Below are 141,754 nucleotides of genomic sequence, written 5' to 3' on the forward strand. Positions count from 1 at the left end.
TTCCTTAGATATACGATCTTACTAAGAGAGATATAGATATAATAAGATAAGATTAACTTAGTTAAAAAATAGCTAACGCTAAAGAACGTTAAGGATATATAAAGTTTCTTAGGATTTATAAATTACTACTAACGATTTATTAAAGATTTTAGAAAGATTATAGTACTATTATATAACTTAACGAAGAAGGAAAAAGAATTTATATAGCACAATAAAGCTAACGAAGCTTTCGAATATATTAAGACTACGATTATATAAAAACTAGTCTTAACTACCTTTAATTTAAAACGATAAATCGAACTTAAAACTAATATATTAGACTTTACTCTAAGAGTATAAATCGGATAAAAAGATAATAAAGGAAGACTATAACTAATTATATTTTACTCGAAAAAGCTATATAGCGTAGAACTTAATTACCCTATCTACGATAAAGAATTCCTTATAATTATTTAAGCTTTTAAGGAATTTCGATACTACCTTCTTAGAAGTAAATATAAAGTTAAGGTCTATATAAATTATAAGAATATCTTATATTTTATAACAACGTAATAGTTAAACGGACGATAGATTTAATAGGCCGAATACTTATTAGAATTCGACTATAAAATAATCTATAGAAAAGGAATAGAAAACGGTCGAGCTAATACCCTTAGTCGACGAATTAACTATAATATAGGAGCACTTATAGCGAAAGGATAGCTCCTAGAAATTAACGAAAACGGGAACTACTAGTAACAATAGCTAAATATAATATTTAAAGTATAACCTAATAACTTAATATACTAGAAGATCCTAAAATAGATAAAAATATTTAAAGTACTAAAGGGATACGATATAGAATATTTAAAAGTTCTAATATATAAGAATAAAATCTAGATACTATTAGAATTACGAGATAAAGTTATATAAGATATATATAAATATCTAATATATAGATACTAAGGAATCTAAAGAATAATAAGACGGATTAAATAATAATATAACTTCCTATAGCTTAAGGAAGTAGTACGATAAGTTATTAAAGAATATAAACTTTATATATAAAGTAAAGCTAAACGATATAAACTATATAGAGAATTATAACCGCTACTAGTACTAGAGAAACCATAGGATTTAATAGCTTTCGACTATATTATAAAGCTACTACTATTAAAAGAACCTATAACTAATATTAAGTATAATAGTATATTTATTATTACTAATAGATTAACGAAGTATAAATACTTCTTACTATATAAAGAAATAAGTAATATAAAAGAGCTAGTATATATATTCCTATAAACTATTATTAGTAATTATAGACTACTAAATAAGATTATCTTTAATAGAGGAAGCACGTTTATAGCTAAGTTTTAGTAAGCTCTTATAGTATAATTAGGGACGAAATATAAGCTTAGTATAGCTTATTACCTATAAATAAATAAATAAATAGAACGACTTAACTAAACGCTTAAATAATATTTACGATACTATATTAGCTATAAATAAAACGATTAAGTTAAATAGCTACTAATAGCGTAACTAGCTTATAATAGCTTAGTTATAAAAATAACTAAGCTCTTACTAGTATATACTAATTATAGATATAACCTAGAAGTATTTAAGGTTACTTAATAAAGACTATAAGCGGAATAAGTAATACTATAAGTAGATTAGCTATAAAAATTATATAAAGAAATATAATAAGAACTTTAATTCGTTAGAGAACGAATATCTACTTACTATAATCGGAAAAGATTATAGGGACTAATCTTTTAAGAGGGAGATATAGTCTACCTTATATAACGAAATATTAAAATAAAACGACTAAGTAATAAATTAGATTTTAAGAAACTTAGACCGTTTAAGGTTAAGGAAACTATTTTAAAAGTTAACTACGAACTTTCGCTACTAATAATAATATAGATATACCTAATATTTTATATCTTATTATTAGAACTAGCGCTATAAAACGCTAAACTATAGGAAAAAATTAAAGTCGATAACGATTAAGAATATAAAGTAAAATAAATACTAAATATAAGAAAATAAGGTTAATAATAAAAATACCTTATTAAGTAGAAGGGATATAGACTAGAGGAAAATATATAGGAACTACTTAAGCACTTAACCTACTATAGCTCTTTACTTCGATAAATTTACTAGAAGGTCTAAGAGGGATTAAAAGACTAAGATCTATAAACTCCTTATTAATACTAAATAAGGACTAATTCGCTTTATTAAGAACGCCTAACGATTATAAGTTATTTACTACTTAATGCTTATATATATCGAGCGTAGGTAAAACGCTATCCTCGGTATCTACTTCTTAGATACTACAACGAAATAACTTAGAACTCTTTTCCTTTATATAATTCTAAATCTTTTAGATACGAGCTAAATAATTAACGGCGATAGATATTTACGACTAAAGATTTATAAGCTATGCCTAAAGCTTTAATAAGGCTTCCCTAGCTTCCTCCTCTTTAGAATATAGCCTATACTGCTCCGCTAATAATTTAGTTACTAAAAGAAATACGTTAGCTACTATATATAAATAGAATTAAAAGACACCTATAAGAAGAGGCTACTAAAATATTATTATAATAGGGATAACTACTAGTAATATAATTATTATAGCACGAAGAATTTTTAGCTATTTAATAATTTATCTTCTTTACCTTAAAGCATTAAGTATACGGTATATTAGTAGGATCTCTACTTAAGTTAATATATTTAGTAAGAGTAGCGCGCTTAGAGGCTTTTTAGGAACGATTTTTTAGTATACGACTAGATATACTATTAATAGTATATCCTAAAAGGATAAAGAGATAAGGAACGATATACTTACGTATAATATAATAAGGGTATATTTATATATAGCGGCTAAGGCAGCTATAGTAAGTCTTATAGATAAGACTAAAAGGAGGGGAGATATTATATTACGACCACGGCTACTAGGCCGCTAACGGTTAACCGCGTTAAGCACGTAATATAGTCTACCGGATAAATAGTCGGTATAACTATCTAATAGATATAAGATTAAGGGGATCGTAGAGATCTAAGTAATCTAGGATTAACGAGATTACTACGCTCTATATAATCTAACGTTAGGGATTATAGCTAGGCCTATAATCTAAGGATAGTCTCTATAGGTATATATAGCTACCTACTTTTACCCCTTTAGATAAATAGCTCTCTAGCTTTTAATATAGATCTTTATTACGATTCTATCTCTAATTCTAATTACCTAGTTATAGTCTACGGTCTATAACCTCCGACTTATTACTAATATAATATACTTATTATTACTTAGACTACGCCCTATTATATCTACTAATATAAACCCCTCGATAGGTTTATCCCTTAGGAATAACACCGGTCGTTATATATCCTTAGGGAGGTAGGAAAATTCCTAAGTTTTATATTTAATTAGCTAGATAATTTCCTTAATTATAGTATCTTTCTAAAATGCTATTTTAGGGCTATTTATTGCCTATTTATAGGTCTTTAGAATTTTTAGATCCTGATTTTCTATACTAGCTAAAATTAACTCTATAAAATCGTAGTTTAGAAATAAATTAATATTAAGGTATTTAATATAGTTAGAATCGAACCCTTCTAGCTTCTTAGGTAATTCTACTACTATTTTACTAGTAGTAGGAATAGGATCGTTATTTAGAGACTCTTCTTTTATAGAGGGCGAGGGACTTTTATCTCTAGGTTCTCTAGTAGCTTCCTCTATAGGGATATAGCTTTCTAGCTTATCTTTATTTAAAATAAAATTAAAATCAAAGGTATTATTACTACTAGAGATTTCTAGATTTTTTATAAATTTATTTTCTAGTATAGTAATATCTCTAGAGATAGTAATCTTTCTCTTAGAAAAATCCTAGATTTTATATATATTTTCTAAATAGCCTACTATTATTCCCTTAAAAGCTCTATTATCTAGCTTATTTTTAAGGTCTTTATTCTTATAATATATAAGGCTTCCGAAGGTCTTAATTTTATTTAAGGTCTTAAAGGGTAGTATTATATTATCCCTCTTTTCTATAGGACTTTTAAATCCTATCGTAGAATATAGTGATCTATTATATAAATAGGTAGCTATTAAAACAGCTTCTCCCTATAGATATTTAGGAAGCTTAGTAGTAAATAAAAGAGCTCGTACTTTTTCTAATATAGTACGATTTATTCTTTCTATTCTACCGTTAGATTCTAGCGTCCTAGGAGGACTAGAATTAAAGGTAATTCCTTCTTTTTCGTAATAGAGCTTTATTTTATATATAAATTCTTTAGTATTATTAGAAAATGCCTCTCTAATCCTAGTATTTTTAGGGTTATTTTCTACCCTATTTTTAAATTCTAGGAACCTATCTAGAGCTTCTCCCTTTTTTCGAAGAAGGTATATTTCTAGATATCGGGTTCCTACGTCTAGGAAAGAGATATAATAGTAATATTTATTATAAGTAGGCACTTTAATTAGCCCCTAAATATCTAATACTATTTTTTCTAAATAAAAATAAGACTTATACGAAGGTTATTTATTAACCTTATTCGTTACTTTAGCTCTAATATATATTTCGTATTACCTTATTTTATTTTCCTCTTCTAGAGGCATTTTTATATCCTTATTATATCTTTTTAATATTTCTAAAATAGCCCTACTATTTATATACCCTAAGCGTAAGTGCTAAGTATAAAAATCTATATCCTTTGCTTTTAAAGACGTAATAAGGATCGATTAGCTTTTTAATAAAGGTTCTATAGGAATATAATATAATTTATTTCTAAGAAATCCTTTAGTAAGGACCTTAGCCTTATTATCTAATAAAAGGACTTTATTTCCTCCTATTAAGGCATAGGTATTATTAAAATAAGATTAGGATAGTATATTTACCCTTAATTCGGGTATATAAAAGCAGTCTCGAAGGATATACCTTTTTCTACTATATAGGAACTTAAATACTAAGTCCCCCTTTCCTTTTACTAATATAAAGGAAGCTTTTCCCTAGTAAACTTTAGACTTAATTTCTTTATAGTTAATAAGGAAATTCTTATTAGATACTATATACCTAGTAGCTCCGGTATTATAGATAAAATTAAAGATCCTTTTATTCTTATAACTAGGAAATCCTCCTTCTCTTACCTTTAAGACTAATTCCTTTATTCTAGGAATCGAGGCTTCTAGAGGTCCTAAAAGAGAGTTTTTATTAGCTTCTACTATAGGGGTATTTATAGAGGTTAAAATTACCTCTAAATCCTTAGACGTTTATATAGGGGTCGGAGCCCTAGAAAGGTCTATAAGGTCGATATCTAGGTCTATATTTTCTTACGAAGCTATATTTAAGACCTTATTACTATCTTCCGAATCGGACTCTAGCTCTATAATTTAAGCCTTCCTTCTTTTATTAGTAGTAGAAATGCTACTAGAAGGGGATTTCTTCCTAGAAGAAGAAGAAGAAGAAGATTTTCTCTTCTTAGAAATTCGAGTCCTATCGTCCCTTTTTCCTTTATTTAATACCTAATAAGCGGGAGCCTTATTCGGGTATAATTTATAGCAATTTACTATAAAATGCCCTGGTTTTTTGCATTCCTTATAATAAGGAGTATCTATAGAATTTCTATGGGATTTCTAAGGCTTCCTTTATATTAGGAAGGCTTTCTCCGAAGATTTATCTATATCCTCTATTCTTCTAGCTTCGTCTAAAAGACTAGCTATTAGGGATTCGAGGGTAAACGCCGTAGAATTATACCTAAGGCTCTATATAATATTTATAATATAGCTTTTAAATTCCTTATTAAGGCAATTAAGAATCTATGCTATAAGGATAACTTCTAGAATTTCTATGTTATAGGATTTTAAATCCTTATAGATTTCTTTTACCTTATAAAGGTATTTCTTTAAATTAGAGCCCGAGGGACTAAGATTAAAGAGCTGCTTTATAAGTAAATAATTCGACGAGAAATTCAACGGATTATATAGCTTTATAAGCTTATCCTAAGTAGCTTTAGCATTTATTAAATGCTTAATTTGCATTAAAGGGCTATCTTCGACTTAAAGAAAAATCTAGGATAAAGCTTCTATAGTCTTTATATAATTTTCTTGCTCTAAGGTAGCGATAAGCTTTTCCTTAGTAAGGATAGCTCTTATCCTTATATGTGACGACCGGTGATATTCCCAAGGGATAAACCTGTCGAGGGGTTTATGTTGGCAGATACAACAGGGCGTGGTCTGAGCAATGATAAGTATGTCACGTTGGTGATGAGTCGGAGGTCGTAGACCGTAGACTGTAACCAGGTAATCAAGTGATCGGAATCAGAGATGAGATCGTGATAGGGATCGTAATGATTGTGTTGAAAGCTAAAGAGCTATCTAGTCTAAAGGAGTGAAATGGGGCAGCTATATATACCCAACTGCCCGTCTCTGATCGCGAGGTGCTGGAGGTGATCACAGAGGTGATCACCTTGATCGATGAACGATCCGTCGAGCACCGCTCGCTTGATCGTAAGGCGATCCACCGATCACCTTTCGCATGGTCACGTGATCCTTCAGCGGTTAGTCATCCCTGGCCCGTGTCATGGCCATCCGTTGGTCGGGTCGTAACATCCGTTGGTCGGGTCGTAACATCAGGTCTCCCTCCTTGGTCTTGCCCTCAAGACCTGCTTTAGCCGCCGTGTCGCATATCCTGGTCATTTCCTGCGTGAGTGTGTGCCGTTCCCTTTCTTCTTCCTTCATCATGGTCCGTCATGCCGTCTGACCGTGTTTCCAAGAAAGGGCCAAGGCCTCGTCGTCCATCCGTTGTGGTGTCCTGCTTTCCACGATCCTTTCGAATCCCGACATTCTTACGATGCCTTCTTGCTCGGCTTGCGAGCGTCGCGGACTCCGGGAATGCCAGGTGTCGTCTTCGGATTCTGATCGCTGTGTCGAATGCGTGCGCCTTCACCTTCCCGCTGCGACGTCCAAGGGTATCGCCGGCACAGCTTCGAAATATTGCAAATCAACACATCAAGCTCGAACGCGAGCTTGAGGAGGCCGAGGAAAAGGTTCTGCGCCTTCGAAAACAAAAGAAATTATGGTTTGAAAAGATGATGCGGGCGGTCTCCGTGGGATCGATAACGTTGAGGAGCTGGAACGTGTCGAGAAAGAAGAGGCGGAGAAGGAGCGGCAACGAGTGGAGGAGGCGCGGCCGCCTTCCCCTCACGACGATCGGTTACCCTCGGACTTCGTCGAGGATTGGGATTCCTTGTACTCCCAGGTGTCGTTGTCTCCTTCTGTCTTAGCCCAATTTGGGTTGCTCGGGGATTCGTCGGCGCCGGAAAATCCCATTTCGTCAGGAGGTTGATCTTTGTTGATTGAATTGTCGGAGAAGCGAACCACAATGGGTCAGGTGCTTGGTGGGTTCCCATGTGTTTTCCTCAGGTCCGTATCCTTTCCATTTTACAAGGTATTCCTGTTGCTGACCTTGTTTTCTTGTGTCCAGTATTTGTTCTGCTTCGTATTCTTGATCGTCGTCGACTTCGATTTTTTCCTGTGGTTTGGCGTTTCGTGGTGCTGGTTCCAATAATGAGATATAAAATATTAGGTATATCCGCATTGTTGTTGGTAGCGAAAGTTCGTAGTTGACTTTTGAAATGGTTTTCTTGACTTTGAACGGTCCAAGTTTCTTGAAATCCAATTTGTTGCTTGGTCGTTTTGTTTTGATGTTTCGTCGTACGAGGTAGACCATGTCTCCCTCTTGAAAGATTGGTCCCTGCAATCTTTTCCGATTGTAGTGAGTGGACATTCGTTCTCTGACGAATTGAAGTTCTTGTTGCATTTCTTTATGCAATTTTCGTAGCTGATCTGCTTGCAGTATCGCTCGTTCCGCTTGTGGTCCTTGTCGAGTGACCTTGAATGCTTCTGGGTTGTATCCGTAATTGGCGTATGCTGGTGAGAGCTTGGTTGTCTCTGTGACTGAGCTGTTGTAAGCTAGTTGTGCCGTCGGTAGCCATTTAACCCAATCGTTTTGTTCGTAGCTGATGTAGCATCGTAAATATTGTTCAAGCGTTTGGTTGAGTCGTTCTGTTTGTCCATCTGTTTGTGGGTGATAAGCTGTGCTGAGCTTATGTTTCGTTCCTAATTGTGCCATGAGAGCTTGCCAAAACTTGGCCACAAATGTGCTTCCTCTGTCAGAGACAATCTCGTTCGGTAGTCCGTGATTGCTGACAATAGTTCGTAGGAACACATATGCTAGCTCTTCTGCGTTGCTTGCTTCTTTGTACGGTAAGAAGTATCCGTACTTCGTCAATCTGTCGGTAATGACGAATATGCTGTCGTACTTGACGTTGGTCATGGGTTCTTTTGACGGTGGTAGCTTTGTGATATGGTCGAAAGCTATCGAGTCCCATGGTTTCTTTGGTACTGGTAACGGTTGCAATTCTCCGTATGGCTTGTGTCGTTCAGCTTTGCTTCGTGCGCAAAGTTCGCATTTTCTGATAGTTTCGCTGATTCGTTTCTTCATCCGTGGAAAGTCGTAGATTCGTCGAATTCTTTCCATCGTCCTCCGGATTCCTTGGTGTCCGTGTGTCGGGTGTTCGTGAATTTCGCGTATAACTTCGTCCTGAAGTTCTTCTGGTACAAAGATCTTTCCTTGATGCTTTGCCAGGCCATCTTCCCAAACAACTGGAAGTGGTTCCCAATCAACCTTATCGTAGGCTTGTTGGATCTTCTTCGTAAGGCCTTCGTCTGGATTGACCTTGAAGATTGCGTTAAGCTGTCGTTGTTGCATATTCCCTTCATTGTTGAGCTCAAGGAGTTGTCCTTTCACAATAGGTGCTCCTGTGTCGTAGTCGGATCGTCGGCTGAGGCATCAGCTCGACCGTTTTCTGTTCCTTTTCTGTGGATTATTTCGTAGTCGAATTCTGATAGACATTCGGCCCATCGGATCTGTCGTCCGTTCAATTGTTGCGTCGTCGCGAAATGTGAGATGTTTTTGTGATCTGTGTAGACCTTGATTTTGTGTTTGCTTCCGAGAAGGTAGTGTCGAAATTCCTTAAAAGCTTGAATGATTGCGAGGAATTCTTTGTCGTAGATGGGGTAATTGAGTTCTGCGCCATGTAGCTTTTTCGAGTAGAATGCAATTGGTCGTAGTCTTCCTTCATCGTCCTTCTGTCCGATTTGTGCTCCTAGAGCAAAGTCTGATGCATCGGTTTCGAGTTCGATTTGTCGTTCTGGATCGAAGGTGGTTAAGACCGGTTCTTGCGTAATCGTCGTTTTGATGCATTCGAAAGCTTCGTTGGCTTTGTCGTCCCATGTAAACTCTTTTCCTTCTTCGTTAAGTCGTGTAGTGGTGTTGCAATCTTTCCGAAATCTTTGATGAATCGTCGGTAGTAATTCGCAAATCCTAGGAAACTTTGTACGTCCTTGACGTTCTTTGGCGTTGGCCATTCTTTGACTGAGTTGATCTTGTCTTGTTGCATTCGTATCTCTCCTGGTGAGATCGTGTGTCCGAGGAAATCTACTTCCTGTGTGTGGAACTTGCTTTTTTCTGGTTCAACCAGTAACTTCGCATTCTGAAGTGCGCGGAGTACCTTGTGGACGTGTTCCTTGTGTTCTTCTAGGGTGTCCGAGAAGATTAGGATATCATCCAGGTATACTACCACAAAGATGTCCAAGTGTTCGCATAGGACATTGTTGATCATCCGTTGGAAGGTAGCTGGTGCATTTGTGAGTCCAAATGGCATTACCAGATATTCGAATAGTCCGAATTTCGTTCTGAAAGCTGTCATCCATTCGTGTCCCTTCTTCATGCGTATTAAGTTGTAGGCGCCTTTGAGATCGAGGGCTGTAAACCATTTTTTGCCGTGCAGTCGATCTCGTAGTTCCGATATAAGCGGTAATGGTGTTCGGTCCTTCATTGTAATATCGTTTAGGCGTCTGTAGTCGACAACTAGTCGTAGCTTGCCGTTTTCTTTGGAACAAACATGACTGGGTAGCCTGCTTCGGATGTTGATGTTCGTATGTATCCCTTTCGTAGATTCTCGTCGAGGTAGTCGCGTAGCGTTTGCAGTTGCTTTTCGTTTAGGTTGTAAATCTTATGGAACGTCGGCGTTCTTCCATCTTTGAGACAAATTTCGTGGTCCCATTGACTGTGTTCGGGTAACCCTGTCTCGAGTTCTTCCTTGAAGAGTTTGTCGTATTTCCGGTATTCCTGTGGGATGTTCTTCATTCTGTCTTGTGGGCTTTGTTCTTTCTTTTGAGAGCTGGTTTCCCTTGACTCGAGCTCTTTGTTGATTTGTTCGAGGTCTTTCCTTAGAGTGGCAATAACTCTTCGGATCTTCTTGTTGTGTCCTTTGTTCTGTTTATGTCGGATGCCAGGTTGTACAGCCGTGTTGGTCAGTACGTGGGTCTTGTCAGTCGATTTTGTTGTGTCCGCCGGTTCGGTTGCTGTTTTCGTTTGTATCGCTGAAGCCCGTAATGATTTGCTTGAACGGTCATCCCTTTCGTCCTGTTCAGTGGCTAAATCATCGCAAAATTTTGCTTTCTCCCAAATCTGCTGGTCTTGGAAACTTGCGTCGTCGTTCCAACGCAGCTGGCCAGTTTTCCAGTTGATCAGTGGGTTGCTCTCCTGTAACCATGGAAGCCCTAACACAAGGTCGTGTTCTCCAATGTCCATGATGTCGAAGTCGACTCGTTCGTCGTGGCCCTGGATATTGATGTCGAGGTGATCAATCTCCATATCAATGATTCCGTTGTTATAGTTGAAGGCCTCTCCTTCGATATTCGTGAGTTCATATGGATCTTTCTTGTGTCTCCATGGGAGTCGGTAACGATTGATGACTCTAGGTGAAACGTAATTGCCCATCGCGCCGCAATCCAATAGTGCGTGTACGTGATGTCCCGCGATTTGGATGTCCAATACCATTTGGTTGCCATGGCTTGCCGTTGCCATGCATAGGGTCCTTGGATCTTGTCGTGTCGTGCCAGTCTGTAGCCCTTTACAGATGGCGTACCTCGTTTTGCCTGGTCCTTATTCGTTTCATTTGGGTATTCTTCTTCGATTTGTTGTTGATATCGTTTCTTTATGTTTTCGTCGCGTGGTGTCGTGTCGGGGCTCAAGAGACTGATTTCTTGTAGCCAATCGAAGATTTCTTGTTTCTCAACGCTGTGTTGTTTGCATTGTGCTGCTTCGCAGTTGATTGCGTACCGTGCTTCGCAATTCTGTTCGTTTTCGTACCAGGAATCGAGTTTTCGTTCTGCGTCTTTCTGTTTTGCGCGTAGTTCTTCTGCGTTAATTTTTCCTTGGTCGAATGTAGCTTGTAGCCTTCGTAGGTGTCGCCAGTAGTCCTTTGGTGCACCGTTGTGTCGTTTGTGCCATGCTCGTGCCTTTTCGTGTTCGTGAACTTTGCAGTTCGGGTGTGCACATTCGTTGTAATCTTCTTCGTCGCATCTGATTCGTTGCGCGAGTCTTGTGAAGATAGATGGTTCGGATGCCTTAGAGCGAGTGGCGTTGTGCCATTCCCCAATTTTGGCGTGTTTGTGGATTTTGCATGTTTCCGAAAGACATCTCGTTAAAGAACCGTAATCATCGCGGCATTCAAGTGGCGTGCCGTAATCGGGTTCCAATAACATGACTTGGTCGTTCGGGTAACGTTGATCGATTTTCCAGTAGTCCAGTTCCGTGCTTAGGTAGGGTTTCGAAAGTATTTGTCCGTCGAATCTGACTGGGAAAGCGTTGTGTCGTGCCTTCTTCTGAAGTGTATCATGCAGTCCAAATAGACGCATGAGATCCATGAAATATGTTTGTGCTCTTCGTGACTGAGCACTGTTCTTGGGTCATCTGAAAATTCTCCTCGTGGTTGCCATTCTCGTTGTAGAGCTGTAAAGGTGTCGACCGCGGCGATAGCCACAGCGTAGTCTCCTCCGCGTGGTGCCGGTTGGTATCGAATCATCGCAGCTTGTTGGTTTTCCGTGAGAATTTGAGGTATTTGCTGGGTTCCAATTTTGAGCATCTCTTCGAATTCTTCGAAGTATGGGGCGTGTTCTCCAATCGTGGCGTTTTCCTTAGTAGTGAGGGTGGTGGTGCGAGTTCGTTTTCGTCTTCTGTTTCTTCGGGTGTCTCTTGTTCTTCAGAGCTTGTGTCGTCGACACTCCGTTGATCTTCTTCGGGTTGTTGTCCGAGTTTTGTGAGCATAAGGGCTGCGTCCGTGTCCTCTTTGTTATGTTGTTTGTAGACTGCCCGTCTTTGCTGTCGGTCTTTAATTCGCATGTCTTCCTGGAATCGTTTGCCGTTCTTCCTGATCCAGTCTTGTGAGACTCCTTCAGGATAGGGATATTCTGTCTCTGCGAATTTGACTTGTTTCGGTGTCGTGGAATCCCTTCGTTGCATCATTGCAAGGGTTCTCTTTGGTGGTTTTGGAAACCATCCGGTACCTTGTTTGTCGCTTAGGTGTACCGTACATTTGTCGTCGTAGCATGCAGTCCAGTTAAGGAGTTCATGCTTTGGTTCCTGTTTGTTAGTAGCGTTTAGGTGTTTCTTACCTTCTGGGGCTGGGGCCCAGTGGGTTTTCTTCTCCTTGCGAGGTTGTCTGCATTCTTTGGAGTAATGTCCAAGTTTCCCGCAGTTGAAACACTTTCCTTTGCTTTTTTGGGTTGCGTCCAGGTCCATCCTGCCTGGGTTAGTTGTGTGGGCGTAGGCAATGGGAGTTTCGCGCTTCTTCTTGTAGTTGGCGCGTCGGTTGAAGTTGTTCCCATAGGAAGGGTTCCAGTTTCCTCTTCCTTGCTTCTTTTCTTGGCGTCGCGCATACTGTCTGTCGTCGATTCGTACTGCCATAGCAATGTAGTCCGAGAGGTTGTCAGGTCGATTTTCCTTGTAGAGCTCGTCCTTGACTTCTTCTTTAAGTCCGTCGTAGAATCGTGACATAAGGGGTCGTCGTCCCAATCAAGCTTTGAGGTGACTTGACGGAACTTCGCAGCATAATCCGATGCTGAGATCCTTTGTCGGAGTTCTCGAAGTTTCTGTTCGGCCTCTCGTTCCTCGTCGGTTGTTCCGAATACCTTCGTAATGGCTTCTTCGAATCCTTGGAAACTGGCAAAGACTTCGTCTGTCTCGTTGTCTCGTCGCGCTGGTTGGTTGTCGAGAAAGTCCCTCATGATGGGTCCAAACCAGGCGAGTGCCGTTCCAGATAAACAATTTCCTGCGTGGAGTACCTTTTCGACTGGGTCCGAGAGCTTGGTCGGATAGAATCGGTGGTAGTCTTTGAGTTGGGTGAGAAAGTCTCGAAGCGTGCCATGAGTACCGTCGAATGGTCCTGGCTGTTTTGGTTTGACTGCTTCTCCGATGTCCCTGACTTGTCCGTTGCCTCCTCCGTTCCTGAGCACTTGGACCTCCTGTCGAAGGCTGATGATTTCGCGCATCATGTCCTGCGGCGACACGGTGTGTCCCGAGTTGGTTGATCCAGTTTGCTGTGCAGGCATGTTGACAGTTATGCGATATTGCTCAGAGAGACGCGGTATCGTTCTGAACAAGAGCTTTCAACGTGTGACGACCGGTGATATTCCCAAGGGATAAACCTGTCGAGGGGTTTATGTTGGCAGATACAACAGGGCGTGGTCTGAGCAATGATAAGTATGTCACGTTGGTGATGAGTCGGAGGTCGTAGACCGTAGACTGTAACCAGGTAATCAAGTGATCGGAATCAGAGATGAGATCGTGATAGGGATCGTAATGATTGTGTTGAAAGCTAAAGAGCTATCTAGTCTAAAGGAGTGAAATGGGGCAGCTATATATACCCAACTGCCCGTCTCTGATCGCGAGGTGCTGGAGGTGATCACAGAGGTGATCACCTTGATCGATGAACGATCCGTCGAGCACCGCTCGCTTGATCGTAAGGCGATCCACCGATCACCTTTCGCATGGTCACGTGATCCTTCAGCGGTTAGTCATCCCTGGCCCGTGTCATGGCCATCCGTTGGTCGGGTCGTAACATCCGTTGGTCGGGTCGTAACATTATAGTCTAAAGAGTATAATTTAAATTTCCCTTAAGTCTAGAGAATTTATATTCTTTTTATCTACCTATTTTATATAAATTCGGTATTATTTCGTTCGTAGGGATCGAGAAGTCTAGGCGGGAGTTTAAGAGCGTAGGAAGGTAGAAAAAGTTATTAGGAGGATTTTCGAAAGGAATTTTAATCGGGTATTTCGATAGGAATTTTAAAGGTATAAGTTAATTTCCCGGCTTAAAAGGAGTAAGCCGGGCTTATAACCTCTAAAGGTATATAAGCAAAAGCGGAATTTTAGGAAATCAAGGAATCACGTAAGACTACGTAATAAAGGGGAAGAAGGAGTATAAGGTAGGATTTTTAACGGAATTTATTAGTAGTGTATTAGTATATAGAAGAGGTGTTTAAAGGAGGTTGGTCGTGCCGGTGTTCTTAAGAGGTCTTAGCTAGCATTCTAAGCTAGCTCTGTTCCTTCGATTCCCGATTATACGATAACCGGCAACCCGTTTAATGCATAATAACATGCAAAATAACGAGCGATTCCTACTCTATAGGATAAGATTTTGTCTATAATTAATATACTACTTATTAGCTTATATAATCGGGAGAGTATATTATAGCTGCTTTATTTATAGTAGGAACACCGTTCCTTATAAGAACCTATAGTCTTACGTTAACTATTACGTTATAATTAGACTACCTACTAAGTTAGGAAGATATACTATAGATAGAGCTTTTTAAGTACTATAAAATATACTAGAAAGCTAACTAATTAGTCTATTAATAGGCGAGTAATAGTCTATAAAAAACAAAGGATTTCCCTAGGAGTAGTAGATAGAATAAGTAAGTTTATAAGTATCCTTTATAACGCTATTCTTTTAATATATTATTTAGCCCCTTATATACTTATTATAAATTCCGGACGAAATCCTACCTTATACTCCTTCGACTAATCTTTCCGCTTACGTTATTAATTACCCGATTCTACGCTTATTACTTATACCTTTTTATAGTATCTCTTATATAAAAAAAGGAATAAAGGTAAAAGCTAATACTTTTATAGAAAAATATAAGGCCTTTTTAATAACCCTTTTCTAACCTTAGACTCTAGCCTTAGCCCCTTTCTTAGCCCCCCTTAAAGCCTAGAAAAAAAAGAGCCTTTAAGCTATATAGGTAGTAAGGGTATAGCTAAGTAAGACTAGCTAGAGCTTAAGGACCCTAAGATTAAGAGGGCTATTTTTAGCTCTTTTAATAAGAAAGCCCTTAGCTTAAACTTTCTTAGCTTCCTCTTTATTTAATATACTTATAAAGCTATCCTTATAGTCTTTAATAAGGCCTATAAAGCTTTATTTAACTAAAGATACTACCTTAAAGTATAAAAGAAAGCTATAAGAATTATACTTCTTAAGTAAAATAAGCTAAACTATATTATTTATAAGGCTTATAAGATTATAAGTTTACTTACCTACTTAATAAAGGTCCTTAAAAAGCTATATATTACTTAGTTAAGCTATTTAGCTAATATAGCTAAGCTTTTAAACCTTATATAGCTAAGGGAATAAAACTAGTAGTTAGCTATAAATATAGCCTTCCTCCTTTTATATTATATTTTAAAAATAAAATTAAGAAATAAATAAGAAGGCTATTATTAATACCTTTTTATTAAATATAAAAAGCGCCTTTAACTTTATATTAAAGGAATAGCTTATAAGGGTCTTAAAGGACTTAAACTTCCTTAAGGCCTTAATAAGCTAAGTAAACTAGCTCCTTACTAAATAAAAGATCTAACTAGCCTTTAAGGGGTAAGTTTAGCCCTTTATAGACTAAGTAATAAAGGTACCTTAAGGGTTCTTTATTAGCCTTATTTTATTCGTCTTATATATAAGGGGGATATTAGAAGTAAGGGGTATTAAATATCTTATATAAATAAATTTAGTATCTCTATAACGTTAACCTTAGCTAAGAAGAATATTTAGTAGCTAGATACTATAGCTATTAACTTATTTAAATAAGCTAAGAAGTAAGGGGTTTATTTCGACCCTTTTAAGATAGAACTTATTTAGTTTAATACGTAAAGACAGCCTATTTTAGAGGGTATAATAGTAAGGGGCCTATTTTTTAAAGTAAAGCCCTTAATATAGTAGCTAGGAGTCTTCTTTAACTTTAGGCTACTTCTTAAGGTATATAAGTAAAAGCGGAATTTTAGGAAATTAAGGAATTATATAAGATTACGTAATAGAGGGGAAGAAGGAGTATAGGGTAGGATTTTTAATAGAATTTATTAGTAATATATTAGTATATAGAAGAGGTATTAAAGTTAATAATTCTCTATCTATCTACTAGCGGACATACTATCTTATATAGATAATTATAACTAAACGGAAGAACCTTTCGGGACTAGATTTAGGCTGCCGTATAGCCCTAAGACTAGGGAATTCCGTAATACCTCGAGTAAATCTAGAAGTGTCTTAGTTCTACTAATATTCGTGTTTAAAGGAGGTTAGTCGTGCTAGTATTCTTAAGAGGTCTTAGCTAGTATTCTAAGCTAGCTCTATTCCTTCGATTCCTAATTATACGATAACCGGCAACCCGTTTAATATATAATAATATATAAAATAACGAGCGATTCTTACTCTATAAGATAAGATTCTATCTATAATTAATATACTACTTATTAGCTTATATAATCGGGAGAGTATATTATAGCTGCTTTATTTATAGTAGGAACACCGTTCCTTATACTACTATTTAAATAATATATTAAGAAGAAGGTAGCTTTTATATAAGCTACTTATAAAGGACTATTTTACTTAGTCTTTATATAAAAAGGCCTATCTTTTAAAGCTTTTAAGTAGATTTATTAAGCTTATATAACCTCGATAGTAAACTATAAGGCCTAGCTTTAGTATAAAAGGCTTAAGACCCTTAGGAGCCCTATAAAGCTATTTTAAAGGCTTTAAAATTAAGCTCTTTTAATAGTCTTAAGGCCTTTAAAGGATCCCTTATTAAGGCCTTAGAAGCTAAAGTAGTACTATAGCTACTAAAAGTATAATTTAAAAGGGTATACCTTTCTTATACCTTTTAAACCTTATACTTACTACTTAGTTACCTTATAAAGTAAGCGTATAACCTAGCTATATAAGATAACTTTACTAACTTAAGCTTTATCTTAAGAGCCTTAAGTTATATTAAGCCTTATATATAGCTCTTTTACCTTTTTAAAGACTTAGTAGCTATTATTAGACCTAATTATAACTTATAAAGAAGGAAAGCTAGCTAAGAACCCTTATAGGCCTTAAAGCCTAAGGCCCTTAAGCCCTTAGCTAAGAAGTAATACTAACGCTTCTTAGCTAGCTTAGCTAGCCTAAAAGACTTTAGATTATAGCCTATAGCCTTTTATATTAATAGCTTTAAGGGGTGCCTTAAAAGGTCCTTTATAAAGACTAATACTTACTTTTTTTATAAAATAAGCTTAGAAAATAAGCTTATTAAAATATACTATAAAGACCTAGGACCCTTTATTAAAGTAGCTAATATAAAGCTATTTATAATACTAAGGGTCTTAGAAGACTTAGCTAAAAGGCCTTAACTCTTAAAGCCTAGCCCCTTTAACCCTCTTATAAAAGCGTATATCTTTATAGATAGCTAAGCTACTATAAAAAAGGTTATAAGCTTCTTAAACCTAGCTATATATATTAAAAAGCTCTTAACTAGCTTAGAAGCCTTTTATAATATATAGCTATATTAATACCTTAGCTACCTAGGGATCTTTAGTAATAAGCTAGCTAACTAGCTAGCTAAGAAAGGCTTAGAGGCCCTTACTTAAGGGACCCTTTTTATCTTTATTAGCTACTTATAAAGAAAGGTTTAGTAAGCTACTAAAGACTATTAAAAGGGCCTTTAGGCTACTAAGGTAGCTAAAGGCTTTAAGGCTAAGAGCTTAAGTAAGTACTATATATTTATTTAAAAGACCCCCCGCTTAGCCCTTAGCTTAAAAAAGACCTTATAAGGAAGCCTAGGCCGACCCTCTTAGCCTTTTACTAGCTCCTTTTTAAGGCTAGCTTCTTATTCTCCTTCTTAGAAAAAGCTTATAAGGTAGACTAAGATAATTACCGCTATAGCTAAAGAAGGTATATAGCTAGGCACCTTATCTTAAGGTACCTAAACTATAAGGGGGAAAGAGGGGTCTTTTACTAGACCTTTAAGAAATAAAAAGGGGCCCTTAGCTAACCTCTTTTTTATAGCTTTAAAGAAGGAAGGGATGCCCTTTTAACCTTTTTAGCTAAGATAGAAATAAGGATAGCTAAGTAGCTTAAAAAGGAGTAACCTAAGGGCCCTAAAGCCCTTAAAAGGGGAAAATACTATATAAGAGGAACTAAATTAACCTTTCTTTTATCTTTACTTTTATAGCTACCTTTTCCTTAATTAATTATAAGCCCTTAAGCTTTATAGCTAGCTAAGACTATTAATAAAGGCCTAGGCTCCTTTTAGCCTTACTATAGCCTTAGAGGCTTTATATAAGTAATAATATAAGATAAAAGGTTTTAAAGAGAATTATAAGTAGTACCTTAAGTTATAATATACTTATATTAATATAAGGAGTTAATAACGCTTATAAAAATAAAGGTAAAAAGGCCTATAAAAAAAGGTAGTAAGGACTTATACTTATTATTATTATTATTATTATTATTATAGTAGCTAGTAATAAAGAGTATTATAAAGGTAGCGAGTATAAATAAAGTAGTAAGGGTAGTAATAGTATAAGTAAAAAGGTTAATAGCTAAGAAGCTAAGTAGTAAGTAGCGTAGAGTAGTAATAAGTATAATTAAGGTAGTAAGGGTAGTAAGTAAGGTAGTAAGTAAGGTAAGGGTATAGTTAATAAAGTTATTAATCTTAGTAAAATAATAAAATAAAGTAAAGAAAGATATATTAAATTATTTAAATAGCTAATAAGAGTATAAGTTAGCTTATATATAAGTAGTAGTATATAGCTAGGTATTAAGAGGCTTATAGTTTTAGTTATAGCTATTATTATTAATATTAGTAATAGTAGTATAGTTAAAAGAAAAAAGTAATAAAAGCGCGCTATTAAGTTATTAACTTCTTAGCTATATATAAATATATAATATTAATATTATAAAGGACCGCTTATAAAAAGTAAAGTAAAGACCTTATATAAAAGTATTTACTTTTATTATAAGTTTAAGTATTAACTTAGACCTTATCTAAAAGTATTATAAAGTAAGGTAGGCTATTAATATAAATATATATTTAATAGTAGTAAGTATAGTTATAAGGGCTTTTACCCTATATAGGCCTAGACTAGGGTTAAGGCTAAGTCTATATATAAGCGGCCTCCGCGCTTATATAGGCTAAGCCTATACTTCTCTTCCTTTTCCTCTTTATAGATTATTAACCTTCTTTTAATAGACCGTACCTAAGCCTATACCTCTACCTACTTTATAATAGTATAATCTACCCTTTATTTTACCCTCTCTATATCCCTATATATAGAATAGCTATTTTTAGCTGCTTTTAAAGCCGACGATTAATTACCTAGTTTAGTTAAACCGCCTACGCTAGTATATATATACGCAAAATATCTATACTCTTATAGTTATAAGATTAAGGCGAACGTAATTTCGCCTAGGTAATTAAGAGCCTCTTATAATAGTAGGGCTCCGCACGACTAAGAGCGGTACTACTATACCTTAGTAAGTTCGACGGCTCCTCTATAGAGCTCGAGCTATAGCTACTTTATATAGAAGCGAAGCTCTATACCGATAGCGCTATAATAGGGGATATCCGCGCTTAATTTAACTATCTTTATACGAGCCTATCCCTACGCCTATAAAGGTATCTCTTGCCGTTTACGCGTACTAGTATAAACGGACTAGCCGACCTCCTCGCGAAGCTCTATACTAATTACGGCGAACCTAATATAGCTAAGTCGGTAGGCTAAGAGCTTATAACGCTCTATTAAAAGCGGAGTAAAGCTATTCCGGCCTACCTTATACGGTTTAAAGAGGTGCTTTATCGAGTAGACGTATATAGCTAGCCTAATATAGTAAAGTATAATTACCTTATTACGAGCTTAAATTCGGATTAGCGTATCTATCTAAGCGAAAGGTCTATACTATTAAATACGTATACCGATCTTATCTACCTTCTTCGCGAGCTTAGTAGTAATAAGTTTCTTTTTTTATCTTCTTCTATAGTATAAAAAGAGGATAACGCTAGTAATACTATAGATATCTTTATCTCTACCTTAAGGACTAAGGATAGAAAGAGGTAGCGATAAGAGGGTCGCTATATAGGCTACGGTAGTAAATCCTACTAGTTTTTAAAGTGCCCGCGCTAGGAGGCGCGGGTAAACGCACTCTAAGTAGTAGAGTGGCGCACGCGCTAGGACGGAAAGGAGGTTAGGTTTAACGATAGCGACTCTAGCGACGAGTAATCTTAGTAACGCCTCTATAGGCTTTATCGGCGTCCCCTCGCATACGGTAGTAGCTACTATATAGACGGGACGTATACCTATAGCTACTAAAAGGGCGGCTAAGATATAGGAAGGCCGCTAATATAATATAACTATAGCGAAAGGGAGTACCTATATAGCCCTATATAGGAGGGAGCGGAGCTTTATATACCGGAGTACCGTCCCCTACGTTATAGTACTAAGAGCTACTACTATACGCCGATATAAGGGGGGCGGGATACTATAAGCTTACCGAAGCTAGCTATACGCCGTTCTATATACCTCTACTCCTTAGCTAAAAGTACTAAAGCCTAACTCTTAAGGCGCGGCCCTTACTAATAATATAGTCTATCTAAGAAGCTCGCTTAGGAGGGTATTATACGTTATTTACTAACGTTTTTTCCGCGACTAAGCGTGCGTAGTCTACGCGAGGGTTCTATCCTTTTAAGCGCAGTATTAGGTATTATTTAGAGGCGCGCCTCTTTAAAAGCTAGGTAAGGGTATAATATAAGGGCTTTTGCCTTATATAGGCCTAGACTAGGGTCTAAGCTAAGTCTATATATAAGCGGCCTTTACGCCTATATAGGCTAGGCCTATACTTCTCTTCTTTTTCCCCTTTATAGATTATTAACCTTCTTTTAATAGATCGTACCTAAGCTTATACCTTTACTTACTCTATAATAATAGTATATAGTTAGATCTTATATAGCTTATTATTATAATATTATAAAAAGTACTTATAATATATCTTTTTACTTATATAATAATATAAAGTAGTTTTAGCTTACTTTATATACTATTAAGATTATATTAGTAACTTATTTAAAGGTATCTATAACTTTAATATTAAATAGGAGGGAAAAACTAAAGTACTTAAAGGAAAACCCTTTACTTTTTTATAGCTAGTCCTCCCTTATATAAGGTCGCGGTTATAATATATAAGAAACTTATACTAGCTATCTTAAGTTCTTATAAAGAGAAATATAAAAAGTATATATAAAATATATAAAGGTAAAATTAAAAGTAAGGGGTCGGATAAGTAAGGCAGAGATATTTAAATCTTATAAGGGTAGTAATTATAGTAGGGGATTAATTATTATATTACCTTAATTATCCTTCTTTCCTTTATCTAACGCCCTTCTTTATACTTATTTAGTATCTTAATTAATAAAGAAGATCTTACTTAAAGAAGCTATTAATATCCTTTTAACTACTAAGCTTTTTACTAGTTTTTCCCTTCTTTTCTAGCCGTTACTAGTATATCCGTCTTATCTTTCGCTACCTTTATAAGAAGCTATTACTACTTTTACTTCCCCTCTTACCCTTACCCTCTTCTTTATACCTCCTTTTAGCTCCTTCCTTAAAACCTATTTTTTAGCTTCCTAGGTCCCTTATATTAAGGGATATCTCTAAGAACTATAAAATTAAGCTATGCTTCGCGATATACCCCTTTAGTAATAGCCTGCCCTTATAAAAAGGGTAAAGCTAAATACTTAGGCCGGTAAGCGTATAAAGGAGGTCTTAGTTTATACTTATCCCTTACTTAAGAAATCCGAGTTTTAGCCCTAGGCTCTTTTAGACCTACTTTAAGAAAAAGGAGCCTTAAGGAGGATATTAAGTCCTATAAGAAAGGGGGGCTTCTCTAAGGATAAGTCCTTAAAAGGGGGCCTTTTAAGAAAAATAAGTTCTAATTAAGCTAGGGGCCCTCCTCTAAGATAAGTCCTAATTCCTCTCTTTAGCTATAGACGTCTCCTTCCTCCTATATACTATTAGCTCCTCTTATAGACTCTTAAAGCGGGCTTCTAAGGATAGCTTCTCTTAAACGTTTTTTAGCTTAATTTACTATAAAAGGATAGCTAGCTTCTACTTTAGTAAGGGCTTTATAAGACCGTTAGCTTTTATTAATATTATTAAAACCTAACGGATAGAAATAAGTCCCTTTTAGACCTCTTAGCGTAACTAATACTAATAGATATTAATATACTATAGCTAGGTTAATAGCTTACTATTTTCTATAAGAATTCGTATAGTCTATATATTATTATATTTTATAGTTAATAGGGTCGGAATTTATAGTTATAAAGATATTAATAGCTAGCTAAGGAAAATTGCTTCTTTTAACGCTTTTAAAAGAGCTAGTAGCTCTGCCTCTATACTAAAAGTTATAACGGTAGCTTACTTTAAAGCTCTCTAAGTAATAGTTCTTTTAAAAAGGGATATAATATACCTTTATAAGCTCTTTCTATTTAATAAATTATTTATAAAGGACGAATTACTTAAATAAAGGAAGATTTTAGTAGCTAGTTTCCTTTTCTACCCTCCTAGGTATAGACTATATAATCTCGTTAAATAGAGATAAAGGATTACTTAGTCTACTACTTCTTAGTACCTAGGGCTAGGATTCTAGTTATACCTAGCTAGCTAGGAGACTATAAAAGAGATATCTAGTTTAGTAGAAATAGCTAGAATAAGTAGGGAGCTTACCTTCTATTAATATTAGTATTTCTCTTACTCCCTAGCTTAAAAGGACGGATTAAGTAAAAGCTCTTCGTTTAATATTAATATAGAAGGAAGCTTCTTATTAAGGGAATTAAAGAGGAATTTATAAGTGACCTTATTAATATAAGCGTCTTAGGTAAGCTAGATAGTTTATTAGGACTTATTTTAAAGGATTTATATCCCTAGGAACTACTTTAGCTCCCTTAGCTTAGTTATCTTATACCTTTATTATAGGCTTTATATAGCCTCCTTAATAGTTACTTCTTTCTCTTTTAGGTAGGCCTAGATAATATCGTCGACGTAAAAGAAAACTATGATTTTTCCCTTTTATATTATATAAGGTTCCTAAGGGACTTTCTTAAAGCCTAGGGCTTTAAGGGAAACTATTAAATACTATTACTAAAGAAAGGGTAATCTTTATAATTCGTATAAAGCTTTCCTAAGCTATAGAACCTTTCTTAGCTATTAAAAGCTTAATAGAAGGTATATATAGATAACTTCTTCTTCCTTAAGTAAGTAGTTAATAAAGGCGTTAATTATATTTATCTAATTAAGCTCGAGGTCGAATTCTACTACTATAGCTATAAGGGTCTAAAAAGATATCCCTACTAAGGTAGTTGCCTTAGTAAGTAGATCCCCCTTTTCCTATTAATTCCTATAGATAACTAGCCGGGCCTTATACTTTTAAAGGAAGCTATATTTATTAGTTTTATAGATAAAGACTTACTTATAGCTAAGGACCTATTTTCCTTTTACCTTTTCTTTAAGGACCTCTTTAAAAGACCCTATCTCTTTATATAAGGCTAGGTAGTCTTTCTAGGCCTAGGAAAACTAGTCTTTAAAGGGGTGTTTTTCTAGCTACTTTTAGTTTACTAGTAGGTCTAAGAGGTCTCTTTTATATACCTTCCTTACTAATAGCTATAGCTTAAAAAGCTAGCTTACTATAAACGCTTTATAGGAACCGTCTTCTATATACGTTAGATAAAAGTCGGAAAAACAATCGAAATAAAAAAGAAATTAGCTTTCTTTTATATTAGGCCCTATACCTTCCTTTGCTTTTTAAAGTAAGGATAAAAAGGTAGCTAGGTAATCTTTTAAGAGTAGTACCTTTCCTACCCCTTTAAGGGTTAAGATAGGAAGACTAACTAAAAAAGCTAAATTACTCCCTTATTATAATTACTACCCTTATAAGAATTAAATGTTTTTGCCCTACCTATTTAACCCTTTACTTTTAATTTTACCTTTATATACTTTATATATACTTCTTATATCTCTTTATATAATAATTATATTAAGTAGATATATATAGCTAGGTTAATAAAGTAAAGTATATTTAATTTATTATATACTTAAATATAAATTAGTATATTTATTTAAATAAAAGATCTATATTATTAAATATATATATCGATCTTATCTACTTTTTTTTATAAGCTTAATAGTAATAATATAATAAATATCTTAATCTTTACTTTAAGAACTAAGGATAAAAAGAAGTAGTAATAAAAAGGCTACTATATAAGCTATAGTAATAAATCTTATTAGTTTTTAAAGTACTTATACTTAGAGGTATAAGTAAATATACTTTAAGTAATAAAAAGGTATATATACTAAGATAAAAAGAAGGTTTAGTTTAATAATAATAACTTTAGTAATAAGTAATCTTAGTAATACCTTTATAAGATATATAAGTATTAATTAATTAATTAAGATTATATTAATAATATATCTAAAGGTATTTAAAACTTTAGCATTAAATAAAATAAAATAACTAAAGTACTTAAAGGAAACCCTTCTTTCTTTTATAGCTAATCTGCCCTTATACTTAGTTGTAGTTATAATATATAAGAATCTTACGCTAGCTATTATAAGTATTATTTTAGTTAGTTAGAATTATATTAGCCCTACTATAAAGTAACCTTAAAAAGTAACCTCTTTATATATATAGGGTATATAGCGTTAATTAGTAGTATAAGCGTTTTTAGTTAATAGTTAATTATATAATTATCCTTAACCTTATCTTATAACGATATCTTCTTAGGCTCTACCTTATTTTTCCGCTATAAGGCTTAGCGGGCTATTTTTTATTAATACTAGCCTTTAGCTAAGCTAGTAGTTAGGTTTTTATATATCTTATAAAGAGAAATATAAGAAGTATATATAAAATATATAAAGGTAAAATTAAAAGTAAGGGGTTAGATAGGTAGTATAAAGTTATTTAATTTTTATAAGGGTAGTAATAAAGGTAAAGGAGTAATTATTATATTGCCTTAATTATCCTTCTTTCTTTTATTTAACGCCCCTCTTTATACCTATCTAGTATCTTAATTAATAAAGAAGATCCTACTTAAAAAAGTTATTAATATCTTTTTAACTACTAAGCTTTTTACTAGTTTTTCCCTTCCTTTCTAGCCGTTACCTATATATCTATCTTATTTCTTACTACCTCTATAAGAAGCTATCGCTACTTTTACTTCCTTTTATACCTTTACCCTCCTTTATATACCTCCTTTTAGCTCCTTCTTCCTTCTTTTATACTAAGTATTTTTAGCTTCCTTAGTCCTTCTTATTAAAGGATATCTCTAAGAACTATAAAATTAAGCTATACTTCGCGATATACCCCCTTAGTTATAGCCTACCTTTATAGTAAGGGTATAGCTAATATAGCTTTAAGCTAGTAAGTATATAGAGGAGGTTCTTAGCTCTATACTTATCCCTTTACTTAAGGAAAGTAAGGGCCCTTTTAAGTCCCTAGGCTCTTTTAGACCTACTTAAGGAATAAGGGCCTTAAGAGGGGAAAGTCCTATAAAAAAGGGGGCCTTCTTAAAAGGGAGAAACCTAATTAAAATAAGGGGCCCTTTAAAGGGAAAACCTCTTTCTCTTCTTTAGCTATAAACGTTACCTTCTTATATAGGCTATTAGCTCTTCTTATAGACTCTTAAAGCCGGCCTTTAAGGATAGCTCCTTATAGACGTCTTTTAGCTTAATTTACTATAAAAAGATAGCTAGCTTTTACTTTAGTAAGGGCTTTATAAGACCGTCCCCTTTATTAATACTATTAAAACTAATAAATAAAAATAAGTCCCTTTTAGACCTCTTAGCGTAACTAATACTAGTAGATATCGATATACTATAGCTAGGTTAATAGCTTACTATTTTCCTCTATAAGAATTTATATAGTTTATATATTATTATATTCTATAGCTAATAGGGACGGAATTTATAGTTATAAAGATATTAGTAGCTAGCTTAGGAAAATCGCTTCTTTTAATACTTTTAAAAGAGCTAGTAGCTCTACCTCTATACTAAAAGTCGTAATAGTAGCTTACTTTAAAGCTCTCTAAGTAATAGTTCCTTTAAAAAGGGATATAATATACCTTTATAAGCTCTTTTTATTTAATAAATTATCTATAAAAGACGAATCGCTTAAATAAAAGAAGATTTTAATAGCTAATTTCTTCCTTTCTTACCCTCTTAAGCGTAGGCTATATAATCTTATTAAATAAAGATAAAGGATTACTTAGTTTACTACTTCTTAGTACTTAGAGCTAGGATTTTAGTTATACCTAGCTAGCTAGGAGACTATAAAAGAGATATTTAGTCTAGTAGAAATAGCTAAAAAAAAAAAAAGTAAGGAGCCTACCTTCTATTAATATTAGCATTTTTCTTACTTCCTAGCTTAAAAGGATAGATTAAGTAAAAGCTCTTCGTTTAATATAAGTATAGAAGGAAGCTTCTTATTAAAGGAATTAAGGAGGAATTTATAAGCGACCTTATCGATATAGGCGTCTTAGGTAAGCTAGATAGTTTATTAGGACCTATTTTAAAAGATTTATATTCCTAGGAACTACTTTAGCTCCCCTAGCTTAGTTATCTTATACCTTTATTATAGGCCTTATATAGCCTCCCTAGCTATTACTTCTTCCTCTTTTAAGTAGGCCTAGATAATATTATCGATATAAAAGAAGACTATAATTTTACCCTTCTATATTATATATAGTTCCTAAGAGGCTTTCTTAAAGCCTAGGGCTTTAAGGGAACCTATTAAATACTATTACTAAAGAAGGGGTAATCTTTATAGTTTATATAGAGCTTTCCTAGGCTATAGAATCTTTCTTAGCTATTAAAAGCTTAGTAAAAGGTATATATAGATAACTTTTTCTTCTTCCTTAAGTAAGTAGTTAATAAAGGCGTTAACTATATCTATCTAATTAAGTTCGAGGTTAAATTCTACTACTATAGCTATAAGGGTCTAAAAAGATATCCTTACTAAGGTAGTTACCTTAGTAAGTAGATCCCCCTTTTCCTATTAATTCCTATAGATAACTAGCCGGGCCTTATACTTTTAAAGGAAGCTATATTTATTAGTTTTATAGATAAAGACTTACTTATAGCTAAGGACCTATTTTCCTTTTACCTTTTCTTTAAGGACCTCTTTAAAAGACCCTATCTCTTTATATAAGGCTAGGTAGTCTTTCTAGGCCTAGGAAAACTAGTCTTTAAAGGGGTATTTTTCTAGCTACTTTTAGTTTACTAGTAGGTCTAAGAGGTCTCTTTTATATACCTTCCTTACTAATAGCTATAGCTTAAAAAGCCGGCTTACTATAAACGCTTTATAGGAACCGTCTTCTATATATATTAGATAGAAGTCGGAAAAACAATCGAAATAAAAAAGAAATTAGCTTTCTTTTATATTAGGCCCTATACCTTCCTTTGCTTTTTAAAATAAGGATAAAAAGGTAGCTAAGTAATCTTTTAAGAGTAGTACCTTTCCTACCCCTTTAAGGGTTAAGATAGGAAGACTAACTAAAAAAGCTGCTTTTAAATCTTCTTCTTATATAGGAGGAGGCGTAGGGAAGTAAGCGTATTCTAGCTCTACTACTTTCTTATAGTCTCCTTCTTTATTTAGATTATCTAATCTAGTAGCTTCCTTTTCTTCGAAGTAGGCGTTATCCTCGATTACTTTAACGTTAGTTTCTTCTTTTATTTCCTTATCTAAGACCTCTTCTTAAAACTATTAAGAAGGGGGGATTTAAATCTTTTAAATTAGCTAACGTTATAAGAGTAAGAAGGGCTATTAATCCCTCTTTTTATCGAAAAAGCTAGATTTATCGAAATTTATATCCCTAGTTAAAATAACCTTCTATAAAAAAGGAATCTAGATCTAGAAGATATTTATAGAATTATAACTAATAAGGTAACTAATAAAGGCTCTAGGATTAAGCTTTCTTTTCTTTTTCCTTTTTAGCTATATATCGGTAGTTATAGTATATACCTTATAGCTATAGGTATAAAGGTAAGCTAGCGAGGCCCTCTTCTTCGTAAAGAGCTTAAGGGGAGATTTCTAGTCTATTCCTTAGGTCTTAAAAAGGGCCCCTAGGTCCCTATAGTCCCTTAGGCCCCTAGGGTCCCTTAGGGTCCGGTTCTAAAGGTAATAGGCGGTCTTAATAACTTCCCTTTAAAGGTTATAGGGAAGCTTTATAGCTAGTCTTATTATACGGGCCCTTTCTATTATAGCACCCCTTAATCTTTCTACCCCTTTATTCTAGGCCTAGGTATTCGGTGCTAATAAGAGGGGTAAAATACCCCTTTTTTAAAGCTAATTTAAGATATCCTTTATAAATAGCTCTCTATTAAACTATATCTTCTTTACCTTATAACTAAAGTAGGATTTTATCTAGTTAATAAAGTCTTAGAGGGCCGACTAGTTATACTTACTTAGGTAGGTCTATAAGAAATAAGGGAAACCTATCCCTAAAAAGGCGTCTATAAAAAATATTACCTTAATAAAGCTTTCTTAATTCTTAGAGATATCGGTTTAGTCGACCTAAATTTCCTTATATAGCTAGTCTAGCTATAAAGGGGTTCGTCTATAAATTTATCTCTTAGTCTTTCCTTAGCTATAGTATTTATATTTAACGGTCTTTAGTCCCCTTATTTATACGCCTTATTATTAGCCTAGCTTATATAAAGCTAGGGGGCCTAGGTAACTAAGTTATACGTACTAAAGAAGACCGTCTCCTTAGGCTACTAAAAGAGGGTCCTTTATAGTAGACCTATTCCTATTAGTAGGGAAAGCTAACTTCTTAAGTAGTTCCTTCTTATAAATAGGTCGGAATTTAAGAATAAATTAACCGAATTTTTCCTCGATAAGCCTAATTGCCTAATTCTTCTAGACTAGCCTTATAGGCTTAGTAGTCGTATCCTAGAAGATTCCTTCCTCTTAAAGAAAGTAAAAGGAAATTAAGCTTATTAAAAATTAAGGGTAAAAAGCTACCCTTTTTTATTAAAGAATTTATATAGACCTATTAGATAATTTTATCGTAAAATTCACCCTTCTATATCCTTCTATCTATATAGTTAATTCCTTAGTAATAAGGTATTCCCTCTATACCTTCTTAAAAGACCGGAATTATAAGAGTATATTATAGATATTAAGGGAAGTGCTAGAGTTAAGGATAGCTAATTTTTATAGGGGATAGTCAGAGGGTCCTAATAGGTAGTCTTACTAATCTATAGGGAAGATAAATACTAGATTTACTATACTAACGATTTTTCCTTAAATTTATAGCTTAAATAAGGGTAGCGGTATTAGTTACTATTTCTTAGTAACCTAAATCTCGTCTATCTTTTTCTATAATAAGGGGTCCTCCTTAAAAGACTATTATATTATTTCTTATAGCCTCTTTAAAGGGTTAAACTCTTTAGGTCGGTTTTCCTCGAAGACTTACTAGTAGTCTTCTAGCCGATAGGGCTTTTTATATACTTAGTAAGTAGGTCGATTCCTCCTTATACGTTATTTCTTTAAGGAGTCCTTATCTCTTTTTAGAAGGTCTACTTAAAAACCCCCCCTTTTTACCCCTTATTACTAATTTTAATAAAGAGGTTCGATTTCGACTAGTTCCTTAATTTTTCGACTAATAGACTAAAAGGTCTATTAAGGGACTAGTTAGGCCGGTCTAACTAACGGGACCGGGCCTAGAGTAGAAGGCAGAGCTAGGGCTAGGACTAGGGCAGCCGTTAAAGACGGGGTTAAGGCTCTCGAGGGAGGAGGAGCTAAAGGGGCAGTAGTAGTAGCAGCGGGGTCTATAATAATAAGGGTAGTAGGTCGAGCTGTCTAGGTCGAGTGCTAGCTATAAAGGAATAAGACTACTTACTATTATACTTTAGTAGCCTCTTCGTTTAGTTCCTAGCTAGCTTCTTAAAAGATAGTTAAGTAACTATTACTAATAGGCTTAATTAGTAGAGATATATCCTATAGCTACTAGCTAGAAAGAGCTTTTATTAGGAAGTATTAGTTAGCTTCCTTAAGGATCTCTTCTTACTTAGCTAGCTACGAAGAAGCTAGTAGATTCCTAGTAGAAAAGGCTCCTAGGTAGGCTATATAGGTCTTCCTAATACGGTTAGTTATATATCCCTTTAAGGGAGCTATTAAGGTCTCGAGCTTTAAAAGCTACTACTTAGGAGTCTCTTCCTCTTAAAAAGAGATTAGCTTTATAGTACTAATAGATTCTATTATTACTATATAAGTAATAGTTAGTAGCTTTATTTTATAGAGGTATTCTTTTTAATAACTCTCGTAGTTACCTAAGGTAGTAGAAAAAGCTCTTTATTATATAGAGGTTAGCTTAGAGAAGAGGGAAGCTCCCTCTATAAATTCCGTTGCCTTAGGATAAAGAGAGGGCTTAAGAGGGTCCTACTTATTAAAGAAGACTAAATTATAAATAGTTCTATTTATACGAGCCTATAGCTCCTTTACCTACTTATTTTAATCTTAGGGCTCTATAAGAATCGTCTTATAAACTATAGGGGCGGTAGAGTTATTTTTTATTATTATTATAAGGGAAGGGTAGAAAAGTTAGTTAAAAATCGGCTTTTTTAGTAAGAGGGGTAAAAGGATATAAGAAAGGTACCTTTTATAGTAGCCGGAAAGTATAGGAATTCTATTCCTCTTAGGCTTATAACTCTTATAAAGAGAGATATAAGAAGTATATATAAAATATATAAAGGTAAAATTAAAAGTAAGGGGTCGGATAGGTAGTATAGAGATATTTAATTCTTATAGGGGCAGTAATAAAAGTAGGGGAGTAATTATTATATTACCTTAATTATCCTTCTTTCTTTTATCTAACGCCTCTCTTTATACCTACCTAGCATCTTAATTAATAAAGAAGATCCTACTTAAAGAAGCTATTAATATCCTTTTAACTACTAAGCTTTTTACTAGTTTTTCCCCTCCTTTCTAGCCGTTACCGGTATATCTATCTTATCTCTCGCTACCTCTATAAGAAGCTATCGCTACTTATACTTCCCCTTATACCCCTACCCTCCTTTCTATACCTCTTTTTAGCTCTTTCTTCCTTCTTCTATACTAGGTGTTTTTAGCTTCCTTAGTCCCTCTTATTAAGGGATATCTCCGAGAACTACGAAATTAAGCTACGCTTCGCGATAATACTAGCTTCGCGCCGTACTTATTAAGTTACTAGTATCGGCCCTAGGTTTTTATTTTCCTAGTTAGGGGGCCTAGACTAGGGTTAGGGGGAGGTCCTAATAAATTCGTCGCTAGGTCTAGGTAAGCGAGGTCCGGGCCGGCCTACTTATAGTAGGGCTAGACTGCTAGTATATTTATAAGGGCTTTTAGAAGCGCTAATTAACTAATTAATAAGTAGGTTAGTATAGTTTACTAGTCCGACTAAAAATTAATCGTGCCCCTAGCTAGATTTAAACTAACTCTAGCATTATAGCTAGTAGACTTCCTAGGTATATAACTACTATACTATAAGGGTTATATAAGTATTTTTTTATATATAAGAGTAGTTTAATAGGGACGAGGGCATATACCTAAAGCACGTATAGTACGTAGCTAAGGATTAGTAAAGTAATTAACTACGTAATTATCTAATTATCGGTCCTATATATAACTCTAAGGGCCTTAGGTTATAGATATAAGTCTTAGAGATTTCTTTACTCTATGCTTCTTTATCTCTACTAAAGTCGCGTAACTAGCGGCCTTTACTTTAAAGGGGAAAAATAAAAATTTAAATTAACTCTAATTAAGGAAGATACTTAATTAAATAATTAAGGTCTTTATAAAGCCTTTAAGTATACTTCGAAGTAGGTAAGAAGGGGGGGGGGCGCTAGGGGTCTTATCCCTTTAACGGGCTAATGTTTATAGGGGTGCGATCTTACCTATTAAACTCCTCCTTAGTAACTTTCCGACCTAAGATACTAACGGAAAGGGCGCGATAATAACGGGTAAGGCTCTCTTCCTAAGCACGTAAGTAAGTAAATAAACTATCGATAGAACTTTTCTCCTTTACTATAATCCCTTCCCTTCGCGTTATTTATTCCTCCCTTTACCTACGAGCTACTTATTTAGCTCTTTCCTATCTTTACTTATATACTTCCTTTTTTAGATAATTATCTACTACCCCTTATATACGCTCCTAAGTATTCGCGCTTATTATTCCTAAGGGCGTTAGGGAAACGAAGTAGTTAGTATCTTTACTAGTCTATAGCTTTAGGTATAGCTAGATTAAATAAGCTATAGAGTCTTATAGACTAGTCGTTATTACGTTACTAGTAGTCCTATATAAATATATAGAATTATAGTCGTTAATATCTTAGCGGTAGTTCTAATATATTCCTAGGTTTTTAACTCCTTTAACCTAGGAGGGTTTAAAGCCCGGTATAAACCTTATAAGGACTATAGCTAGAGAGGCTATTACTATACTTCGTTTTTAGGGAGTAATAGGGCGCGCCGTAGGCGTTACTAGAGTCTTTAGCCTTAGGGTAATTAATTAAGCGCCTAGTAATTTCGGAGTCCTAGGGCGAGTTAGTAGCCGTGCTATCTACCTTTCTTCCCTACTAGCTTCTTATCGGGCTATCGGCGGGGGTACGGTTATAAGTCTTTCGCTCCTCTATACGTTTAAAGGGATCGTTAATAGCGGGCGAGGAGTAGGCCTAATTAGCTATATATCTAAGGGGGAAAATAAAGGCGTCGTTTCTATATAGATAAGGGGACTAGTAAGGGCGCTTAGCTCTCTCCTTTATAGATTCTAGGGTAGGGATCCTATCTTAAGGTTACTTAGGGAAAAGCTACTTAGTTTAGATAAGGAGCTTAATTTAGTTAACGCTTAAGGTAACGAAGGTCTAGGCCTATTCTCGATCCCCGTCGGCGCGATTAAATAGTTAGGGGTCTTTTTAGGGAGGAGTCTTATAAAGAAACCGCGTATAGCTTAAGCGATCGGGTTAGGTTACTCTATAAAGGTAGCTAGCGTAGTTAGCTTTTTTCTCGCTCTCCTTACTATATAAGCTAGTTCTATATCTCTTTAAAGCGGTAGTTTCTATCCGCTAGGCCTATCTTAAAGGTTAACTACCTCCGGGACCTCTTAAAGGTCTTATTCTTCTTAATCTCCTAGAATAATATAGTTATATCGGTAAATCCGTTTATACCTAAGAATCCTCGTAGAAAAGACTCTACTAAAAGTTATTAAACCTTAATTAAATAGTATCCTTTATAGTCGTCTAACCCCGCTATTAAACTACTAGGAAACTCCGCTACCCTATAATATCGCTTATATATAATTAAGTTCGTTCGCCGTAATAGCTTAGATTCTATATATTAGCCTATCGATATAGCCTTTTATACTTATCTTCTTATTTAGCTTAAAGAAATACTAGTCTTAGTATAAGATTTTATCTATTTACGGGGCTTCTTATATTACCCTATACCTTTACTTTAGAATTACTTTAACCTTTAGGCATCGCTACTTAATTATCTTAAGGCATAGCCGGACTATACCTCTAACTTAGTATTAGATTATTATTAAGGCTAAGTAGCTATATTCCTACCCTTCCTACTAAGCGGTATAAGGGACTAGCGTATAGGTAAAGTTATAAGGGACTTAGAGGATATAAAGAAACTACCGCTATACTTATAGGAACGTATAGAGTCTAGCGTGCCGTCCCTCTTTTAAAGTATCGAAAACGACTAAGTTTCCTTCCTTATAGTCTTAGAGGAACGCTCCTTAGTAGAGTCCCCCTTTATTTAGTCCTACTAAAAAGTTAATAACTTTAGTTATATACCTTTATTTATACGCGAAGCGACTAAGGTTAAAGGTAGGAGCGGTAAACTTAATTAGATACTCCCTATCGTTTAGGCATTTATAGTACTTTATATATCTATCTTCCGTATCTTCGATAGGTTCCCTTTAGTAGTCGGTATAAACCGATAGTAGGTAAGGTAAGGGGTATACTACGTTCTCGATACCTCTTATTAAGATCTTAATTATCGCGCTAAGGCCGAAGCTCGTAGCCTATCGTTTATCGATAGCTTTATAGAGAAAGTTATATACGTCGACGATATACTCTTCCTAGCGGGCCCTATTCCTAGTAAATCCGTTTATCTTTTTAACGCCCTTATATATTATCCGAGCGTCTTTAAAGGTAATATCCCGCCGTCTAATAAGGCCCGTTAGTATTAGGTGCTAATAATCTCTATAGACGTACTAAGGAGGTTACTTTTACCTATAAACGTTTTATCGGTCTTAGTCTATAAACTTTTCCTTATCTTCGGCGTAGAAGCGCCCTTCGCCGCCTTCTACTTTAACTTCGCTATAGTAAGTAAGCAAAATAGAGCTCCTACTCCTAAATAGTAGTACGCTAAAGAAGATAGCGGTATTCTTAGGGAGGTCTATAGCTAGGCCTAGGATATTATTTAGGTTCGCCGCTATATCTTAGGAAAGGGTAAAGTAAGTAAAAGAGAGGGAGAAGATAAGATTAAATAGTTAGGGTAAGTAGTTCTAAGTTATAACGCTAAGAGGCTAAGAGGGTATTATATATATATATAAGAGTTATATTAATAAAAGGGATCGTTATAAGTAGGGAAGTGTACGGAGTATATATATATATATATATATATATAAAAAGAAAAAGAAGGAAGGAAGAAGGAGGGTATAGCGAGAGGAATAAATAGTTATTAAAGCGCGTAGTTATTAGTTACTTTAGCCGGCCTCTATAGTAGTAAGGTCTTAGGCGTGTTTAAGGGTTACGCTTAAATAGCTTCTTCTACTAGTTATCGATTAGTAAGCTATCTAATCTCTGCCCTTTTCTTCTCCTCTTTACTCTTTCTATTCCTCTTCTTCCTTTTCTCTCCTCTATCTTCTTTATTTCTCTAGACCGCTACCTCTTATCTTCTCCTTTTACGACTACCTCTTCTTCCTTATTATATCTCGTAAGACCGCTAAGCTCGAAACTAAAGAGCTACTAGATATCGTTAACCTCTCTTTAACTACTCTTCTACGACCTTCTCTCGTTACTACTACTCTTCTTACTTAAAATTATCGCACCGAGGTCTTTCCTCTTTATATAGAGTACTTTCGAGTAACGACTATCTAACTTATCTAATCTCGCTTAGCTCGTTCTAACCGTCTTCTTCTATAGATCTATAGTTACTTCGAGACCTAGGTCCGTAGTAGAAATAATATCGGTTACTAAGGGTTTTTAATTTATATAGAAATTGCCTTTCGGTTATAGGTTCTGTTAGAAGCTCCCGATATTATTAGGATTAAAGCGCGCGGTTGCTCTCCTCTCTCTTACTTTCTCGAGAGCACGCTAGGTTAGTATAATTAAATCGTCTTCTATGCCCTTTATTATAAACATCGGCTAGTAACCTATATCCCTATAGAAATCGCTTATTTACGCGGATACTTCTTTTCTTAGCTTAGTTTAAGGTAGTAAGAATACTCTTAAGTAGTCTTAATTACTTTATATAGAACTTATAATCCTCGCCTTTATTAAGGGTATATTCGAACTTATTAAATAACTATAACTTCCGCTTACGAGCACGTTATATTTCCTTTTTATAAGTATATCTCTCTTTTAGGCACTGCCGGTAGTTCTTACGCTAACTATGTCTAGGATTCGACTAAGGCGCCCGTTTATAAATAGCGGTACTTCCTTAGATATTATAGGGCTACTTACGACCTTAATAGATTCGCTAACCGTATATATAGTTATAATTTCCGTACTAACCTTAAGACTAATAAATTTTACAACGAGTATATTAGTAATAAGACCGCCCCTTATCTTTTTTATAATATCCTTAATCCCTTTAGTCCTACTAAGGATTTAAAGGAAGGAGAGGAAATTAACCTTACGCCTATTTTACTTAGAAAGAGATTATATAGGTTCAACGAGCTCTCTCTTAAGTAATAATTAGATAGTCTTTAAGTTCGCTTTATAGTAGTCTATAGTAGGTTTACTAGGAGTAGGTAGCCTTATTTAGTCGCTATCTTTAGTAGTAAAAGTTTTTCTCTTAAGGTTATACGCGTTTAATTTAGTAAGTCGAAAATACATTAAAATTTATCTTATAAGCGCGTTTATTTTCGCTGCGGTAGGCCTCCCCCTTTATAATAAAAAATAGACGTCCCTATCTATAAAGTAAAAAATCCTATTCTTAAGGGAGGTAGGTAGTAAGAATATTCGTTTTCTTACTTTATTATTTAATTATATCTCTATTCGTCTTCTTTAAGGTAGTAAAGGGTAAGTTATTATTAAGGAAGGGTAGGAAATATTATCTTTATCTACTTAAAGAGCTTTAAGTAGAAAATTTAAAATAGTAAGGTAGTAAGTAGGGCGCTTATAAATATCTCGGCTACTATAGTCGTCCTTCGATTAGATAGTTAGACGGTGCCTAGGTTACTAGTTAGGTTCTAGTATACTTCTTACGATAGTCGTAGATTTTTATCTTTACTGCCTTTTCCTTCCTAGCTCCTTTTTACCTCCTCTTTTTCTCGTTAGATTAGCGTCCTTAGGGCTCCTATATAGAGATCCTTTTTTACTTTACTAAGTTATAGTAGCTAAACCTTAATCGTATACCTTAGGCCTTTCTTAGATATCCGTAGTCGCTCTTCTTTCTCTTCTTAGCTTTAATCCTTCTAAGGTTTATTAAGGAGTTATTATAACTATAATACTATCTAATCTAAGGCTTCTCTACTTAGTAGGAGTAGTAAATTATTTACTTCGTTTATTATTTCTTCCTTCCTCCTCTTATTAAGAGTAATCTTATTCTAGAGCAACTAGTCGTCCTTAGTAGAGCACTACTAACCTTCCTTATCCTTTTTAAACTTCTTTAGATACTCTCCTAGGATTATCTTATTAAGTACGATTCTATCTAAAGTCTTAATCCTATACGCCCTAGACTACTCTAAGCGCGATACTACTTAAAAGGGGCCGTTCTACCTTATCTAATACTTAGCTTACCTCCCTAGATTATTTAATCGTCTTACGTCGAATAGTAAGATAAGGTCTCTAGGTTATAGGCTTTCTTTCCTTATCGTATACTTATTAGCTTTATCTATCCTCTTTACTAATTAATTCCGATATCTTATTACTCTTTTCTTAGCTTCTTTTATATCTTTTTCTTTCCTTTTTAAAACTCGTACTTATACTTTAAATAATTCTTCTCTTATCTTTACTTTATCTTAGTTAATTAGTCGCTAAGTTAGGTATTCTACCTTAAGAGGTAGTACCGGTTCCTATCTATATAGTAAGTAGAAAGCTAATATTTCATAAGACTCTTTAACTACTATTTAGTCTATAAGGATTACTTAGTTAAGGTATCTAATCTACTTACCCTTTTTCTCTACTATTTTTATAAATACTATTATTAACCTTTAGTACCCTTATTCTACTACTATGTTCGCCTTTAGATTATATACTAAAGTTTAAATAACTTTAACGCCTATATCCTCTAGGATATACTTAAAGTCTTTTTTTATTTCGGGCCCTCTATCGATTATAGCGTATAGTATTACGCTATACCTATAAATAATAGAGAGTATAAATTTAGTTATAGCTCCTATAGTAATTTCCTTAACTAGGGTTACTTTTACTTATTTAGTAAGGTCGTCTTATACTTCTATAAAGTATAAATACCTATAATTAGATAGTATATACTAGCTATTAAAGTAAATCTTACTTATAAGGTAGCTAGGCGTAGTCGCGGTTATAACTTCCTAGGGTCTCTTAGTCGTAAAGTATTAGCATTCTTTATAGGAAGAGATTACGCTATAAATATCGTTTTAAAGGCTAGCCTACTAATACCTATTCTTTATAAACGTATATATAACTTATCGTCCTTTATATTCTATTTACGCGTAGTACTTTACGATAATCCTTTTCTATTCTTTTAGGTCGTCTATAACTAGTATAGGTCCCCTTTCTTCCTTCCTAGGGAGTCGCTAAAGCTTTTAATCTTTAACGTAGAAATTTAGACTCTTTAAACGTAGCTTCCTATAGTCTTATTTAGAAAGGCCCTCCGGCTATTTTAACGTTTAAAGGAAGTCCGTAATTATCCTCGATTCCTTTAAGTAGTCCCCTTATAGCTTAGTCCCTTATACTACGTTTAAGTAGAAGTCTATAAATTCTTTAATATCGCTTTCTATTTCCCTATTTAATATATTAGAAGGTCCTTTAGGCTTTCTTAAGAGTCCGTCGGCTACGCTATTCTTCTTACCTTCGACGTATCGTATAGTAAAGTTAAAGAGGAAAATATAGCTTATCTAGCGAGTTACTATAGCTCTAGGGACGTCTTTAAGGGCACCTTTTAGTTAATCGACTAAGACCTATATATTAGTTTCTAAGATAAAATATACGCTATATAGGTGCATTCTTAGTCTCCTAAGCGCACTTAATATAGCCCTATACTCCCTCTTTATCGCATTATATTTAGCTTTTACTAGTAACTACGTTCTACTTTTAAACCTTATAAGGCGCCTCTTTCTATCGACGATTTATATTAGGACTGCCCCCTAGCCGAGCAAACTAGCATTATATATTAAAATAATATCTCCTCTTCCTAGGCCGACGTCGAGGGATACTAGAAAGACTAAATTAGTAATAGCTTCCTTAAGGGTAGCTATCGCTTTTGCTTATTCGTCTCCCTATTCCTAATAGACTTCTTTCTTTAGTAGGTCTATAAGGGGTTTTACTAAGATAGCGAACTATCTAATCTAGATTCGATAGTATCCTACGATACTAAGGAAAGCTCTAATATACGTTATATTAAGGCATCTTATTTATTCCTTAATTTTAATAACTTTAGCTTCTACGAGGCACCTTTTATTTATTCTATAGATATAACTAATAACTTCGGTTGCTTACTAGTAGAATTTCGATTTAGCCCTTATAATCGTATAACTAAAGAGTTCGACGTTAACTAGGACTTTATCGAGGTTAATAAGGTATTTAAAGATAAATCTCCTTACTCCTAGCGCTACCTCTTTATTATTATACGTTATATCGGGCCCCTTAATACCTATATTATCGAGGAAATTCCTATAGATATTCGGTATAAGGTCTTATAGGATTCTTTATATTATCCTTATAAATTAGCCGACTAAGCTTATAGCCCCTTAAGGGAGTATATATATATATAAGAGGCTAATAGGTATTGCGAATATCGTTAAGTTACGGCTTCTAATATTAAGAGGGATCTAATTATAGCCTAAAAAAAGGTCTAAGAGGGAAAGGATCTTATATATTAAGAAGTAGTCGCTATACTTATCTATATTTAGCGGTAGGTTTATATCTCTTATTATAATAGCATTTATATATATAGCGGAATTAATTAGGCATAGTCCTCTATCTTTCTTTACTACTAAAAAAAAAGGGTTCCTATAAGGCCCGTGCCTTTCTTTAAGGACTCCTATTTCTAGTTTAATTTTAAGGATATCGATAACTTTCTACTTTATCGCTTTTAGGATTAGGATTAAAGCTACTTACTATGCCTTATATTTTATTATCTTAATAACCTATAGGGGGGCTATAGCTAGGTCGACTTTGCCTCTTTCTATAAAGTCCTAGGATAACGCTGCTTCCCTATTAAATAGAATACTATCGAAGATCCGGATTTCTACTTCTATAAGAAAGCCCTTAAATTATTTATAAATTACTTTAAGTCTTTCTTATATTAGCCGCTTTCCTTTCCGTATACTTAAGAATTTTCCTATTAAGTATTCTAGGTAGGGTCTAGGCTATATCTTATCTTTAATAGTATTCTATTTAGTCTTCTTTTAGTTAGGGTCCCTTTCTAGCGTCGAGCTATCTAATAGAGTATCGTTAATAGGGTTAATCTTATTTACTTTTCTTTTAAAGAGAGTATTAACTCTTAGATTATATAATTTAATAGGTCGTTTCCTCCGTATCTTAACTTTAACCTTCTAGATCTTTCTAAACTTCTTTCTAGCTCTAATAATATTTTTCTTAAATTCTCCTATAGCCTCTATAACTATAACTTTAATAATCTCTTTTACTATCTTAGATCCGATAGCTAGAATCGCCTTATCTCCTTCGTCTATAATTAATTGCTATTATACTAGTGCTATTAAGGGCTCGTTTACGCTAGCGTAGGCTAGGTTAAGGACTTAGTTAGCGCCCCCTTTATAACTAAGGATCTTGCCTCCCGGTAAGAGAATCTCGGCTATTAAGGTGTCTATAAGGGGTTCTCTCTATAATTATTAGGTAGCTCCTAGGTTATCTTCTTTAACTTCTATTACTAAAGCCTAAAAAAAATTTCTTAGGAGCTAGGTAGCTATTTCCTATATAGTCTCCTCGAGCTTTAGTCTTTCGTATATATCTTTATTAACTATTAAGGTCGTAGTCTAAAAGGATTTTACTATATCGACCTCGTCCGGAAGCTCCTATTTAATAGCTCCTACCGCTAGCGTAACTACCTAGATAGTACCGATCTAATATTTAACCTATATATCGCCGTTCCTTAGGGAATAATTAAATAATATATACGCGGCTTTAATAAATAGTATACCTAGGATAAAGGGGACTAAGACTCCGTTTAGCGTAATATAAAGATAGATTAGTATCTAAGCCGTGCCTAGATAGAGATTAGTCTCTACCTCCCTAACTATATCTATAGGGGACCCGGTATACGCTATTATTAATACTCTTATTAGTAGGATTTTAAGCCTATATACGTTTATATATCTTTTAGTAATAAGGTTTCCTTTAGACCTAGTATTAATTAAGGCGCTTAGAACTTTAGCTTTCTAGCTACTAAGCTATACTTAAATATAGGGTAGGTCTTATATATACTTAAGCGAGCGGAAAGGTATAAGGACCGTATTTATACGTATTATAGGAATCGCTATAAGGTCCTTTAGAGTTATCTCTTAGTATCTTATCGAGAGTACTACTTCCTATATAATAAATTCGTCTTTTTTTAGTCATATTACCTCTAGAGTTTATTAATTAAATAGTCCTTAAGCTAGTTACGTTATACTAATCGTATTAGTTATAAACCTAACTTCCTTTAGTGCTTATTAGACTTTAAGGCACTTATAATCTGATTCTTTATAAGTAGGGTAAGTAAGCTTAATCGGTTCGACCTAGTATTCTTCGTTTTATTCTTTAACTTATACTAAAGCTACCGCGAGTTTTCCTTATAGATATTTAAGGAGGAGTAAACTACTCTCTATATTATCTTTAGCTGCTTTTATAACCGTTATCGTAGCTCTATAGGGTCTTATATTACTCTCTACTTTCTCTAGGGTCTAGAATTTAGTGTTTTCTATACCTTAGGCTATATCTATGTATCTTATACTAAGTCTCTCGCCTAGTTAAGGAATAAAGTCGATTAAGTAATTTAAAGGGATCGGGATTCTTTTATATATAATTTCTCCGACGATTTTATCCGTAAGTCTATCGAACTTTTTATCTAGATCTACTCTATATTTATAGTATATAGGGATAATCTTTAAGCTAGTTTTTACTATTCTCGTTATCTCGATTTCCTCTATATCCTCTTTAACTCTTTATCTTTTCCCCTTATAAGTATTAATCCCTATCGTAGTTATATAGATTATTTAATTATATATATCGCTTTATTATATATTATCCGTAATTATAATAACTAATATCCTTCCTACTTCTTTTCTTATATCGCTTACTTCTAGATTCCTTAGCTTCTACTTATATAGGCTTCTATATCTTTAGAACTAGTCTAGGAAACTAGATTCTCTTTTACTAGTAGCCTAATTTAGGTAAGATAATATAACTATAGCTTTAACCTATTTTATAAGTAGTAATATAAAGGAGTCTAGCTATATATCTACCTAGTATATAATAAGCCTTTAAATATATATACTTATTTAAGAAAACTTATTAGTAAGTACTAAGGGAATTACGCTTTTATTATCTTTTCTTCTAAGGTAAAGAGTCCTATTTACTACTTCGTATATTATAAATCCGATCTTATAGTCCTAAGAGTATACCTTATACTTATTAGGGTAGTATCTTTCTTTACCGTAATAGAAGTATCTCCTAGGCCGGTTAAAAGTATTAACCTAAAACTATATATATTAATTAGATAGGTAGTAAAATCCGATAGTATTTATGCTACCTCCTTATCTATAACTTAAAGAGTAGCCTCTACTACTAACGCGTTTCTATTCCCTATTAAGCTAGTTAAATATCTACTCTTACTAGCGAGTAAGGTTAATCTTTATATCTTTAAAGGCTTTTATTAAGTCTAAGATCTCCTTTACGGGCTATCTAGGTTTCTTATCTATTTTCTTTAACTCTTTAGGAAGTTTTTCTTCGCCCTCGTCGGATTTAGCTTCCTTTATTACTTTATTAATTTCCCTAAAGAGCTAGTCTTTCTTTAGGTTCTTAAGCTTTTAATTATAGACTTTAGATACTATATCTCGTCGCTTAACGTCCTAGCGAGGTGCTAAGTAGTTATTAATTATATAGACAAGGCTTTTATATAGGAGTTTTAAGATAACTTTAAATATCTTCCTATTTCTCTTTATAACGTTAATAATAAGCTCCTTCGGTATTATATAGTAGATAAAGTATAACTAGACTATAGATTCTTCCTAGCTATTAGGTTATGCCTTACGCTATAGGTATAAGTAGAGACTAAGCTATTTTATAACTTCTATAATAGTCTTAGGCTTTTTAGTATTATAATAGTCTAAGCGGTCGTTAGTAGTTTCTAGTTATTTAATATTATATATATAGTAGTATTAAAGGAGTCTCTTCTTTACTTCTTCCTAGGTAAGTCCGTCTATAAGAATTTTAATAGTAGGGGCTTATATAGAGGAGATATAGACTTTAAGCTAGTTTATTTTATCCTTATCGTAGATACGGTTAACGCGTATCTCTTATTCGAACTTCTTAAGGAATTTAGTTACGTTTTTACCGTTAAATTTACTAATAGGTAGGAGTTATAGTTAGTGGAGTCTTCCTATAAGGTTATCTTAGCTTTTAGTAAGTATATCTTTAAGTCTATTAGTAATCTTATTAATATCTACCTTAATTTTCTTTATATCGCTAGTAGTAAGATTAGATAATCCCTCTTAACGGCTAGCGTTTCTAGACATAGTATGCCTATAGATTACGAGGTTATAAAATTTAGAGTTAGAGTTTTTAGAGTTAAAGGATATCTTATTATAACTATCTTATTACTTACTTTCTTATCTATTAGCGGGAGGTAAGCGTTCTCTATAAGCTACCGCGTAAAGGAGAGCTAAGGTTAAAGTTATTAGGGTGTCCCTCGTTAGTACCTATATTAGCATTATTAGTGCGTATATAAATAAGAGGTCTTAGTAGGGTTCTAGAATAGTCTAGATTACGCTATCGTCGTTATTTATATCTTTTAAAGCATTATATAAGTATCGTAGTTTCTTAACCGAGTCGCTAGTATTAGGGGTCGTAGGGCCGATAATAGGAGCTCGGGGCTTTTTAGTATTAGCTTATTGCTTTTCTTTTACTACTAGCGAAGGTATTATCTAATTATTTATTTCCCGGTAAGTCTATCGCCTTATTAGGTCCCTAACTCTAGCTATTAAGGTAGTTACTACTTTAATTATTAAATCCCTAGATTTTATTTTTTCTAAATAGTACTATCGTCCTCTAGGTATTCTTAGCTTTATAAAGCTACTTATCGCTATATAAATAGAACGGAATAACGAGTTTACGCCCTAGAGACTAGTTTTAACGGGGACGAGGGCATATACCTAAAGCACGCGTAGCACGTAGCTAAGGATTAGCAGAGCAATTAACTACGTAATTATCTAATTATCGGTCCTATATATAGCTCTAAGGGCCTTAGGTTATAGATATAAGTCTTAGAGATTTCTTTACTCTATGCCTCTTTGTCTCTACTAGAGTCGCGCAACTAGCGGCCTCTACTTTAAAGGGGAAAAACAAAAATTTAAATTAACTCTAATTAAGGAAGATGCCCGATTAGATAATTAAGGTCTTTATAAAGCCTTTAAGTATACTTCGAAGTAGGTAAGAAGGGGGGGGGGTGCTAGGGGTCTTATCCCTTTAACGGGCTAATATCTATAGGGGTACGATCTTACCCGTTAAAGTAGCTATTATATAAGTAAAGTATATACTTATAGTAAGTAAAAGAGTAGCTAAGATATAATAAAGCTATTAATATAATATAACTATAGTAAATAAGAGTATTTATATAGCCTTATATAAAAAAAGGTAAAGCTATATATATTTATATTCTATCCTTTATATTATAGTATTAAGAGCTATTACTATATATTACTATAAAGGGGGCGGGATACTCTAGGCTTATTAAAGCTAGCTATATACTATTTTATATACCTTTACTCTTTAACTATAAGTTCTTAGGTCTAGCTCTTAAAGTATAACCCTTACTAATAATATAGTTTATTTAAGAAGCTTACTTAGGAGGGTATTATATATTATTTACTAATATCTTTTTCCGCGACTAAGTATATATAGTCCGCGTAAGGGTTCTATCCCTTTAAGTATAGTATTAAGTATTATTTAAAGTTACGCCTCTTTAAAGCTAGGTAGGGGTATAATATAAAGGCTTTAACTTATATAAGCCTAGACTAAAGTCTAGTCTAAGCCTATATATAAGCGGCCTCTATACTTATATAGGCTAAGCTTATACTTCTCTTTATTTTTCCCTATATAGATTATTAACCTTCTTCCTATAGACCGCGCCTAAGCCTACGCCTCTACCTACTCTATAATACTCTTTACCTTTATCTTGCCCTACTTAGTGCTTTCTCTTTTCCTTTATCTTCCCTAGACCCCCTCGTCCTTTAGTGTCTAGCTACTACTACTACTACTATTATATCTTTAGGTATATACTATAGCTATTATTAAAGTGCCTATAAGTATCTTTATATACTAATTTAGCTAGGAAGGTAATTAATTAGATATAACGATTCTCTCGCTATTACGATAAAAACGCTTTATAAAAAAATATCGTTATAGCCCTGGTTGTCTATAGAACCTTTATAGAACCTTTCGTCACTACGTTCCTCAAGGCATTGTGCGATATTGGCGCTGCGCCTTGACTAGCCACACTTCCCCACTTGGTTTGTTTGCTGGTTAGCCAAACTTGCTTGCTGGTTAGTTAACACTGGCCTATAACTGCATACCTGCCTTGGGCCCTCGTCCAAGCTCAGGACCTGGGTGCAACTGGCGTCTGCTCTCACTTGCACTCCGCACCTGGTCGAGTCTCCCAATCCACCCGCGGTTATTAGGCGCAGCATGGTGCATCGCGCACGCTTGTCGAGATGGCGGGCCTCGAACCTACCGCCATCACATTCGTCCCCGGCATCGAGCCCTTTGCGCTGACCCCGGTCATCGAGGACATGGTGAGGACGCGCTTCTGCGTCCCGGGCTCCGTCTTTCTGGTCGAGGGCATCGATGCCGTCCCTGTGACAAAAACAGGTCGATGGCAGGCCATTCGCATCCTGCTCGGCGACGGCGAGCTCTGCGTCCAGGCGCTGTTGGACGGCGCGCTGCACCGCTTCGTGCAGACGGGAGAAGTGGCCGTCGGCTGCTACGTGCGCGTCCAGCAGTTTGAGCTCCGATGGCGCAATGCGGCGGGCGAGCTCGTGTCTGACGCGGGGCGAGACGGACGCAACATGGCCTATCTCGTGCTCCGAGACCTGGTAACGACTGGGTGGAACAAGACGGTTGCCGCCTTGTATCGGAGCGAGGCCCCCTCAAAGGCCGTCTCGCCAGACGGCAGTGAGCCCACGGGAGATGCGGAGCGCGAGGATACGGGAACACCTGGAGAGACAAAGCTGGTAAAGTTGATGAAGCCTCGCCAGGGCGACGTAGAAGCCGACGAGACCGAGGATGCCGACCTGGCAGACGCCTTCGATACCTTCGAGGCCCTCACATTTCCCGTCAAGAAAGTGCCACCGCAGCCTGCAAAATCTCGTCCTGTCCAAACCCACAGGCCTGCTGCGCAGAAGCCCACGCTGCCCATCGCCCTCCCCCGGGACTGGCACGACCCGCAGACACCGCTCAAGCTCACGACGCTCCGCTCCATCCCACACCTCCCCTACGCGCAGAACTGGTCGTGCAACGTGCTCGTCGTCGTGGCCACGCTGTCTCCCGTCGAGCCGTCGCATCTGCCGCCGTACAAACAGCGGTCGGCGCGCATCGTGGATCCGTCGACGACCAAGCAGGTCCACCTGACCGTCTTCCTCGACCCGGACGAGTTTGCACCCGCCGTGGGCAGCGCCGTGCTGCTGACGGGCGTTAAGAACCACCGCTTCGACGGCGGGAGCCTCAAAAAATACGCGAGCGACGGGCGTGGAGGCGTGCGCTGGTGGTTCGAGGATCCCTGGGAGCTGACTTGGTGCGATGTCGCCGGCATCAAGCAATGGTGGGCCGACATGGAGGCTGCGCTGGCTCTTAGGGGCGGCGAGGCAGCGCAGGACATGGAGTGATTGAATCAAGGATTTCGCTCGCAGCTTGAGGGCCACGGCGTCCGTTTTGGCGGTTAAAGTCTTCGATGCCGCAGCAGCCGTGGCAAGGTCTCATGACCGCTCACCACATGGCAACGAGTGTTGAAACCGAACCTGCAAAACTCTTGAGAAGTCTTCGCTCTCCCCATTTTTCTCTTCTCCTCTCCACCTCTGTCTTTCTTTGTCCCTCTGCTTGTGTGCATCATATCGTCACTTTCAACTCCAAAACTCATCGCCAAGCGCAGCCCTTAGCGATTCAGCGTTCTTGCCGACTTTGATCGCGACCACGACTTCACCCATCATCCACAAGGCTTATAACAGGAATCACGTCGATTCACCACCTCGTCGGTCAGGAATGGAGCCTCGCACCGGTTCTGTCGCAACCAGAGAGGCAATCATCGACAGCTTGCTTGCCTCCTTGTCTTCATAGGAGGCATTGTATCTACGAAGCTAGCTTCGACCGGCCTCGCTTGCTTGCCTGACTTCCCCCCGAGGTGGTCTGCCTCATCGGTGAGACCCTGCGCATTGACGAAGTGTTCAGCTGCCGCCTTGGCTAACGGCGCTGGAACCAAGCCTGGGACGCCGCGTGCGTCTCCTCGAGCCTCTGCCGCCAGTTTTTTCTCGGCCTGGTGGAGGCTCCCGCGTCTGAACCCCAGACTGCGGCTCGAGAGCTATTCTTGCAAGCAGCTCGACGCTTTCTGCGGAGACACTGGGCATCGCCCACTCGAAAGGCTTTTTATCGCTTGGGATGCCACAAAAAGGTCGACCTTGGCATGGAGGAGGAGCGTTCCGAGGAAGAATACTCTGCCACACCAGGTGCCACTTAGCGATAGTTTTGTGGCTATCTACGACTGCACGCCGCTTCATGCCATCTATGGAGACGGCAAATTAGTATGGCGGGCGCCTTCATCTTGCCTCATCGTTGACTATTTGTGCACTTGCACGCGGCAAATTTGCCCTCTGGACCTGCCTCCAATCACGTTGGGACAACGGACAGGGCTTGAAGTAGTTACAAGGGATTTGTTGATATTCCGCTCGACTGAACCCGGGCTTGCGAATCGGGGAATTCAAGTTTGTGTAAGCCACTAATTATTACCCTCCCTATCGAACACGGGGCCCAAACCGCCGAGGCCAAACACAGGCTGCGTGCCGAACGCTCATGAGGCTGACCTATGCGAAAACCTGGTCTGGCACCTGGGACTCAAAATGGAAAAGTGTGTCCCTTTCCTGGGGAGGTCTCGTCCTGTTTCGTCCAGGACGAGATGGCCGCCTTTGTTGCTCACCAGGGCCATGTGATTTCCTGGAGCTGAGTAGGGAAAGCAATCGAAATTGACGTCAAGAGTAACTCCAGTATGCCAGAAGTATGGCCATCAGCCATGAGCGTCGCTCCGCTGGGTGTTATATGGTTTCCTTTCCGACAAGACGATTTGTTTGTCGTGCGGACTTACAAACCCCCGTATGTGAACCTTTGCTTCATTTTTCAGCTCATCCTCGTGCGCTCTGGGCATCAAGCCACTTTTTCTCGTCAGATAGGAACGCCAGTTACATGATTGACAAATTTCTAGGAGAGATAACGGGCTCCATGGTTCTGACAGTAGTGGCTCTGCATTTTACGACGTGGCGGTTCACGGAATCGAGATTCTCAGAGACAGAGGCGAAAGGCTTGTCGTTCGATGCACGAAACGCCTGTCCGACCTGATTCCGTCGACTTGGAATTGTCAATGGGAATGCATCGTATCCTTTTGCCAGAGGATCAACACTCACGATCTCCATTGGGTCGGCGCTGTCAATGTCAACAAGAATCAAGGCGACCAAGAGTACTGGGGCGAACAGCTGGTTAACCGGGCTTGGATTCGATGTTTTGACCGAAACCTTTGTTCAGCGTCTTCACGTCCATTCGGAGGAACCAGAGCCTGGCCGGGTCGAACCATGAGTCGTTACCGCAGTGGCATGGCATGGCATGATCATCTCATCTCATCTTTGCGGCGGATTGGTGAGAACATACGTTTGAATGGTTCGAGGTCGAATGAGACCGGGCAGGATACCCCAAAGACGCGCCGTACGCTGACCTGATCCAGCATCGGATCGAGGACAAGAATTCTGTCGACCTCGGAGCAGAGCAGGGTTTTTGGCGTTTGGCAACCAAGACTGTCTGGTGTTGGCCACAGAGAAGGGCGTCCTAGTGAAGAAATGCTGCCAGATGCCCGCAGTGTTAGGCCAGCTTGAAGCTGAAGAGACGCAGACAGGGACGGCTGGGAGTTCAGGAGAGGCATTTAGTCTTGGGTGCCACAAGCGGATCCAGCTCGAGGATGGCGAGGACAGAGATATTAGTCGCTGGTCCCAGTGAAGGGTTGGGGAATGGTCTCGGACTTTGTATTCCAGCTGAGATTTCAACGTCTAGTTTACTGCAAAATCTTCAATTCGGATTGAGACGTTTGTGGCTGTCTTGATCGGCTTTTCCGGCTCCCCTTCCTGTCTCTTTAGCGATCAGCGGCCAGATATCGGCCGTCTGATCTCGTAAATTGTGCCCTTCACGACACAAAACGCGCCAAATGGGGCAGATTCGACACATGGAACACGGCAGTCCGTTTTAAGACGAGGCCCAGTACGGTTATCCTTGCCCACGGACGAGATGCGTGACGGGGGCTGTTGCAGAAGTTGAGGACAAGAAGCAAGAAGGTGGATTCCCACAACAAGGTTTGTCGCGGTCAATACGTGCATAATATCTTACGTGTACGGCATTCTAATCAGGCCTTTTATACGTATTTTATACGATAAGTTGGTGGTGTGTTTTCAACAGGCAAATACGTAATTATGATGCAACTGCGACTCTGTCCACCTTGACATTGAGCCGTCCTGGACTTGCGAGGTCCGGGTCAAGCGGAGCCGAGTAGAACAAACTCGAGTACTTAAAGGCAGCGAGGGTCCAGCTCCAGCGCAGGATATTCGCGTCCTCCATCCTTACCCGCTTCATCACGTCGCACGCAAGAACAGCTCAGCCATGTCTCTCGTCACTCTCCATGTTTGTCGACCTGGTCGCTCATGACGGAGTCGACACGACAACTGACAGGTGACACAGGCGAACCAGCACCCGCAGCTCCCCCAGAGCTCTCAGGTGCTCTTCGGGGCAAAGCAGTTGCGCGGCCTCAGCTTCGAGCAGATTGCGCAGCACATTGGACGGAGCGAGGTGGCCACCGCCGCCCTCTTCTACGGGCAGGCCAAGGCCTCGGACGCCGACGTGCAGAAGCTGGCCAGCCTACTGCGGGTGCCCGAGGCCGAGCTCGCGGCGTCGCTGGGCGGCTTCCCGGACCGGGGCCGCTCCGTCGACATGCCGCCCAAAGACCCGCTCATCTACCGGCTGTACGAGATTGTGCAAAACTACGGCTACGCCTATAAAGCGGTGCTCAACGAGAAGTTTGGCGACGGCATCATGAGCGGCGTGTCGTTTTCGACAAAGGTGGACAAGGAGACGGATGCCCAGGGTAACGAGTGGGCCGTCATCACGCTGCGGGGGAAATGGTGAGTGCACACGACCCAAGGCCGGCCCGTCGGTGCTAATCTGGCTCTGCAGGCTCCCGTTCTTGCGGTTTTAGGCAACGAGATGGGAGGGGATCCTGTGTCTGCCAGCTTGATGAGACGAGCGGTTGCTACTGTTACGTTCTGCTTCTACCATGATGAATCCTTGCTTCTGTGTACAATGCCTTACTCCATCATCTACTGCTGTCACCTGTGACGCCCTCACCTCGGCAATTAGTCTTTATAACGAGATGCCCATAAGAGTAGCATTTGGATCATACCTCGAGACTCCACGGCCGGTGCGGGGGGGGGGGGCCGAGTGCGTTCTCGACCTTAATCATCCTCGGCTATCGTACCGATGACGCTTCTCGCCATTCATCATCCTCGGCTACCTTGCAGATACCTTTCCACACATTCAGTCATCACCTTCACTCCAAGCATCGAATAGACACCCATCTCCAGCAGCTGTCGAACCCATGGCGAGCATCACCGGGGCCAGGCTCCCGAATCGGCCCGCCGACTCGCTGTGGGATATAAGCTTCTCGGCGTCGTCTCCGCCCCGGATCATGTCCATTGCTCCCCATGTAGCATCATCGCTGGATTCCGCGCAATGTACTGCCGTCTTCCCTGCTCTCGCTCACCCGCACGTCCATCTGGACAAGGCCTTCATCCACCTGTCGCCCGATTACGCAGATCTCCTCCCGTGCGCCGGCACCTTTGCGGAGGCGCTGTCCAACACAGCGCAGGCCAAGTCGAGGTTCTCGCTGCCGGACCTGCTGAAGCGCGGACGGATGCTGCTTGACGAGTCTGTCAATTATGGCGTGACGGCCATCCGCGCATTCGTCGAAGTAGACGCCACGGTCCACCACCTTTGCCTCGAGGCCGCCGTTCAGCTCAAGGAGGAGTGGAGGGAGAGGTGCCACGTCCAGATTGTTTGCTTTGCGCAAGATCCAATCTTCTCGGGACCGCAGGGTGACGAGAATAGGAGCTTAATGGAGGGAGCAATACAGCGCGCAGAGGTTGACGTGGTGGGAACAACGCCTTACGTGGAGAGTCATCACGATGCGTCGAGGCAAAACATTGAGTGGGCTGTCCAGACGGCATTGCAGAGTGGCAAGCACGTCGACTTCCATCTCGACTATGACCTGGATGCCGGAAAGGAGCCCTTGATATGGCATGTCGTCGAAACACTCAAGCAGAGCTCGTGGCCCTCAAGGACAAGCAAGAGAGTCATGATTGGCCACGCCACTCACCTCAGCCTCTTTTCACACGCCGAATGGCAACGGCTGGCGAGGCAGGTGACGGACGCCCAGCTCCCCGTCACGTTTGTCGGTCTGCCCACGAGCGACATATACATGGCTTCAGCCCCCGACAGGGATAAGGCGGACCAGCCGCGAGGAACACTGCCGATATGCCGCATGATCCGGGACCACGGGCTGGACGCAGTGGTGGGCATCAACAACGTGGGCAACGCCTTCACACCCTGGGGCAGCTGTGATCCGCTGGCGCTCGCCTCGCTCTGCGTGGGTCTGTATCAAGCCGGAAGCCAAGACGACGCCGAGCTGCTCTTCGAGTGTGTGTCGTCGCGGGCTCGGGCCGCCATGGGTCTGGGGGCAGCGTCGGCTACCGTGGGCGAGGGACAGGCGGCGGAGCTACTTGTGGTTGGCGACATGCGAAGCGGCCGGGCTGCCGTCGCCGACTTGGTGTGGAATCCATCCATGGCGAGGGAGAGGAGTGTCGTGTTTCGCGGTCGCCTTTCGGGGTGATTGGAGGTTCCAGTAAGCCGGGCATCGTCGTGATAGGGCGCCCCCGCACATGGTCACACGTGCAAAGGCGTGCTTTTGCGTTGCTGCCCAACGGCGAGGCAGAACCGACGGAGGATGCGAGCACGTGGCCGTTGTCTCGGCACTGCGCTTTGATTCGCGTCCTCTGGTGACCCGGGCCGAGAGGATTCTCAAGGTGGGGTGGTCGAGTGGAAAGATGCTGTTGCAGGTCGAGAGGATCGAACTGGCGAATCGTGGTAATGTAGAGAATACTTTTGTAGTCTCACATGCAGACCAAAGTCAGGAGAAAGACTCGTGATGGCGAGACGATGGTCGGTGCTTGACCGGACAGCGAGAAGAGCACCGTGCGGGCAGCACTGTACTAGCCGTGAGCAGACCGGGACGGTTAGCGCCCCTGCACATCCATTCCTGCAGCGAACGGCAGTTTACGCCAGTAACTGGCCCATACAGTGTGCCGCCCACTGTCCCTACCAACCCAAGGATGCTTGCGTGCTTGTGCCGTGTTTCAACTCCCATCCCTCCTCCATTGTTCGGTTCCGCCATCTGCCTCGTCTGGTCCCGCCACCAGCTCCCTGCCTTTGCGCAGCTTCATATGAACATGTCGACGCCTTGACGACCGCTTCTCCTCCTCCCCAGCCAGTCCATCGCAGCCACGATGCCTCAGACTCCCGCCGCCGACCATCGGCCCTTGGGCCCAGCGTCGCCCGCCATGAGCCTGTCTGATCTCGATGACGACTCCGACCTCGAGCACCAGTCCCGCGGCAAAGGCGCCACCAGAACCATCTCCCTCGTTTCCGCCACCATCGCCGCCCTCTGCGCCGGCTCCATCGTCGTCTTCTCGCTCTACGCCCCCCAGTTCCAGTCCCGCCTCCACTACACCCAGTTCCAGGTCAACGGCGTCGCCATCGGCGGCTCTCTGGCCCTCTACCTGCCCATCTCCGCCATGGGCTACGTCTGCGACCGCAGCGGCGTCGCCCCGCTCACCCTCCTCTCCTCCATCCTCTTCGCCATCGGCTACGGCCTCGCCGCCGCCATCTACCGCAAGCTCGACTTCGAGTACAATGTCCGTGGCAAGCCTCATGGTAAGGCCGACGACTGGTCCTACCCGCTCATGGTCTTCGCCTTTGTCTGCGTCGGCTCCGCCACCTGCGCCATGTACATTGCATCGGTCTCGACGTGCGCAAAGAACTTTGGCAAGGGCAAGTACCGCGGCCTTGCCCTCGCCATGCCCGTCACCGGCTTCGGCCTCAGCGGCATGTGGCTCAGCCAGGTCGGCAGCCGCTTCCTCCACGAGACCCGGCCCGACGGCTCCAAAGGCGACGTCGATGTCTTCCGCTTCTTCGTCTTCCTCGCCATCCTGCTCTTCGTCGTCGGCCTCGTCGCCACCTTTACCCTGCGTGTCGTCGACGAGCAGGACCTCATCGAAGAAGCCATCGACGAGCTCGAACAGAGCGGCTTGCTCGACGGGAGCGCCCTTCTCGGTCGCGCAGACAGGGGCTATGGCTCGGCTGGTTCGACCGCCGATCTTGAGAGCGACGCGCTGCTTCACCCGTCCAAGGACGACGACGCCAGGTGGAAAAAGAACTGGGTTCTCAACGCCGAGACGCGCCGGTTCCTCACCGACCACACCATGTGGCCCTTTGCCCTGGCTTTTTTGCTCATGATTGGGCCGGGCGAGGCATTTGTCAATAATCTCGGCACTGTCATCGGCACGCTGACGCCTCCGCCCACGGGTTTCTCGACACAGCCCACCTCGGTGGCCACCCACGTCTCCATCTTCGGCGTCACCAGCACCATTGCTCGCCTGCTCATCGGCACTCTCACCGATCTCGTCGCCCCGGCACCCGAGACCCAGCACGTCCAGGTTGGCCCCCATCGCGGCCACTACCAGCCTTCGTCGCTGGGGCGCATCACCGTCTCGCGGGTTGTCTTCATGCTCTTCTTTGCTGCCACCATGTCCATGGGCCTCGTCTTTCTCGCCTCGGGCGCCGTCCAGAACCATGCCGAGCGCTTCTGGGTCGTCTCGGGGCTTGTCGGAGCAGGCTATGGCGCCGTCTTTAGCCTGACGCCGCTCATCGTCGCCATCATCTGGGGCGTCGAGAACTTTGCCACAAATTTTGGCATAATTGCCATGCTGCCTGCCCTGGGATCCACGTTCTGGGGCTTGGTCTACTCAGGAGTTTACCAGGCCGGGGCCAAGGCGCCATCCGCACCAGAGACAGGGGGGGGTTCCGACGATCAGAACCTTTGTTACGGCGTGCAATGTTACTCGGCCGCCTTTTGGGCAGAGGGCATCTCCGTCTGGGTGGCGTGCGTGCTCCTCTTTTGGGCGTGGAAGGGTAAGAGCGGCTGGCAGCGACGCGGAATCGTGATATAGATATGTCGCCCTTGTTCAATTTCTTTGTGGCGTTTCTTGGGACCACGGTGATGGATCATAATCGGAGCTGCATTTAGATGGACTTGCAAGCGATGTTAGCTACGGGTCTGATTGTTCACTCAGGACCATAGCCGTGGCTGGTACACACGGGATGGAGGGGTACGACAGGTGCTCCGAAGAGTATCGTTATACTTTGCCAAGGTCATGTTTCATTGACACCTTGTAAGGCTTTAATAGACTAATCATGAGGCCTTTCCTCGAGGTCCAGTATAAGTGGTTACAGTGCTAGCCTTGACGCTTTATCTGTATGGTTCTCCTGGTCAGTATCATCAAACAATAGTACATTTTGTCAGTAATCTCTCGATTTACGGTCATAGCAGCTTCGCTCGTAAAAGTCGTGCTTGCACTCGCCGAAGAGCTGCTGGTTTGAGACCAAAGTGCATCACGTGACTTCGCACCATTTCGCGTCCACGGCCTGCGCGTCCCTTTTAACCCTCGCGCCTTCGGCTTCATTCGACCACGACCCGCTTGCGTCTTCCTCGGGCCCTTTGCTGGCTTCCAGCCCTCTTGAAATGACCGAATTCACAGGTGAGACTGCCCGATGCCCTGCAGCTCTTCACACCATAGACTGACTCGACTTGCAGAGGCGGACACGATCCGCATCCTCGTCGCGACAGACAACCACGTCGGCTTCGAGGAGCGAGACGCCATTCGCAAGGATGACAGCTGGCGCACGTTTGACGAGATTATGAATGCTGCTCGGCTGCAAGATGTACATGGCCCCAGACCCCCGAGCGCTGCGTGCCCTGCCGGCTAACGCCATCGCGCCAGGTCGACATGGTTCTCCTCGCCGGCGACCTCTTCCACGACAACAAGCCGTCTCGCAAGTCGCTGTACCAAGTCATGCGGACCCTGCGCCAAAACTGCCTCGGCATGAAGCCCTGTCCTCTCGAGTTCCTCTCCGACGCGGCCGAGGTCTTTGAGGGCGCCTTTACCCACGTCAACTACGAGGACCCGGACATCAACGTCTCCATCCCTGTCTTTTCCATCCACGGCAATCACGACGATCCCTCGGGCGACGGTAACTTTTGCTCGCTCGACCTGTTGCAGGCGAGCGGGCTGCTCAACTACTTTGGCCGCGTGGCTGAGGCGGACAACATCGAGGCCAAGCCCATCTTGCTGCAAAAGGGTCTCACAAAGCTGGCTCTGTTCGGGCTGAGCAATGTCCGCGACGAGCGCATGTTTCGCACCTTTCGAGACCACAAGGTCAAATGGTTCCGTCCCAACGTCCAGACTGGCGACTGGTTCAATCTGCTGGCCGTCCACCAAAATCACCACGCACACACCGCCACGTCGTACTTGCCCGAGAACGTACTGCCCGACTGGCTCGACCTCGTCGTCTGGGGTCATGAGCACGAATGCGTCATCGACCCCACGCAGAACCCTGAGACGGGCTTTCACGTCATGCAACCCGGCTCATCCGTCGCCACATCCTTGGTTCCCGGAGAGGCTGTCCAGAAGAACGTGGCCATTTTGAGCGTCACGGGCAAAGACTTCTCCGTCGACAAGATACCTCTCAAGACTGTCCGCCCGTTTGTCACCCGAGAGCTTGTGCTGGCCCAAGACGGGCGTTTCGAAGGGTTGGACAAGAAAAAGGACAATAGGCAAGAGGTGACGCGGCGCCTGATGGAGGTTGTCGAGGAAATGATTCAGGAAGCCAACGCCGAGTGGGAGGCGATCCAAACAGACCAAGAGGCCCTCGAGGAGCGACCCTTGCCACTTGTCCGTCTCAAGGTCGAGTACAGCGCCTCCGAGGGCGGTCAATTCGAGTGCGAGAATCCGCAGCGCTTCTCCAACCGCTTCGTCGGAAAGGTGGCCAACACCAACGACGTCGTCTACTTTTATCGCAAGAAGTCCTCGCTGCGTACGCATCCTCGATCTCCTCTCCTTTCCCATCCCATGCTGACAACCCCTCAGGGAAGGCGACTGCTGCCACGCCAGCGGATGCTCTCGAGGCTATGACCGATGGCGGCGACATGGTCAAGGTTGAGTCGCTCGTCCAAGAGTTTCTTTCCGCCCAGTCCCTCAAGGTTCTCCCCCAAGGCCCCTTTGGCGACGCCGTCAACCAATTTGTTTCCAAGGACGACAAGCACGCCATGGAGCTGTTTGTCTCTGAGCACCTCACCGGGCAGGTGAAGCAGCTTCTGGGTCTCGAGTCGGACGACGAGGACCTGAACAGCGCCATGGACATTTATCGCTCAAGAATCGAACAGCAGGTGGCGAGCGCGCCGCCGAGGCAGCGGGGCCAAAGGAAACGCATGCTCAAGCCCAAACCCGATACCTGGGATAGCGATTTTGATGGCAACTGGGAAGACGAAGCCGATGCGTGGGTGTATGAGGAGCCCACACAGGACGCAACCCTCGATGCGACGTCGGTGGGCCTGGGGAAATCATCGCGGGGACAGGGACGGGGGCGGAAACGGCAACCGAATGACAATGAGATGCCTGACGTAGACGATGACGAGGCTCCTGCTTCTCAAGGTGCAACGAAACCCCGCGCAGGCAGGTCGAAGGCGACGACGAAAACCACAGCCAAAAAGCCGACGGCAAAGAAACCGCCTGCCCGATCCACCCGGGGTCGCGGGCGCAAAGCCGCCGACGAGAGCGACGAGGCGGAAGAGGAAGAGGAAGACGTCGTCATGGAGTCGGACGAGGAGGCACCGGCGCCCAAGCCTGCGCCCAAGTCTCGACGAGGCCAAGCTGCCAAGCCCGCGCCCGCGGCGAGGAGACAGACCCCGGCGGCGGCGACGAGGGGCTCAGCCCGGACGCGGCAGACGATGCTCGACTTTTCGCAGGGGACGGCGACGCAGGCGCAGGCGCTGGAGATTAGCGACGACGAGATCTCGGATGACGAGAATGCCTTTGAGCCGGCGCCCGTAGCCACCCGGACCAGGAGACGATGAGGGGCGTGCGATCCGATGTTATACCCAGGCGGGAAGGTCCCCAATGACAGGAAGTTTGGAAACCTTGTAGGCATTGAAACCTATGAGGAGTAACGAGAAAGTCACATCTCGGCTGGAGCTTAATTACTTGCCTGCTTAGTCGCTCCGACTCAAGTCACTCTCGTCTGCTCAACGTGCCTCGCTTCAGCACTCTTTCCATATTGAATTGACTGATTGGTGAGAATAAGCTCCGTCAGTTGGCTCGCATTTAATAACACCGAGCTTGCTTACAGCCTATTCATCATACCAACACTGCCGACTACTTCACGAACGAACCAAGTCTAAGAGTGGTGCGATTCTATTCATCTGTTCGTTTCATATCGTTGCATCCCAACAGCTCATCTATAGCATCCATCATTGCAAACCAACCAACTCCCTAGACTTGTTCCACAGCTTGGTTGCCTTTTCCACGTCATACGCGTACGTCGCGTACCCCGGGCCAAACTCACCGACCGAAGGGTCCCAGGGCCCGGTGATCCGGCAGTCCTCTAGGTACTTCCCGCCTTGACCTTCCAGAGCCGCAGCAGTGGCGGCCCAGACGCTTGTCGCAGCTCCTTGCTCCGAATTCTTGAACATCTTGGCCAGCAAGGGGTCCTCATGGAACCCGGTCTTCTCGGCGTCGGACATGTGCCGCATCAGATCGGTCAGCACGGCCCCGGGATGCACGCTCCACGCGTGGACGCCCTGGCTGCCGTACCGCCGTTCGATCTCGTTGGCCGTCCACACGTTGGCAGTTTTGCTCTGCGCGTAGGCGGTCCAGGGGTCGTAGTTGCCGTCAAAGTTGAAGTTATCGAAGTTGACCTCGCCGAAGCGGTGGGCGAGCGACGAGAGGACGATGACGCGCGAGGCCCGGTTTGAGGTAGCGGCGCCGGCGAGGAGCGCGGGCTGCAAGAGGTTGAAGAGGAGAAAGTGCGAGAGGTGGTTGGTTCCGAACTGTGTCTCGAAGCCGTCCTTCGTACGGCCCTCTGGGGGCGTCATGACTCCCGCGTTGCAGATCAGCAAGTTGAGAGTCGCGCTCTTGGAAAGGAACTCGGCCGCACAAGCCCGCACGTTGTCGAAAGACTCGAGGTCAAGCTGCAGCAGGTGCACACGCTCGCCATCACCGACGAGGGCATCCCCCAGCGCAGCGCGGGCCTTGGCAAGATCCCGCGCGGTAAGGAATAGCGTGGCGCCGGCGGCGTACAGGGCCTTTGCGGTGTCGACGCCGATGCCGGCGGAGCAGCCGGTGATGAGGGCGGTCTGGCCGCCGAGCTGGCCGCCGTCGAGGGCCTCGTCCTTGATGATCTGGGCGGCTGTTGGGCGCGCGTCTCCCGGCCCGTTGGGCGTTTTGTGGGCGGAGATGTAGCGGTCTGCCATGTTGCTGGAATGTTTGTATGTGTGCTTTGGTGTTTATTGATGCTCTGAGTGACGGGATCTTGGTTCAAGTCTGATGGCGATGGACCAAGTCGGATGATGGGAGCTGGCGACTGGGTTCTTATAGGTGCTCGCTCATACAACCACCACCGCCCGGCTCCGTGTCATTTTCAGCAGCCCTAGGCCTCGAGCGCCGACTTTCGCCCCTCAGGGAACTCCACCGCTCGTGCTTCAGTCCGGCTCGGGGCGTGCCTCAAGCCCGAATTCGCACTTTACGGCATTTTCGGAATTAGCGGGCTGCCCGGAGGTGCGCGAAGGTTTGCGTAACCCAACACTCAAGCCATCAAAGAAAAGAAGACACGGGACGAAGAACCCTGTAACGCTCCATAGGGGTCTAGAGTTTGTTTCAAGACGAACGAGGCGCGAATCAGGGGCGGTATATATGCGTGGCATATATGGAGTAGTGGAACCGTCGCGGGTTGCATTTGTAAGTCGCCATGGATACGGACCAACACCCGATATCTCCGGTATGGACGCGCCCAAAGTTGTCTTGATCCGTATATAGTTGTGCATTTTAATGAGTCGAGATCAATGTCGAGATCAATGTAGTCGGATATTTAAATCTACCGAGCTGTGCAGTCGAGTGGTGCTATGCCTGCGTCTCTAATTATTACTGTCAAACATAGCAAATACCACTTGACTACCAGCAAAATAGGGGCACCCCCTGTGGAGGTATTATTAGTATGGTTTATAAATCGTTGTCCTGCTGACAATTAACATTGCTTGCCGGATGAATCCAGTTTTCGCCATGCACTGCAAGCAAGCCGACTTTGTATACTCAAATCTCTCAAAAGTTTGTGTTTATTTTTGAATCAACATGACATGGAGAATGTTATATACGGCAGCTTCCAAATCCAAGTCCTTTGCCCAGAGAAAGCGATCTACATGAACACGCCGAAGTAACAAAGTACGAAGTACGGCAGAAGGGCAGATGGGATTCTGAATGCATAAGAAAGGGGTCACGCATGTTCGGGGCCTTGACTTCAGCCACCAGAGGGCGGTCGGCTTTGCAATGGACGATGAGACATGTATTCCCGTCATGGGCAGTCCATCTTTTCTAACACTTATATACGATAGGACTCGTCGTCCTGAAACACCTGTCCTCTAAGCTCGAAGGAAAGACGGAGAAAGAAGAGAAAAGGTAAAAAGCGACTCGCCACCATCGCCCCTCTCAGGCCCGACCCGCTCAACAATGCCTGACCGACGCTCAGTGACCACAACAGCAACACCAACGCCTCAGCCCAGGGAATAGCCATTCACCTCTTTCCGCACGGGTCCTCCAGACACCAAAGGAATGCCTGCCTTTCCCCATCCACCCCTTCAATCGTGCGGGGGTGGAAGGTCCGGCCTCTTGTCCATCACTAATTAGGATTCGTATTGAGCCCGTAAAAGTGTGTGTGGTACCGGCTTTATTTGATTTCGTCGGAGTCGTCTGCGGCCTATGAAGCAAGGGTGCGTTGGCAGCCTAGGTCATCTCCTGACAGCTCTTCTAGCTGGCCATGCCCAAATTCTTCATCCCGGAAGAGATAATTTTGTTGGTGTTGAGGTCGGGTGCTCCGGCTCCTTCGCCCAAGTCTCCCTGACCCTCCTGGATACCCTCTGAAACCGTTTGGGGGATGCCTGAAAAGCCACCGTCGCCCTCGAAGTTTCTTGGACGATCAAACGCCGGGTCGGCAGGCTCGGCCGGCTTTTGTCCTCGACTTGGACCGTCTTCGCTGGGACTACCGTCGCCGCCAAAGATTTTCGGGCCACCAAACGGTGGCTGGACAGGCTCGGCCGGCTTTTGTCCTCGTCTTGGACCGTCGCCGCCAAAGATTTCCGGGCCGCCAAACAGTGGCTGGATAGGCTCGGCCGGCTTTTGTCCTCGTCTTGGACCGTCTTCGCCGGGACTACCGTCGCCGCTAAAGATTTCCGGGCCGCCAAACGGTGGCTGGACAGGCTCGGCCGGCTTTTGTCCTCGTCTTGGACCGTCTTCGCCGGGACTACCGTCGCCTCTAAAGATTTCCGGGCCGCTAAACGGTGGCTGGAGAGGATCGGCTGGCCACTCTCCTCGGCTTGGACCGTTTTGACGGGGACCACCCTGGTCGCCGATCGGTCCTGGGGGGGTATTGACTCCTCCGCGAGTACGGTCTTGAGTGGGACTACCCTGAGGAGCCCCTGGGGAGCCAGACTGGTTAGGTGATCCTTTTGCGCCGATTCCGCCTCCATCGTTGTATTCAGTGCCATCAGTCGAGTTTCCCTTTTGAATACGCGCCAGCGCCATTTGCCGCGCTTGTCTCTTCTGCCGATCATTGAACTCGTAGTTAACGCCTGGGCGGGACCTGATGCGCACATGTTAGAAGAAGATCGGTAACGTCGCCGTCAAGCTCAAGGACTCTTACCACGGCTCCATGACGTTGCCCCGTTGAGCTGCCCGCCTACGCCCCGCACGGAAGCCTTGCCCCCCCGGCTGCGGTTCGTGCTCAAGACCGAGCCAGTGACCAGCCTCGTGAACGGTGGTGATGCTCGGACGTTGACGTTGCTCCTGTTGGCGACGGAAAAAGCGGCCGAAGCCTCCGCCTGAGCCACCGTTCTGTGTTGGCCTTTTGCCGGCGCCAGCGTTTTCCATGCCTGGGAGGGTATCCATGGCGATGACGCAGCCATCTACAAAACTTTGCTCGTTCTTCTTGAGAGGAGGTTCCCCCTGCGGAACAATGCACTGTCCCTTCGTGCCCGCGCCTTTGTTAGATGGCATGGAGAGAATGGTGAGCTGTTCCGAGCCAGGTGCACGGACGGCGCTCTTTAGACTTTCCAGATCTGGTTGTTGGCCGCTCAAAATCTCCAATTTACAGCGGCTATCATTGCTGATCTTCACGGAGGTGGCGAGATTCCAGTTGATTCCGAGGGTGTTCCAGTACTCGTTCATCACTTCAGTCTCCTTCTGTCCCATCTCTTGAGCGTCCTATCACACCACATGTTAGAACTCGGTCGAGCACGACGGATGTAGATGTGTGTTCTGGTTGCGTTCAACTCACAAATGGGCAGTCTGATTCTTGTGTGCAGCAGAATGCGAAGGACAAAGGCAACGGGATCTCACTGCCGTCATCATTCTGCGGCCGGTTAGCCCCGAGCTGGCGCGAATAGACGCTGTGCTCCTCGGCGGTAAGGTCCGCATTGCCACAGCCAAAGTGTGCGACATTGTCTTCAACTTCTATTGGGCCAGCCATAGAAGCCGTAGCCATCAGGCTGGCCACGAAGAGAAGAAGCACTACCATGGTGAATGAAAAGACTTGATAAGTGTCGCAGGAAGGAGTAATAAAAGTGAAAGAAATCCCGTTTAAACCGGACGAGAGCGGAAAAGAAGCCGGGATTAGCCTGTGGTGAGTTAAAGGCTAAAGCGAGTTGCTTCTTCAGACGACTTCAACGGGAAGACGGGCTGATCCTTTATACAAGATGCACCATCTACTCTTCATCGAAGGGACACGGCGTCGGCCGTTGCCAGGTCCGGGGATGCTGGTGTTTGCCGTGCCCCCGCCGGGCATCAGTGCTCGTTATAACCAGCTCATGATTCAATGACGTGGTTCAACCTGCTTCTCGAGTGACCGTAAAGTGGGTGGATGCGTCTGCCAAGGGTTGGAGATTCGAGGGGTCGAGCGAAGGACTCTGGGTTCAAGGGGCAGGCAGACCCAGACTCGAGGGTGCACTAAATCAAGAGATAATCGCCCGAGCGAGCGACAGCCACTCGGCTGATCGCCTGCCTAGCAGCACCGACCGGGAAAACAGGGTCTAGCCCAATATACCGGTACAATGCATTTGTGTTATTCCTGATTTTTTGGACCTGGAGCGGGATAGTTGTTTGACTGCTGCGGAGCCGGAGTGTTCGACTGTGTGATGGGATGGAATGTTTGATCTCGGCGGGTCGGACCATGTTAAGGGGGGGAGAGGACTGGGAACCGAGGACCGAGAACCGAGAACCAGGACATTGGAGCCAGCCAAGGAAACTCGACTAGAATATTGGATGCCTAGAGCCCGGCCATGCCTATGAGCTTCAATGTAATCAACGGCTACACGTACATGTAGTCCTGTGCGAGCTTCAACCAACGATGCTGGTACGAGTGACGGGTCGAATCTTACCCCTTACTATGAGAGTCTTGCCGACTAGTTTGTGGGTGTGGTTCGCAAGCAGCTCCACGGTTCGACGGTGGGCCGGCGTGTACCGTGGGAGCCGATGGCCTTGGCGGCCATCACTTGAAGTCATCTGGCAACGGTTATACGAAGGCCTATCGGTTACCTGGCTGAGACGGCAACCCATCGCCGTATCAGGCTAGTCTCGGGACTCCTGTCTCGTCAATGCCAACGACATCGGGCGAGTCAATGCCCTTCGCTCTGGGGATCCACCGGGACGACATTGTGAGACAGCCAAGAGCGGATCGCTCTCGCCCACGGGCCAGAAGCAGGAGCCGACACCCAGTTCATTCTGTCTTTGGCCACGCATCTCGCACCGGGAATTCCGAAAGGGGGCTTGTGTCACTGACGCAAGTCACCACGCGGCGACTGCACAACAGGTCACGCCTATGCGTAAACCGGGCCCACAGCTTGCATACATACGTCGACCCAACATCGTTCCCATGCTTGCGTATGCGAAGGCACGAACTCCCCTTTAGCCTGGATGAACTCCGCGACTGCGGGATGGCGTCGTTTCATCGACGACTGTAGGCAAACACCAGCCTCGTTGTCAAGTTGCTTGGCTAGTCAAGTTGCCGGTGCCTCCTCGTGCTAACTCGACCTCGGAGGCATCGGCCGCAAGTGTTGAGCGATCAAAACCTGGTTTCGCTATGCCGTCTACACTAAAAATACCGCCCTTACCCTTGCCCTCCCTTCTACTCCCCCTACCCCTCCGTCCTCGAATGTTGTAATTTGTATGCATCCGAAGATTCGGACGGAGTCGAGTGGTGCTAACCCCTACTCCCACCAACATTGTGCGACGTCTTGGGGCCCCGCGGGGGGTGCGCGGGAGCCGAGCCGTCGTCAGGTGTAGCGGCTTACAGGCACATGACGACGGTGAGCGGGCTTTGCATTGCCATCTTGTAAGGAGCACAGTTCACTCCCCGTGGAGAAGGAGGTGGTATGAATCAATGCAGGCGAAAAGGCGTAGAAGATAACATGCTCACGTTCTTCAGGCCCAACACCAACCAACAGTCTGAGGGGCTACATGATGCAGGCTGCTTATTTGTCGAGAGTGCTTGATATAGAGCCCCCCTCTGTCCCCCTTCATAATGCGCTGGAACGTCTCTCAAAGTCCAAGTTCTGTAATTCAGGCCCCCGCTCTTAATGTCATGGTCGATAATTTCAGCCATGTCATCCGACTCTACCGCAGGCCTCCCTGGTAGCCGCCTGAAGGCAGCGGTGGTCATGCGGGCTGGAGCGTGATATGGACTGAGTGACGACACCAATGACGGTCAGGGATGAGGACGTCGCTGCTAACGAGGAACTCGTGGGTCTTGCGTTCGCTCCCTCCAGACTTTGTCAACTCTTCGAGACAGGAGCAAGTTATTTGTGGAGAGAAAACGCCGCCTGGTGACGCAACAGAAGGATTTGCAGGCCGACCAGCAGATCAGGGCTCGTCTCGCCCCTTCTACGGCACTCATCACCACTTGCTCAGTTGCTTCTTGCTTGCAGCGTGCTCAAGGGGGGGCATGCGCCGTGCGCTCGACACCGACAAACTGCCAAGTGCCCGTCCTCCACCCCAGAAAGGGGTTCCACCCCAACTCTTGTATTCCGCATCTTCCCGTCCACAGTGGGTTCCTGCTTTCACTTCATTACCCGAGTGTGGTATGGTGGGTCGGACGGCCATCACTCGTACTGTAATGATCCGCCGAGGTCCCGGCTATCCAATCTCTACTGCATGTCAAGCTGGTTTTCTGGCAAAGCCATTTCTCATGCTCCCTTCACCGTCCCACGTCGACTCCTCAGGGGAGGACTATCCGAGTTGGTTTTCTCCACTCCTATTTGGCTTGATGCGTAGCATGCCTGATGATGCAGGTTCATTACCCAACCACAATCCAGTTCTGGCTCCTGAGCTGGACTGCCCCTTTCCAGACAAGGCATCACAAATTCAAACGAGCTTCACCCCATCCTCGCCTAACACTGTATATTGCCCGATGACGAGGGCCAAGATGTGGCGTGGGCGTCAACCTTGCGAAGCAGCTTCGACCTTGGATCGTCAGTTGGTGTTCAGTGTTCACGTCTGCGCTTATGTTCGGGTGGCCGTGAAGTTGAACTCGTCGGGGGAGGTCGTCTGAACTATATTCCATGTGGCCAATCAACGTCGATAGGTCGAGATGAATTCCACAGACGAGATGTCCGACATCTGAGCCCATATCTTGGGGTTCGGAGAACACCTGTAGTCGAGTCCCGAAGCTCAAATATTTCAGTCTTGGGGGCAATTCAGGGTTTCGTGCGAGTGTTGCCTACTCTTCCAGCCGCCGCCACAGCTAGTGGACAGTGACTTGTATGTCAATATCCGACAGGTCGACGCAACAGAATTAAATTCATCATGGGGAGCCCATTACCTCGCAATTGGTGTAAGCGGTGGAGGCGTTGTTGCACCCAGACTACGCATCTGTCAGTGACCAGGAAAAGAACAGAAGATGGAGGGAACAAAGGGGAGCGTTAGCAAAAAAGCAAAGGCCCAAAAATTCTCTCCCGCCGGGAATTGAACCCGGGTCTCAAGCGTGACAAGCTTGCATACTGACCACTATACTACGGAAGAATTGCAGGCGTGCTAGCGCCTGCCGTAGATGGATCAGATCGATGCAGACTAGGGCGCTTATTCATTATCAGGTACCCTTGATCAATTATGCTGCTTGTGCCGGCCTATATTGCAGACGTGGGTTGATTCCTGCGTGGCTTTGCTTTCTGCCCCATGGCTTCTCACTGCTGGAATGAAAGCGCTGCATGCATTGGTCAACCCGACTCCCTTCTACAGACCAGGGCGCCTGAATAGCTGGGCTTTGCGGCATGGCGCCAGGCCGATGCGACCATGTATCAAGTAAGTATGGGTTCAGCGCGTTCGCCCGTTGATACATGCGTTCAATATTCGCATATGCCCGCCAGTGGGCGGCATGCCGGACTTGCAGGTCACGCCGGGCACGGCAGCAGCTCCGAGAAGGGGAATTCAGGGCGGCCTGAGGTTGTGCACGAGCAGTCCGAAATAGATCGCCAAGGTGGAACATGTTGCGTGTTCGACCAATGCTTACATCCAATGCCGCCTCACGAGCCGTGTAGAAGTCTGGGGTCATCATCCCACCCATGCGGCAAGGCATAACACACTGTAAGACTACGGTGGCGACTGCGGGCACATTGGCTCCGCCATAAATAGACATGACCCTCCTCCCCCTCGGTCCCGTCCCAAGCACCAGCGCCGCGAACGCACCTCCAACTTGCCAGCAGAGTAATACATAATAAAATGTCGACGACGGCAGCGGCATCCATCCGCATCGGAACGGCCTCGCCGGCCACGGGCCCCACCACGTCGGCCACGCTCGCTCAGCTCGGCGCGCTGGCCCGGCGCGCGGCCGGCCACGGCATCGACCTGCTGGTGCTGCCCGAGGCCTACCTGGGCGGCTACCCGCGCGGCGCCTCGTTTGGCTGCGTCGTCGGCGAGCGCACCGCCCAGGGCCGCGACGAGTTTGCGCGCTACTTCGACGCCGCCGTCGACCTCGGCGACACGGTCGGCGACGGCGCCGGCGCGGGGGCCCGTTGGCTCCGCCGCGAGCTCGGCGACCACGACACGGTGCGCGGCGACGGCACCAGGGAGGCGCTCGAGGCCATTGCCGGCGACACGGGCGTCTTCCTCGTCGCCGGCTGCATCGAAAAGGCCGGCGGCAGCCTCTACTGCGCCGCCGTCTACGTCTGCCCGCGCGAGGGCGTCGTCGGGAAGCGCCGCAAGGTCATGCCGGTACGCTGCGCCCTCGGCCCTCGGCCCTCCGCTCTTCCCCGTTGATGTGCTCCTCGCAGACGGGCACCGAGCGCCTCGTCTGGGCCCAGGGCTGCCCCAGCACCCTGCGCGCCGTCTCCACCACCATCCGCGGCACGCGTGTCAACCTCGCCGCCGCCCTCTGCTGGGAGAGCTACATGCCGCTGCTGCGCCAGAGCCTGTACGCGCAGAACATCAACCTCTACCTTGCGCCCACCGCCGACGGCCGCGATGCCTGGCTCGGCCTCATGCGCACCATTGGCGTCGAAGGCCGCTGCTTCGTCGTCAGCAGCAACATGTGCGTCCGCCGTGACGCCCGCCCTGCGGCCCTGCCGTCGACGACTTCGCCGCGTCCCAAGCACCGCCGCAAGTCGGTCGTCTTCGATGACGACGGCAACGAGATTGTCCTGTGCCGCCAAGAAGACGACGACGACAGCGCCGTCGATGCCCGGCCGTCGCCACACGACTTTGTCTCGCGCGGGGGCTCGTGCATCGTGTCGCCGTTTGGAGACGTCTTGGCCGGGCCGCAGTGGGAAGACGACGACGGCCTCATCTACGCCGACGTCGACATGCGGGACTGCATCCGCGGGCGGCTAGATATCGACACGGCGGGGAGCTACTCCAGAAACGATGCCTTCAAGCTCACGGTGCAGGGGCTCGACATGGATCCGCTGCCTTACTAACAATCCGTTGCCTCCTCGCTCCTCTTTTCCCCAGAAAGCCAATATATCGTAACAGTACATGTCAAGAGCTTGGCTCACATGAGCCTCATAAGATTGTATCTTACACTCCACTTCACAAATTCATTCCCAGCTTGATATCGCCATGCAGCATTAACCAATCCAATCGTGTAAATGCACCCAAGCAAAGGCTCAACTCCAGGAGAAACACGCTCGTACAAGAATCATCGTCGCGCTGCCTGCTTCGTCAAGAGATCAAATGCAGCTGCCGCAGTAGACGGAGGTGGGCAGGACCACGAGGAGAGAGTACCATTACTCTGTCCCGTCGCTCTGTTGTGAGCGCTGGCACGGCCGCCAGCCCTTCTCTGCGGCGTCGCAAGCCTTGCGTTCGGCCCCGGCCTCCTTCCTCTGTCGCTCCAGGGCCGCCTGCGCCAGAACCTCCCTGCGGCTCATGCCGGGGCTCTGGTCCTTGCCGCCGCCGAGGACAAACTCTCCGCCGGTCCAGCCGCCGTCGTCCTCGTGTGTCTCGTCGTCCTGGCCCGAGATGGTGTAGCGCGACGTCTCGCCAATGGTGCGGCCCGACGTCTTCCAGTCTGCGCCATCGACCTCGCGCTCAATCTGGTGGCAGAGGTCCCAGAAGTGGCGGTCGTGCGGGCCGTGAACGTTGTGCGCAAGCTCGTGGCACAGCGTCTTGCGGATCGTCTTGTAGTCACGATAGCCGTCGTGCGCGTCGGTCCGCAGGCGCAGCTCGACGACTTCGCCCTGGTTGCGATTCAGCCCGAGGATGCGCGAGGTGCCTTCGTGCGTCGATTGCGTATGAGACAGAGGCTCCATCTCTGTTAGGAGGGCGACGGTGAACTTATGCTTCCTCATGGCGGCTCTAATGCCCGGGTCCTCCTTGAGCCGCATAAGCAGCGCCTGGCTGCGCTCCGGGTGCGGCAGCCCCTGCAGCGGTTGCACCTGGAGAAAGGTGTATTTTGCGTCGTCGGCGGACCTGGCTTGGCTCTTGCGGCTCGTCGTCCTCGTCTTGGCCCTCTGGGCTATCCGGGCGGCATTTCTCCTCGCCACCTTTTCGGCCATGCCTTTGACGGCTTGCACCTCGGCGACGCCCGAGCCCATGAGAGTCAACGCCTTGCCCTGCAGGGAGTGGAGGGACATGTTGGCGTCCTTGAAGGGTGCTTTGAGAAGCGGCCCCTTGGGCACCAGTATCTTTTGGTTGCTGACGGGGATATCGAGGGCGGCCTCGATCTCGACAAAGAGGTCGGCGACGGTGGCGTCGTCGGGCAGGTCAAAGCTGTAGTTGTGTTTTCGGTGGCTAATTGTCATGGTCATCCAGCCCGACTCGGAGCCGGACGACTCGGCCAAGGAGACGGCGTCGCTCATTGTCGTCGGCAAGACGAATGGGCCGGAGTCTCAAGCAAAGAGGAATGCGCCGAGCTGTAGATGTATGCGCGCGTCTCTGGAAAAGGAGTGGTGCGGTGGTTGTGACTTTGGATGGGGTGCGGTTCCTCAAGAGAGTCGGGATTTGCGAGAGATAGAACGTTGGCGCGATACAGAGGATGCAGAAACCAAGGTGGTCTTCCATGAGAGAGCCATCGGAGGGCAAGGCGCCTTAATAGGGCGGAGGACGGAGAGGAGCGTTTCGGGCAAGTTCGGCGATGCTTTGTAATTTAATCTACGTCACCGATGCCTGACTGTGGGCCGAGTTCCACTACGGTACTCCCTATTTGCGAGCAAGAGCCTGCGCCACAGCCTGCGGCCCGGAATGCTGAGGCGCGGGCCCCGACATGTGGCTCGATATACAGAGGGCCGCCCGCCTTCATTCGCCCTACTGTACGCACGAGTTATCCGTCCCTTGTCAGGATCGGGACCCAGCGGCATCTCGTCTCGTAATTACAGAACGGGCCTTTTCCATGAAAGTCAGGGTCTGCGAGCTGAGTGCATGCACGAGGAATTATGAGATGGCGAATCACTTCAGTGTACTCTAGACCTACGCTTTCACACAAAAGGCCCGGCGATTCAGGTAGACAGTACCTGCCAGGGATGGACTGAATGAGCGCTAGTCCCAAGCGGGACTGCACTCCCGCTGTTCCTGCGCCCCTCTACCAGGGTGATCCAGAGTCGCGATCGTGTCCTTTTTCCTCCACGCCATCCGTCTGTCCACGCAAATCAACCCTCGCCGCCTATCCTCACGGCAGCCTCCGCGCCCTTCCAGCTTCGGAGCACACGCACTCGGACTGCGATCAAGCTGCCGCCCGCTGCCTCTGCAGCTACACCCCAGCTCGCCTGCACCCAGACCTCCCACGACCCACGACTGCGGCACGGCTGCTCCGATTCATCATGTCGCTCAACGTCTTCCGCGTCGCCGGTTCGTGTGTCGCCGCTCTGCTCCTTGGCTTCCCTGCTTGAGCATCCAAGCTGACTCTTGTCATCGCAGCGGATTTCTCGCATCTGGCAAGCATCTTCATCCTGCTGCACAAAATGGTGCAGCTGAATGTACAGCTCCCCCATCGGCTATTTGGGCCTGCATGATGCTAATTGTCTGGCGCAGAGCTGCTCCGGCATCTCCTTCAAGTCGCAAGCTCTCTATCTCTTCGTTTACGTCACTCGATATCTTGGTAACGTGTCCCGCAACGCCGCAGCATTCTCATTCTCTAACCTGTCCGCAGATCTCTTCGCGACCGAAAGCATCTATAATCTTGTCTTCAAGGTCCTCTTCATCGGCTCACAGGGCTACATCATCTACCTCATGACCAACGCGTACAAGCCCACCAACGACCCCAATGTCGACACCTTTCGCGTCCAGTACCTGCTCGGGGGCGCGGCCATCTTGGCCGTCTTGTTCCCCTACAAGTACACCGTTTCCGAGATCCTCTGGGCCTTTTCCATCTGGCTCGAGTCTGTCGCCATTCTGCCCCAGCTCTTCATGCTCCAGAGGACGGGCGAGGCCGAAACTATCACGACGCACTACCTCTTCGCCCTCGGCAGCTACCGAGCCCTCTACATCCCCAACTGGATCTACAGATACTTTGCCGAACCCACCCACAAGCCCGACTGGATCGCCATTGTTGCCGGCCTGATCCAGACCATTCTCTACAGCGACTTCTTCTACATCTACTACACCAAGGTTCTCAAGGGCCAGAAGTTCAAGCTTCCGGTATAAAGGGTTGGTGGCACAGCGGCCAGCCAATAGGAGATGACGGCGAGCTGAATACTCTACCGCCCCCTGAATCGTTGCGCTCGGTTAATGTGGTGGAAGGCAACATTTTGGAACCCACGGAACCTGAGTCTGTACCAACAGTAAGATGAAGCAAGCCCACCGGGAGAAGGGCGGCATGGCTGGCGTTTGGCGGTGAATTCCGAGCTCAGTAGTACCACGAGGCTTGAGCCCACTGGTCGTCATGGAAAAGGTTGGGATGCCATGATAGTTTCCACGATAGACTATGTTGTGTGCTTGATCCCGAAAATGGAGGATAGCGCTGACCAGGGTGAGGCGTTGGTGCCATGGGGGCCACCGTCACGAGGGGCACAAAGTAAAAGCGGGTTGCTGATTGAGTCGATATACGTATTACGAAATGAAAGGATCCACCCTTGAAGCCATTCTCTGCCCAGCACTCGACTGCCAGCTGACTGAGCAATTCTGTACGTCATCTTGAATCACGTGACTCCGGAGCCTAGTCGCATCGGCCGCCCTTCACGACTCGAAGTCAAGACATCGTTCCGCCAACTTCGTCAACAAACTCGTCGCTCGACTCTCTTGACCATCGGCAAAATGGCAAGCGATGCACCTGAAAATCCCGAACAGCGCCCTCCCACGCAAAACGGGCAGAGCGAGAACCGCGCCCCCGCCGACGCGCCAAACCCAGTCAATCCGCCCGCGACCGTTGCCCCGGAATCAAGACTGGCCTCGCGTAAGGACATTTCGCTGCGCGAGTTTCTGCACAAGATTGACGACTGCGCTCCCATAGTGCGTTTTCCCGTCCCGGGTACGCTCAGCTTGTCAAGAAGGAGAAAAACTAACGCAATTCTTCCTCCCCGCGCCGCAGATTCCCGACGCAGTCACCCATTACTACATGACAAAGGCCGGGCTCCCGCCGCCGCCTCAGACAGATGCCCGGCTGGCGCGGCTGCTGGCGCTCGCGACGCAAAAATTCATCGCCGACATTGCCGCCGACGCGTACCAGTACAGCCGCATCCGCGCCAGCAACACAAATGCCAACAATCCGATGGGGTCCCTCGGCGCAGCGGCCGGATTTCCCATTCCCGGGCAGCAGGCCGGGCAGCCGGGAAACAAGGACCAGGGCAAGGGACCCCCGCTGGGCATCCAGCGGCCCGGCTACGGAGGCGGCGGCCAGGGCGGCAGTCAAAACAGGACCGTGCTGACCATGGAGGATTTGGGCATGGCCGTGGGCGAGTATGGCGTCAATGTCAAACGCAGCGAGTTTTACCGATAAAGAACCCGGGAATCCTGCTGAGCGACAATTTCCCCGGGGGGTTGGGATGGCATTATGGGATGATGGGATGGCTTTGCCTTTACGCATGGCGTTGAATGGTTCTTTCTTTGGTCTCATTATAATGGCGGCGTTTCCGGGAGAGGACATGGAATGGGCAAGGGCTACACTGGCAACATTGACGGCATCGGCAAGACTGGAAAGCCATGATATTCCCAGGTGGGCAATACAATGCTTCTAATCATCTTGGCCATTTGACGGGGGTCACTCTCTGTTGATACAGATTCTCGTACAGGGTATAAGTGTGGCGGCAGTCGCGTAGCCCAGTCGTGCTCCGCCAGCCGTCGCTCTCGCTCGGTTTTCGTTGCTCATTTCTTAGACTTGGACCAGATATTGGGTTTCCGCGTCCTGCGCTGTTGCGTTAGTACACGAGCGTAGGTATGACAGCCGAGGGCCTTATTTCTCTTCCCAGGTGAGAAGGGCGGACGTACGGCGCAAACTCTCCGAGCTTGTGACCAACCATGTCCTCAGAGATAGTCACGGGGAGATAGTCCCGGCCGTTGTGGATCTCGAAGTTGAGCCCGACAAAGTTGGGCAGGATGGTGGCCGAGCGGGCCTGCGTGCGTACCGGAGGGACGTTGTCGCCCTGTTTCTTGGGCCACACGATCGACAGTCTGGACACGCAGCAGCGACAGGGTTAGATGGTTCGGGGACGGGATGCGCGGCGGACGGGTCGATGGATGCTTACGGGACAAGGTGCGGGCCTAGCAAGAGGGAAAGACGATTAGCATCGGTCGCTTGAGGACAAGTGGGGATGGAACGTTCTGCGCGTACCTTTCCACACGGATCGTTTGAGCAGCAGGCGAGTGGGCTGCATTGTCGCGTTGCGGGTTGTCACCGGCGGGCTCTCAGTGACGGGGGATTGGATTTGAAGGTGCTGGGGATAATGTCTGCGGGGCTTGGAGGTTGTCACGTGATCTGCCTTGATTCTACCAGCCGCCACAATGGAGGACTTTCTAACACAATGCGGGTTGAGAGTGGGAGAAGGCATGTTTCATTGTCAATTCCATTATTTCCTTCTTATTTTTTTATTCCTTTTATACGTGATTATTGAGCACTTGCATAAGGAAGACGCCGGGCTGTCTATGTGTGTTGGTGTAACAGAAGCTGAGAGTCAACTGAACGATTGATTCGCTCGCAGGTGTGGCTCTGTACGAGCGAAAATGTGCCAGACATGGCAAACCAAAAAGTATTTCAAATTGCGCTCCTCCGAGTGCAGGTGAGAACCAGGAAACGTTGCCTACGGTGCCAAGCTTTGGGCCAAGTAATGGCAGTTTCATGTGCAGACTTACAGAGCTTCAGGGTAGGCAGACAGACACTGTCAGCGTCACGTGGTGTAGCTCCCCAGCTAGACAGGATGGAGGGAGGAGCGAGTGCTTGCGGTTGCATTTTGCTCGACGGACACGGCCAGCAGACAATCATTGTGTAGATCCGTTGATTGCCTCTTGTGACCAGGACACTGTGTCTGGCAGGCCTCATCCTTCTTGACGACCTTGCTCGCTACCTTGGCCATCCTTATTTCCCTTTGATCCCTCGTGGTCCTTGCGGCTTGTACCGGCTGCGACTCCATCCAACGCCACTCCTCCCTCGCCAAGAAGCCACCTTCTCCTCCGACCAACCTCGACCACCGCATCCGCCATCGACCACCCGGCCGATTTTCCATTTACCATCCGCTGCGGCGTCGTCGGTCCCACTGACTTGGGACCCTTGCATGCCCTCTCCCTCCTAGCAGCTCCGCAATCTGACGCTTTTCGATGCCGAGCGCAACAGCATCCGGCGCCAGCACGGGCGACTCGTCGGCTCGGTCCCGCGATCACAAACAGGGGAACCAGGGGCGTACTTACACAGTTGAGCAAAAGGCGGCCGTCCTGCGCATTCGGAGATGCGACGCGACGGCCTTTTACGACATCCTCGGCCTCGAGACGGTCAAAACCTCGTGCACAGACTCGGACATCAAAAAGGCCTATCGGAAACAGTCGCTGCTGACCCACCCCGACAAGAATGGCCACGAGCACGCAGACGAGGCCTTCAAGATGGTCAGCCGCGCCTTTGGCGTCCTCGGCGACAAGGAGAAGCGGGAAAAGTTTGACAAGTTCGGCACCGATCCAGACAGCAGGTTCGCCAGCGCCCAGGCACAGAACCCCTTTGCCGGCTTCGCTTCCCGGCAACGCTCTGGCGGCATGGGCGGAGGCATGGGCGGCGGAGGTGGCGGCATGTGGGAAGAGGAGCTGAGCCCCGAGGAGATGTTCGCGCGCTTCTTTGGCGGTGGCGGCGGCGGCGGCGGCGCGTTTGGAGGTGAGAAGACGATGGCCGCCTTGATGCTCGTCCCGGGAGACGCAACACTGCTGACTGATTAGCGTTTGATACAGGTCCGCAGTTTGTCTTCAACTTTGGAGGTGGCCCCGGCATTCGCGTGCACCAGTTTGGGGGCGCACGACCCAGGCGACGACCACAGGAGGCGCAGCCCGGCCAAGAACAACAACAAGGCGCCAACCTGCAAAACATCATCGGGCTCTTGCCAATCATCCTCTTCTTCATCCTCCCCCTCCTCTCGTCTCTCTTCTCCGGCGGCTCCTCGTCAACATCGATCCCCGGCATGGTCTACGATCAACCGGAGCATCCCTACACTCAAGGCCGCACAACGCCCAGCCTCAAGATCCACTACTTTGTCGATCCGGCCGACATCAGGTCCTACAGCCAATCCAAGCTCAGCCAACTCGACCGGTCTGCCGAGATCAACCTGGTGCGGCGCCTTCGCGGCGAGTGTGAAAACGAGATGATGTACCAGCAGCAGATGCGGAGCGACGCGGTCGGCTGGTTCTACCAGGACGTGGACAAGATGGCGCAGGCAGATGCACTGAGGATGCCGTCATGTGAGAGGATGAGGACTCTTGGGATCAGCCGGTGAGACGTCTTGTTGGGACACGGAGCCGCGCGGGGGAAGCACACCCTTGCTGTATGCAACGGAGAGCCTGGAGTTGGCGTTTTTCTCTTCATCGTTCGGGCAGGGCACTGCGAAGGAGGGCTACGTAGCCTGCAATGGCAAGGTAACCAACTGTGGCCGGTTTGGCTTGAACAGAATTGGCCATGCTGAGCTGACCAGGGGGAAGCGAGCTTGTGGACAGATCATGGGGGTGTTGTGATTATTCAGGGGCGAGCGTTTTCTGCTCAGGTGGAGCCTTGACGCAAAACGACGTTTGTTTCCAATCAGATCCTCGCCCTTATTTGCTCCTGGCTGGCGGCGAAGACTAATCGAACAAGAATGCTGGCCAGGAGAAGGGGACGTGGCAGCAGCTGAAAATGACCGGAGCTTGAGCCTCGATCCATGACTCGTGTCGGCGGTCTTCCATCCGGCGCCGAGACGCGTGCGACCCCGAGGCGGGAGGCAGCGAGATGGGCGTCACCGGCTTGCGTCAGCGCGACGAAGCGAGGGAGGAGGGCGACATCATCGGGCCTGCACCGCCACACTGCACCGCCACGGGGAAACGAAGTAAGGGACCAGCGCAGCAGCCCCGTTTACCCGTTGCGCAAGCATCAGTAATTACCTGTACTCCGTACGTCCCACCCGCCTGCATTCACTGGCCCAGGGCCAAGTCTCTGATACATGCGGAGTACATGCCGCTACAAGCTAGTGGATGCAATCTCCACTCGGCCGCGCCCCGCTTACATCATCGCCCCCGATTCATGCTTTGTACATGACGGTAGCTGCTGCTGCTGCCTGCTTTGTCCGACAACTCGGTCAGATCGTCTTTTCTGGAAGACGCCGTGGGCCAATCCAATCGTATCTCGATAGATTCATCTCAACTTGACGGCTTTGGCCAGACAACGGCGCCCTGCCGAACATGGCCGCCCAAGAGCTGCCCGGCGACGAGCAGCCAGCTTCAGCCCCCCGTCCGCCGCCGGACGCTCACAAGCAGCCCCTGGGCGACGAGCTGAGCGAGAGCGTGTGGGAGGACGCAGCAAGTCGAAAGAAGATGGCTGCCGCCCCGGCATCCGGCCAAAAAGGCGTCCCCGCTGCTCTGAGGCCTGGCCAGGCACCTCTGAATTTCGGCGACGAGGACGACAGCAACGTCTGGGACGAGGCGAGGCAGCAGTCAAACGACATTGACAAGCTTGGTCAAGCCCCTAACGCCTTTAAGACGGGCGACAACAAGTCGCAAACGAACCCCTTCTTGAAACGAAAGCCGGTGCCTCACCGAAACGACGCCGTGCCTGTCGACTCTTTCGCTAGGCTGGACCTGGACGAGGCCGGCCAGGGCAGCAATCCGTGGCAGGCACCCGGTGTTGCCCACAACGCGCCCCCTCCAAAAATCCAGAAATCCCTCTTGGACGACGCCGAGAGCGATCCTTGGGCAAGCAACCAAGTCCCGACCCCTCCGGCAAAAGTGCCCGCTGCTGCTGCATCGCCGGCACTCATGTCGCTGCCGTCCGAGGACGAGCCGACGTGGGAAGATGACCCGCGGCCCGACCATGACAAGGCTCTTCCCGAGGCACCCCCGGCGACGGCCATATCGGACGAGCTCATAGAGGACCAGAATGTCTGGGATGACCTCGGAGCGCTGGATAGGGGCAAAGCCAAGGTCTTGGATCTGCCTCCGGAGCAGCAAGCCCAGCTCGACGACTGGAATCTCATAGATGCGGATCCGTCGTCGAGTCCGCCGAAGCCGCCGGCCGACGAAGAGGCAGAGTCGAGTGAGAGGCCTCCCTTGCCCCCTAGGGGCGACAGCAGCCGACCGAAATGGGTGCCCTCCAGACGGCCGATTGATGCCAAATCCGAGACGTACCAGGTCAAGAACATCCGCTGGCACGACGACACATCGATGAGCAACCCACGCACATCTCCGATCCTGATACAAAACAAAAATGGCCCGTGTCCGCTGGTGGCGCTGGTCAACGCCCTAACGTTAACAACGCCGGCCGACATGCCCGATACGGCCCTGGTGCAGGTTCTCCGGTCGCGAGAGCAAGTCAGCCTCAATCTGCTGCTCGACGCCGTATTCGACGAGCTTATGTCACCGCGGCGCACAAACTCGGAGGACGCCCTGCCCGACGTTTCTGATCTCTATTCCTTTCTTCAGAGCCTCCACACCGGCATGAACGTCAATCCACGCTTCGTGCCTACCCCGGAGATGATGACGGCTTACAAGCGCACATCGCTGACGCATCTTGATGCAGCCGAACGCGGCGACTTTATTCCGGGGACCTTTGAAAACACCATGGAGATGAGCCTGTACGCCACCTTCTCCATTCCTCTGATTCACGGGTGGCTTCCGTCTCGGTCCGACCCGGCGTACGAGGCACTTGAACGGCGGGGGGCCTCGTATGAAGAGGTACAAAACCTGCTGTTTCACGAAGAGGAGCTCGAGGGCAAGTTGTCGAACCCCAATGGCGAACTGTCCGAGACGGAGGCACAGCTTTACCAGGATATCATGACAATTAAGATGTTTTTGGAAGAATCGGCGACGCAGCTCACGCCGTGGGGCATCGGGGTCATTGCCAAGGCCATGCGCCCCGGGACCTTTGCCATACTTTTCAGAAACGATCACTTTAGCACCTTGTACTGTCACCCGCGGGCGACGAAGCTGCTTAGCCTGGTGACAGACGCCGGGTACGGGAGCCACGAGGAGGTGGTGTGGGAGAGCCTCGTCGATGTCAACGGAGAGCGGACCGAGTACCTGTCAGGAGACTTTCGGGTCGTGGGCGCGGCGCCTGCAGGCAGTGCGGGCGGTGGCGGGACCTCGTCGGGCGGTGGCGAGTGGACGGCGATGCAATGCAAGCGTGGCAAGGGGCGAGAGCAGGAGGAACAGGGGCCAACGAGTCCGAAGCACGAGCAGGAGGACCGCGACCTGGCGCTGGCGCTGCAACTGCAAGAGGAAGAGGAACATAGACACCGCGAAGAGCAGGCCCGCCGGCGACGAGAGAGCATACTCTCGGAACAGTACATTGAGCAGCAAGCACAACGACCAACGCCAGTGGTCAGGAACTCTAGGAGAGCCACGTCGAGCGGGAGCGCTGGGCCGGAACCGGGCAGCTCCAACGGCATCGGGCTCGGCATCGGCATGGCGGGGAGCCCGCTCACGCGGCAGCCGAGCGAGCCAAGCCGGCAGCCGCAGCAGGTACGCCCACTGGTGCCCCCTCGCAGGCCGGGCGTGAACCGGCGGGCAGAGAGCGGGGGGAGGGACGCGCCGCCGTCTTACGAACAAGCGGCGCAGGACCCGGCGTTTGTGCCGCCGGCGGGTCATCCCAGTCACCCGGGAAGCAACCAGGCGGCGCCGAGGACGAGCAGCGGCGCCAGGGGTCAGGGGCCGCCTAGGCCACAGCGGCCGGCAGGCCCGTCTGCAAGGGGGCGGCCTGTGAGTCCTGGGGTGGCGCTGGGTCCCATGAGCGGGGGCGGGCACGGGAGAGAGCGAGAGTGTGTGGTGATGTGAGAGCACTTGGGACGTGGTGAGACTCGATGGCGAGCCTCCCTTGTGTTTGCTTGGGAGGTGGCCTTGCCCCCATGCTTCCATTCCCTGTATTTGGGCTGGAATGGGCTTTGAGTTGGCATCAAAACACACACATAAATATACACGGCCTTGATGACTTGCAGCAGCAGCAGCGAGGGATGGCGTTTGGGAGACTGCAGGCTGCACGGGATTGATTGCGTGCACGGGACATACATATACATATATCTCTCTATTCCTTGTTGTTTAGCCACTTCTTTGTCGATGAATGGCGCAGGATAACCTCTGGTGCGACTGATTTGACTTGAAAAGGACCAGAGGTTGTGTGTTTGTTTGCCAGCCATGGATTGAAAGACGGACCTTGGTAGCCTAGTCATCAATGGTTGTATCTGCCCCACATAAACGACTGACGACATCGTCGACTTTGCACGCGACGCGAGTCTGCAACTACAGCCCCACGCAGCGCAGCGACGGCATTGCATACTGCCAAGACGCGTGCAGAGGAGAGCAAAGGCAACTCATCATGAGCCTCCTCGACGGATGGCTGCCCCCGACGCGGGCGCACTACGGGCTCATCCTGAAGCTCTGGCAGTTTGCCTATCCCGCTGTACGGCCTCGGCCCTTGGCAAGACGCTCTGATGAGCCGTGTGCTGACGACAGAGGGGCGCGCAGATTGGGTCGCTGCAGTGGGTGATTGGCTGGTACGGCATGGGCAAGACGTCGACGCCCAGCCGGCTCAACCTGCCGGGGCGCGCGGCCTGGATGACGATGGAGGCGCCGGGCTTCCTGACGCTGCTGTATGTCATGCGCACGCTGCCGGCGCAGCACGGCATTGACGACTTGCCGTGGCAGAACAGAGTCCTGGCCGGCCTCTTTGTGCGTTGTTCTCTCTCTCCTTGTCGCTCATACGCGCTGAAAGAAGCATGACTGACACGTCCCAGGTCATCCACTACACGTACCGCGCGCTCCTCTTCCCCCTGCTGCAGCCGTCTATGGCGCCCATCCACGTCCTCGTCTGGGCCATGGCCCTCGGCTTCCAGCTCCTCAACGCAACCTGCCTAGGTGCCTGGCTGGCCGCCTACGGGCCTGTCACCGCCGACGCCTGGGCCGCGCAGTCGCCCCTGCCGCAGTTTGCCCTGGGGCTCGCCGTCTTCTACGCGGGGCTGTCGGCAAACTTCTTCCACGACGAGGAGCTGCGCGAGATTCGCCGCCGGCGGCAGCGGCGCGAGCAGCAGCAGGGCTGTAGCAGCAAGGACAACAACAAGGCTGGGCGAGGGGCCACCACCAACTACTACGAGATCCCGCAGGCCGGGCTCTTCCGATACATGCTCTTCCCGCACTACCTTTGCGAGTGGGTTGAGTGGGCGGGTTTCCTCATGGCGGCCGGCTGGTCGTGCGCGCCGGCCTGGGCGTTTCTGACCAACGAGGTGTGTTCCATGCTGCCGCGGGCCGTCCGGGGAAAGGCCTGGTATGTCGAGCGCTTTGGCCGCGAAAAGGTCGGCCGCAAGTGGGCCGTGATTCCGGGCGTCTGGTGAGGGGGGCGCCTTCTTTGGCGGACAAGAGCTTGCATGACGAGTCGCGGCATCGTCACCGGGGGCGAGAGACGTCGGCCAGTCGGTGGGCGGATCCCGGTACCGCCGCATGGCCACAGTCTTGTGCGTTAGGAGCATCTTGAGTACGACTATTCAGAAACTCAATGCCTTTCTTTTTATGTGGACAGTTGGGATGAAGAATTCACCTGGGTGCTTTATTCGTCGTTTTTGGGAGTAGCTTATTACCTATGGCTATACCACGTACAAAGAAGTATATGTATCCTACCTACATGTGTGCATCTACGAAAACCTACAGGTTCACCTGTTAAGCTACTCGGCACATTCTTCAGAGTCATTGGGCTCGTTCTCCTCGGCTGATTGGTCCGTCGACTGGTCCGTCGACTGTCCCTTGGATCCCTCGCCCCCGTCTTCTGCTCCCTAGTCTGGCTTCCGGCCCCTTTCTTCAATTAATAAACTCAGGCCCATCCCGGAAACTCGAGCTCAACCTCTTGGGTGTCATCCAGTCCCAGAAACCTCCCTTGTTCAGTCGCCATCCCTAGCTGTCTGCGTGGTCACATACCATGAGGTAAAACGCGTTCCTGTTATCGACAGCAGCGAAATACCCCCCCCCTTCCTCCGGCTGATCTGAACGCCGGTAGGGCGCGAGGACGACGGGTACGCTCGATATAGGCACCTCGGACGCGGAACCGACAGGCAAGCAAGCGCGACACCTCGGTCCTGGACATTGTCTCGCTGTAGTAGTGCATCGTCTTCCCGGTGCTGTGTTAGAGGAGGCGGGGTTCGCGCCAGCATGTTTGAAGGCTGATGCCTTCGCGGTCTTTTGTCTTTTCGATCGAATGCCACTTTGAGGGTTCCGCCCCCGTATTGATGGCACTGACGTGGTCACTGTGACCCAGTTTGACCGAGTGGCGCAGGAAGTGGAAAGGTGCCATGGTATATTGTCCCTCCTTAATTGGATCTACGCGCACCGGAAGCAAAGGGAGGATTCTGTGATCTCTCACCGCCGACACCGTACTAAATCTGAGTGTAATCACGTTAGTTGCCGGTTTGTTGTTGAAGACCAGTGAATGCTGGGCGACAAAGTCACTTGGGGTCCGTAATTCCAAAAGGTCGCCTTCTACTCGCCCGTGAAACCGAACTTGAAGCGGTCGGGGAGGCACTGAGACTACTGTTGAAGTCCCCTGTTCTCGCTTGGCGGCTGGTAAGGCGTGGATACTGGTGCTGGCTCCCAAAAGGAGGTATACGCAAACCACTTCATGTTCGCTTCCCTTGGGTGGCGGGCCTTGGCGCGGCTAGGAGAGGCTGAAGTCTAGGGATTTGATGTTGGCCGTATAGCAATGCTCTATAGTTTACTGCCGAGCTTTACTGTTGACGCTACGCGAGGCTCTACTACTAAGAGTCAACCACTTACACCACTGATCTAGAATACAGGGGGTAATGGAGTATTTTAAAGCTACGTCTAAGCTTCCGCTTCTGTTTTATTTATCTGATCGAGGGCTGCGACTCACCTCTAAGACGGCGGAAAGTGCCTCCAAAAACCCATCGCTATCTAATAACGAGGGTACGGGCGCCGTTTCCCCGTCTGACTCGGAAATCTCGCTATCAATTTGCTTGATGACGCTGTAGACAACATCCCAGTCCACCGGCTTTCCATGAGACCTTAAGGAATCGTCTTCGCCCTGAACGTTCCGCTTACTGAGCACATCGCGCGCAACCAGAGAACCGAGTAGTCCCGGCGGCATTTTGCCGGGAGGCCGCCGGGCGCTTGACTTTTTCCGTTGAGGCTTCGATTTGGGTGATTTGGACATTGGTTGGGGTGGCTTGGACGATTTGGACTTCGGTCCCGGTGGCTTGGGTGATTCGGCCTTCGGCCCCGGTGACTGGGGTGATTCGGACGTTGGTTTGGGTGGCTTGGATAATTCGGACTTCGGTCCCGGTGATTCGGGAGCCTGTTTCGATAACCCGGGCTCCGATTCTGGTGGACCAGATTTCGTTTCATCACCGTTAGCAGTGCCAGCACCGCCGATGTCGCAAGCTCCGCCCTTGCCGTCCGCGGTGACCATGTCGCACACAACGGCCTTCATGGCTTCTGTGATGCCATCGCCTTTCCCCCACTGCTCGGTGATATTCTGGGCCACAGCTTCCAGGGCTTCGTCGCTCAGTGTAACCTTTTCAGGTAACGCCTTGAAGAGCTCGACAATCTCACGCAGGCTCTTCGTATTGGGCTCCGAGGGACTGCCGGCATTTGTTCCCTGCTTGGAGGAGCTGCCGGCAGTCGCTCCTTGCTCGGGGAAGCCGTTGGTCTTTGTTCCTTGCTCGGGGGAACTTGTGAAAGGCCTCTAGTGAGTTGATACAACTAACTAGTCCCTATGCTGTTTACTATCAAGATAGAAAAGAAAGAAAGAAAGAAAGAGAATCTACTACATAAGAGCATAACGGCATTTTATAGCTTCGAGCCAATGGAAGGTTCTAGAAGCTAGGCGGCGCAGCCGCCGTTAAAGCGGCTTGCCCGTTACATTACCTCCTCCCGTCCAACGTTTCCTCTTCCTTGGGATCGTGGCAATCTGTGTCAAGATGACTTGAGAAGGTGACACTCTTTTATGTTTCTTCCATTGCTTCCATGCATCAGTGTGTCGAATAGTGGGAAGGGCTCCCACGTAGGCTGCGAGTAATCATGCCATTTTACGAGCACCTTCTTATGCGTACCTTCCATTCTTTCATCCAGAATCCTTTCGACGAGGTACATTTCTTGGCCGTCCACCAGCACCGGTGGGGCACTCTCTTGATCGATTTTCTGCGAAGGCAATGGGTCTCCGGGTACTGGCCGGAGTAGATCGACGTGAAAGACTGGATGGATACGTCCAGGCACATCCAACCTATAGGCATGTGGGCTGACTTCGGTGAGCACTTGATATTTGGCATGTAACCAATCGAGCTTCTTGCAGGGTCGCGATGTTTTGACATTTCTCAAGTTGAGGTATACCCAATCCCCAGGCTTGTATCTCGGTGCGGCTGTCCTGTGCTTGTTGGCTTGCGCTTGCTGTATTTCCTGGGCCATAGCTATCGCTGCTTGCGCAAACTCCGTGGCATCCTGTAGTCTCTGAATAAAATCCTCCGCTGCAGCTTCTTCCTGTGTTGTGTCTTCCGTGCTTCGATGCTCAACTAACTGGATTGGCTCATTGTGGTAGCCGTGCATGAAGAAGAACGGACTCAGTCCGGTGGAGGTTGCTTCCGCTCGTTAATTGTCGCCATCGCGACTGGAAGCAAGTCCAACCAGTTCTCCTGCAGATAGTTTGTCCATATCCGAAGAATCCTCTCTACCTCTTGGTTCATTCGTTCTGTTGCACCGTCGGTTTGTGGATGGTACGCCGTTGACAACCGCTGCTCGATCCCTAGCAGCTGACAGAAGTGTTTCCACATACCACTGACAAACTGGGGACCCCGATCACTGGTAATAGCCGTTGGGATGCCATGGACAGGGTAGTGTCGTTCGAAGAGTCTTCTTGCAACCGCTTCTGAAGAAATATCGTGTAATCCTTCGAGTTCGACGCCTTTGGTGAGTCGGTCCGTGACCACCATGCAGTTCGTCGCGCCATCTTTCCCCGACGGTGGGAGGTCAGTAATAAAGTCAATGGTAATTTCGCTCCATATGCGTTGCGGAATAGGGAGCGGCTTTAGGAGTCCTTTCTTTGTATCCTCCAGATGGTGTTTCGTCCGCAAACCTCGCAGTTGCGCACAAACCGACGTACATCGCTAGCGGCACCCGGCCAGAAGAAGCGTCTCGACAGAGTCGAGTACGTGAGGTCCCTTCCAGGATGTCCGGTGATATGAGAGTCGTGAGTTTCCTGGATGATCTTCGTACGTAGCGGCTCCGAACCGGGTATCCAGACGCGTTCTCTAAAGCACAGCAGGCCCCTATTGTCTAACGAGCATTCTGAAATGCTGACAACCTTCTCCTTCTGTAATCCTGTTGGCAAACTCTTCGCTCCATCTGCTACCAGCTTCGTGAGTTCTTGATAGAGCTTGTCTTCTTGGCGTGCGGCGTGCCACAGCTGCTGTAACTCCTCATCTTCAAATATCCTGATCTCTTTTCCGAAGTTGATTTCCTGGGCACCATCGGTGTTGGTAGACAATGTCGATATTGGGACCCTTCTAAGGTGGTCGTCTTGGAATAGCCTCATAATGCGTCCCTTTAGTCGTTCATCGGAGTAGTTTGCCGGCATATCCTGGTCCCGTCGAGAGCGCGTCAGGCAATCCGCCCTTGCGGCCCGGCCTCCATTCGAGCTTGAATTGGAACTTGGACAGGAACTCCGACCACCGCACTTGTCTCTCTGTCAACCTCCTTTCCGAGTAGAAGTATCTCAGGTTCTTGTGGTCCGTTAGGATCTTGAAGTGCTCTACTGCCCGTAGCTCTGGTTCCCACTGCTCCAAACATCTGAGAATGGCGAGTAGCTCCTTGTCATGGATAGCGTAGTTCGCTTCGGCTGCCGAATGTTTCTTCGAGAAGTATGCGACAGGTCGTACCAGTCCATCCTTATCATCTCTCTGCAGGAGCACGCCTCCCGACGCGAATCCTGAAGCGTCCGCTTCCACGATAGTCTCCCTTTCTGGATGGAAGTGTGCAAGGATCGGGGCCGTGATCAACAGGTTCTTGAGCTTCTCGAAGGCTTCTTCGCACAATCCATCCCAACGGAATGGCACGTCCTTCTTCGTTAGCCGCGTTAGCGGCTCCGCTATCACCGAGAAGTCTGGCATAAACACCCTGTAGAAGTTCGCGAATCCGATAAAACTCCTCACGGATTTAATATTCGTCGGGTTGCCCATCCCTTCACAGCCTCAACCTTCTCTGGGTCGACTCGGATCCCACACTCCGCCTCGATGATGAACCCAAGGTATTTCACAGCCTTGACTTCGAATTCGCTCTTGTTGATGTCCAGTTGCAGCCCAGCGTCCATCAGTCGTTGGAGGACCTTGCCGACTTTGTCGCGGTGGTCTTGCAGGCTTCCAGAGGAGAAGATCAGGACATCGTCGATATACGCTGACACAAAATCATCGAGGTAATCCTGGAGCACGCTGTTAATATACCGCTGAAAGGCTGCTGGTGCGCCTGTCAGGCCGAATGGAACTACCAGCCATTCGAAGGATCCATAGCGCGTTCTGAAGGCTGTCTTTTCTTCGTCGCCAGGGGCGACCCTGATCTTATGGAACGCTGCTATAACATCTACCTTGGTGAACCACCTTGCCTTGGCTATCGTTCGCAAGGTCTCGCTCAGTAAAGGCAAGGGATAGCGGTCCCTCTTCGTTATGTGATTCAAACCTCTGTAATCCACGCAGAAGCGGATGCCTCCGCCGGGCTTCTTCACCATAAGGACTGGTGCTGCGGCTGGCGAGCTGCTGACTCTAATAAATCCCTTGTCGAGTAGTTCTGTGAGGGTCTTTCGTAGCACCAATAGCTCCTCGCGGGACATGCTGTAAAGCGGTCCCCAGGGTAGGGCTCTCTCGGCCATGCTCGTCTTTCAGCACTTCGATCTTCAGGTCCACACCTGGCCGATGAGGGGGCAGCTGGTCGGCCAGTTGCTGAGAGAAAGCTCGAGACCACTTGTGGTACTGTGGTGGCAGCTTCTCCATTACGTCAGTCTTCGGTTTCGGTCTTAGGGCCTTGTCAATATCCGCCATTGTGACCGAGTGAACTCCAATGCCGCCTTTGCGTTTGTCACGGCGTGCTTCTGCTAAAAAGGTTGCGGCCATGACATTAGAGACGTCTAGCTGAGGAGGCTGGTAACGTCGTCGGTCTCGTACTTGGACTCCATTGGACCCGATCTCGAGATATCCTTCCTTCGCATGGATGTGAACATCCTGGTCTTCCATCCATCGTTTACCCAGGATCATATCCCAGTTCAGATCGTCGATGACGTACATGAAAACACGATGCTGCTGATGTCCATCGAGGTCGATCGACACATACGTGATCTTGTCGATTTTGACCTCCTTGCCGTCTCCCGCTGCATTCTCCAAGATGCGCGGCTGGACGCGTATATGTGGCAACTGGAGAGAGTGAAATGTGCGCTTGCTGACCGCGCCGTAGCAGAGGCAGCCATAGTCGACAAGAGATGGCACAAAGTCTGTGCCGTTCACCCTGACGTCTGCTATGAACGGTTCTCCGTCCATTTTTGCTTTTCCGCTCACATCCCATTCTCTCACAGCCGCCGCGTGTCCCTAGTCTGAATCTTCATCGCTATGAGAAGAAGCATCGTCTTCGGCGATCTCGGCTTTAGTGACCGCTGGTCGTGAAGGGGTCACGGCATTGACCTGAGTGCGTCGGGTCGTGTTTGCGGGTCGGATAGGCGCAGCCAATGGACAGCGCTCGATTCTGCAGTTGTCTCTTCCACAACGGAGGCAACGCCCTTCACGGTAACGGGCGTCCATCTCGGCCTGGTCGACCCACTGGGCACGCTTGCCCAACAGCGCTTGGTCTTCTGGTCGCTTGGATTGGTAGCCATATGTGTTCTTATCACTGCGGGTGCGCGCAGCGTTCACTTTCGCGGATGCTTGTAGAGTTGGCTCCCATTCCATCATATCCTCTCGTCTAACTTCGGTTTTCTGGGCAGACTGTTTCTGGGCAGACTGGCCTCCATGGTTCTGGTAGTTGTCATAGTTGTCCGAACTCTTTGTGTTGCCTCGGGCCTTTTCCACTGACCCAACAGTTCCATCTGGCTGCTCAGCGAATCGCACCTCCTCGCCAGCCCAACATAGCTGCTGATGGCAGAGGGGTCAGAGCCTATGAGGGCTGCTTTCATTTTGTCGTTTAGTGCCTCCTGGAGGTAGGAAATCTTGCTGTCGTCTGGCCAATACTCGGCGTTGGCATTGGCGATCTCCTCTCAAAGCGGGGTAAAAGGACGTGAATGGTTCATTCTCTCCTTGCTTAATCGAATGCAGATTGCGTGTAGCTCTCTGCTTGCGATCCCTCTCCCCGTACAGCAATTCGAGACGGTTGAGTAGTTCAGCAACATTGAACGTTCTCTTCTCGGTTTGCATCTCCACAAATGTGGTCACGTTGTCTTTAGCCTTGCCTTCTAGGCTCATGAAGATGTACATAAAGTGGCCTTCTGCATCTCCAAGGGCTTCTTTATCGACTCGTAGCTTTCCTTCGGTTTCTAGTTTCCAGCTTCGCCACTGGGCCTTGTCGCCGCCGAATTTAGGGATGTCTCGTAATTTGGGGCGCTTGGTTGGGAGTGTTGTGATTGGCGCCCACATGGGTGTCCTCGATGGGGACAGCCGGGGTGACAGATGGCATTGGCTCTAGGAGTTCAGACGAACGGGCTTGCTGGTGTTGTTGGAGTTCCAGGGCAATAAAACGTTCTTCAAACAGGGTATTTCTTCGGGAATTCTCTTCTCTCAGACTTCGTATCTCGGCAACCAGGGCGCTGAGGACGTCCGGCTGCATGTTGTTGTTATCTTCGGCCATCGCGACTTCGCTGAATGCTAATGGCTCCGATGGGACTCGGTTACTTTGGTGTCTTCAGTGTCTTCAGTGTCTTCGGTGATCTTGATAGTATGTGAAAGGCCTCTAGTGAGTTGATACAACTAACTAGTCCCTATGCTGTTTACTATCAAGATAGAAAAGAAAGAAAGAAAGAAAGAGAATCTACTACATAAGAGCATAACGGCATTTTATAGCTTCGAGCCAATGGAAGGTTCTAGAAGCTAGGCGGCGCAGCCGCCGTTAAAGCGGCTTGCCCGTTACAGAACTGTTGATCTTTGATCCTTGCTCAGGGGAGCCGCCGGCAGTCGCTCCTTGCTCGCGGAAACCGTTGGCCTTTGCTCCTTGCTTGTAGGTGCCACCATCATGCTCTCCTTGGTCAGAGGCACCACCAGCCCCTGGGACGCCCTGAGGTCTATTTGAATCCTTCAAGCCCATCGTGATCCGGTTCATTATAGCTTCGATATCCGTGGCGAGCTGCTCGATACCCGTCAAGGTGTCGAGTTTCCCACATATTTTGTTTTGTTTCTCAATGACCCGGCGAATCTTCCTCGTTAGCTCAGCCACTTTGGATCCCGTTCGTCCAGCTTTCAATACCTCGGCTGCAGAGACGCCCAGCCCAGAGGCCGACCCGGCCGGAGCACCCAGGCCGGACCCCGTCACAGAAACCGTAATCCCAGCCAACCCCGAGAAGACTCCCCAACCAAGTTCAGTGACCACCCCTAACCATCCCCATGAATCAACAGTATCACCCCTCGAAATCTTGTCCTGGACTTCTTTCATGGGAGCTACAGGCGTCAGCTCCCATAGCGCGTCTCTCGTCGCAGCTAGGAGGCTGACTTCGTTATCCACGGCCTGCAATTCTGTCTCCTTGGCTGCGTCCGGCTCTCCTTGATCGTCGGGCCTTTTTGATACCATTTGATGTAGGAGGATCCAGATTTCGACCATGCCATTCAAAAGGGTATTCATCTGCTGATTCGTATCGCTGTATACGAGCTGCACTACTCTCACTCCCTCCGCTAAGACATTCTGGCTTCGGTTCTTCGTTTCTTGCTCAGTCTCCATCCCGCCGCGCCAGTATAAATCGGGCTCTTCTGTGACCAATTGCTGCATGGTCGTCACGAATTCGAGCGCGGATACAACTTGTATTCCGAGTTTGGCAACGGCTGATTTTATAGCATCAGGATATGCCGTCGGACCGTCAATAGTATTGTGGAGGTCGTCGAGTTGCCGCTTATCCTGCTCTATGTCTTTTCCATAGGCCTTGATCAAGGTCGAGTAGCTGACCATAACTGCACCAATCCTGTTGACAAATACTTTATCATATCTGAACCGTCCTTCGTCAAATAACTGCGGATCTTGGATGGACCCGTTGGCGCTTAATCTTGCTAGTTCTTTCATGGCTTCGCTAGCCTTGTCAACTGCTTTCTGAGCCTCCCTTTTCACATTTTGAGCCTTCTCGAGGGTTACGACCTGTCCAGCCTTGAGAGTCCACTTCTTGGTGTCTTTCTGAGCCTCGGAGATTGTTTTGACCAAGTTGGCTTCAATGTTTTCGTGCCCCTGGATGCTCGGTGTTAACGCAGCTGGTTCGGCGAGACCCCGACCACGGGAATTGGCGACCAAGGACAGAAGAACAAGGGAGCAAAAACCCCGACCGAGGGTGCCCATGACCCAGATAGAATGACATTGCATATTGTAGGCACTTGGGGCCATATACATATGTTGGTTCTGTTTAAAGGTAGAGATAAGTCAGAAGAAGAGGGAACTCGTCTTAATAAGTCATAACATGTAAAGAGATCAAGAAACTGCCATTCGGTGCGGAGTCGAACTTATATATATAGAAGATCCCGATGCAAAGCGCGTATCATCGCCTTCCTCTATTATTTAGGGATTTTTATTAAGAGTATTACTATATATATAGAAATATATCGCTATTCGTATAAAGGCCCTATTTTAAGATATATACTAACACTAGCCCGCCCCGCCTATTTATACCGCGCCCGTATATAGTAAACCTAGGCTATAACGGTACTTTTCTATATAGTATTTCTATTATTATAGTAAGAGATTCGTTATATTAAGGTATATACCTTACTAGGTAAATTACTATATAAAGGTATATAAATATATATTAATTATATAAGTAGCGCGCTATCTACGTAGTAATATAATAACGTGCTTTAAATAAAACTTTCTTACTAGTTATAATTACTTATTTATAGATACTATAAATAAAGAAAATAATATATAGTTACGTTTAAAGCTTAGGAAGAGATATCCTATTATATATATCCTTTAGTATATACTATCGTAGCTATTATAGTATAGTAATATTATTCTTATAATAAAAAAAGAAAGAGAAAGAAAAAGAGGATATTTAAGGTAGGGATAAAAATTACTACTAGGTATATACCTTTAATAATACTTTAGTATAATAAATAGCTTTATTAGTAAGTTCTAAATAATATCGTTATTATCTAGAGATAAGCTCTTTACTAACTAATTAAATAGATTTATCGCTTATCTTATCGTTATAGCCCGATAATTATAATATACCCTAATCGTTATAGCCTAGGTTTACTATAGTAGGTAGCGGTACCGCTTAAACGCCTACGCCCCCGCCCGCCTATATATATATATATATATAAGAGGTAATAAAAGGCTATATAACGTATGCCTCTTAATTCGCTTAAATAAAGTAATTTAGGGCCTTAAGCTCGAAGTTATAATAATTAGCCCGTTAATTAATCTAGCTCCTCTTTAGCCTTTACGGCTATATAGGCGGCGGCAGCGGCGCCGCCTTAATTATATCCTACTTAACGATCCCTTAAACGCCTAACGAAGCCGGCTGCCCTAATAAAGCTAGCGGCGCGCCCTTCCTACCGCGTCTTCCTCTTAATCCCCTTCCCCTTATATTTCCTTAGGCGGTCGATCCTTATTATAACGCTATAAGAGATTGCAGGCTATAGCTAAGTTCGTTAATTTAGTTATGCCCCCGGCGCCTTTAAATGCTTATATATTACGAGACTAGTAGGAGATATAATAAGTACTAATATTACTCCTATTAAGGGGTAGCCTTATTTTAGCTAAGTAGTATTTAATATAATATTACGTTAAGCCGCTTTAAGTTAGCCTAACTTAAATTAGGTAGCTATTATAATACTATTACTATCGTCGCTACTACTACTACTACTATTACTACTACTACTACTACTACTATAGCTAGTTATAATACTATTCTTATAATAGAATCTAGTATAAGTAGCTTATTATTATAAGGCTAGCTATATATAACTATAATATTATTAAGATCGCGGATTTATAATAGTAGCTTACTAAGGTCCTAGAAATAGTAATTAATACAAAAACTATTATTAAGGGGGCTTTATTAATAGCTTCTTAAGCTACTATTATACTAAAATATTATACTTTTTAAGCTTTAACTTAGCTTAAAAGCGTTAAAGGATCGTATAAGTATAATATAACCTAAACTAGCTTATAAATTACCTACTATAAGGCTATAACGGCTGTAGCTCCTATATTAGTAAAGTTATCGCGGCCTTAGTAAGCTTATACTATATAGTAAAAAGATTAACCGCTTAGTATATTACTATAACGTTTAGGCCCTTAAGCTAAGATAACTAGTTAAGGAAAAAACGCTTTTATTATATCCTTTACTAAGTAGCTATTTATATATATATTATCTCCTTTTTCTTAATTATTTAAATAAAAGTATTATAAAAGTATAAGAAACTAAATATACTTATAAGTAAATATAACTTTATATCTTTATAAGTAGTCTTAACTAAGTAATTTACCTATTACTTAAAGTTATAATATTAGCTAATATAGTATTATACTTATTACTCCTACTATAGTATATACTTATTAATAATATAGGTTATAATATAGCTTTAGTATTAACTAAAGATCTTATTAAGCTACTTTTATACCTTAAAGAAATTTACTTTATTTTCTCTATAAATAATACGTTTTTAAGTAAGAAGTATACCCTTATAGCTATATATAACTTCTTTATTTAAGTTAAGGTTTAATATAGCTATAGCGGTATCTCTTTATTTAGCGGCTTTATATTTAGCGGCTTCTTAAGTAAGGATAGCTTTTACCTCTAAAAGGATCTCTATATTAATAGGGTTTTTATAACTATTAGGATCTACTAAGTCTCTTTAGCGTAACTAGATTTAAGCCCGAATACTACTATTAATATAGAATATATATAGCTATTACTATATAAAAGAGAAAACCCTAATAAGGGTTTTTTTTAGTATAGCTTCCTTATTAATAATAGCTATAATAAGCTTTATTACTCCTATCTTTATATTAAGATTATTAAGGGATTTATAAAGCTATTAATATCTTTCTTCTTTCTTTATATTAATAAGGCTAAAGGTAAAGTTTATTAAAGACTTTTAGTTAATAACTTTAATAACTTAAGGAAGAAAGAGCTTAAAGCGGTTAGTTTTATATATATTATCGAAACTAAGAACTTTAGGAAAACGTTTTTATATCTTTTAATACTATAGGTAAGTCTAAAGTATACCTTAGATCTTATTTTTATTATATAAGTTAAATTTAATATTATAAGGAAGATTTCTTACTTAAAGATACTTAATAAATATTTATATAGCTATCTTACTATAAAGAACTATAAAATAAAGCTTTTTATAATCGTTATAAATATTTTAAATATAAAAGAACGCTATAGTAAGCTTAGTATCTTATAAGATAATAGAAATCTCTTAAGCTAGTAGCGCTTTATATTTTAAAAGGTTCCTTTTATTATAAATAAAGGCGGGCTTAGCAATAAGAGAACTACTAGGCTATAGTTTAGTATTAGAGCTAATAGAGGGGGATATAGTAGGATCCTAAACTAACTTTAAGATAACTATAGGTATAGAGATAGCGGCGGACTCCTTAGCCTTAACCTTAGATAGAGCCTTAAACGCGATAGTTACCTTACTATTACCCTTCCCCTTCCCTTTACTAAAAGAGGCTAGGGCTAGACTAAGCTTAGTATAATTATCGCTATTATTCTTACTATTATAGTCGTTACTAGCGATAAGATAGAAATAGTTAGCGAGATTATTAACCGCTATAAGAGTCTTTTAAGTAACTAAGAGCGACTTAGGCCTAACCTAGGCTAGGGTTTTAATAGTATCGCTAAACTTACTTAAGTACTTATTTAAGAACTTATATATATAGCGGGTATTATTTATAAAATAGGTAAAAGCTAAAGTAAGTATCTTAATATTCTTAATAACTATAGCTATACTAAGGGTAGACTTACTTAACGCGCCCTTAACCTTAGCGGCGGGGGCCTTCTAACTAGCGTAAATATAAGTTTCTAGAGTAACGCGGTAAAGGCGTTCCTATACTAAACCTTAAATATAAGAAGGACTATCTACCTTAAACTAAGCTTAGTAAAAGGCGCGCGCGGCCTCCTTACTTTTAAAGGTAATCTAAATATAAATTAGCACTGAACTTAGACTATACTATAGCGGGATAAGGATACCTACTTAGTAATAGGACTAGTTAGAGTTAGTATAAGCAATATACGCTTTAGCCTTTATAGCTAGTAAAGTTAGCGAAAGTACTAAAAGTAAGACTAACTTAAGATAAAACTAAGACCGATACTTATAAGACTAGTTTTAATAGCTAGCGAAGGACTTATAAGTAAGCTCGCTAATAAGGCGCCCGATATACGCAAAATATAAGATAGAGCGCTCTAAACCCGCTATAGCAGCGACCTTCTTATAAGGAAGGGGCTTAAGAAGAAGCAAGCCGCCGCTACTTAAGCTAGCTTCTTAGTTAGATATTATAAAGTAACAGCGAGCGGTAGGTATAGTACTAAAGAGATCTAGGGATATAGAAATAAGGTAGGTATAAACGGAGCTTATAAGAGAGATAATAAATAGAGAGGTAGGAGGAGGTAAGAATAAAACTAAGGGGGGAGGGTAAGTATATATATATATAAGCCGGGCGTGCGTAATTAATAACTACGCGATAGACGGTAAATATAGGCCGCTACGCCCTTAATTAGGAAGTCGCGTAGTCGGACGGGAACCGATTTTTAATTAATAGAGCTAGCCGACTAAATTTCGATTAGCCGGCCCTACCTAAGTGCGACCTATACTAGCGCCCGGCCCGGTAACCGGATATTACCTGCCCTACTAACTAATAGACCGATAGGCCGACGTAGCTACGGCTATACGGTAGCGACGTAGGAGCTATAGGGAATAAAGGCGCCCGCGAGTTAGCCCTTAAAGAGAGACTACTACTTATAACCCTAGGCCTAAGTAGCGAGCCTAGGCCGCGGCCGCTAAGGATAGAAGCGGCTATAGCCTAAGAGGGCCTACGCCGAAATATAAACGCGCGGGAGAAGCCCGCGGTAGCTAGCGTAAATTTCCTATATACTACTACTAAGACCTTATTTAAGGCAGACCTATACTAAAAGAGGGGAGGGTTTTCCCCTAGGTACTTTAGTTTTTCCCTCCTATTTAATATCGAAGTTCTAGATACCTTTAGCTAGGTCCCTAGTATAATCTTAATAATAATATTATTATAAATAAAGGGTAGGACTAATACTAAGGGTATATAGCTAATTTACTATATAAACCTTAGGTATAGCCCTAGCTATTATCTATAGGGGTTAGTTATATAGGCTATAAGACTAAACCCCTTAGCTAAGGGCGGCCTATATATATAGCTTTCTTTTTATATAGTATCTTTCCGCTCTTTTTTATATATCTTAAGCTCTTACTATATAACGGTTTAACGGTAATAAATATTATATACTAAGGGATTAAAAGAAGGCCTATAGTTATAGTAAGTCTTAGTAACTTAAAAATTATACTTTTAAGCTTCCTTATTAAGGGAGGCCGTTTTAGTAAAGTAAAAGGAGTAGTTAAGCTTCTAAGTAAAAAGCTTATATAGCTCTATACTAGTAGAAGCCCGCTATAAGCTATAATCGTATATAAAGAGAACTTAGGTTATAAGGGAGATCCTAATAATATCTCGCTTAGATAAGCTTAACTACTTAATAATAGCGGTACTATTATTATAAAGGAACCCTTAGATAAAGTTATATACTATATCGTAGGTTTTAAAGCTTAAGGAAAGCGGTAAGGGCTAGATTATACTTTTATATTCTTTATAAGTATTATAAGTATTATAAGCTTTATTTAAGTTACCTTATAATATAAAGGTATTAAGGAGAAAGCGAAGAAGGTTTATTATAGCGCTAGTAATAGGTTTAAATTAATATATATATCTATATATATATAGAATATAAGTAGGGTCTTATATAAATATATATATATATATATAGGCGGGCGGGGGCGTAGGCGTTTAAGCGGTACCGCTACCTACTATACGGGCGCGGTATAAATAAGCGGGGCGGGCTAGTATTAGTACGTATCTTAAAAATAGGGCCTTTATACGAATAGCGATATATCTTTATATAAATAGTAATACTCTTTATTAAAACTCTAGAGTTAAAAGCAAGGCCGTGCTAGTATTAGTACGTATCTTAAAAATAGGGCCTTTATACGAATAGCGATATATCTTTATATAAATAGTAATACTCTTTATTAAAACTCTAGAGTTAAAAGCAACGCCGTGCTATTACTTTATTAAGGTGTCTTTACTAGCAGTGCATAAGCATAACCAGTGACCTATATTGCGAAAACCTCGGCCTGGCTACCGCGCTCCGTAAACGACCTGCCTAATGTCGCAATGGCCGGGCTTGGAGGCCGGGCTTCACCAGCCACAGGAGTTACAATCAATCTAGTTCAGGCCCTCCGATAGGTGGCTGCTGGATTGACAGCTCCTTAAAAAGCAATAAAATCCAAAGCGGAGAACATATATCGAAGTCTAATAGATAGGCCCATGTTAATAAGACGTTAAGCGAAGTGCAAAGCTTTATCATAACCTTTGTGCCTCGGTATTCGTGGGATACAGACTCAAATACCCTATAACTCTCCTATTATAGCTTGGGGCAATTGGGTCTCCATCTCGGAAATGGTTACCGGTATGTAGCAAAGTTTTATGAAGCGTACCTGGCCTTTACTTGAACGAGATAGACGCTGACTCGTCTAGTCAGCGAGCATGAACCTCAAGGAACAACTTATAATAGAGCTAGCCTATACATTCTCAAGCGTCTCACCTATAATGTTCTGAGTTCTTTGAATAAATATTCCAGTACGGACTAGGAAGGTAATTGGCAGATTTTATATACTTCAAAGGGGATATACTGTAAAATTTGCTTGGGCTTCAGGGTGTTCTTTAGCGAAGCGGCCTTAGCCGGTGGCAATGCTGCAGTTGCGCCTTCTCTCACAGCTTCAGCTTAGATAGACATAAAACACTTGATAGTTTTCTCATGACGACAAATTAAAGGCGATTCAATCTTACAGCGTTTGCCCCAGATAGATTCTAGTTATACACTCCTCTGTCGATATTACTACTCTCGAACACGGGTTCGAGAGCATGGTGAAAGGTAAAGGAAAGTCATGCATAAGTGAAAACAGTGATACATGCTCCTTTCTAGCTCGTGAGACATTGGGACAGTATTTTTGGGTACGGACAACTCCTATGGTCCTAGAAACCCTGTATTAACAGAGGGAATTAGAGTTCCGTACCGGTATCACGCTGATTATGTATGTATCTTCCTCCACGGGGTGTGAGTAATTAAGGGGTGCGTGCATGAGGACGCCAACTGTGCTGACCCACACGGGTCATACTATCAGTGACCTTTGCCAGCAACTACGTAGTGGCTACCTTACATATGGAACTAGGTTCAGGACTAGACCCTGATGCCTTTATACGGTTTTATATGCCCCATAGAAGGCCGCGAAATATAAATAAAGCCCATGCTTTATAGCTATCCGACTTCTTCCAAACCTTGTGACTCTTACCCACTGCTACAAGCGAACTGTTACTATCATCTTGGCGATAAAATGAAACTTGCAGCAACAATTTTCGCTATTCCTTTCGGGCTGTCAGCCGCTGGGTCCATAGACCACCTTGCCCACCTTGCGATCTTTGGTCGAGCGCCGCCAGTGCCAAATCCGACCAATCTAGGGATGTTAACGGATCTGATCGTCGAAGGCATTGGCAAGCTAGAAGTGTCTGGAGCCAACCTGAGAGTGCAAAATAAGTTCCCGCCCGGGGGCGGCCAGCCTTTTAAGAACATGATCGGCGGGCTTCCAGAGCTCAAGTCGCCGCGACGACGTCCGTCCCTGCATCTGGATGAGGGTCCACCGGGCACTCCGGGGAGTCCTCGCGGGCCGAGAAAGAAACCTGGGCGTACATACCGCTCCGGTACTCCTTCGGGGTCAAATTGCTAGGAGGGTTTCGCCTTTGGATTATATGCAAGGTTGATAGAATGTCTAGAGCCAAGCAATATGTTTAGGGGAGGGGGTGGGGGGCTCAGAAGTCAGCCACTGCCAAGAAGTACGCGTTTATATATATATATGCTATAGACGCCATCGAACAGCGGTTCGGGAGCTTAGCGGAAGGTATAGAGCTTTAACAGGGCGTATTCAATCCCCTATGCCAAGGGCGTTCTTCTCTTCTTACCCTATCGGGGCTGGTCTGTGCAACGTTTGTAGCAGTTCAAGAACCCACCTGCGATGGCGGTAGCTACCTGAAATTTAGACAGATATTTTCCATCGAGAAGACTGTTCTTAAGGGCATTGACCGCATCGTGCAGTCGTGTCTCAGTCGAACTTAGCAGATGTTACCATCAGGATCCGAAACGAACGTCCTGCAAGGATGGCTCTGTACGTCTGTCATGCGCCTAAGGAGCCGATCGTGTTGAGGCATTGAAGGGACCGACTTTACTGGTCACAGGTGAAAATATAGTGTAAGCATCCCCTGCATAGCAGAATCAAACGGGCGGCTTGTATGAATATAACTGCGTTGATATAATCACTCGTAGATGCAGATACTGTCATAAGGGGTCACTACTGCACTGCCGGCTGGAGGACGCACACCAAAATCGGGCCCTCACTAGATTATAGAACCTGGGACTCTCTACGTTTAAGATCAGGAGCACATACCAAAGGAGACAGTAACGTCCTTCCAGAGCCCGTGATAAGTCACGAAGGATGGTTTGAGGGATCCCTTGGACGCCCATGCCCTTTTTTGCCCCTTAGACACGAAGAAGTTGAGGTGCACCGATCTTTTAGAGTTGTCCCTCGCACCCAAGTGTCGTCGATGGTCCGCTTACTCAAGTGGTGAACGTACCGCGCGTTGTAGCCTCCTGAGCAGCTTTTCTGGGGTTCCAACCCAAATTGGGCGATACGTTATCGAGATGGGCTTGACCGGCGAGAATATGGAGGGCAGGTCAAACATGTCGAGGAAGCCCGACGGAATGCGTGCCGTGTAGAGATACAGCTTCTTCGCAGCTATGCCGGGAACAACGAGGAGACGGGCCCTGAACAACCGTTTCAGATATATGTACTCATCTCTGGCGAAGAAATAAACGTACCTCGAACGATTCCGAGACACGAGGATTCCTTTGGCCCTCACGAGACGGAGCGGCCATGATTGTGTGTGCTTCGCATGGACTCGTCCCTGCTTGCTCAAACGGAGCTGGTTCACCAGCGCCACCTCTCTGCTGCTGCTGTCGCCTGCGCTGCTCCTGCGCCAAGGCGAGAAGGGTGGCCACGAAATATGGTTCTTCTGCTTCGTTGTCTGGTCGAAGACGGTCGAGCTTCTTCTGTATGAGTTCGGCTACGGGATGATTACGTTTTCCATTGTCAAAAGGGGACTTTCGGCCCACAAATATACGGCGGACGTACGTGGTGCGGATTGAACGAAACGTGTCGAGATTAATGTAGGTTCGGGACGGGGTGGTGGATCTGGAGGCAGAAATGCCGTCCGTCCACAGGTCGATGACGCGGTCGCCAAAGTGGAACGATAGTCGAGTGTGAACTGGGTTTGAGGACCGAGTCAGCGACAGCACAAGCGAAGGTCAGGTCGGCTTACCCGAGGTATTCTAGCTTGCAGGTGGCAAGAAGTTCTTTGACTGCAGAGCGCCTCGCCTCGGTCGCGCAGGGTTCGTGTAGGTGGTTCGCCGCCTGAATAGTGTAACTGTCAAGCTAGTAAAATACCGCTACACCATGCAAAATAGGGGCACCCCCATTGGAGGTGTTAGTAACGCGTATTATATCCGTAAGTCCTTCTCTGCTCTGACAGTAACTGTACGTGACATCGGCCTCTTTCACAACGTTTATGGCATCGCCATCGGTTCGCGTTGCCTTTGATTCTTCGCCCTCCTGCTCGCGGGGCGTCGCTGGGAACAAATACGCATCGCAAATGCTTCAGCTGTTCCGAAGTCCAAAGCACAGGCAGGACTTGAAGACGGCGCCGGCAGTTCGCACGGAGGATTGCATTGATCGATTTGGGCCCGGGTGGGTCAGTGGTGCCGCCATGGGGGACGAGTATGAGAAGTGGATGAACTTGGGGCGCAGTCTCGTGCTGAAGATGTGAGGCTGATGTTCGGCTTCTGCCCCATGTTTGCTTCAAAGGGACTGGAGGTTGCACCTGTGCGGAAGAGAAGGAACAGGACGTGAGATTGTTTGGCGAGATGGGCGTCGGTTGCAGCGCCGACGTCGATTTGTCGACAAGGCGGAGTGGAGCGTACGGAGCCGCGGATAAGCAGGACTTATCGTGGGGTCGATTTGCGGAGTAATTTCGGGAAATCGTATGCGATTACACATCTACCATCTGATAAGTGCCCGGCGGCGCGCACGCGAATATCTCCACGGCCAGCAGCCCAATCCAGGCCATTCCGGGGCCTGGGGGACTACTACACTCCGGCGGCGCGTTTGGTCGAGGAGCACTCCGTATAGGCTACTGCCCGTCGAGATATTTGCGTTGCAGCGCCGCGAATGGGTAATGGGGCTAGGCTCGGCCACAGGAACTGTGAGATAGTAATGCACTGATCCTACGGCCCTTTGATCCTCAAAAATATGTCTAGTTACATGGATATAAATATGTGTAAAGACTCTACGAGGCGGCTGGCTTACGTCGACGAGGGCGGTCCGCTTTCCCAGCCGGGTCCTCCGCCCCGACGGCCCTGACCTCGAGTTGGACCTGGTCCCGGCCTGGACCTGGGTCATCGGGCACGGGGGTCCCTACCTGTACCCGTATCTGGCCCTGGCCCTGGCCCCGATCCTGGCCCCGCCGTCGGCGCTGTTTGAGTTCGTCGACGAGTCGGTTCAAGCTTCGGCCGGCGCGTAACAGCTCTAGCTCTGCAACGGCCGCCTCCTTGCATTTGCCGGACGCCATACGGGCCAACAGCTCGTCCCAGATCACCTTCCGGCGACAGAACTGCACTCTGACCCCGTTCCCCGGCGCCAGCGGCTTCCCACGTCTCTTCCAGCTCCCGTACGGCCTTCTGACCTGCAAACCCTTCCTCCACTCCTTCCAGACGTCCCCACCGTAAAGACCCTTGCCAGGGCTGTGACGATAGGCATGCCTGGTACCAGAGGCTCTGGGTCGGGGCCGGGGCTGTATTGAGATTCAAGGTAGGTACTGTTGACGGCGCCGGGGCCGGGGCCGGCGCCAGCGCCTCTGCTGACCCGGCTCCGAAGTAACCGGTAAAGGTGATAGGGACCTTGCCTTGGAGGAGGGCATCGAGGCCGCCCTGAATCCCGTCCAGCCGGGCCTCAAGCCGGATGGCGAGCCGCTGACTATTCTGTAACAGGGCCTCCCGCGTGCTCTCTATGACGCCGCTTAGTTCCGGCAGCGCGCGTCGTACGAGCAGGCTTACCGGCTCCATAGCCCCTACCGCGGTGGACCGCACGGCGACGGCGAACTCGTCCCACTCGGGCCCGCTAAAGGGGCGTAGGCGAAGAACGGTAGCGACGGGTAGCGGAGCTGTAGGACGGCCAGGTCCTGCAGAAGTACTATACGCAGGCGCCGCATAAGCAAGGAAGCCGTCGGCGGCTAAGTCGTCGTCGTCGAGACCGCCTTCTGCCCAGCATTGCCGGCGCGCCCGCGCCTCAAAGCGGGTTCCCACTCCTCGATCCACGGCCACAGCTGCTTTTGTAAGACGTACGGGGGTTCGTGAGCCGCACGCGCGAGGAAGTAGTCCCCCGGGGAGGCCGAGAAGCCGGCGACGATACGCATGAACTGCCGCGGTAGGTGCGTAAGATATGCCTGGCAGAGCACGCTCTGGTTCCAGCGGCCGGCCTGCGAGATCTGGGCGAGCGACGTGCCATGGGTCTCCGCGTCCTGGGCGCCCACCCTGCGCGGGAGGTGCGTCTTCTTCGACGCGATAAGGCCGGCAGCGCCGAAGATACGCCAGGTCTCTTGTAGCTGCGTCGGGTACGAGCTCCTGCTCGCGGTCCCGCCCGACGAGGACCTTGATCCGATACCAGTCCTGACGGCGCCGGAAGGACGGGGCGGTTCGCCGGCGACGTGCCAGCGCCAAAGAAGAGCTGTGCTAGGGCCCTTGCGTACAGAATAAGGGGTCCTTGTGCCGGAGCGCGCCCATAAACTCCTTCCTCGCCGTCTTATTTAGCTTGCCGTCCCGTAAAAGGCTTACCAGGCAACCACAGGGGGTCGGCCCTTCCGAAGGCGGATAGTCGAGTAGGGACAGGTCTGCAAGCTCCATCTTGCGGCGGTTCTCCCCCCGTAAGAGGTAGTAGTGGCCGAAGAGGAGGTCGACTCGCGTACGGAGGTTTTGCGGCGTATACGCGGCGCCAGTGAGAAGGAGATCCTGGATCCGAAGCCATTCATCGGGGAGGTAGCCGGCCTGGATCCCGTCGCTCCCGCGGTCTTTAAAGGAGGCTCGGTCGTGCTTCCCCCGCTGCCGGCCCCGTTGCTCAAGGAATCCTCGTACGGCGGCGCCCCGGGGATTCTCCGTATTCGAGTTGCCGTGAGCCACCTGGAGCCTCCATAGCTCGATAACGGCCGCGATATAGGCGTCGATAGTGCCCCTCGTAAGCAAAGACCCTTCGGTAAGGTCTACTGCAGCCGTCGCGAGGCCTGTGGGTGGCACGTAACCCTCGCGGTCGTCAGCGAGCAGCTCAGCGGCCTCGGCCAGGGGGACCTCCAAAGCTTCGGCCAGGCTTTCGGCCTCTGCCATGGCCGCGGCCTCGAGCTGCTCCTGTTCGCGCTGTTGCCGTACCTGTACGGCCTCGCCGTTGCCGTCGCCCCTAACCTTACCCCGCGCGCGCTTTCTTCTGCGGCGGCACAACGCGTCGTAACAGGATATCCTCTTTGAGCCACGCCGCCAGCTTGTCCGGCGTTACGAGCTCGCCGTCGGGCCAGCTATAGAGCGAGCCGTCTGCTGCAGCCCGAGGCGTATGGCACCAGGCCTATACGTATTTGTCTGTTAGCCGCCTGGGGCCGTACGTGACAGGGATCGAAGTGGAGGACCGGCCGGGGGACGCGCCTTCCACTCCCGCTGCTTCGCCGCGTAACTCCGCGCCGTGTTCGCCGGCTGTTCGTCCTTCTTCGCCTGGATGCCCGCCCTCCGGGCGGCACGGGCGCGCTCGTCAGCTGCCGTGTACGAGTCGTCCGCGGCCATCTCGGTCGATCGGGCAACGTTCCTACGGGGCGAATGTCTGGGCTGGTGTTGGCCGGAAACCCGATAAGTTGGGTGGGAACTTATCAAATGCACTTATCAGGCGTCCTGCACACGATTTCACGGGCGGCGTTTTGCGGGCGATAAGTGGTCACGTGGCCTAAGTGAATTACGACGCAATTGCGGGCACCACCGATAAGCCCACGTCTTCACGCTGTGCAAGTGCAACGAGAGAACTACATCAATTCCGCGACCGCCATTCTGGTCTCTTCGTCTCCTAGTAGGCCTTCCTCGTCCAAGCTCGAGATGGATACGGAGGACGTCGACGAAGATGAGCATGATGTTCGCCGCGGCAAGCCCGAAGAAGTGACTGTCCATCTCGTCACCAGCTTCCTCCAACATTCGCCTAGCCTTTGCCTCCTGCAGGATTCAAACGACGCTTCGGGAATCCGAAATCGTGTGGAACGTAGAAGGGCCCTCGTGCGCGCGGCAATGCGACAGACCATGTTGACGCAGAAGACGGCGGAGGAATCTGTAGGATGAGGCGGCGGCCCCTGGGCTGGTCGATGGCACACCCATACCTTGCCTTGCTTGAGGCTAAAGGGGCCTTCAAATACGTCCGCATTGACACGGAAACAGACGGAATCAAGCCGATTGTATCAAATGAGACAGTGGCCCAGTGCTTTGGCGAAGCCTTGATTACTTGGAAAGCAAACCGGGCATCAAGAGTTCGGACCCATCTCCTATTCACCTGTCGATAGTGGAGCGCCTCGTGCTAGCTGGCTCACGCGAACCATTTTTCATGCATTGGCGTTTTTCCTATCGCATCAACAAACACGTTTCTACGATTCATCCACTTCCGTTTCGGTTCTGATCATGCTGAGTACATTGACGCCATCAACGTCCAAATTCAGAAAGCACTTGGAGATGACAACGACAAGGACACATTTGTTGCCTTGTTTGTCGTTTGGCTCTGGTCTTGGATGGATGCATGAATCTATCATGTAACACGTTGATGGGCTGACAGGGAGTGAGAATCCAGAAGTCTTGGCTCATTTCACGCCGTAAAGCATTCGTATCAGTCCGTACGTATTATCACCTACCTTAGGCCTCGACGCCTAGAATACTTGGGCGCGAAAATGCCAAGGAGGCTGTGTACCAGATGAGAAGGCGTTGTGGCAGTCATCGGTTCATGCGCATGACTTGCTGCGATGTCTGAATCATGCTATCACAGCGAGTATAAAATCCGGATAGTCTTGGCTATCGACAACGACACGGAGGGCCAATGAAGTAAAGCATAGAGGGCCAATGAAGTAAAGCATAGAGGGCCAATGAAGTAAAGCATAGAGGGCCAATGAAGTAAAGCATAGAGGGCCAATGAAGTAAAGCATAGAGGGCAAATTGCGACTTATTAACGGGGCACCCGCTATCCGAATTTCATGAGTTTCTACCGAAATGGGTCATGGGAGGCTTGGGGTCCTAAGGGATTTTCCGATGATCTGCCGGATCTGGTGATCTGCCGGATTGCGGCGACTTCGCACGCTCAACATCAATCGACAATAGCTCAACAACAACGGTGCCAATTGACGTATCCTTTGATTTCCTGAATCATCAGAAGCAGTGAAAGTCTGGCATATATTTAGAACTTTTATCTAGGGGCAATGCGCTGCGGTGCTGACATCAAACCAAGCAACGGCCAAAATAGGATGCCGACAGATTGTGTAAGTCATTTCAGCCAATACAGCAAAAACAGAACATTATTGGCTTTCATCGTAGGCTTTAATCATGTGGGATTCTCCCATTCTATCCATAGTGCAGAACTTGGCTCAGGATACTGCAAAAATGGGGTTGGAAGGGCGAGCTGGATAACTTCATTCTACGCACCCGTAATGAGCCAGATTGAACGTGATTCGACGGTACAAGCATCTTCTGAAAAGAACCTATCTATGCATCTGAATGTAAGGTTTATTTTTAGCTTGAAATTCAGTGCGCGAGGCTCCGCTTTCACACCTGACAAGGAAAGACGTGCACGAAAATTGAGAAATTCGACACCCTACCCTAAAACACGTATAACATGGATGAAATGGGCTTTCTATTCCTTATGAGCATTTGAACGAACAGGGTATTCCTCTTATTATAAGAAAACAAGGCAAAATTGCTCGGCGTATTAAAAAATGGCAACCCATCCTCCCTTACGTTCAAGATGTGCGTCAGTCAAGAGATGGCATCGCTGCCCCATTTCTCATCCACCAAGACAAGCCAGCACAAACTCTGGACTTTTGGTTCGTGAAACGTGAATCAAGTCGTCAATAAATATTTTTAACACGTCAAAAACGAGGTGGACGAATCACAATATTGGAAATGAGCAGCTCACCGGTACGTTCGACCGGTTTACCAGGGTGAAAGCTCGAAACGGTTGTGCTTATCGCCTTTTGGTTCCCGATGGCCACTTAACCATTTTAGTATCGAATTTATGGAGTGGTGTGACCGGCACCGAGTGATCGTTGTGGTGTTTCCCCCTCAATCCATTCATCGGCTGCAACCCTTGATGTATCGTTATTCAGCCTCTCTCAACAGCGTATACGCATGATCTTATCCAGTACACAGACAAATCAAAAGGTTCATTGGATTGCTGAAATCGAAGATCTAGACTGTGTTTTGGAACGCATTTCAGGAAGTAGTCGAGAAGTCCTCTGTTGATGCTGGCCGCAACAGCCGAAGGCTGAGCAGCACCCTCGGGAGCCCTCAATATGAGTTTTAAGTGCTTGATATGAGAGTTAAAGTATGCAGAGAACAAGTAGTCACAAGAACCAGCGCAGGCAGACCGGTAAGGCTTCAAAGATGATCTCTTCTGCTGTACAGATTCTAGTGCAGACGAGGTGTTTAGCTCTAAAATTGTGGCTCAAGCTCGCCAAAAAATGACAGTGAAAGGACTCCAAAAGAAAGAGGAGGCTCTGAAGAAGGAGGCCCGAAAGCTTCAGCGACAGCAGAAGGCAGCGGAGCAAAAGCTCTCGCTCTAGAGAAGAGGAAGCAATGAGAGGCGGAAATTGGGAGAAAACGACGGATGACGGAGGCCGTGAAGCAAAATAAGGAGATAAATTGGCATTATTAACAAGAGCTGAAGATTTTGAAAGTGGAAAAGCCACAGAAAATGCAGAATGAGCGACGGGTGGCTTCTGAGGGTCGCGAGAGGAGTCAGGATGTTCACGCTGCAAAATTGTCACTCTTCCGTTCACACCAGAGCGGGCCATAGCATTGCAGGTACCAAACACACTATATAATAACGCAAATAATAAGGCAATGATAACTTCAAACGACATATCCTGTCCTCAAAGGCCCTCTTTAGCTGTTGATAGTGATCGGGAGGCAATGGGTGCATTTCGGGGACTTGCGCGATCGGAGAGTAACAGAAGACGACCTCGATGGCTGGATGACTTCAAAAAGATTGAGTGGCATCTTTGAGCATTATTAACTGCTCTTATAAGATTTTAGAACAATTCAAATAGTATTCGTGAAGTTATTCTCAGTTCTTTGCTGGAATGCAATGAGCCCAAAATCCGGCGAATCGCCAGATCCGGCAGATCACCGGAAAATCCCTTATAGGTAATCACGATAGTAGTCGGGTCGATTTATAAAAGATAGTCGGGGCCTGTAATTTCCGTCCTCACCTGGCTCTCGCGACGACTAGCATTCCAGCCATCACTCGCTCTTTTGCTCTTTATGATTCAGCATCAATCCATCCTCTCCTCAACCCTGAACTATACTTTTGTTTCCATCTAACCCTTACCAAATCTCACCAGCACCAGCAATGAAGTCGTTCGCCGCCGTTGTGGTCGCGACTGCCATGCAGGGCGTTCTGGCCCTGCCGGCGGAACCCGTCCCCGATCGTGAGGGACCGCTGCCAGACGACCATGTGGTCAACACCCGGGAGGATCTCGCAGGCCTCAGGAACAGCGCATGCTACCAGAACTACGAAGGTCAGATAAACCCTCACGGGTTGATCAAGTATCCTTGCATTTCGGAGCTGGAGATCGGCGCATACTGCTCGGACAACTTTGAGAACTCGGAGAAGAATATCACCGACGTCAAGGGCATGCAGAGTTGCATGTTTGGCAGCGGATCCACCTTTAAGACTGACTATCTCTGCTGCATCAAGTGCCGCACTGGGAATGGTGATGGCGCTGCGGGCTCATATGAGGCAAATGAGAAGTTCATCCACGATCTCGAGGATCTTTTTGTAACAAACAACGAAGAGAACCGCAAGTATTCGCAGATCGCTGAAGAGCTCCGCGGCAAAGTCGAGCCTGCCCGAGTCGAGAGAACGATCCCTCCCGGCAACATCAACATACTGGAATACTGCCCCAGCCCCCAGCGTCCGCAACATGCTGGTGCTCCCAACTCGCTGCAGGCGCCACAGGAGCCACAGAAGCAGAACAACGGAGAGGGGAAGACTGAGGGGGCCACCGCCACCATCGCCGCCCCCAAGGTCGCCAACACCAGCACTCCGGCGGCGGTCTCCCCCAAGGTCGCCATAGTTCTGATCAAGTCCTATATGCCTGCCTTGTTCTCGTATGGAGACAGCAGGCTTAGTGCAAACACCTCTGTCACCGGCAATACCGCCATCGCGCATGTCTGGACCACATCTGAGCTTCATGTCTGCGCGACATGCGCCGCACCCAATCTGAACTCGATCACTCAGGAGGAAAACCAAAAGTTCGCTCTGGACAACACCAAGCTTGTCACAATCAAGATAACCCCGGATTTGGGGACTGTCCAGAGGTTTTTACTGTCCGATTCTTATGCCCGGGACCTACCCAGGATTGACAAGTGCCGCTGCTTTACGGACTTGCCCAAAGGCTTCACCCCCACCAACGACGCTGCCATGAGCAACGGCCAAGATGACGCTAGCTTGAGCGTCTCCGTCGGCGTCTCTGTTCTCGCTATCTCTTCTATCACTTCTGTTACTGCCGACGCGGGCCTTCGTGTCGCACCTGTCGAACGGGAGCAGAATCAGGTGTCTCCGGCCGGCACCCCCGGTAAGCTGGACGTGTCTGCCAGCAACAAACAGCCTGAGGAGCTCCCGTACTGCGAGAATTAGGGATTAAGCAGATGCAATAAGGATTTTCCAATGATTCGCCAGATGCTGTGATCCGCCGGACTTTTGCCCACATGTATAGTAAGGAGCAAAAGCATGAAGAAACAGAGAGGAAAAAACGGGGGCCATTGGTTTCATTGTAGATATTTTGAGAATCTATGCAACGGGTTGCGATTATTCTTCGTTATTTTGTCCCTAGTATATAAGTATATATAATGCATGAGTTGTTGCAGCATGGGATATCTGCGAGGTCGATGATGCTCTTTTACGCCCGTGACTGGAGTCGGGTGCACTATGAAAGACTTGCTAAGCCTATTTTAGAAATGTCCAATACTTGGTTCCAAGCCCAAGGAAACTGTCTCAATCTAATACTTGAAAGCCTCTTATATCCTTCAACCCATCTTTTACTTCGTTGACCTCTCCTTCTCTAATTCTAGAGTCTGTCTGGTAAGGTACAGACCACCCTCCTCCGCCACAATTGACAAAGAGTCCACCTGCCTTAAGACGTATAGTATAGCTAACCTACCAGCTGTAAAGTAATGTCTTGCACAAATTTGGTTGAATCGCTTCGGCCAGTAGTCCCTCCGACCGTTAGTGTGCCAGTCTGTGAGTTGCTTGATGTGCCACTCTGTTCGCTGTTCATCGTATAAGTATAGTGGCCACTGGCATCCGCGCCAAGGCGGAAGATTTGCCGTTCACGGAAAGTGGTGCTTGAGCGGTTCTTACACTTTCAGACGACATTGTCCTAGAATTTTCAGATGAACACGATTTTTGATTCTTTAGAAGAAGTTGTTTTCGAATCTTAGATTCTCCACTCCGTCAAAGCAGTTTCAGTCTTCGCCGTGAATTAGGTTATGGCTAATGCCGCCGCGGAGCCAAATTGAGTATCGATGACTTAGCAGCTTGATAGGTGAAACGGCTAACAACAGTTTCATCCTCGGGAAACAGGATTTGGCGGTAGAAGAGATGCTTGTCACCACCGTTTTTGCAATCATTGGTCCATAGTGTCTCATATTTAAAGTGTTCGGGCTTATCCGGTCCCAGCTCTGGGCGGTTCTCGTCCAGATGGACATCAAAATAAGGAGGTTTCGCCATTCGGACGGTTTGCTCGACGCGGCGTAGAAAAAATTTCGCTCCGGGCTTATTCAGGACTCCCTGACCAGGTCTACGTATCCGGGGGTTTGCCGGGGTATGACGATGCAAAGGGCGCCAGTGGCTAAAACGAAAATCATGACGGTAGGGAGCATTCTTGCTGTACTCAAATCAAGGTGGGAGAAGTATAAGTCCAGGTGAGCGGCCTAAAGAAAAGACGACGAGAAAGGCTCTCGACGTAGTCGTTCCAAGGAGGAAATTGAAGAAAAATATATAGACGAACCGCTCACGCAATATCACGCCGTATGACTTTCCAGGCCTAAATACTCCGTAGACGGCATGCATTAGAGAGCGATATTGATTGTAACGGGCCGAGTGCTACGGCCACGGACATGGTTTGCTGGGCCATCATCTTCCTAAATGTGCGGCTCTCCGCCGAGAGATCGGGATTCCCCCCGGTCCCCGCCTCGCTGCTCCTCATCCTCCGGCCCGATTCGGTGAACATCTGGACTTAATTTGTAATTACGTAGTGGCGGTTCGGCGCTTGCAGCTGGCTGTCGAGGGTATGATTCCACCAAGTTGTTAGTAACTTTACCGAGCATAACATCAATTCGCCATGTTCCTAACTCACGGTGATAACGGACCCTCAACCGTGCTCATGACAATATGTGTGCACGTGTCTATGGCGATAGGTTCTCCTGTGGCTCACAGAGCAGAATTTGGCCGTCCGCGGTTAATTCTTTCAATTTCTAGTTGAAGTTCATTCACTGCCACTCAGTGAAAGGCGCCTCGGGTAGTATGGGCTTGTCGGAGCAGTGCTCGCAAGGAGCCCGAAGCCGCACACCAAGCCAATGGGAGGCATAATGACGGAGCCAGAAGCGGCAAGCAGGGCCGAAGACCAGAAATAGTTGCCGTTTAGCAATGCTTCGGCTCTGCAGCCTGCCACTGGTAGCAGAAATATGTTGTTCGAGGGGTTTATCGAGGCAAAAGACGAGATTGCGCAACTACAGACACAAAGAGGGTGGCCAAGTTTTATGTAACGCAGCATCGATATATTCTCGATGGAATTCTCTTCCGGCCTGTTCCAACTGACTTCATCCGGACCGACTGGGATGGAGTTTCCTCGAATAGCTTGTACTCAGAGGGACCAGTTCATCTCCGTAGGCTTCCGGCCCAGGGCACAGGAGGAGCTCTAGTCCGACATGGTGGCGTGCCAAGGTTTAACAAGAAGTTACGCGCGATTAAGGGGACGTGGGAGAGCGGCGTGAGCGACGGCGCGATGGCCTCGAGTTATCGTGAGTCGAGTGCTTCGGGACCAAGCTTGGTGTAATCTGGACCAGGAAGAAGAAACCGCACGCACAGAGAGTATAGGACCACTTTGGTGGGTGGCCATAAGGAAAGGACATTGAGAATGGACATCTTGGACTAGATTTACACGTGCTCTCTGCGTAACATACTTCCCTCAAGGTAGTTTTGTACCTGTCATAGGCGCAAGAAAATAACTCCCTTGAGAGCATGGGGGAGCGATATCATCCATCCATGTAATGCACCACGGCTGCTATCTCTGCCGACAGCAACTAACCAACATACGGAGTCCGCGCATTACATGAAACTTCAATCAAGATATTTTGAAGTGGTTCTTTGCTTCGTCTTGCCCGCGACTCTTTCTCAAGGATGCAGGAAACGCTGCTTTGACGATCCCCCTTTAAGCTACATATACGCGGGAAAGCGGAGCAGTGTTCCTCGATCTTATGGAAACTCACCTATCGTCTCTCTACGACATCTCAGGAACAATGCCACTGCTGCCATGGCCACCAGACCGAATACCCCGGCGTGAACGCCGATGCCGGCTTTGGCTCCCGGAGAGAGCTCGTCCGATGCTCCCGGGCTATTGTTTCTATTGTCGCGCTATTGCCGCTGTCTTTCGGGGCTTGGCTTGAACCGGGGTTCGTCGGCATCGGTGCTAGGCTCTGTGCTTGGGTCGACGTCGCAAATGCGGTGCTGGCAGAGCTCGACGGCTCAGACTTGGTGGGCTCGTTGGTTTGGGTGACGTTGAAGTTCGCCGACGACATTTGAACACGGCCTGACGAATTGCCTTGAGCCGTGGCATCGCCTTTCAAAGAGCCAGAGGAAGAAGACATTGGAGGTCCTTGGATCCCAACTGTACAACTGAACGAGCCAGTCGAGCCAGATCTGAGCAAGGGCCCTCCGTGGTTTCTTGAGGCAAAGTGGTGTGTTACTTTGATCAGCTCTTGGTTTCCTCTTCGTCGCTCCTCATCTCTTCGACTGGGGGTGTATATTCACGGAAAATGATGGGTCCCAAGCTCGCACTCCCTCCCGCTGGGGCCTGTTGCCAAATTGCGACGGTGTAAGCCTTGAGATTCGTTCGGTAACGAACTCTTTGCACCTCCCGATTCGCCAGGACTGCCTCGGGCCGGCTCCTGGGTAGAGGAAGTCGCTCAGGACGAAAGGAAGCGCAGCCAAGCTCAAGATGACTCGGCCAAGCATGCTTGCGACGAGCTCCAGTGCGCCGACGCCAAAGAAAGGACATGAATGCTTAAAATGGGGGTTTTCCGGCGGCATGGAGAAGAAGGATTCGAGGAGTGTGTAAATGTCGAGGCCCCCCTTGAGCCTCGAGACATCGTACAGCTTCATATACTTCGTACACGCAACGCAGCCACGCTTTTTACGCGCCGAAAGGAGTCTCTCCTCTCCCATCTTACATCGTTACACAGCCATATTATAAAATCTATATATAACTACCCAGGTATATAATTCGTATGTACCGCTCCGGTCTCGTATTGCTGACCAACAGCATGCAAAGCGCGCCGAGCAGGCTACGGGAGCCTGCATTCCGTACATATGAAGGAAATGAGGGCGTCTTCTGTAGGATCGCGGCACATTTTCCGGGTTATAATCCGCACATTATAACTATGGCCGTTGACTGTCGTTTACATCTACAGTACTGTACGTGCCCCATAATCACAGCACGCACATTTTCTTTGTTTCGAAACCTGGACGTCCTGAGGCCCACTGGCTTGCGTCTCGCCAACCAAGATAATTGCCTTGCCGCCCAACCGCCTCGCCTGTTACAGAGTCCCCCGCTTGGGCGTCACGCAGATATCGTAAAGAAAGCCCCGCCGAAGGAGCAGAAGGCCTGCATTCAGCACCACACGCTGCAGAGGTAGAGGTCCCTTTGGCAGATGCTATGGAGTACTTCGTACGGAGTACAGGGTCCTGTATACTATGCATGTACTTGCATATTCGGGTAGAAGAAAAAACCCCGGCTACGTCTGAAGTCCGATTTAAACTGCTTCTCGTCCGCTCCTCGCCCGGCCCTCCCATTTCCTGGCGTGCATATTTTGTCGCACGCGCAGACGCCATCGTCATCCGTCATCGTCGCCGTCGGGAACATTGAGCCTCGTTGCTTGTTCTGGAGAAGAAAATCACACCCCGAGGCCCCGGCGCTGTCCGGCGAGGCTGGCTTTCAGCAATGATTCAGGCGGGCGTTCCGAAGCGGCTGGTCTTTGCATTCGGCGCCGTCGTCGTCTTCCTTACCATCCTCGTTCTCCGCCACAACTCCCCTCATGAAGTTGCGAACGCGCGACGTCGGGCTTCCGCAAGTCTCTCAGCCTTGGATGACATCAACAACGCCACTCTTGGGGTACGACATGGTTCCCTTTTTGATGCCACTCCTTCTACCTTCTTTGCTAACACGATGCTGCGTCTCTCTAGTTTGAAAAAGTCTTTGTTGTTGGACTGCCCTCGAGGACCGACCGCAGAGATGGGATGGTGCTCCAAGCGGCCCTCAGCAACATCGACATTGACTTCATCGACGGCGTCAAAGACTCTGATATCCCCGAAAAGGCCATTCCCAAGGCACCCGAGAACGCACATCATATCCGCGGGCCCGCCCTGGGCTCATGGCGCGGCCACATGAATGCCATTCAACAAATCGTCCGCCAGAACCTTTCGTCGGCCCTGGTTCTCGAAGACGACGTCGACTGGGATATCCGCTTGAGAAGTCAGCTCCGCGACTTTGCTCTCTCAACCCATGCCTTGGTACAGCCACTATGGGCTGCTCCCGGCCACTTCGCCGATGCCACGTTTCCGGGCCGAGCCGAGGGCGCTCCCTCTACCGCGCTCGAGCTGGACTATGAGCAGCTTCCGCCGACGGTGCCCCCGACGACGTCCCCGTACGGCGATGGCTGGGACGTCCTGTGGATTGGCCACTGCGGCATGCACTTTCCCTTTGAGGACGGCCTGGTGCCAAAAGGCCGCATTATTCACCGCGAAGATGTCACTGTCCCCAAGCGCGAGCATCTCTGGACCCTAAATATCCCCTTTACCCTAAAAGACAAATACCCCGAACACACCCGCGCCGTCCACCACGTGCAAGAGGGCGTCTGTTCTCTCGGCTACGCCGTCAGTCGCGCCGGCGCCCGCAAGATTCTACGGCACATTGCTCTGCGCGAAGCATCTGATGCCTTTGATATCCTCCTCCGCTTCTTCTGCGAAGGGACCAGAGGCCGCCCACACCACATCTGCGTCACGCTTCAGCCGGCCTTGTTCCACCACCACCGACCCGTCGGCCCCAACAAGGAGGCCAGCGATATTGGAAACCATGGGGACGGCTTCCGGACGCAGGCAGGGACTGACATGGTCCGCCTCAGCACTCGGCTTAATGCGGATATCCTCTTAAGCGGCGGCACCACTTATATTGACCAGTTTCCAGATTGATGTTTCGGAGGGGTTCACTCTTACTGTTATAGTACTAGATAGACCCTGGTCTCTTGTGGTTGTTTTATTCTAACGAGTGGGCGTTAATATCTCAGCCATCTGCATTGACCAAAGAAATGCCAAAATTGTTTGTTTCACTGGAGCCGGGCATCGGCAGTTGAGGATGAAAACACGATGCATGCAAATATCCTGGTCTTCGTGCGTTGAGTAACGATGAGATGATGTGAGTATCCTTTTCGGGGAGACATGTGCTCTACCCTTTCATCCTTTCTATGTCGCTAAAGCCTACGGGCTCACGATTTAAGCTTTCTCTGAGGGACTCTCGCATATCTGCTAAATGATAAGATAGTAGTGTCGAACCTTCATCCCTAGTGAACAGGTGGTTTAAATGAGTAAAACCCCCGACAAGCAAACACTAACACGCGAGAAACGTTGCGTGACACCATTACCGCTTGTGCAAGCCTTGTCCCTTCGGGGCGTGTGTTCTCCTCCGTTAGACTATACTAAGTATTTGATCCTAATAGCGTTAAATTTGAAGGGCACAGCTTATACCCTTCTAAACAAGAAAACCCGGACGAGCCTCTACACGACGGCCTCTTAGTCTAAAAGGAATTCGCTTACTTTACAAAAACACTTATAACGTCTACAACTAGACACCGGTTTATGATACTATATCTCCTCACTGGTACATTTGCAATAATGACGGCGACTGAATGGACGACGCCCCTTCTACCCCGAAGAGTTACTATAAAGTGATTGACGAGCGCCCCGGCGAAAAGGTTGTGGGTACCGGCCTAGATGACGACATGTTTATCGCTGGCCAGATCACTCGTATGCCTAGCTTCTGGGCCAAGTACCGCTGGTTCAACACATTTACAATAACAACTATAAGAATGTCGGAGAGTTTTGCGGCACAGACAACCACTACAAGGTCTCTCGACTGGGCCGGGAAACGGCCGCAAGTGAGGATACTCAGCGCCCAGAAAGGTTCTGGCTGTGACAATTACACCCACAGCATTATCTGCTCCGAAGATCACACTGTTGTCGGACCAGAGTAACGATCCCTAGTGGCGTACCGCGGACGTCGACGTCTGGCTGGGCTTCAAGGCTTCTAGACTGCTGCCTGGTCCAGCGTGGGCAGGAAACCTCCAGGGGCCAGCCACGCGGCGACTGGACGTCGGAGTCGCCGTTGAATAATGAAGTGAGAATTAGTATGCTTCTTATCGCTTGGTTACTTTATAAGTACGATGTATTATTAGAGCGAGACGTTTATTAATTAACTCGCGATATATTTAGGAAATATATTGCCCTATCTAGGGCGTAGTAATCCTTAGGACTCCTATTAACTTGCTTTTATATATATATATATATTATTACTCGTATATAGCCTCTAGGGCTATAGCGAGGCTAATAAGGGCCTAGGCCCTTATTAGTAGTCCTAGCTAGATATAGAGCCCGGAGGCTTATAACTAATTAGGGAAAGGGTAGCTATAAAGGTAAAGATAAAGGAAAGGTTAATCTAGTTCCTCCTACGTAGTATCCCCCCCCCCTAAGGGCCCTATAGCCCTTAGGTTACTCCTTTTTAAGCTACTTAGCCGTTCCTATCTTTATTTTAGCTAAGAAGGTTAAAAGGGCTTCTATTCTTTCCTTAGAACTATAGAGAAAAAGTAAGCTAAGGGCCTCCCTCCGTCCCTTAGAGGCCTAGTAAAGGACCTCTCTTTCCTTTTTATAGTTCGGGCACCTTAAGATAAGGTGCCTAGCTATATACCTTCCTTAAACGTAGTAGTAGTTATCTTAGTCTACCTTATTAGTATTTTTTAAGAAGGAAAATAAGAAGCTAGCTTTAAAGGGAAGTTAGTAAAAGGCTAAAAAGGTTAGCTTAGGCCTCCTTATAAGGTCCTTTTCTAGGCTAAAGACTAGGTAAGGGGTCTTTTAAATAGATATATAGTATTTACCTAGGCCCTTAGCCTTAAGGCCCTTAGCTACCTTAGTAGCTTAAAGTATAAGGGCATTTACCTTATATAGGCCTAGACTAAGGTCTAGGCTAAGTCTATATATAAGCGGCCTCTATGCCTATATAGGCTAGGCCTATACTTCTCTTCCTTTTCCCCTTTATAGATTATTATCCTTCTTTTAACGGACCGTACCTAAGCCTATACCTTTACTAACTCTATAATAGTATAATCTACCCTTTATTTTACCCTCTTTATATCCCTATATATAAAATAGCTACTTTTAGCTGCCTTTAAAGCTAACGTTTAATTACTTAGTTTAGTTAAATTTCCCGCGCTAGTATATATATATATATAATATCTATACTTTTATAGTCGTAAAATTAAAGTAAACGTAATACTTAGTTTACCTAGGAAATTAAGAGCTTCTTATAATAATAGGGCTCCGTATAACTAAGAGCGGTATTACTATACCTTAGTAAGTTTAACGGCTCCTTTATAAAGCTTAAGCTATAGCTACTTTATATAAAAGCGAAGCTCTATACTAATAGTACTATAATATATAATATCCGCGCTTAATTTAACTATCTTTACGCGAGCTTATCCTTATACTTATAAAGGTATCTCTTACTATTTACGCGTATTAGTATAAATAGACTAGCTAACCTTTTTATAAAGCTCTATATTAATTATAGTAAACTTAATATAGCTAAGTTAGTAGGCTAAGAGCTTATAACGCTCTATTAAAAGTAAAGTAAAGCTATTCTAGCCTACCTTATATAGTTTAAAGAGGTACTTTATTAAGTAGATATATATAGCTAGCCTAACGTAGTAAGGTATAATTACTTTATTATAAGCTTAAATATAAATTAGTATACCTATTTAAGCAAAAGGTCTATACTATTAAATATATATACTAATCTTATCCGCTTTCTTTACGAGCTTAGTAATAATAAGTTTCTTTTTTTATCTTTTTCTATAGTATAAGAAGAAGATAATACTAATAATACTATAGATATCTCTATCTCTACCTTAAGGACTAAGGATAGGAAGAGGTAGTAATAGGAGGGTCGCTATATAAGCTATAGTAGTAAATCTTACTAGTTTTTAAAGTACCCGCGCTAGGAGGCGTAGGTAAATATCCTCTAAGTAGTAAAAGGGCGTACGCGCTAAGATAGAAAGGAGGTTAGGTCTAACAATAGTAACTTAAGTAATAAGTAATATTAGTAATATACCCTTATAGTATAGTAGTTATATACCTAGGAAGCTTACTAGCTATAACGCTAAAGTCGGTTTAAATCGAGCCGGGGGCACGATTAATTTTTAGTCGGACTAGTAAACTACGCTAACCTACTTATTAATTAGCTAATTAGCGCTTCTAGAAGCGCTTATAAATATACTAGTTGTCTAGCCCCGCTATAAGTAGGCCGGCCTAGACCTCGCCTACTTAGACCTAGCGACGAATTTATTAGGACCTCCCCTTAACCTTAGTTTAGGCCCCCTAACCGGGAAAATAAAAACCTAGGGCCGATACTAGTAACTTAATAAGTACGGCGCAAAGCTAGTATAATAACCCGACTACTAGCCTAGCGAAAGGCCGGCATTAATAAAAAATAGCCTACTAAGCCTTATAGCGGAAAAATAAAGTAAAGCCTAGGAAGATATTATTATAGGATAAGGTTAAAGATAATTATATAATTAACTATTAACTATTAACTAAAAAAAACGCTCGTACTACTAATTAACGCTATATACCCTATATATATAAAGGAGTTACTTTCTAAGGTTACTTTATAATAAGGCTAATATAATTCCGACTAACTATAACGATACCTAAGATAGCCGGCGTAAGATTCCTATATATTATAACCGCGACTTAGTATAAGGGCGGACTAGCTATAAAAGAAGGGAGGGTTTTCCTCTAAGCACTTTAGTTTTTCCCTCCTATTTAACGCCGAAGTTCTAGATACCTTTAAATAGGTTACTAGTATAATCTTAATAATAATAATATTAGCAATACCTTTATAGGCTTTATTAGTATTCCCTTATATATAGTAGTAGCTACTATATAGATAGGACGTATACTTATAGTAATTAAAAGGGCGGCTAAGATATAAGAAGGCCGTTAATATAATATAACTATAGTAAAAGGGAGTACTTATATAGCTTTATATAAGAGGGAGAAAAGCCTTATATACTAAAGTACTATCCCTTACGTTATAGTACTAAGAGCTACTATTATATGCTAATATAAGGGGGGTAGGATACTATAAGCTTACTAAAGCTAGCTATATACTATTTTATATACCTCTACTCCTTAGCTATAAGTACTAAAGCCTAACTTTTAAGGCGCGGCCCTTATTAATAATATAGTTTATTTAAGAAGCTTACTTAAAAGGGTATTATATATTATTTACTAATGTTTTTTCCGCGACTAAGTATATATAGTCTATATAAAGGTTCCGTCCCCTTAAGCGCGGTATTAAGTATTATTTAAAGTCGCGCTTCTTAAAAAGCTAGTTTAATAGGTATAAGGGTATATACTTAAAGCACGCGTAGTATATAGCTAAGGATTAGCAGAGTAATTAACTACGTAATTATCTAATTATCGGTCCTATATATAGCTCTAAGGGTCTTAGGTTATTAATATAAGTCTTAGAGATTTCTTTACTCTCTACCTCTTTATCTTTACTAGAGTTATATAACTAGCGGCCTTTACTTTAAAGGGGAAAAATAAAAATTTAAATTAACTATAATTAAAGAAGATACTTAATTAAATAATTAAGGTCTTTATAAAGCCTTTAAGTATACTTAGAAGGAAGTTAGATAAGGAGTACTAAGGGTCTTATCCCTTTAATAGGCTAATATCTATAGGGGTATAATCTTACCCGTTAAACTAAGTAAAGGTATAATATAAGGGCTTTTACCTTATATAGGCCTAGACTAAGGTCTAGGCTAAGTCTATATATAAGCGGCCTCCGCGCTTATATAGGCTAGGCTTATACTTCTTTTTTTTTCCCCTTATAAATTATTAACCTTCTTTTAATAGACTATACCTAAGCCTATACCTCTATTAACTCTATAATATAAAGGCCCTTTTAATAGTCCTTAGTAGCTTAGCGGACCTTTTTTTATAAGTAGCTAATAAAGATTAAAGGGGTCTCTTAAGTAAGGGCTCTTAAGCCTTTCTTAGCTAGCTAGTTAGCTAGCTTATTATTAAAGATCCTTAGGTAGCTAAGGTATTAATATAGCTATATATTATAAAAGGCCTCTAAGTAAGTTAAGAGCCTTATAATATATATAGTTTAATAAGGACGAGGGTATATACTTAAAGCACGTATAGTATATAGCTAAGGATTAGTAAAGTAATTAACTATATAATTATTTAATTATTAGTTCTATATATAGCTCTAAGGGTCTTAGGTTATTAATATAAGTCTTAGAGATTTCTTTCCTTTATACCTCTTTATCTTTATTAAAGTCGCGTAACTAGTAGCCTTTACTTTAAAGGGGAAAAATAAATATTTAAATTAACTATAATTAAGAAAGATATTTAATTAGATAATCTAGGCTTTTATAAAGCCTTTAAGTATACTTAAAGGGAAGGTAGATAGGAAGCGCTAAGGGTCTTATCCCTTTAATAAGCTAATATTTATAGGGGTACGATCTTACTTATTAAACTCCTCCTTAGCGACTTTCCGACCTAAGATATTAATAGAAAGGGCGCGATAATAATAAGTAAAAGCTTTTATCCTAAGTATATAAGTAAGTAAATAAACCGTTAATAGATCTCCTTTACTATAATCCTTTCCCTTTATATTATTTATTCCTCCCTTTACCTATAAGCTATATATTTAGCTCTTTCCTATCTTTACTTATATACTTCTATTTTTAAATAATTATCTACTACTACTTATATATACTCTTAAGTATTCGCGCTTATTATTCTTAAGGGTATTAAGGAAATAAAGTAGTTAGCGTTTTTACTAGTCTATAGGTTTAAGTATAAATAGATTAAATAAGCTATAAAGTCTTATAGACTAATTATTATTGCGTTATTAGTAACCCTATATAAATATATAAAATTATAGTTATTAATATCTTAGTAGTAGTTTTAATATATTCCGAGGTTTTTAACTCCTTTAACCTAGGTAGGTTTAAAGCTTAGTATAAACCTTATAAGGACTATAGCTAGAGAAGCTATTACTATACTTTATTTCTAAGAAGTAATAGGGCGCGCTATAAGTATTATTAACGTCTTTAGCCTTAAGGTAATTAACTAAGCGCTTAGTATTTTTAGAGTCCTAGGGTAAGTTAGTAGCTACGCTATCTACCTTTCTTCCCTACTAGCTTCTTATTAAGTTATTAATAGGGGTATACTTATAAGTCTTTTACTCCTTTATACGTTTAAAGGAGTTATTAGTAGTAAGTAAAAAGTAAGCTTAATTAGCTATATATTTAAAGAGGAGAATAAAGGCATCGTTTTTCTATAGATAAAGGGATTAGTAAGGGCGCTTAGCTCTCTCTTTTATAGACTCTAAGGTAAGGATCCTATCTTAAAGTTACTTAAGGAAAGGCTACTTAGTTTAAATAAGGAGCTTAATTTAGTTAATACTTAGGGTAATAATAGTCTAGGCTTATTCTCGATTCCTATTAATATAATTAAATAGTTAAGGGTCTTTTTAAGGAGGAGTTTTATAAAGAAACTATATATAGCTTAAGCGATTAAGTTAGGTTACTCTATAAGGGTAGCTAGTATAAATAGCTTTTTTCTTACTTTCTTTACTATATAAGCTAGTTTTATATCTTTTTAAAGTAATAGTTTCTATCTACTAAGCCTATTTAAGAGGTTAACTCCTTTTAAGACTTCCTAAAAGACTTATTTTTCTTAATCTCTTAAAATAATATAGTTATATTAGTAAATCCGTTTATACTTAAGAATCTTTATAAGAAAGACTTTATTAAAAGGTATTAAACCTTAATTAAATAGTATCTTTTATAGTCGTTTAACCCCGCTAATAAACTACTAAGAAACTCTACTACCTTATAATATCGCTTATATATAATTAAGTTTATTCGCTATAATAGATTAGATTCTATATATTAGCCTATTAATATAGCTTTTTATACTTATCCTCTTATCTAGCTTAAAAAAATACTAGTTATAGAATAAGATTTTATCTATTTATAAAGCTTCTTATATTACCCTATACCTTTACTTTAAAATTACTTTAACCTTTAAGTATTACTACTTAATTATCTTAAGGTATAGCTTAACTATACCTTTAACTTAGTATTAGATTATTATTAAAGCTAAGTAGCTATATTCCTACCCTTCTTACTAAGTAGTATAAGGAACTAGTATATAAGTAAAGTTATAAGGACCTTAAAGGATATAAAGAAACTACTACTATACTTATAGGAATATATAAAGTCTAGTATACTATCCTTCTTTCTAAGTATTAAAAATAACTAAGTTTCCTTTCTTATAGTCTTAAAAGAACGCTCTTTAATAAAGTCCCTTTTTATTAAGTCTTATTAAAAAGTTAATAACTTTAGTTATATACCTTTATTTATATATAAAGCGACTAAGGTTAAAGGTAGGAGTAGTAAACTTAATTAAATATTCTATATTATTTAAGTATTTATAGTACTTTATATATTTATCTTTTATATCTTTAATAGGTTCCCCTTAATAGTCGGTATAACCTAATAGTAAGTAAGGTAAGGGGTATACTACGTTCTTAATACCTTTTAGTAAGATTTTAATTATCGCGCTAAGGCTAAAGCTTATAGCCTATTATTTAATAATAGCTTTATAAAGAAAGTTATATATATCGATAATATACTCTTCCTAGTAAGCTTTATTCCTAGTAAATCTATTTATCTTTTTAACGCTATTATATACTATTTAAGCGTCTTTAAAAGTAATATCTTATTATTTAATAAGGCTTATTAGTATTAAGTACTAATAATCTCTATAAATATACTAAGGCAGTTACTTTTACTTATAAACGTCCTATTAGTCTTAGTTTATAAACCTTTCCTTATCTTTAGTATAAAAGCGCCCTTTACTACCTTTTACTTTAACTTTACTATAGTAAGTAAGTAAAATAAAGCTCTTACTTTTAAATAATAGTACGCTAAAGAAAATAATAGTATTCTTAGAGAGGTTTATAGCTAGGCCTAGGATACTATTTAGGTTCGCCGCTATATCTTAAGAAAGGGTAGAGTAAGTAAAAAAAAAAGAGAAGTTAAGATTAAATAGTTAAAGTAAGTAGTTTTAAGTTATAATACTAAGAGGCTAAGAAGGTTATATATATATATATATATAAGAGTTATATTAATAAAGGGGATCGTTATAAGTAAGGAAGTATATAAAGTATATATATATATAAAAGGAAGAAAAAGGAAGGAAGAAAAAATATTATATACTAGTCCCTTAGTATAGGGCTAGTATATTAACCTTACCGTCTACCTAGATTTAGTATAGGTCTAATAGGTAATTAAACGGACTAGCTACTATATATAATTAAATATATTATATAGACTAGCTACTATACGTTATTACGCGCGTTAAATATAGACTAGCTACTAGTCTTATAAGTTAAAGTAAGAGTAGTAATAACTATCTATATTCTTCTTTACCCGCCTAAGATCTAGTAGGTTCTCTATCTTTTATATATACTATAGCGAGCGTAAGACCTTACTTAGGGCTTTAACTAAGTAATATCTTAACCTTATAATTATACGATAGTAGTATAGCGTATTAGTAGTATTTCCTAGTATTTTCCTTAGGTAGGTATAAGTATTTCTCTATAATTTCCCCGCTATATTCTTATAGTAACTTCTTAAGGAAATATTAGTATAATCCTTAAGGAGCTATTATTACTTAGGAAATCGTAGTATATTCCCTATATAATATATCCCTAAGGGAAATCTCTATAAAATATCTATATAATCCGCTTAGTTATCGTTTCTAGGATTTCTAGGTAATTTCCTAGAGTTTACTTAATAGCTTCTAAGTTCCTTCTTCTATAAGGAGCCTTAGGGAGTTAAAGGTAACTTCCTTAAGGAAGGCCGATATTATTATAAGTACTTAGATTATCGACTATAGGGTATCTTATAATAAATACCTAGGGTAAAAGAATTAACTAACGTCCTTATTAATCTCCTATAGTATTTAAGCGGGAGTCGCGCTAATAAGGAATCGTAGTAAAGTTATATAGATTTCTAAGGTTAGTATAAGGGATAACTTATATCTTATCTAGGATATAACCTAGTATAACTAATATTAAGGGCGTAAGGCAGCTAAGCTAAGAGTAAAATACTATTAAAACTAAGGGCGCTAGGTAGCTAATCTAGGGTAATAAATAAGTAGGGCTAAGGGTATAGTATAGCTAAGCTAAGGAAAACTAATTATAACTAAGGGCGCTTTATAGCTAAGCTAGTAAAAAAAAAATAGGACTAGGGATATAATAAGGCTAAACTAGTAACCGACCGTCTTATACTATAGGGGTAAGGGTAGGGCAGGGAATCTCCTCCTTAGCTTCCTCCTTTATTAGTTCTTTAAGGCCTACTAGTATATCGTCTAAGGTATCCTATATATCGGAGGCTTTATAAATAGGCACGCTATAGGCGTTATTTAAGGCTAGTTCTACTAAGAGTATTATAGCTAGTCCGTTATAAGAAGCTAGAACCTAGTTATAGATTACTACTACTAGTGCTTATATAGTTAGGCCTAAGTTCTAGAACCTACTTAAGTATACGTCGGTAAACTTTTAGTTTAATAAGTTAAAATAAGCTATTATATTAGCTATATAAGGGCGGGCCGCTACTAGTATATAAAGGGGGCTAACGCGGGCCGCTCTTTAGTATACTATAGCGAGCTTAGGCGAGTTATTTAAAAGGTAGGCGGCGAAAGCGAACTAATAGATAAAGCTAGCGGGTACTTTAGTAAGGGCGGCGTACTAGCTAAGCGAGAGGTTAGCGTTAGCCTCCTTATAAATAGCGGCGAATAGATTTACCTAAATTACGGCTATATTTAAGGCGTTATAGACTAGCGCTTTTAACTTAAAGTTAACGATACTTATATAGCCGTTTATATCGGCCGGGTTATTATAGTATACTATAAAAGGTATAATAGGAAATAGTCTAGGTTTTCTATAGCTTAGAACCTAGAAGGGGTTAAGCTTCTATTAAACTAGTATTAAGGCTTATTCCTCGGCGAATAGGTTAGCCTATTTAAAGGAAGTAAAGGGTAGGGCCGTGGTAGCGGTAAGTAGGCGTCTAGTAAATAGGTTCTTTAATAGCTCGTCGAAGGTAAGGTCTATTATACTAGATCCTCTAGGTCTAGCTAGGGTACGCTTAAAGCTCTCCTTAAACTTATAGGTTCTTAGTATACTAGTAGCCTTATACTCTTTTATAGCGGCGGCCTTAAATATCTTTAGATAGGTAGGGAGGCACTTCGCGCTAGTAATAGTAGCGATAATCTTAAGTATCTTAGCGTTTATAAAAGCGACCTATTTAAATAGGAGCTTATTAATAATATCGGCTAAGATAGTAGCGATCTATATAGCTTTAAGGGCGCTAGTTATTATCTTAGTTTTATTAAGGAAGATAGCCCTATCTAAGTTATATAGTAATAAAGGGAGAAGCTTATCCTTATTAAACGATAAGGTAAACTACCTATTAGCGTTATAAAGGGTACTAAGGGTTTTTCCTATAATACCTAAAACTAATAGTAGTAAGTTACTAAATAAATTACTAAAGCTTAATAGCGATAAGGTATAGTTATTAAAGTAAATATATAAAGGAGTACTAGGATTATAGTAATAAAAAGCGCTAACTTATTATAGTTAGATAGTTAATATTATATTTCTATTAGTTTAGGTAGTTATAGGAGTTATAGTAGTATTATAATAGGCGGCGGCGCTATAAAGTATAGAAAAGTATAGTTAGTTATAGTCGCGTAAGTTATAGGCTTTAAATAAAGAAAGAGATAAAAGGGTATAGTATATACTATTTTCTACTAAGCTTACGTTAAGATTATATCCTTCTTTAGTAAGGAGGTTACGGTAGTTAGTATATATACTATAATTATCTTATTTTTACTTAGTAAAAGCGGCTATATTAAACTTAAGGTTATAAAGGAGCTTTACTTTATTCTTATATAATTAGACTACTTAGCGGAATCCCTTAAGGCTTAAGCGCGGCGGTCGGCGGTAGATTTAGTCGGAGAAATACTAGCGAAATACTAGGTCCTTACTATAGTACTTATAGCCTTAGATAGCGGGAACCTTAAATATAGGTATAAGAGGGGCGCGGTTTAATATAGAAAAAAGAGCGTAAAAAATAAAGAAATTAGGTTCTTAAAATAAAAATAAATATAGGTACTAAAATATAGAATTAAATTACCGTTTACCGCGGGCGGCCTATTAATACTTATTAACTAGTTAACCTATCCCTAGACTTATAAGAAAATAAATAGTAATAGCGTATACTATATACCGTTATTTCTCCCTTAGCTATAGTAGCTTATACTATTATATAGCGCACGTATAAAGCTTTTAAGTATAGGTAATATAACCTTATAACGCTCCTTACTATACGTTAAATTCTTTAATAAGGTTTTTAGCGATAATATCCTTAGCGGCTACCTAAGAATTATAGCTACTTAGCTAGCCTTTTTAGCTAACGAGGTATTTTCTATAAGCGGTCCCTTAGCTATATTTATAAGTTTTAGAGTTAAGGATTCTTTTAACTTCTTAATAGTTAATATTAGGTTCTAGGCTAGGTTAAGCGTTTAGTCGTTTAGCCGGCTATAGCTATATAACGGAAACGATATTATAAATATTTAAGGATCTAGCTAGGTTAAGGCGGTAGGCTAGATAGCCGATCTATTTAAGGACTTTAAACGGTCTTATATAGCGTTCCTTTAACTTCGCTACCTATTTATTAGCTACGCTATATCCTTTCCCTAGCTAGAGCTATACTTAATCCCTAAGCTTAAACTCTAGCGCTTAGTACTTTATATTATACTACTTTTTTATTCCTACCTAGGCTAGAGCGATCGAGATCCTAGCTTAGTCTTATAAAAATATACCCTTATATTCCTATTTTACTATTATAAAGAAATAATAGGCATAGGGAGGCTTTATAGAACAAGCTAGTAAAAAGAGGCTCTATAATATAGTCTAAGGGAATAACCCTTAAAAGACAAAGACCTCTACTAGATATCTATACCTTCCTCTAGGAAAAGCGGGTTAGGATAAGCCTATCCTTATAAATAAAAATATACATAAAATAAATAAGTTAATTACGAGTAGAACGGATACCTTATTGCCTATTTTAGCTTAGCGGTTCCGAAGATATCCGCGATACGAGAATAGGTAGGGCATAGAACATTCTAGTTAAATCTACTACTTATACTAGAACCTATAGTCTTACGTTAACTATCACGCTATAATTAGACCACCTACTAAGTTAGGAAGATATACTATAGATAGAGCTTTTTAAGCACTATAGAATATGCTAGAAAGCTAACTAATTGGTCTACTAGTAGGCGAGCAATGGTCTATAAGAGACGAAGGATTTCCCTAGGAGTAGTAGATAGAATAAGTAAGTTCGTATATATCTTTTATAACGCTATTCTTTTAATATATTATTTAGCCCCTTATATACTCGTTATAAATTCCGGATAAAATCCTACCCTATACTCCTTCGACCGATCTTTCCGCTTACGTTATCGAATACCAGATTCTACGCTTATTACTTATACCTTCTTATAAGTCTTAAAGTATCTCCTTATCTATCTATAAAGGGCCTTCCCTAAGGTATTACTTACTATCGTTTATTTATATCTTAGTTAGTAGCTTACTTAGAAAGGTATTAATTACTAAGGAGTAAGAGTTATTAAAGGTAAATTAAAGTAATAGTAATATATTAACCTATTAATAAGATAGGAAGTTAGTTATAAAAAACTAAAGTATAGTTTTAACTACTTAGTTATATTATTTTAATAAGCTATTAGTCTAGGGATACTAAGCTATAAATACTAATAACTTAGACCTATATACTATTTATAGTCCTTTTTAAAACGCTAAAAGGAACTTAGGGTCTTAGTCGAAAATAATCTAAGTAGGAATCCCTTAGTTATAGTATATTAACTTAGTAAATAGTACTTTAGCCTTATCCTTTATAGTAAACTAATTATAGCCTAAGATAAAGAGCCTTATTTTTAAGAACTTATTAGTTACTATTAATAGTATATTATAGTAGACCTTAATAGGTAGTATTTATAGAGTTTAGTCTATAGGGACGTTTAAGAGCTTTATTATAAAATCTATAGTAATTATATAAAAAGGTAAGGCTAGGAAAGTAATTAAAACTAACTTACTAAGGGCCTTTAACTAGTTAGTTTAGTTTCTATAATAGGCGTTATACTTATCGATAAAGCTATTAATAAGTTTCTTAAGGCTAGTAATAGTAAATATAAAGGATAATTCCTTTTATATCCTTCGCCGTTTAAAGTAGAATTTACGCGTATAGTTATTAGCGATAATTTCCTTAGTATAGGTAGTAGGGATATAGAGCTAGTAATAACCTTTAGACTTAACTAAGTAGAGTAACCTATTCCGCTAAATAAATAAGAGACTAACCTAGGACTTATCGCTTTTAAGCTACTTTAGTATACCGGCCTACCTAGGTTCTTTTATATATACTTCCTAGATCTTTTAGTATAAGTTAGGTTAAATAAAGGATTCTATAACTATATATATATATTCGACTAGTACTTTATCTTCCTAAATATAGCCTAATTCCCTAGGTTTATATTTCCTAGGTATTATAGATAGTAGTTAAGATAGTATATCGGTAGGGATATTTATAGTTCTAGGAATATAATAGACCTTTAAGGGAAACTAGCTAAGGTACTATAAAGTAAGTATAAGCTAATTATTTATCTTTATACTAATAGTAAATAGCGATATTTACTTTAGGATTATACTTATAGCGGCGTAGTTAGTTAGTATAACGACCTTTAGTAGTAAGGTAGAGATAATATATAACCGGAGCTTTTAATAAGCCTAGGAAAGATAAGTAACTTTAAGTTTAGTAGGCTAGTATCTAGGCTCTCCGCTAGTTAGGCGTTTACTAAGGTAAAGGATTAGCTAGATACTTATTTAGGGCGGGGTTCTTCTTAGGTTTTAGTCTACCCTTAGTACTAGGTAGAAGGCTATTACTATAAAGCCTAGCTTATAGCTAGCGTCGATTTATAAGAATAATAGCTATTATAGGTCGAAATAGTATAGCCGCGTTAGTTTTATAAAAGTATTTATAATATCTTAAAAGGCCTATTCCTCTACTAAGGATAGTTTATATATTACTTTAAAGGTATATTTATTCCTTACCGATCCCTTAAGTAGCGCTTAACTATCCCGCGCTTCCTTAAGTATCGCTATTTTCTAAACTTAGAGCGCTTCTACCTTTTAAGAAAAGTAAGCTACTAAGTACTATAGCTAGTTAACTAAGCCGAGCTACTTTTCTAGTACTTATAAGGTATTTAGAAACTCTATATTTTATAATACTTATACTTATTCCTTAGTATTTATTAGGCTAATACTATTAACTTAAAATCCTAATAGTTTTATAAATAGGTAGCCTAAGAATAATTTCGATCTAGCTAAGGCTAGGTTATAGTCTATAAAGAGTTAAAAGATAGCCTAGAGGTAATAAATATAGTTATCTTTTATATCTAAGTATATTATAATATTATTAATATACCTAAAGGAATATTTTATATATTCTTAAAGGATTTAGTCTATAAATTATTAGATATATATAGGTAAGTTCTTATATCTTATTAGGGCTACTATTAGTCGTTTTAAGCTTTTATAGCTAATTACTATAAACCTTTCTTAATACTCCTTATAAATAAGGAATAAATAAAAGAAGGACTAAGCGTTTATAGCGGAAATAAAGCGTTTCCCTTATAGCTTTTAAATTATATCTCCTTAAAGTAGTGTTAAGTAGGCGTTTAAGATAGCTATACTATTAAGAGTATATAGGTCTACTACTATTTAGCCCTTTTTATTACTATATATAGTTCTCTAAGCTATAAATATAAGGTAAGCGAATAAGGTTATCTTTATAGCCTATTCTATACGCCCTTTTTAGTATAGGTCCTTATAGGTTTAGTCGATTAGCGCCTTATCCTTCTAGCTAAGTAGGTAAGCCTTAAAAGCTAGTTTTTATAGGTATTAATTTTCTACTAGCGGAATATATATATAGTAGTCTAGGTAGACCTTAATAGTACCTTAGTCCTTTTATAAGGTTAGGAAGGAAGCGACTATATATTAGATCTTTTCTATAAATATAAGGTCTTAATTATAGATTTTAATGTTCTTTAAAGTAGTTATTTCTAAGAAGCTATAGTCTTATAAAATCCTAATCTTATAGTTTAGAGTCTATTTATATATCTATAAAGGGAGTTCCCCTTTAGTAGACTTAGGGCTTCCTTCTTTTAAGGTTTCTTTTAATAGGTTAGTATCTTAATATAGTTCGCTATATTCTATAGTCTTTTATATAGCTAGCTCTTTAATCGGAGTTACCTTAGCTAGGGTTTCTATAAGTAGGTCGATCTATAAAAACTATATTTCGTTACTAAGGTCTATTAATATACCTAAGTACTATCCTTTCTTAAATTAAACGCGGCGAGCGGTAGTATTAACCGCTATAACTAGAGTTATACCTTAGATTAAGTTATAGGCTAATAATAAGTCTCTTAGAAAAAATACTAGGTTACGATCCCTTAGTATATCCTTAATCTATACTAGTAAGCGTTCTATCCTATATATAAGGACGTTAACGTTAGCTTAGTATATAACCTAATAATAGATCGCGTAGCCCTATTAAGTCGAGCAAGCTATAACTATTAGGTTACTATATAAGCCGATAAATATTATTCCCTTAAAGTTTAGGATATCGACTTTATTTAGTACTAAGAAATCTTATTTAAGTAATAATCCTATAGATAGGGTCTAGACTACCTAAGCGCTAATAGTAAATTGCTTAACCTTAAATCCTATTTCTTATTTCCCTAAGATATTAATTATTAAGGTCGCTTAACCCTTAGTTTAGCTTTTCCCTATACTAGATAATAAGACCTACTAAGTTATATTAAGGGTTATATCGTTAAAGTAGTTAAGCTAGTCTTCCTTAATTATAAAGCGGGCTATACTAAAGTCTATATATACGTTTAATAGTTAGTTTAGGCCTTTAGTTTTAAAGATAGATATCTAAGCGTATATAAACTAAGATAGCTTTATTAGATCTAATATTTTAGTTTATAGCGCCGCTCTTATAGTTAGCTAGTTTCTTAGTATTCTAAGCGAACTACTTAGTCCTATAGGTTCTACTTTTATTATATTAGGAATAAATAAGATCTTATTTTCTATTTTTTTAATATCTTCTCTTATATTAGCGGTAGTATCTTTATCTTTTAGCCCTTTATCTTAAGTAAATAAGATCTAGTTTTATATTTCCTAGGAAAGATATATCCTACCTTAAGTATCGGTTAGTACTACTTAAAGCTAATAAGCGAGGTTAATAACGATTAGGTTTTCCTAAGAGCCCTCCTTTAGTTTTAAATCCTAAGGCTATAGTCTAGCTTAAAGGCTAGTTAATTAGTTAGGTACTAGGCCTATATTTACTTAGTATAGATTATTTTATCTTAACGCGGTTATTATATTTTCTTTTTATTAGAATTATCCTTATTCCTAGGGCTTTTAACTAGTTAGTTTAGCTATAAATAAGGTAGAGTTTACTATAGTCTTATTCTTAGTTTCGTATAATCTACCTTATATACGTCCTTTTACTACGTTACTTATCTTTCCCTATAACCTAACTATTAGCTTAGTTTCTAACTATAAGATAAGTTATTTATAGTTATTAATCTAGGTATTAAATAATTCTAGACTAGTAGGTTAGCGGAATAATTCTTATAGTAATATATCTAGTTATTAATAGACTAGTATAGTAAGGTACTCTTTTAAGTATAGCGCTACTTTTACTTTTTAGTAAAGCTTTAATATCTATTTATAGAAGTTAGCTCTATTTATAATATCTAAGGTAGTAAATTGTTCTATTTATAAAGATCTTAACGCTACTTTTAGCTAGATAGTAAAGCGTTTTTATAGTTTAGTATACTAGGCGGTATATCCTTAGTTTAAGGTATAAAGTATAGCTTAGTTAGATTCGCTAAGATCGCTAAAATACTATTTAATAGTAGTTCTATAAAGTAAGCTAAGGATTAATATTACTAGTTTATTAGCGTATTTCGGTCTATAAATAGCTACCTACTTTAGGGAATTAATAAATCGATCGACGCTTTTATATATAATTATTTTCTTAGTTTCTTTAAGAACGTTAAACGTTATATCGAAGGGGCTAGTAAGGTTAAACTTCCTTATATCTTTTAGTCTAATATATACTAAGGGTGCTTAAGGAGGGTTTATAGTAGTATTATCCTTAGTTTCTCTTACTATAGCTTTTACTAATAGTTTTATAAGAGCTTCTTTTATAATTAGGCTTACTAGCTAGTTCGCTAAGGTTATTATCGCGAACGTGCTACTAAGGGTAGTATCGTTTAAAGGTTCTTCCTTATTTTAATCGTTATAGTTTAGCGAACTTCTAGGGCTTTATCCTTTTAATAGAGGTAGTTAAGGTAGGGCGAGGGAAGCTATATTATACCGATTTCTATATAGCTCCGTTATTTATAGCTAATATTACCTTATTACTAGAACGTATTTTAAGTTATTAATTCGTTCTTATAGGCTTTAACGGTCGGCTAAGTAAGCTAGTAAGTTATATTATAGAAGTTCCGCTCTTAATTCTTTTAAGCGTTATTCCTACCGCTAAGGTAAGCGACCTAGCTATCTTTTATTTCTATAGGAACTTAATAGGAAATATCCTAGAAATAAGTATCTTTCTATCCGCTAATAAAAGCTTTATATTACTTAAGCTTTAATATATTAAAGTTCTACCTTTATCTAAAGTTCCCTAAGTATTTCTTTTATAAAAAGCGATTAAGAAGCTAGTATTTATTAGTATATAAGTAAGAGCTTTCTTTCTAAGAAGATATTAAGGTTTATAGGTTAAGGTTAACTTATCCCTTTCCTTATTCTTTATCTTTTATTCTACTAAATATAGACCTTAAGATAATAAATAGTTAAGGGAATCGGAATTACTACTATTTATTATATACTAGCCCCTTAGTATAAGGCTAGTACGTTAACCTTACCGTCTACTTAAATCTAATATAGGTCTAATAAGTAATTAAACGGACTAGCTACTATATATAATTAAATATATTATATAACTAGCTACTATACGTTATTATACGCGTTAAATATAGACTAGCTACTAGTCTTATAAGTTAAAGTAAGAGTAGTAATAACTATTTATATTCTTCTTTACTTACTTAAGATCTAGTAGGTTCTCTATCTTCTATATATACTATAGCGAGCGTAAGACCTTACTTAGGGCTTTAACCGAGTAATATCTTAACCTTATAATTATATAACGGTATATAGCGTATTAATAGTATTTCCTAGTATTTTCCTTAGGTAAGTATAGGTATTTCTCTATAATTTCCCTTCTATATTCTTATAGTAACTTCTTAGGGAAATATCGGTATAATCCTTAAGAAGCTATTATTACTTAGGAAATCGTAGTATATTCCTTATATAATATATCCTTAAGGGAAATCTCTATAAAATATCTATATAATCCGCTTAGTTATTATTTCTAGGATTTCTAGGTAATTTCCTAGAGTTTACCTAGTAGCTTCTTAGTTCCTTCTTTTATAAAGAGCCTTAAAAAGTTAAAGGTAACTTCCTTAAAGGAGGCCGATATTATTATAAGTACCTAGATTATCGACTATAGGGTATCTTATAATAAAAAAGGTATAATAAGAGGAATAAATAGTTATTAAAGCGCGCGGTTATTAGTTACTTTAGCTAGCCTTTATAGTAATAAGGTCTTAAGTATATTTAAAGGTTATACTTAAATAGCTTCTTTTACTAGTTATTAATTAAGGAGCTATTTAATCTCTACCTTTTTCTTCCTTTCTTTACTTTTTTTATTCCTTTTCTTCCTCTTTTCTTCTTTATCTTCTTTATTTTTCTAGACTATTACTTTTTATCTTTTCCTTTTATAACTACCTCTTCTTTTTTATTATATCTTATAAAACCGCTAAACTTAAAACTAAAGAGCTACTAAATATTATTAACCTCTTTTTAACTACTATTTTATAACCTTCCCTTATTACTACTACTCTTCTTACTTAAAATTATTATACTAAGGTCTTTTCTCTTTATATAAAGTACTTTTAAGTAATAACTATCTAACTTATTTAATCTTACTTAGCTTATTCTAACCGTCTTTTTCTATAGATCTATAGTTACTTTAAGACCTAGGTCTATAATAGAAATAATATTAATTACTAAGGGTTTTTAATTTATATAGAAATTACCTTTTAGTTATAGGTTTTATTAAAAGCTCTTAATATTATTAAGATTAAAGTATATAGTCGCTCTCTTTTCTCTTACTTTCTTAAGAGCACGCTAGGTCGGTATAATTAAATCGTCTTTTATACCCTTTATTATAGACGTTAGCTAGTAACTTATATTCTTATAGAAATTACTTATTTATATAAATACTCCTTTTCTTAGCTTAGTTTAAAGTAGTAAGAATACTCTTAAGTATTCCTAATTATTTTATATAGAACTTATAACTCTTACTTTTATTAAGGGTATATTTAAACTTATTAAAGGACTATAACTTTTACTTATAAGTATATTATATTTCCTTTTTATAAGTATATCTTTCTTTTAAGTACTATTAATAGCTCTTACGCTAACTATATTTAGGATTTAACTAAGGCGCTTATTTATAAATAGTAGTACTTTTATAGATATTATAAGGCTATTTATAACCTTAATAAATTCGCTAACTATATATATAGTTATAATTTCTATACTAACCTTAAGACTAATAAATTTTATAATATATATATTAATAATAAGACCGCCCTTTATCTTCTTTATAATATCCTTAATCCCTTTAGTCCTACTAAAGATTAAAAAGAAAAGGAGGAAATTAACCTTATACCTATTTTACTTAAAAAGAGATTATATAGGTTTAATAAGCTCTCTCTTAAGTAATAATTAAATAGTCTTTAAGTTCGCTTTATAATAGTCTATAATAAGTTTATAAAGAGTAAGTAGCCTTATTTAGTTACTATTTTTAATAGTAAAAGTTTTTCTTTTAAGGTTATATATATTTAATTTAGTAAGTCGAAAATATATTAAAATTTATTTTATAAGTACGTTTATTTTTACTATAGTAGGTCTATTATAAAGCATAGCTTAATTTTATAGTTCTTAGAGATATCCTTTAGTAAGAGGGACTAAGGAAGCTAAAAACACTTAATATAGAAGAAGGAAGAAGGAGCTAAAAAGAAGTATAAAAAGGAGGGTAGGGGTATAAAGGGAAGTATAAGTAGCGATAGCTTTCTATAAAGGTAGTAAGAGATAAGATAGATATACCGGAAATAGCTAAAAAAGAAGGGAAAACTAATAAAAAGCTTAGTAGTTAAGAGGATATTAATAGCTTTTTTAAGGAGGATCTTCTTTATTAATTAAGATACTAAATAAGTATAAAGAGGAGCGTTAGATAAAGGAAAGAATAATAATTAAGGTAATATAATAATTACTCCCTTACCTTAATTACTACCCTTATAAGAATTAAATAGCTTAGCCCTACCTATCTAACCCCTTACTTTTAATTTTACCTTTATATATTTTATATATACTTCTTATATCTCTCTTTACGAGAGTTATAAGCCTAGGAGGAATAGTATTCCTATACCTTCTAGCTACTATAAAAGGCACCTTTCTTATATCTTTTATAGCTCCCTTTTACCCCTCTTACTAAAAAAGCTGATTTTTAACTAACTTTTCTACCCTTTCTTATAATAATAACGAAAAACGGCTCTACTACCCCTATAGTCTATAAGACGATTCTTATAAAGCCCTAAGATTAAGATAAGTAAGTAAAGGAGCTATAGGCTTAAATAAATAGAACTATCTATAATTTAGTCTTCTTTAATAAGTAGGACCCTCTTAAGCCCCCTCTTTATCTTAGGGCAACGGAATTTATAAAGGGAGCTTCCCTCTTCTCTAAGCTAACTTCTATATAATAAAGAGCTTTTTCTACTACCTTAGGTAACTATAAGAGTTATTATAAGGAATACCTTTATAAAATAAAGCTACTAACTACTATATATATAGTAATAATAAAATCTATTAGTACTATAAAGCTAATCTCTTTTTAAGAGGAAGAGACTCTTAAGTAGTAGCTTTTAAAGCTCGAGACCTTAATAGCTCCCTTAAGAGGCTATATAACTAACCGTATTAAGAAGACCTATACGGCCTACTTAGGAGCCTTTTCTACTAGGAATCTACTAGCTTCTTTATAGCTAGCTAAGTAAGAAGAGATCCTCGAGGAAGCTAACTAATACTTCTTAATAAAAGCTCTATCTAGCTTATAGCTATAGAATATATCTCTACTAATAAAGCTTATTAATAATAGTTACTTAACTATCTTTTAAGAAGCTAGCTAGGAACTAAATAAAGAGGCTACTAGAGTATAATAGTAAGTAGTCTTATTCCTTTATAGCTAGTACTTAACCTAGACGGTTCGATTTATAGCCCTTATTACTATAGCCCTTACTACTATAGCTATTACTCCTTTAGCTCCTCCTCCCTTAAGAGCCTTAACCCTATCTTTAACGGCTGCCTTAGTCTTAGCCTATAACGACCGGTATTATTCCTAAGGGATAAACCTATCGAGGGGTTTATATTAGCAGATATAATAGGGCGTGGTCTAAGTAATAATAAGTATATTACGTTAGTAATAAGTTAGAGGTTATAGACCGTAGACTATAACTAGGTAATTAAAATTAGAGATAAATCGTAATAAAGATCTATATTAAAAGCTAGAGAGCTATCTATCTAAAGAAGTAAAAGTAGGTAGCTATATATACCTATAGAGACTATCCTTAGATTATAGGCCTAGCTATAATCCCTAACGTTAGATCGTATAAAGTATAGTAATCTCGTTAATCCTAGATTACTTAGATTTCTACGATCCCCTCGATCTTATATCTATTAAATAGTCGTGCCGACTATTTATCCGTTAGACTATATTATATACTTAACGCGGTCGACCGTTAGCGGCCTAGTAGCCGTAGTCGTAATATAATATCTCCCTTCCTTTTAGTCTTATCCGTAAGACCTACTATAGCTACCTTAGCCGCTATATATAAATATACCTTTATTGCGTTATACGTAAGTATATTATTCCTTATCTCTTTATCCTTTTAGGATATACTACTAATAGTATATCTAGTTATATACTAAAAAATCGTTCCTAAAAAGCCTCTAAGCGCGCTACTCTTACCGAATATATCGACTGAAGTAGAGATCCTACCGATATACTATATACTCGATACTTTAAGGTAAAGAAGACGAATTATTAAATAGCTAAAAATTCTTCGCGCTATAATAATTATATTACTAATAGTCGTCCCTATTATAATAGTATTTTAGTAGCCTGTTTTTATAGGTATCTTTTAATTCTTTCTACGCGTAGTAGCTAACGTATTTCTTTTAGTAACTAAATTATTAGCGGAGTAGCGTAGGCTATATTCCGAAGAGGAGGAAGCTAGGGAAGCCTTATTAGAGCTTTAGGTATAGCTTGCGAATCTTTAGTCGTAAATATCTATCGCCGTTAATTATTTAGCTCGTATCTAGAAGATTTAGAATTATATAAAGGAAAAGAGTTCTAAGTTATTTCGTCGTAGTATCTAAGAAGTAGATACTAAGGATAGCGTTTTACCTACGCTCGATACGTATAAGTATTAGGTAGTAAATAACTTATAATCGTTAGGCGTTCCTAATAAGGTAAATTAGTCCTCGTTCGGTATTAATAAAGAGTTTACGGATCTTAGTCCTTTAATCCCTCCTAAACCTTTTAGTAAAATTATTAAAGTAAAGAGCTATAGTAGGTTAAGTACTTAAGTAGTTCCTAGGTATTTTCCTCTAGTCTATATCCCTTTTACTTAATAAGGTATTCTTATTACTAACCTTATTTTCTTATATTTAGTATTTATTTTACTTTATATTCTTAATCGTCGTTAACTTTAATTTTTTCCTATAGTTTAGCGTTTCGTAGCGCTAGTTTTAATAATAAGATATAAAATATTAGGTATATCTATATTATTATTAGTAGCGAAAGTTTATAGTTAACTTTTAAAATAGTTTCCTTAACCTTAAATAGTCTAAGTTTCTTAAAATCTAATTTATTACTTAGTCGTTTTATTTTAATATTTCGTCGTATAAGGTAGACTATATCTCCCTCTTAAAAGATTAGTCCTTATAATCTTTTCTAATTATAGTAAGTAGATATTCGTTCTCTAATAAATTAAAGTTCTTATTATATTTCTTTATATAATTTTCGTAGCTAATCTACTTATAGTATCGCTTATTCCGCTTATAGTCCTTATCGAGTAACCTTAAATACTTCTAGGTTATATTTATAATTAGCGTATATTAGTAAGAGCTTAGTTATTTCTATAACTAAGCTATTATAAGCTAGTTACGCTATTAGTAGCTATTTAACTTAATCGTTTTATTCGTAGCTAATATAGTATCGTAAATATTATTTAAGCGTTTAGTTAAGTCGTTTTATTTATCTATCTATTTATAGGTAATAAGCTATACTAAGCTTATATTTCGTCCTTAATTATACTATAAGAGCTTACTAAAACTTAGCTATAAATATACTTCCTTTATTAGAGATAATCTTATTTAGTAGTCTATAATTACTAATAATTATTCGTAGGAATATATATACTAGCTCTTCTATATTACTTACTTCTTTATATAGTAAAAAATACCTATACTTCGTTAGTTTATTAGTAATAACGAATATACTATTATACTTAATATTAGTTATAGGTTCTTTCGATAGTAATAGCTTTATAATATAGTCGAAAGCTATCGAATCCTATAGTTTCTCTAGTACTAGTAGCGGTTATAATTCTCTATATAGTTTATATCGTTTAGCTTTACTTTATACGCAAAGTTCGTATTCTTTAATAACTTATTATACTACTTCCTTAAGCTATAGGAAGTTATATTATTATTTAATCCGTTTTATTATTCTTTAGATTCCTTAGTATCTATATATTAGATATTTATATATATCTTATATAACTTTATCTCGTAATTCTAATAGTATCTAGATTTTATTTTTATATATTAGAACTTCTAAATATTCTATATTATATCTATTTAGTACTTTATATTCTTTTATTTATTTTAGGATCTTTTAGTATATTAAGTTATTAAGTTATACTTTAAATATTATATTTAGCTATCGTTGCTAGTAGTTCCTATTTTCGTTGATTTCTAGGAGCTATCCTTTCGCTATAGGTACCCCTATATTATAGTTACTTCGTCGACTAAAGGTATTAGTTCGACCGTTTTCTATTCCTTTTCTATAGATTATTTTATAGTCGAATTCTAATAAATATTCGGCCTATTAGATCTATCGTCCGTTTAACTATTACGTCGTTATAAAATATAAGATATTCTTATAATCTATATAGACCTTAACTTTATATTTACTTTTAAGAAGGTAGTATCGAAATTCCTTAAAAGCTTAAATAATTATAAGGAATTCTTTATTATAGATAGGGTAATTAAGTTCTACGCTATATAGCTTTTTTAAGTAAAATATAATTAGTTATAGTCTTCCTTTATTATCTTTTTATTTAATTTATACTCTTAAAGTAAAGTCTAATATATCGGTTTTAAGTTCGATTTATCGTTTTAGATTAAAGGTAGTTAAGACTAGTTCTTATATAATCGTAGTTTTAATATATTCGAAAGCTTCGTTAGCTTTATCGTCCTATATAAATTTTTTTTCCTTCTTTATTAAGTTATATAGTAGTACTATAATTTTTCTAAAATCTTTAATAAATCGTTAGTAGTAATTTATAAATCCTAGGAAACTTTATACGTCCTTAACGTTCTTTAGCGTTAGCTATTCTTTAACTAAGTTAATCTTATCTTATTATATATATATCTCTCTTAGTAAGATCGTATATCTAAGGAAGTCTACTTCTTATATATAGAACTTACTTTTCTTTAGTTTAACTAGTAACTTTATATTTTAAAGTACGCGGAGTACTTTATAGATATATTCCTTATATTCTTCTAAGGTATCCGAGAAGATTAGGATATTATCTAGATATACTACTATAAAGATATCTAAGTATTTATATAGGATATTATTAATTATCCGTTAAAAGGTAGCTAGTATATTTATAAGTTTAAATAGCATTACTAGATATTTAAATAGTCTAAATTTCGTTTTAAAGGCTATTATTTATTTATATCCCTTTTTTATACGTATTAAGTTATAGGCGCTTTTAAGGTTAAGGGCTATAAACTATTTTTTACTATATAGTCGATCTCGTAGTTTTAATATAAGCGGTAATAGTATTCGGTCTTTTTTTATAATATTATTTAAGCGTCTATAGTTAATAACTAGTTATAGCTTACCGTTTTTCTTTAAAATAAATATAACTAGATAGCCTGCTTTAGATATTAATATTTATATATATCTTTTTCGTAGATTCTCGTTAAGGTAGTCGCGTAGTATTTATAGTTACTTTTCGTTTAAGTTATAGATTTTATAGAACGTCGGCGTTATTCTATCCTTAAGATAAATTTCGTAGTCCTATTAGCTATATTTAAGTAACCTTATCTTAAGTTCTTCTTTAAAGAGTTTATTATATTTCTAGTATTTTTAAGGGATATTCTTTATTCTATCTTATAGGCTTTATTCTTTCTCTTAAGAGCTAGTTTCTCTTAACTCGAGCTCTTTATTAATTTATTTAAGGTCTTTCCTTAGAGTAGCAATAACTCTTTAGATCTTTATATTATATCCTTTATTCTATTTATATTAGATACTAGGTTATATAGCCGTATTAGTTAGTATATAGGTCTTATTAGTCGATTTTATTATATCCGCTAGTTTAGTTACTATTTTCGTCTATATCGCTAAAGCCTATAATAATTTACTTAAACGGTTATCCTTTTTATCCTATTTAATAGCTAAATTATTATAAAATTTTACTTTCTCCTAAATCTACTAGTCCTAGAAACTTATATTTTTATCCTAATATAGCTAGCTAGTTTTCTAGTTAATTAGTAGGTTGCTCTCCTATAGCTATAGAAGCCTTAATATAAGGTTATATTCTTTAATATTTATAATATTAAAGTTAACTTATTTATCGTAGCCCTAGATATTAATATCGAGGTAATTAATCTCTATATTAATAATTCCGTTATTATAGTTAAAGGCCTCTCCTTTAATATTCGTAAGTTTATATAGATCTATCTTATATCTCTATATAAGTTAGTAACGATTAATAACTCTAGGTAAAACGTAGTTACTTATCGCGCTATAGTCTAAAAGTATATATACGTAATATCCCGCGATTTAGATATCTAATACTATTTAGTCGCTATAGCTTACCGTTGCTATATATAGGGTCCTTAGATCTTATTATATTATACTAGTTTATAGCCCTTTTATAGATAGCGTACCTTGTTTTTTACTTAGTCCTTATTCGTTTTATTTAGGTATTCTTCTTCGATTTATTATTAATATCGTTTCTTTATATTTTTATTACGTAGTATTATATTAAGGCTTAAAAGACTAATTTCTTATAGCTAATTAAAGATTTCTTATTTCTTAACGCTATATCGTTTATATTATACTACTTTATAGTTAATTACGTACTATACTTTATAATTTTATTTATTTTTATACTAAAGGTTAAGTTTTCGTTTAGCGTCTTTTTATTTTTTACGTAGTATTTCTATATCGATTCTTCCTTAGTCGAATATAGCTTATAGCCTTTATATATATTACTAATAATCTTTTAGTATACCGTTATATCGTTTATATTATAGTTATGCTTTTTTATATTTATAAATTCTATAGTTTAGGTATACGTATTCGTTATAATTTTCTTTATTATATTTAACTTATTATATAAGTCTTTAGAAGATTAAGGGTTTAGATATCTTAGAGCGAGTAGCGTTATACTATTCCTTTATTTTAGCGTATTTATAGATTTTATATATCTCTAAAAGATATCTTATTAATAAACTATAATTATCGCGGTATTTAAGTAGCGTACTATAATTAGGTTCTAATAATATAACTTAGTCGTTTAGGTAGCGTTAATCGATTTTCTAGTAGTTTAGTTCTATACTTAGGTAGGGTTTTAAAAGTACTTATCCTTTAAACCTAACTAGGAAGGCGTTATATTATGCCTTTATCTAGAAGTATATTATATAATCTAGGTAAACGTATAATATCTATAAAATATACTTATAGTGCTTATAAGTAAGTAGTATTTATAGATCGTTTTTAAATTCTCCTTATAGTTACTATTCTTATTATAGAGCTATAAAGGCATTAACTATAGTAATAGCTATAGTATAGTTTCCTCTATATAGTACCGGTTAATATCGAATTAATATAGCTTATTAGTTTTCTATAAGAATTTAAGGTATTTATTAGGTTTTAATTTTAAGTATTTCTTTAAATTCTTCGAAGTATAGAGTATATTTTCTAATTATAGCATTTTCCCTTAATAGCGAGGGTAGTAGTATAAGTTCGTTCTTATCTTCTATTTCTCTAAGTATTTCTTATTTTTTAGAGCTTATATCGTCGATACTTCGTTATTCCTCCTTAGGTTATTATCCGAGTTTTATAAGTATAAGGGCTATATCTATATCTTCTTTATTATATTATTTATAGACTACCTATCGTTATTATCGATTTTTATTTTATATATCTTCCTAGAATCGTTTGCCGTTCTTTTTAATATAGTCTTAGGAGACTCCTTTAGGATAAGGGTATTCTAGTTCTACGAATTTAACTTATCTCTATATTTTAGGATTCCTTTATTATATTATTATAAGGGTCTTCTTTAGTAGCTTTAGGAACTATCCGGTATTATTTTTATCGCTTAAGTATACTATATATTCGTCGTCGTAGTATATAGTCTAACTAAGGAGTTTATACTTTAGTTCCTATCTATTAGTAGCGTTTAGGTATTTCTTACCTTCTAGGGCTAGTGCCTAGTAGGTTTTCTTCTCCTTATAAGGTTATCTATATTCTTTAAAGTAATATCTAAGTTTCTCGTAGTTAAAATACTTTCCTTTACTTTTCTATATTATATCTAGATCTATCCTACCTAGGTTAGTTATATAGGTATAGGTAATAGGAGTTTCGCGCTTCTTCTTATAGTTAGCGCGTTAGCTAAAGTTATTTCTATAGAAAGGGTTTTAGTTTCCTCTTCCTTATTTCTTTTCTTAGCGTCGCGTATACTATCTATCGTCGATTTATACTACTATAGTAATATAGTCTAAGAGGTTATTAGGTCGATTTTCCTTATAGAGCTCGTCCTTAACTTCTTCTTTAAGCCTATTATAAAATTATAATATAAGGGGTTCGTTGTCTTAATTAAGCTTTAAGGTAACTTAATAGAACTTTATAGTATAATCCGATACTAAGATCCTTTATCGGAGTTCTTAAAGTTTTTATTTAGCTTTTCGTTCCTCGTTAGTTATTCCGAATACCTTTATAATAGCTTCTTTAAATCCTTAGAAACTAGCAAAGACTTTATCTATTTTATTATTTCGTTACGCTAGTTAGTT

General features: G+C 42.9%; 20 protein-coding genes and 1 non-coding gene across 21 annotated transcripts; 13 read left to right on the forward strand and 8 right to left on the reverse strand.

Annotated features, from left to right (window-relative positions):
* Nucleotides 1–45,541: 45,541 nt before the first annotated feature.
* Nucleotides 45,542–46,711, forward strand: HRG_01649 (Cyclin-like F-box; the record flags this gene model as incomplete). The annotated part of the gene is made up of 1 exon (XM_044860120.1): nt 45,542–46,711. The coding sequence occupies one exon, from the start codon at nt 45,542–45,544 to the stop codon at nt 46,709–46,711; it is 1,170 nt and encodes a 389-aa protein (XP_044723753.1).
* Nucleotides 46,712–49,730: 3,019 nt separating this feature from the next.
* On the forward strand, nt 49,731–50,322 carry HRG_01650 (helix-turn-helix domain-containing protein; the record flags this gene model as incomplete). Its single annotated transcript, XM_044860121.1, has 3 exons — nt 49,731–49,751; nt 49,809–50,248; nt 50,301–50,322. The coding sequence occupies 3 exons, from the start codon at nt 49,731–49,733 to the stop codon at nt 50,320–50,322; spliced, it is 483 nt and encodes a 160-aa protein (XP_044723754.1).
* Nucleotides 50,323–51,036: 714 nt separating this feature from the next.
* On the forward strand, nt 51,037–52,011 carry HRG_01651 (zinc metallopeptidase; the record flags this gene model as incomplete). Its single annotated transcript, XM_044860122.1, has 1 exon — nt 51,037–52,011. One exon carries the CDS (start codon nt 51,037–51,039, stop codon nt 52,009–52,011), a length of 975 nt encoding a protein of 324 aa, XP_044723755.1.
* A 673-nt stretch (nt 52,012–52,684) lies between these two features.
* Nucleotides 52,685–54,406, forward strand: HRG_01652 (major facilitator superfamily domain-containing protein; the record flags this gene model as incomplete). The annotated part of the gene is made up of 1 exon (XM_044860123.1): nt 52,685–54,406. The coding sequence occupies one exon, from the start codon at nt 52,685–52,687 to the stop codon at nt 54,404–54,406; it is 1,722 nt and encodes a 573-aa protein (XP_044723756.1).
* A 572-nt stretch (nt 54,407–54,978) lies between these two features.
* On the forward strand, nt 54,979–57,369 carry HRG_01653 (mre11 DNA-binding presumed domain-containing protein; the record flags this gene model as incomplete). Its single annotated transcript, XM_044860124.1, has 5 exons — nt 54,979–54,994; nt 55,051–55,178; nt 55,238–56,330; nt 56,384–56,888; nt 56,973–57,369. 5 exons carry the CDS (start codon nt 54,979–54,981, stop codon nt 57,367–57,369), a joined length of 2,139 nt encoding a protein of 712 aa, XP_044723757.1.
* A 393-nt stretch (nt 57,370–57,762) lies between these two features.
* Nucleotides 57,763–58,764, reverse strand: HRG_01654 (short chain dehydrogenase domain-containing protein; the record flags this gene model as incomplete). The annotated part of the gene is made up of 1 exon (XM_044860125.1): nt 57,763–58,764. One exon carries the CDS (start codon nt 58,762–58,764, stop codon nt 57,763–57,765), a length of 1,002 nt encoding a protein of 333 aa, XP_044723758.1.
* Nucleotides 58,765–60,310: 1,546 nt separating this feature from the next.
* HRG_01655 (uncharacterized protein) lies at nt 60,311–62,027 on the reverse strand (the record flags this gene model as incomplete). Its single annotated transcript, XM_044860126.1, has 3 exons — nt 60,311–61,142; nt 61,203–61,762; nt 61,836–62,027. The coding sequence occupies 3 exons, from the start codon at nt 62,025–62,027 to the stop codon at nt 60,311–60,313; spliced, it is 1,584 nt and encodes a 527-aa protein (XP_044723759.1).
* Nucleotides 62,028–65,500: 3,473 nt separating this feature from the next.
* HRG_12064 lies at nt 65,501–65,572 on the reverse strand. Its single transcript has one exon. It is a non-coding gene; the product is annotated as a tRNA-Asp (tRNA).
* A 696-nt stretch (nt 65,573–66,268) lies between these two features.
* On the forward strand, nt 66,269–67,461 carry HRG_01656 (carbon-nitrogen hydrolase domain-containing protein; the record flags this gene model as incomplete). Its single annotated transcript, XM_044860127.1, has 2 exons — nt 66,269–66,760; nt 66,820–67,461. 2 exons carry the CDS (start codon nt 66,269–66,271, stop codon nt 67,459–67,461), a joined length of 1,134 nt encoding a protein of 377 aa, XP_044723760.1.
* Nucleotides 67,462–67,770: 309 nt separating this feature from the next.
* On the reverse strand, nt 67,771–68,841 carry HRG_01657 (WLM domain-containing protein; the record flags this gene model as incomplete). The annotated part of the gene is made up of 1 exon (XM_044860128.1): nt 67,771–68,841. The coding sequence occupies one exon, from the start codon at nt 68,839–68,841 to the stop codon at nt 67,771–67,773; it is 1,071 nt and encodes a 356-aa protein (XP_044723761.1).
* A 957-nt stretch (nt 68,842–69,798) lies between these two features.
* Nucleotides 69,799–70,621, forward strand: HRG_01658 (ER lumen protein retaining receptor domain-containing protein; the record flags this gene model as incomplete). The annotated part of the gene is made up of 4 exons (XM_044860129.1): nt 69,799–69,826; nt 69,896–69,954; nt 70,010–70,076; nt 70,128–70,621. The coding sequence occupies 4 exons, from the start codon at nt 69,799–69,801 to the stop codon at nt 70,619–70,621; spliced, it is 648 nt and encodes a 215-aa protein (XP_044723762.1).
* A 609-nt stretch (nt 70,622–71,230) lies between these two features.
* Nucleotides 71,231–71,912, forward strand: HRG_01659 (transcription initiation factor TFIID 23-30kDa subunit domain-containing protein; the record flags this gene model as incomplete). The annotated part of the gene is made up of 2 exons (XM_044860130.1): nt 71,231–71,425; nt 71,505–71,912. The coding sequence occupies 2 exons, from the start codon at nt 71,231–71,233 to the stop codon at nt 71,910–71,912; spliced, it is 603 nt and encodes a 200-aa protein (XP_044723763.1).
* A 365-nt stretch (nt 71,913–72,277) lies between these two features.
* Nucleotides 72,278–72,786, reverse strand: HRG_01660 (ribosomal protein s19 domain-containing protein; the record flags this gene model as incomplete). Its single annotated transcript, XM_044860131.1, has 4 exons — nt 72,278–72,317; nt 72,401–72,583; nt 72,658–72,673; nt 72,744–72,786. The coding sequence occupies 4 exons, from the start codon at nt 72,784–72,786 to the stop codon at nt 72,278–72,280; spliced, it is 282 nt and encodes a 93-aa protein (XP_044723764.1).
* Nucleotides 72,787–73,723: 937 nt separating this feature from the next.
* Nucleotides 73,724–74,877, forward strand: HRG_01661 (dnaJ domain-containing protein; the record flags this gene model as incomplete). Its single annotated transcript, XM_044860132.1, has 3 exons — nt 73,724–74,264; nt 74,339–74,382; nt 74,425–74,877. 3 exons carry the CDS (start codon nt 73,724–73,726, stop codon nt 74,875–74,877), a joined length of 1,038 nt encoding a protein of 345 aa, XP_044723765.1.
* A 934-nt stretch (nt 74,878–75,811) lies between these two features.
* On the forward strand, nt 75,812–78,282 carry HRG_01662 (MINDY deubiquitinase domain-containing protein; the record flags this gene model as incomplete). The annotated part of the gene is made up of 3 exons (XM_044860133.1): nt 75,812–76,656; nt 76,723–78,085; nt 78,217–78,282. The coding sequence occupies 3 exons, from the start codon at nt 75,812–75,814 to the stop codon at nt 78,280–78,282; spliced, it is 2,274 nt and encodes a 757-aa protein (XP_044723766.1).
* Nucleotides 78,283–78,935: 653 nt separating this feature from the next.
* Nucleotides 78,936–79,947, forward strand: HRG_01663 (3-oxo-5-alpha-steroid 4-dehydrogenase domain-containing protein; the record flags this gene model as incomplete). The annotated part of the gene is made up of 3 exons (XM_044860134.1): nt 78,936–79,037; nt 79,100–79,288; nt 79,354–79,947. 3 exons carry the CDS (start codon nt 78,936–78,938, stop codon nt 79,945–79,947), a joined length of 885 nt encoding a protein of 294 aa, XP_044723767.1.
* A 4,218-nt stretch (nt 79,948–84,165) lies between these two features.
* On the reverse strand, nt 84,166–86,133 carry HRG_01664 (reverse transcriptase (RNA-dependent DNA polymerase) domain-containing protein; the record flags this gene model as incomplete). The annotated part of the gene is made up of 5 exons (XM_044860135.1): nt 84,166–84,462; nt 84,523–84,698; nt 84,887–85,262; nt 85,329–85,421; nt 85,489–86,133. 5 exons carry the CDS (start codon nt 86,131–86,133, stop codon nt 84,166–84,168), a joined length of 1,587 nt encoding a protein of 528 aa, XP_044723768.1.
* A 1,555-nt stretch (nt 86,134–87,688) lies between these two features.
* On the reverse strand, nt 87,689–89,113 carry HRG_01665 (uncharacterized protein; the record flags this gene model as incomplete). The annotated part of the gene is made up of 1 exon (XM_044860136.1): nt 87,689–89,113. The coding sequence occupies one exon, from the start codon at nt 89,111–89,113 to the stop codon at nt 87,689–87,691; it is 1,425 nt and encodes a 474-aa protein (XP_044723769.1).
* A 10,365-nt stretch (nt 89,114–99,478) lies between these two features.
* HRG_01666 (centromere DNA-binding protein complex CBF3 subunit) lies at nt 99,479–102,008 on the reverse strand (the record flags this gene model as incomplete). The annotated part of the gene is made up of 7 exons (XM_044860137.1): nt 99,479–99,869; nt 99,913–100,169; nt 100,245–100,308; nt 100,533–100,927; nt 101,022–101,634; nt 101,687–101,796; nt 101,874–102,008. The coding sequence occupies 7 exons, from the start codon at nt 102,006–102,008 to the stop codon at nt 99,479–99,481; spliced, it is 1,965 nt and encodes a 654-aa protein (XP_044723770.1).
* Nucleotides 102,009–105,813: 3,805 nt separating this feature from the next.
* HRG_01667 (uncharacterized protein) lies at nt 105,814–107,103 on the forward strand (the record flags this gene model as incomplete). Its single annotated transcript, XM_044860138.1, has 1 exon — nt 105,814–107,103. The coding sequence occupies one exon, from the start codon at nt 105,814–105,816 to the stop codon at nt 107,101–107,103; it is 1,290 nt and encodes a 429-aa protein (XP_044723771.1).
* A 4,582-nt stretch (nt 107,104–111,685) lies between these two features.
* HRG_01668 (glycosyltransferase family 25 (LPS biosynthesis protein) domain-containing protein) lies at nt 111,686–112,932 on the forward strand (the record flags this gene model as incomplete). The annotated part of the gene is made up of 2 exons (XM_044860139.1): nt 111,686–111,856; nt 111,928–112,932. The coding sequence occupies 2 exons, from the start codon at nt 111,686–111,688 to the stop codon at nt 112,930–112,932; spliced, it is 1,176 nt and encodes a 391-aa protein (XP_044723772.1).
* Between the last annotated feature and the right edge of the window lie 28,822 nt (nt 112,933–141,754).

The sequence above is a fragment of the Hirsutella rhossiliensis genome, assembly GCF_020360975.1.
Source record: "Hirsutella rhossiliensis strain HR02 chromosome Unknown scaffold00002, whole genome shotgun sequence".
NCBI classification, from domain to species: Eukaryota; Fungi; Ascomycota; class Sordariomycetes; order Hypocreales; family Ophiocordycipitaceae; genus Hirsutella; species Hirsutella rhossiliensis.